Here is a 102,702-nt window from a genome sequence, read left to right as displayed (position 1 = left end):
TGGTCGCACTTGCCAAAAGACTGACGTGTCGGGGTATAAAATGAGGCGGCAAAACCAAAAGTTTTTAATGCGTGAGACCTTGGTTGAGAGAATTGTGAGAGTTTGACGCTGAAGCAGCATTCCAACAATTATAATGTATTTGTTCAATGAGTAAAACATACAGATGCATATAAATGAAATATCCCCCTGAGCTGTAACACAGGAGTAAACATTTACAGCAGAGACAGCAGACAGTGAGCTCTCCAACTACTTCTAGCACATTAGCTACCATTTTACCAAAATACCATCATTCTACACCGAGTAGCCTAATATCAAGTTAGCGGTTTGCATTAATTATAGCAGAGATACCTCTGGAGTATCTCTGGAGTAAAGTTATCTAGTACAATTATAAGAAGCACACAGAACGAGTCTGCGTAGCTCAAAACCGATGTCAACCCACATATTGCCTAGGGATGGGACATATGGCACTGACGCATCGATGCTTGTGTCGCAAAACCAATACGTACAGTTTCGAAAAAGTGGTTTGGAGCTTGTGTCAAATGACAATGCCACGTGATTGATGACGTTCAATGCTTCAGACGTCACGAACTGGTTCAAAGTTGTGGCGCACTTCTAAACCTTAAAAGAGGGAAAGAAACCAGTGCTTGTCGTCTTAATAGGAGGCGAACACTACATTGGCAGAAGCGCAAACAGTCATTAGTAGAGTACATAGTTATTATTAGAAGACGATTAGAGAATTATCATTAGCAGATGAGAAGTAGGTTACATTAGCAGAATAGTATAGTTCATCAGCAGAAGAGAAGTAGGTTATATTAGCAGAAGAGCAGAAAGTAGAAGACGATATGGATGCTACCGGAGGAAGAAAGCGATCAAGAGTATGGGAACATTTTGATATGTTATCCCCCAATAAGGTAAATAGGCTGTGACTGCATATACCAATCATAACGAATCAATATAATGTCATGCTTTAACAACTCTCATTATTTTAAGGTTCGGTGTTTGCTGTGCCCTCAAGAGTTGGCATACAGCAATAACACCTCTTCCATGTTGAGGCACTTTCGAGCCAAACATGAGAATGTAGCTACACCGCTGACCAATCCAGGCTGCACTGGAGTTCCTTCCAACGGTAATTAGACTATTATTAAATCAGTATTGTAATTGTATAATTAATGTAATCTAATTATTATCTGTCCATTCTATTGATAAACATGAAAATGATCTTTGTTACAGTGTCCAGAAAACTAATGCTGGATGATGCATTGGTCCACATGATCGTAAAGGATGCCCAGCCTTTTACACTGGTAGAGGACGACGGGTTCAAGGCCTTTGTCCACCTTTTGGACCCCACCTACAACATCCCTGGGAGAAAGGCCTTAAAGAAAATGTTGGAGGCCAACTACAAGGCCACTAAAGATGAGGCCATGGCTGAGGTGAGGAAGGCCTCTGCCGTTAGCCTGACGGCTGACATGTGGACCTCCATGAACATGGACGCTTACCTGGCTGTGACATGTCACTATATAACAGACCAGGCAAAGCTGTCCACAGTTCTTTTAGGGGTAGGAAAGTTTCCCCAAAGCCACACAGCAGCTCACCTTGCTGAGGTAAAACACACCCTGATGGTGGAGTGGGGAATCAGAGGAAAGGTGAGAAGCCTGGTCACAGATTGTGCAGCCAACATGGTTGCCTGTGCAAACCTGCTCAGTGTGCGGCATGTGACTTGTTTTCCCCATGTCCTAAATCTTGTGGTGAAAAAATCCCTTTCTCAAACCCCAGAACTGGAAGAGATCCGCACTCGGGCACGCCGAATTGTGGGTCATTTTAAATCCAGCACCAAAGCCAAGGAGAAGCTGTCGGAAATGCAGGTCAATATGGGAAGAAAAGAACTGAAAATGATCCAGGAGGTGGACACCAGGTGGAACAGTGTTTTTGCCATGCTGGACAGACTCTACAATATCAGAGAACCACTTGGTGCAGCTCTCACCACTTTGAGCACAGACTTGAGTCCCATCACTGCTGAGGACTATGAGACAATCCGACAGTGCCTTGCCGTTTTAAAACCATTCCATCAAGCCACTGTGGAGTTGTCAGAAGAGAGAAGGGTGTCTGGATCCAAAGTGATCCCACTAATCAAAATGCTGAAGCACACTGTAGTGGGACAGTGTGCCCAGATAAGGCACAACGTTGGTGCCAAACTTGCTACGAATTTGAAAAACAATTTGCTGGACAAGTTCGCTCTCCTGGAGAAGATATCGACACTGTCTGTGGCAACACTACTGGATCCCAAATTCAAAGCAGCGGGGTTCTGCAGTGCCACTTGTGCACAGGGTGCCACTGTGAGGCTGACCAGGGAATGTGCCCACTTCTTTGAGGCCGATGTCTCAGAAGGTTCTGCTCCACAGGAGTCAGCAGTGACACCGGGTACCTCGGCTCAAGAAGCTGAGGACAACCTTTGGGCCCTGCTGGACTGCGAAGTAGGATCACAGCAGGTGACCAACCCAACTGCCAGTGCCACTGTGGAGGTTCAAGGGTATAGTATTTCCCATTTTATTGTTTGCTGCTGAATTACAATTGGTTGAATTAAATGACAATGCTTTTTCTCTGTAGAATTAATACAAGTACATTTCTTTCTATACAGTTATTTGAAACAACCAAATGTGGCCAGGACGGAGGACCCTCTGGACTACTGGGTCACATGCAAGGCCCTTTACCCTCAGTTATTTAACCCTCGTGCTGCCTTCGGGTCACATGACCCAAAGGTTCATAACGAACCATCGTTGTGTTTACCCAATTTTACCCAATACAAAAACAAATAAAAATAATTTTCTTTTAACCATTCCAATGTGGGGGGTCTGAGACAGCCTGACAGTTAAAAGAAAATGCTTCACTTTGTTTTTGTATGAGGTAAATTTGTCGCAATACGACGGTGGGTCACAATGACTTATGGGTCAGAATAACCCGAAGATAACACAAGGGTTAAAGTGGCCATGCAGTTTCTGTGCACACCAGCATCCTCAGTGCCTTGTGAGAGGATCTTCTCCAAGGCTGGAGAAATTGTGAGCCAGAGGAGAAGCCGCCTGAAACCCAGTACAGTCGAACAAATCCTGTTCCTGAATAAGAACTATAAATGTTCTCAAATCAGACTGTTGCACAAACACATTCCCCCGAACCCCGTTATGGTACACTGCCTTTTCATATTGCACAAGCACATCCCCACTGTCCCCACAAGTATTCCCCTGATTCACAATACATATCACAAATGTAAGGAAAGAGACAGCTATATAAGCAGAGTGGTCGTGTAGGCTACTACTCTGTATCAGCGGTCATTTAATACTTCCATACACTTAAGCATTCTACCGCCCTTATACTGTTTGCTGAACATTACAAAGTGTGGTGTAGACTAGTTGAACATCACAGTAAAACATATTTATTGTATGAAAATTACACAGTTCTCAAATACACATGTATGGTTTTAATGAATGAACACGAATATTAGACCACCACGTAGCCTTACAAAAATGAAGACATTGAATAATTAACAGGCGAAGTACCGTCAGAAACTACTGGTACATCTCATTCAGTTGAGATGGCTGCTATGATTTTAGCTGACCACTAGATGTCACTGTGCTCTCCAATTTCAATGCGACAATAGTTCGGCTCTTTGGTTCGGCACAATCCGGAAGAAACCACCAAAGCTTCACAAGGCATCGTTTTCCCATCCCTAATATTGCCCCTGTTTGTCCCCTTTTGTACTCACCAGGCGCGAGGTAGATGAGGAACAGGTGTGCCTCGTTGAGGCTTTGCTCCTGTAACGAGGCCAACGGGCTGCCAGGCCCATGGCTGACAAGGCCCCCTTGTCACATACCCCCCCCCCCTAGGAGCAAAGCCGGGCCCAGCAGGAGAGAGGAACGAGGCCCAGAGAGAGTGGAGGCGGGAGACGCCATCGGCATTGCCGTGTTCGGCCCCGGACCGGTGACGGACATTGTACGAGAAGTCCTGGAGGGAGAGAAACCACCTGGTGATGCGAGCGTTGGTGTCTTTGGCCCTTGCCATCCACTGCAATGGGGCATGATCCGTGATCAAAGTGAAGTGGCGACCCAGTAGATAGTAACAGAGTTCCTGGACCGCCCACTTGATGGCAAGGGCCTCTTGTTCTACCACTGCGTACTTCCTCTCTGCAGGAGTCAGCTTTTTACTGATGAACAGAACAGGGTGTTCCTCTCCCTCAAACTCCTGTGACAAGACCGCACCAAGGCCAGTATCCGATGCGTCGGTCTGGACAACGAAAGGCTTCGAGAAGTCCGGGTTACGCAGTACTGGTTCAGTCGTCAAGGCCCTCTTTAACCTTTGGAACGCTTGCTCTGTGTCCGTCGTCCACTCGACCTGCTCTGGCATGGTCTTCTTGGTAGGGTCAGAGAGAGGGGCGGCTTCTGCGGAGAACCCGGGTACGAATCGACGATAGTACCCGGGTAAGCCCAGGAATGCTCGCACCTGGGTCTTGGTTTTGGGCCTCGGCCACTCTAGGATGGCCTGTACCTTCTTCGTCTGGGGCTTAAGAAGACCCCGTCCAATGGTGAAGCCCAGGTAGCGCCCCTCCGTCAGGCCCAAGCAGCACTTCTTAGGGTTGGCCGTCAGCTCCGCCTGTCGTAGGGCCCCTAAGACCTTCCGGAGGTGGACCAGGTGATCCTCCCATGATACGGAGACAACTACATCATCCAGATAGGCTGCAGCATAGCCCCCATGGGGTCGCAGGACTTCATCCATGAGTCGTTGGAACGTGGCTGGTGCCCCATGGAGGCCGAAAGGCAGGACCCTGTACTGCCAGTGGCCGCTTTGGGTACTGAATGCCGTCTTCTCTCTGGCCTCCGGGGCCAGGGGAACCTGCCAGTAGCCCTTTGTGAGATCCAGGGTACTGAGGAAACGGGCTGAGCCCAGCCTGTCTATCAGTTCATCAACCCGGGGCATGGGGTAGTGGTCAAAGGCGGAAACCTCATTTAGCCTGCGGTAGTCGTTGCAGAACCGCCAGGATCCATCCGGCTTGGGCACCATTACAACTGGGCTGGACCAAGGGCTGCGGGACTCCTCAATGATGCCCAGGTTTCTCATACGGACCACCTCTTCTTCAACTGCTTTCCGCCGGGCCTCTGGTACGCGATACGGCCGTAGCTGAACGGTTACCCCGGGGGTCGTGTTGATGTGGTGTTGGATGAGTGTGGTGTGGCCCGGACTTTCCGAGAACACGTCGTGGTGTTGGCTGATTAGCTCTCGAAGGTCTTGGTGCTGGCTTGGGGACAAGTCGTCACCGAGAGGCACAAGGAGCTGTGGGGAAGTGACGGCAGCAGACAGGACGGGGTCTCCCTTGCCTTCCCATTCCTTCAGCAGATTGACGTAGACCTGGTTTTCCCGTCGTCTTCCCTCTTGTCTCACCCGGTAGTTCACAGAGCTAAGCCTCTTGGCGATGAGGTATGGGCCCCTCCAGGCGGCCAAGAACTTGCTCCGGGCGTCTGGAACCATCACCATCACCTTATCCCCTGGAGCAAAGACGCGTAGGCGGGCCTGTCTGTTGTACGCTCTCCTCTGGGCCATCTGGGCCTGCTCCACAAGAGGGAGCACTCTCTGCACCCGGTCTTCCATGGCTCTCACATGGTCAATGGTGGTGAGAAAGGGGGAAGGCTGTTGTTCCAAGGTCTCCCTCCCCAAGTCCAGGAGGCCACGTGGTCGTCGGCCGTACACTAGTTCGAACGGGGAGAACCCAGTGGAAGCCTAGGGAACCTCCCGGACGGCAAAGAGGACGTAGGGGAGCATGAGATCCCAGTCCCTCCCATCTTCGTCCACCACTCGTCGGAGCAGTCGTTTCAAGGTTTGGTTGAACCTCTCCACAAGGCGGTCGGTCTGGGGGTGGAAACAGAGGTTCGGAGATGTTGGACCCTCAGCATCCCACACAGGTCCTTCATCAGTCGGGAGACAAAAGGGGAGCCCTGGTCTGTCAGGATCTCCTTGGGAACACCCACCCGACTGGTGAGGAGAAAGATTTCTTTTGCGATGGCCTGGGATGTGGCCTTCCGTAGCGGGATGGCTTCTGGCCACCGGGTGGCGTAGTCGACCATGACTAGGACGTATTCGTGGCCCCGGGATGACGGAGGGAGGGGCCCCACGATATCCAACCCGATCTGCTGAAACGGAACGTCTATGATAGGGAGCGGTACCAATGGTGCTGGAGGCGGTCGCCGAGGTGCAGTGCGCTGACAAACTGGGCATCGTCTACAGTGCCTTTCCACATCCCCTCTCATGCCGGGCCAAACGAAGCGGTCACGGATTTTCTCCAGGGTGTTAGCCCCTCCCAGGTGTCCACCCAGAGGGTGGCCATGAGCCATCCTGAGGACTGCCGGAACTTTGGTCCTGGGTAAGACCAGCAGATCCACTGGCTCACCTCTGCGTATCGTGTTCTGGTAAAGGAGGCCATTCCGTACCAGGAAGTAGGTATCTGGTAGCCTGCCACCTCCCTGTCGGTCCCCCTCGACCACCTGGACCTGTCCACAACAGTGTTTCAGGTTCTGGTCTTCCCGCTGTTCCCTCATCAGGGAGCCCCCACCGCCTGGAAGCGAGAACACAGACAAGGGGTGAGAGACGTCTGGAGGCTCACCTTCTGCGTCGGCTCCGGTCTCCTCTTGACCCAAGCAGGCAGGAAGAGGAGGGCTCGTTAACACTCTCTGGTAGGGTTGGTGAGGCGGCGCCCTCTTCTTCCTCCGGGGCCTCACTTTGGCGGGTGACAGGGTCCCCAGGTCTGGCCAGTCGCGCCCCAGGAGGAGGGGAACTGGAAGGCCTGGGACGACGCCTACTGTTAGGTCTCGGACCTGTGTCCTAGTCCCCTGGATCTTCAGCGTTGTGGCAGGGACGTGATGGATGTCTCCATGTACACACGCGACGGGAAGAGTGCCTTCAGTGTGGTATTGCGGGTTCAGCACAGAGGGGTGCACCAGGGATATAGAGCTCCCTGTATCCAGCAGGGCCTCTACGGTCCTTCCTCCCACCTTTACGGGCCGGGTTGGTGCTTTAAATCCATCACTGACCCTCTACTGGACCCCCTGCAGTTTGCCTACAGAGCCAACAGGTCTGTGGACGATGCAGTTAACATGGCCCTCCACTTCACCCTACAGCACCTGGACTCCCCAGCATCCTATGCCAGGATCCTGTTTGTGAACTTCAGCTCTGCCTTCAATACCATCATCCCCACCCTGCTTCAGGACAAGCTCTCCCAGCTGAACGTGCCTGATTCCACCTGCAGGTGGATCATAGACTTCCTGTCTGACAGGAAGCAGTGCGTTAAGCTGGGAACACAAGTCTCTGACTCCCGGTCCATCAGCACCGGATCACCTCAGGCTGCGTCCTTTCTCCTCTGCTCTTCTCCCTGTACACCAACAGTTGCACCTCCAGTCATCCGTCCGTCAAACTCCTGAAGTTTCTGAAGGACGACACCACCCTTATTGGGCTCATCTCTGGTGGAGACGAGTCTGATTATAGGTGGGAAGCGGCCAACCTGGTGACCTGGTGCAGCCAGAACAACTTAGAGCTCAATGCTCTTAAGACAGTGGAGATGGTTGTGGACTTCAGGAGGAACACAGCCCCACTCACCCCCATCACCCTGTGTGACTCCCCAGTCAACACTGTGGAGTCCTTCCGCTTCCTGGGCACTATCCTCTCCCAGGACCTCAAGTGGGAACTGAACATCAGCTCCCTCATCAAGAAAGCACAACAGAGGATGTACTTCCTTCGGCAGATGAAGAAGTTCAACCTGCCAAAGACAATGATGGTGCACTTCTACTCAGCCATCATTGAGTCCATCCTCACCTCCTCCATCACCGTCTGGTACGCTGCTGCCACTGCCAAGGACAAGAGCAGACTGCAGCGTATCATCCGCACTGCTGAGAAGGTGATTGGCTGCAATCTGCCTACCCTCGAGGACCTGCACACCTCGAGGACCCTGAGGCGAGCGAGGAAGATTGTGGCCGACTCCTCCCACCCTGGACACTCCCTGTTTCAGTCACTCCCCTCCGGCAGAAGGCTGCGGTCCATCAGGACCAATACCTCACGCCACAAAAATAGTTTCTTCCCTTCCGCTGTTGGCCTCTTCAACAAGGCCAAGGGACCACACTGACTCTAATGACTTCTTGCTTAAAACACACTGCTTTTTGCACTGCATTACAATAATGGTATCTTGTACATTTGTATTTTTTGTAATATTTGTATTTTTATTTGTAATTTACGGCAACTTATATTTTATTTTATTGTATATTTAATTCTATTCTAATCTCACTTAGTACTGCTAGTTTATGTACCCTTAGTATAGATAGTCCACATATTTAAATTTTAGGTATATGTTTATTGTATGCACCTTCCTGCCAAAGCAAATTCATGTCTGTGCAAACTTTCATGGCGAATAAATCCCATTCTGATTCTGATTCTGATTGGGCCCTGCCGAGCCGTGTACTCCACACCCAACCTGCCATGGTTTTTCCCTGGATCGGTTGGTGTTCAAGCCCGGGTCTGTAGGCATAGACTCGTCCCGGGTAGTGGGTGCCCGGGAGGTTGGGGCCGGCCCTGGACGGGGCCAATCTCCTCTCTGATTGACCGGAGGGGGCCCCTTGAGGTTGGGGAGGAAAGGCACAGTTTCCCAGTCCCTTTTCCGGGCGCCTGGAATGGTCCGGAAAACCTCCGCCTTTTCAACAGCCACCGCCAGCTAGATTGGATGGGGTGTGTATGCTGGCCATGCGGCGTTCGTCGGGCCCCAAGGTCCTCAGAAAACGCTCTACGGTGACCCGTTCTGTGATTTCGCCGGGGTTGAGGTGATCGGGCTGCAGCCAACGTTGTGTGATCCTGTGGAGGTCATCGATTCGCTGTCGGACAGGGAGGCCGGGGGTCTGACTCCAGGCATGGTACTGCTGCGCTGCCATCAATGGGGAAAGGCCCAGACGGTTCAGGATTTCTGCCTTCAGCCGCGGGTACCGGAGGGCGTCCTCTGGGGATAACGCCTGGTAGGTCCGTTGAGCCTCCCCCGTGACGAAGGGCGCTAGGATGCCACCCCACTCGTCCGGGTCCCAGCCTTCACGCCGGGCAATCACCTCAAAGGTGTGGAGATAGGCTTCAGGATCATCGGTTGGAGTCATCTTTGTCAGATGCCGTGATGCAGCCTGTCGGACCACGCCCTCCGCGACACGCATGTGGATCAGCTCCTCTGTTATCTGGCCAAGCCTGGCCGTCAGGTGGGTTGTGGCACGCTGCTGCTCTACAGTCACCTGTAGCAGGTGAGTGAGGACCGCTGTTGCGTTGTTGGGGTCTGGAATAGACCCGTCCCTTCCGGAACCTTCTTCGAGGGAGGTCTGGTGTGCTTCATTGGGGCTCGTTCCTGCCCGCATTCTCCACCACTTTGTGAAGTACGGAGACAGACTCCCAGAGAGAAGGTACGCCAAAGGGTTTTAATAGCACCTTTTGGTACAAAACCAAAAAACATTAACAAAACTGAGTTACGTCGGCGTGTTTCTTGTTCTGCAGGGTCTCTTCCTTTAGCCCTCCTGGCTCATGTGGTTGGTCTCGTTTCTCCTACGGCGAGTCTGCGTAGCACAAAACCCATGTCAACCCACATATTGCCCCTGTTTGTCCCCTTTTGTACTCACCAGGCGTGAGGTAGATGAGGAACAGGTGTGCCTCGTTGAGGCTTTGCTCCTGTAACGAGGCCAACGGGCTGCCAGGCCCATGGCTGACAAGGCCCCCTTGTCACAACACGTATATAATGTACTTACAAGCAAAACATGGAATTTACTTTACAGGATCTATAAGAATCAGAGACATGATGCAAACTTTACCGAAATGTATGCTGTCACTATAGTATTCCTTTCACTTGTTTTTTAGAAATAGGCTATAGGGCTAAATATAGGGCTATTCTAGATGGAACTCATCACATATGTTGTTTTTTTTCTTCGTGATTTGAGTATGATTTCCAACGCATTGTATCGGATTAAATAAACTGTTAACATGAACACTTAGCTCCGTCGTTGTTCTCGCCAGGCAAAGACAGCTTAATAGTTATTTTTGTAACAGAAATCTTCCATAATGCAGACTTACCATAGCTTACTGTCAACTTTATATTCAAACGAAATGCCACGAAAATCACACTGCCTTCAATTTAACCCTTGTGCTGCCTTCGGGTCACATGACCCAAAGGTTCATAACGAACTATCGTTGTGTTTACCCAATTTTACCCAATACAAAAACAAATAAAAATAATTTTCTTTTAACCTTTGCAATGTGGGGGGTCTGAGACAGCCCAACAGTTAAAAGAAAATTCTTCACTTTGTTTTTGTATGAGGTAAATTTGTCGCAATACGACGGTGGGTCACAATGACTGATGGGTCGGAATGACCCGAAGATAACACAAGGGTTAACATAAGTGTAGAAATGTGGCCTGTGTTTTATATGTTTAACCTACAAAAACAATTGGTTTTGTAGGGTTAACCCTAACCCAAACGCCTATTAATGGATATAACGTGATCTAACAAGACTTGGTAATAATGTAATAAATTGAGAAGTGTGTCTAAAATATAATCTACTTTATTGAAAGTGCCTTTGAAAGGGGCATATTAACAGAACTATATACAAGACGTTTCCATCAGATGTAAGTGGGGGTGAAACATAGTCACTGAGGACCTTCATTGTCCCACAAAAGCAGTCTGGCTTTGACACGATCAAAAAAAGAATAACGAGTGTGTTTAACAAAAGCTTCTGAAGGCAAGACTAATATTATTTAAATATATATATCATTTCCTTTTGTGGTTATCAGTTAAAGTACTATTAATCTTCGTCTTTGCTCCAGATAGACATGTCAACAATCTATGCTCACGCTTAACATAACATAATATTTGCCATCATGTCATGAACGTTTTTACGAAAAATCTAATCTATTTTAAAATAACGGGAATAAACTATATTAACAACATTTCATGTATGTGTGACAACCATTTGCTAAACTTGCTACAACAGGGCAGGCAACTCAAGCCATTTCTTTCAGCTCGAGGTAAATCGGCTATCGGCCAATGTGAACTTTTGTGCTCGTGCCCTGTTAGTATCCGCGAGCACATTTGCAGGCAACAAGGGGGAGTCAGGTGGCTGAGCGGTGAGGGAAGCCGACTAGTAATCTGAAGGTTGTCAGTTCGATTCCCGGACATGTCAAATGACGTTGTGTCCTTGGGCAAGGCACTTCACCCTACTTGCCTCGGGGGAATGTCCCTGTACTTACTGTAAGTCGCTCTGGATAAAAGCGTCTGCTAAATGACTAAATGTAAATGTAACTTTTATTGACGTAAGCAAATAAATGGGGTGCTAGTTTACCCATTTCGGATTGGTTTCAAACTTAGCAAAAATCAGGAAAAATTAGTAGTAGTAGTATGAGCCAGGTTTGAGAATCGAACAAAAATTATTGGGGGAGATAGTTTTGTGAATGTTGACTGGAGTTAATAGAATAAAAACGACCGGAAGAGTCGTAAGTCAAACACGAAATGCAATACCACCTACATCCACCGGGGCCGTTGCTTCAAGCCGAGGGGCGAGGGGTGGGGGCTTGGTTCGTCCTGTTTATCACGGCAACCCCGCCCCCGCCCCTGACGCAAGCGGTTCTTAATACTGACCAATCACAGCCAAGGGGGTCTCCGTAGCTCTTCGTAGCTCTCCAAAATTACGACAGATAGTTAGAAAATTCAGGAGGTGCATGTCTATGGAGGACCAAACCTGCCATATTTACAAATGAATGAATGAATAAATAAATGTCCACATCATGCATTTAGACAGAAATAAACGAATATATGTATTAATTAATGCACAATTGTCAATCAATAGTTACATATATTTTACATTTATGTATGTATTTATTTTTGTATTCATTTATTGATTGATTTATTGATTGATTTATTCATTCATTTATATATTCATTCATTCATTCATTCATTTATTTATTCATTGTTCCCAATATGATAATGAGAGGAGGCCAGTAGGCGTGGAAACTGACCTTCAGACATTGCAATCAATCCAGAGCCATAGATTTCAATCTAGCTAACGCCTGGGACACACTGGCTGTGAAGCGCCCTGAAGCGCCACAATCTGCTACGAATGGCGCGGTGCTGTTCACACTAGACGCGCATTTCTCCACGCCGGTCACCAAGCCTTTCACCTTCTCTGAGCTGACATGGTACATAAACATGGCATAGGCTACAGGCTAATTAGGCTGTTGCTCAGGGCCGGATTACCAATTTTCTGTGCCCTGGGCAACAAGGTTTAAGGCCCCCCCCCCCCTGTGTTTGATGTGATGCTAGTTACGGATGTCCAAAATAATGCTTTTTTTGGGCCTTTATTTGAGCGCAAAATTGTTTTTTGAGCTTTATGTAAAATAAACATTTTACAAGCCGTTTTTCAATTGGTCTTGGCAGACAGTAGGTAAGAAAGTAACAGCTAGCTGGCGCAGTTACTTGTAAAATGCATAGATAATGTTTAACAGTAAAATCTCAATCTAGCTTGCACCTAACTAAATTAACATATTTGAGTGTGCTAACATTAGCAATAACGTCAGCAAGTTTGAGGTGTATGCATAGGCTAACCATTAAATTAGTAGCACATTTCCCGTATTTAACAATGATTAAACATGGACTTACCTGAAAGTGATGCACGGGCACCATCTCGTAGTCTCTTTCTTTCTTTTTTCCTTCTCCTGACTCCTGTTATCGTTTTAAGCCCATCTTAGAAAAGTTGACCTAGCCTACTGTCAAAGTTCGTCAGCCCACTGAGGGAAGGGCACCCACAGCGAGCTTGGGAAATTGAGTGTGTAGCCTATTTGTTTTGTTTTGGGGGGGGGGGGGATGGGCACCATCGTAACTTTTTCTGAGCATTTAAATAGGCTACATCTCTTGTTCTGCCTGTTTTGTAATATACGTGTCTAATATTTCTATACTAAAATAATATCGGTATTATAACTATGATGATTTTTCAGTTGGCTATTTTGTGGTGCCCCTTCAGGAGTTGGTGCCCTACGCACAGCGCGTAGTGAGAGTTATGGGAGCGGCGGCACTGGCTACTACTAGACTACACAAACACTGTTTTTGACCTGATTTTAACATAACATTTTGATCGAACGAGTTGTAATAAAGTACTCACATTAAGGAAAGTTAGGACTGCGTTCATAACGTGATGTAACATTTTAGTTGACATTGTCCAGGGCCCCTTAGATGTCATGTGCCCCTGGGCAAGTGCCCAGTTGCCCTAATGGTTAATCCGGCCCTGCTGTTGCTCCAACAACCGTCGCAACAGCATCACATTCCCAACATAACGTGGCAACGTTTGGCTTTGTTGCCGTAGTTTTCGTAAAATACGTGCTGTGGGGCATACAACGTGTATCGGATATCGTTTTTATGGACAACATAGCCTACATGGCCAGGCTGGTCGACCTCGTTGAAAACAAAGATTTAATTCACCATATGATATTTGGATAAACAAACATGTTACAAAGATTGGACTACGTTAGTTGTGGGATATCACTTAACACCCAACTTCACTACGCTGACCGGCCAACCATGTGTTTACCCCGCTAAAAACGATATCCGATCAATTCTCAAAATGTAAACATTTAAAAATAAAAACTCCTGATTGTTGATTGTCAAAACAACATGTTTGTCCTGTGTGTAAGAGCGAGATAGACGATCTGTCATAGCCCCCAATCAAGCAGAAGAGAAATTTGTGAAGATTGACGACACAAAGTTAATAATCGAAGATGAAATGTAGCTTAGTCCTACATAGTTGTATGCCCCACAGCACGTATTTTACAAAGACTACGGCAACAAAAGCCAAACGTTGCCACGTTATGTTGGGAATGGGATGCCGTTGCAACGGTTGTTGGAGCAACAAGTTGCCTAATTAGCCTGTAGCCTATGCCATGTTTATGTACCATGTCAGCTTTACATGTATAAAAGTAAAGCTCAGAGAAGGTGAAAGGCTTGGTGACCGGCGTGGAGAAATGCTTGTCTAGTGTGAACAGCATCGCGCCATTCGTAGCAGATTGTGCAGATTTGTACCCACACTGGCGCTTCAGGGCGCTTCGCAGCCAGTGTGTCCCAGGCGTTAGCTAGATTGAAATCTATGGCTCTGGATTGATTGCAATGTCTGAACGTCAGTTTCCACGCCACCCGGCCTCCTCTCGTTATCATATTGGGAACAATGAATGAATGAATGAATAAATGAATATATAAATGAATGAATAAATCAATCAATAAATGAATGCCCAATGTTCCCGTATAAAGTGCGGCATATATTCCAGTGCGGTTTACCCAGATTTACAAAGACAAAGCTCCCATTCTGGTGGGGTGCGGTTTATAGAAAATGCGGCATATTTTCAGAAAAATACGGTACTTCTTCTTGCCTCTATGTATTAAAGCTCATGGGTAGCCTAAATGGGTTCCATTCAGACCGTAACATTACGTTTTTTACTGTTAAATGTCAACAAGATTCAACAAGACATTTTCACCTGGCTAATACATTTTTTGTTTGTCTTGATGTAAGTAATCAACTCAGTAGCCTAATTTTCATGGTGATATCTAAAGGTAACATTTTTTATCCTGTTCATGAATCAAATCAAATAACGAATAGGCATATGAATAGGCTATATTTGAAACTTTCCATAATGGGATTCTTAGGGGCTTTTTTCCCCTTACTAGCCAGTTGGGGTAGCTGAAGGTCAGTTGAATAGACCTGTGGCTACCCAACCAGACCCAGACGGCACCCACTGGACGTGACGTGTCGGGCTGGTAAATAAAAAAATATATATATTCTTGGTTTGGTACTGTCGACTGGGTTAGCCTACTTGGCAGGTGTTCAACTTCTTCTCCATAGGAGTTTCAAACCTTAAGAACCAGACTGAGGGTCAAGAACCCCAATATAACCAACAGTGCTGTCTGTGTCTGAGGACAAGTCAGCTAAACTCATGTCTCATGTTGAGTTTTAAAGAATCAACAGCCATGTGAGCCTGAACAGAGTGAAATATAATTTTCCCTTACCAAATGTCTTCTAAAGAGTTTAGTCATACATGAACACAGATGGGTCTTGATTTAAATCCTTTACAGACATCAGACACAGAAGCCTACATGGAAGCTGTAATAGTGCCCTCTTCTGTCAACCACTGCCTCATCTCTGAATTTCAAGTCCACAAAGAATATTTTCAAGTCTATCTTTATTCATAATTTATGCAGACTGTTTCAATGATTTTTCTTCTCAGTAGAAGTTCTCGGTTTCATGAATAAGAAAAAACAAACTATAACTAAAGGGATCCTGTATTCATCAGACACCATTTGACTTCCGAGTTGGAATGTCTGCTCTATGATTTGCCATAGAAAGTTCCATGTAACAGCTTAGGGGTCACACACAACACCATGGCACCATCTGAGACAGGTGATAACATCACATCACAATACGGTCACCTATCAAATTGTTAGTTACAAATAAAAAAAGATATATTATACAGACTTATAAAAGCTTGAAAAGATTCCAGATTTTAACAGGGTTTGGCCTACAAAATATTTGACTTTGACACATTATTGTCATACAGCCAATTAAACATTTTTCGATTTTGTAAGTTTCGTAGATTGGTATTTGGTAAGAACAGAAATGGAACGCATATAGCAAACATGAAAAGTAGAACCACCGTGTAGCATCTGAGATATAGTATGACAAGATAAACAGACAGAACAGTTACAGAAATGTTCCAGTTCAGGCACAATCCTACATGATTTAAGGCATCTACACAACGTAGGAAATTTGAAATGCCGGGCTTGCTATATGTGTATGTGTGTATGTATAGTGTGTAGAATAAGAGTAATGTATGTATGTGTGTGAAGATATATGTGTATGGTGTATGTGAGGCACTTGGAGGGGAGTTTTGAAAGTAGAAGGTGACAGGGGTGTGTTAGAGGGGGTTCAGGAGGTGGTGTGAGGAGTGCTAGCATGGTTCTATGTGTGTTTAAAAGGCACGGGCTAATGGTGCTAACATTGTGCTAGCATTGTGGAAGCAACACTGTCAGTGAAGAAGAGGCACTTGGGTGTTAGCATGACAGGGCTAGATCAGCAAAAAGGCTGGGATCTAATGGATCTAACCAGCAATGTTACCAATGCTAAGAAGGGACCATGGCAAACCAGTAATGAGAGCAGTGATCAGGAAAGTTGGCAGATAATCACAAATGCTAGCAGGTAGCCAGGAATGTTAACACATAGCCAGTATTTCTAGACATTAAACCATTATGGCTAACTAGATATAATTAAGAGTGTCAACCGTTAGCTTGTTGAACAGTGTCAACCTTTGGTCGCAGTAACTGGATTATCGCAAATTACAAATGTAGAGTTTTTCACTGGCTTGTGCCTCTAAAAACATTTTGCTAGAAGTTTTGGCAAAGGGTTAAGAAGTTAGGTGTGACAAGGACAGTAAACAGTCTAATACAGTCCTTCAGATCTCAGATATCTTCTATGAATCTACACCGAACAAGCTGTAATCTGGTAATTAGCAAAGTTAGCACAATTGTCAACGAGGATAGCTAGCTCAGGTGGGTTAGCCAAGTTAGCTAGGCAGGCCAAGTTAGCCAAGTTTCCTTGGCTAGCTAGTTTAGCGGTTGCTCTTCATGGCCTCCTTTGCTGCCAGGATGAGAGGGGTGAGGCTTGATAAAGGCTTGGCCAGCTTCAGGAACGGGTGCTGCAGAAACAAACAACACCATGTTAATTTGCTAAACTTCATACAACATCCACCGATGTGATCACAAAGTGTGTATGGGGTGTACGAGCCACCAGCCACTGCAGAGGAGTACGTGATGCTACGTGTGTGTCTATAGTACCTGCAGCAGCTCTCGACCACCCCCACGTTTCTCCACGTCCATCTCCAGACAGCGGGACAGGAAAGATCTGAAGACAGGAGACAGCTTCTCTGGACTCTGCAGCTCAGGGGTGCCATTGGTGGCGATCAGATACAAAGCCTAAGAAGGGACACAGAGATATTCTACTGTTCACCTGTCTTGTCAGTCCAGAAACAGTACCCCACAAAATAAAATTGAAAAATCACAACGGCCAAGACTGGATTGTATATCAATAGTCACTTTACCACAACCACACACGTTCACAAACACACATATGAACATCTTATACACCCATATTTCTGTAAAGACCAACTTTTCTTGACTAGCTCCATGTGGTAGATTGTTGTGTCCCAGGAACAATCAACTACCCCCCACACACTCACCCTGAGGGGGTTCTCGTTGAGGTATGGAGGTTCTCCCTCCACCATTTCTATGGCCATGATGCCCAAGGACCAAATGTCCACCTTGGGCCCGTAAGCCTTGCGGGTCACCACCTCTGGGGCCATCCAGTAGGGCGTGCCCACCATGGTGCTACGCTTACTCTGCTCTGGAGTGATCTGGGCGCAGAAGCCAAAATCAGCTGGAGGACAGAGAAGCAGGGGTCAGTTTATGAACACTATAAACCTTTTAATGTACTTTAAAGAATGTCGTCGTGATGGTGGGTCACAGATTTGTAAATGTTACTGTAATGTGTGTGCTTGTGTATTACAATATTGTGACTACTGTGTGTGTGTTTGTGACTTATTTATCTTGCATTTGTCTTTTTGTGCAAGCGTGCGCGTGCACGGGTGTGTGTTCTCACTGAGTTTGACGGATCCGTCCATGCCCAGCAACACGTTGTCACTCTTGATGTCCCTGTGAATCACCTGGTTTGCGTGGAGGAACTCCAGAGCCTGCAGACACTAGGGAGGAAGGGAGAGGAGTGTCACACACACACCATCTTCTCCCCCCCCCCCCCCCCCCCCCTCATAATCTGTGCATACCTCTCTGCAGACAGCGGCGATCTGGGCCTCGTCCATGCATGTCTCAGTCACCACATCAGTCAGGGAGCCTCCTGCCAGATACTCCATCACCACAAACAGCTCATCTCCCACCAGGAAACTACACACACACAAACACTGTAAATGACTACTCTTCACGGACCAAATAAACGGCACATGGGATTTTGGCTGTCTTTCGTTGGTCCAAGGAGTGCTGCCGTACCTGTCAACAAAGTTGACAATGTTGGGGTTCTTCATCTCCTTCATGACCAGGATCTCATTGATGATCAGCTCCTTCTTGGGTTGCTTCTGTAGGTTGATCTGCTTGATAGCCACCTGACACAAGCAAACACATGGTTTGTTTATCCAGGCTCAGTTCAGTCAGTCGCACGAGCGAGAAATACAATAAGATACTTTACCTCCTGACCAGTGGCAACATCGATGGCTGTGTACACCGTACCAGACGCCCTGTAAGAGACGGAGAGAAGTAAAAGGAAGTAAAACGTCACGGTGGACACATCTTCCATGTTGCCCAGTGTGCACCAGTTTACCCCTGGCCGATCTTCTCATAGCGTGTGTACTTCTTCTTGGGGTCTCCAATACTGACAATCGTTCCTGGGACACAGCAAACAGGAGTTAGGTTAGTCAAGCTGGTCCTAGCAGGAATATGGGTGTTTAAATGGAAACATATGCATGCTGGTGATCGTGTACATTTTTGTGTCTGTGTGGAAATGAACGTGCTGGTTTTTAAGTACAGAAAACAAACATGTGACATGATATTTAGCATGTGAGTGTGTGTATGTGCTACTCACTGAGTTTATCCATGATCTCTTCATCGGTCATCTTGCCCTTTCTCCTCTGTCTGTCTGCTGCCTTGGCAGCTGCGTCGCCCTCTACCGGCGGGAGGGGTTCAATCACAGACTTGGTGTACACCTGACGCACAACATGAAGTGACATCAGCACAGGGACACACACCTTCCCCTGTCGCACGTCACGGGCTTGTGTGTTTTGTTCTTGTTTGACATGAAGCAACATGGAAGGGGTTCTCCCCGGGACTCACCGATTTCGTGTGTTCCGGCCTCGGAGCCACGATGGGAGGCGGAGCTTCGTCATCATCCTCATCATCGTCCGCACCCTTTCCTCCTGATGGCGACTGCTCCGAACCCTGCTTCCCTGGCTAAACACACACACACACACATAACCTCAATACACACACTTCATCTATACTGTTCTAGAATTCAAGACGTTTCATTAGTAGTGGTATAGAATCAAGTAAACCAGTACTTACCGATTGTGCATCTTTGTCTGAAAAAGAGAGGTGACAAATGTGTCTGAGTAATGTCATTTATAATCCATGTTTAGTGTATACAAAGCAAGAGAGGGAGAGGAAGCGAATGAGAGAGAGACAGAGAGAGAGCTCAGGGTTTCCCGCAGCTCTTTTCAGTTAAGGCGGCCGCCTAAGCAACACACGCCTGCCGCCTTAACTACGTTGTCAATTTTCTTTTATAGCAATATCTGCCGTGTTCTGTTTTCTCCCTTCCATTTGAAAAACACCAGGCTCCCTTCTCTGCAGAACGCATTAGTCTATCGCACAAACTATCCCCACCCCGCATTAGTCTATCGCACAACCCCCCGCCCTGGTCTGACGGCAAACCCCACCCTACCACCTTAACTAAAACATTTTCTGCGGGAAACCCTGGAGATAGAAAGAGAGAGTGACAAGAGCGGGACGGAGGAGTCAAGAGACCGACCTGAAGAGGAGAAGCTGAGGTATTTCTGTTTGCCGCTGGTTGAATCATAGAACTTGAGAATGTCTAGGACAGCCTGAGGATTCTGCTTCTGCTCCGATTTACTGATGTTTGATGTCTGGAGGAGACGGGCCCACTGTTCTGGCATGCCCTGGACACACACACACACACAGGGATCAATACACACACATAGATCAACACATACACACATACACTAACACACACTTACAGTGAACTCTCCTGTGACGGCATCAAAGCCCACATGAATGGTGTGTTCAAAGTCTGAGGGGGAGGAGATCTCAGGTCTTTCCTTGTCACGCTCCTTCTTTCTGCCTCCTGGAGATAGAGAGAGACCATGTTACAGGTCATCTATGCCACGTGTGTGTGTCTGCCCCCGTGTGTGTGTGTGCCCACAAGTGTGTCTTACCCTTCTCTGAGGCAAACATGGAGATGATTTTGTTCCGGGACTTTCTCTCTTCCGGAACTGAGGGCAGAGGCCGAGTGTGATTGGCTGACAGTGGGTCTTTGGCTCCTCCTTGGCTGCTCATCCTGACAGGGGGGGCGGGGGGCTTGTCTTCACACACTCCGCTGTCACACATCTACACACAGGTCCACCTGCGCAAAGGGAGAAACAATCACTATCAGACATCAATACTGAAGCACCTAGGAGGTGCAATCTTCTGTTTGTCACCACCCAAACAGACAAATGAGCATTAAGACACACAAACTCCCACACATGAACACCAAAACACACACACACGCCAGTGTGACCAGTTCCAGTCTAATGATGTCCAGTGGATGGTTCTGGGTAATGAAAACAGTTTGAGGGAACAGAAATGCAAGTGCATGTGAAGGAAAGGAAGTCAAGTTGTGTGCTCCACGTGTTATGCCGCACATCCAGCGTGTGTGTGTGTGACATAAAGAGTGAGAAGGGTGCGTGTCCACGTGTATGGGTTTACTGGCCATATATATCAAAGTTTCCCGCAGCACTTTTCAGTTAAGTTTTTTTAAGTTTGCGATATCGTCCGTTGTCCTGTTCTCCCTTCCATTCCAAACCGTGACCAACGCCAGTCTCCCTTCTCTGTAGGACGCACTAGTCTGTCGCACAAACTACACCCCCCCTGGTCTGATAGCAAACCCTACAACCTTAACTAACACAGCAGGAAACCCTGTATATATTATATATATATATAATGATACAGTAGAACCTTTTAACCCTTGTGTTATCTTCGGGTCATTCTGACCCATCAGTCATTGTGACCCACCGTTGTATTGCGACAACTTAACCGCATACAAAAACAAAGTGAAGCATTTTCTTTTAACCGGTGGGCTGTCTCAGACCCCCCACATTGCGAAGGTTAAAATAAAATTAATTTTATTTGTTTTTGTATTGGGTAAACTTGGTTAAACACAACAATGGTTCGTTATGAACCTTTGGGTCATGTGACCCGAAGGCAGCACAAGGGTTAATGAATTAATATTGAGAGTGTTAAGGTAGATCTTTTGGATTCAGGTGGCTGAGCGGTTAGGGAATCGGGCTAGTAATCTGAAGGTTGCCAGTTCGATTCTCGGCCGTGTCAAATGACGTTGTGTCCTTGGGCAAGACACTTCACCCTACTTGCCTCAGGGGAATGTCGCTGTACTTACTGTAAGTCGCTCTGGATAAGAGCGTCTGCTAAATGACTAAATGTAAATGTTAACAGTTTGTCCTAATAAGGTGAATTATCCGTCTGGCACCTTTTCATCTCTTCCTCATGTACGCATGCACGCACACTGTGCAACATAAAAGCTGAGAAGCTCATAAAGACAAAGCTATTGAGCTACTATGGAGATGCACCTCAGATGACATCATCAACATGAAACAGGAAATGCATAGAGTTCACCGAGCTTTCCTCACTTCCTGTGTCTGGCCCTGCAGTTTTCATAGCCCCAAGACTGAACAAGAGATGCAACACAGTGGTATTCTCATTCCTTTCCCTGTTCAACCACATGGGCTAGGCTAATCTTTAGTTTGGATGTTTGAAAATGAGGAGACAATAAGCAGCACTCAAAGCTGAACAAGAAGTTACAATTACAGCAACATTTTGTGTAGCAACTTTAAGTTGACCTCAATAACTTTTGAGGAACATTACTAACTGTTGAGCTCTGCTCAAGTTACAGCACAAATGTATTCAGGTGAAAACAGAAACAACATGACTGATGAACAAGCTATGGAAGTTAGGATCTTCCTTAAAGTTGCCTTGTCATGTACAGTCTTAGACCAGGGGAGTTGTAACTGTAGCCAGTGTAAATATGAGTTAATCACGGTTGCCGCTATCCATTTATGCGAGTTCAACCTTCTGCCTGACATGCAGTCATTCCTCCGCCTGGTGTGGGACCAGAGAAAAGCCTCCTGTGCCTTGTTTGCCGTGCAGGTAGGCTTTTCATTCAGGCTTGTGGCTGTTGACGCTTAAAAACAAGGTTATTTATATTATGCATACAGACAGGAGTCTTACCCTTTCACTGTCTACAAATTGCCATTAGAGAGCACACAGCATCAACAGCTAAGACTATTGAATCTTCTGGACTCTTCTGCTTGCCTTGTTTTTTAACTCCTCTTTCTTGTTCTTCACGATGCCAATCCCCTGACAGTCAGACCCTTACTCACCCCTCTGTACTCTCCTCTGTACCTTTCAGAAGAGCAGGTCAATCCGAATGTCACTTTAGCTGTATTCCCAGTCTCTGTCGTGTGTGTGTGTGTCTGTCTTAGAAATATAATTTAAGTGTCTGTCTTTCTCCCTTCCTTCTCTCTCAGGACAGGTTTTTGCAGGCAGGCTCATTCCTCAGAAGGACACAAGTGCAACAAGTACAGACGTGTGTTTAGAGGCTAAGGGAGGGTGCGTGTGTGTGCGTGTGTGTCTGTGTGTGTCCGTGCGTGTGTCGGTACAGGCTGTTTGTCCAGGCTGGGGCTTGTCTCCAGGAATTCCACGACTCCAGGGCTAGAGTTGGGCATGGTCTGTCCTCCAGACAATCCCCCTGGATCCTCCCTCTCTCTAGGCTTGGCTGGCAGATTTTTTTTCCCCTCGGGGGGCAAGGTGGAGCTGTGCCTTGCACTGCCGTCTCACACCAACAAGCTCCTTGGTTGGATTCCCGCATGGGGCACTGTTCGGTGATAAGATTGGCTCAGATCTCTGTGTGGAATTGCTATGTTCTCCCCATACTCATATGGGTTTCCTCCCCAAATAACCTCAATATAAAACATGCAAACAAAACGCTCTCCTGCCTGTGTGTGAGCACTTGGTGTGGATGCCCACTGCTCCTGGCTTCCCTGGGAGGAAGAACAGCATGATGGGTAAAGTGGTAAATTTCTCCAGTGGATGCTCCAGTATGCATGTGTGCTCCACTGTTCACACAATTGGTGTGATCAATAAAAGTTTCTTTCTCTAAGAAGCACAGGTTACAATCTAAGGCTCCACCCTTCTTCCTGCCCTGACCATCTATTTGCTCCTCCCACAGCAGTCCAGCACAGCCACAACCTTCGCATCTGTTTGGTAGCCTCTGCAGCTTCTCATATAACAGAGAGAGGTGCATCCACACACTGTAGACCCAACCTACATAGAAATAAAAGGACTTGACTGTACGTGTTTTATTTCTGTAGATTAGTGGTGCGTCTTAATACACATACACTCCCATACCATATAGTATGCATGTGCCCGTGTACACCTTAAATCTATTTGACATCCATAAATGCTTTCTGTGAAGCTATTACACGGACCCTGTGTCTATACAACTAATGAGCTACATTCTGCTTTTTCTGTTTCTATTCTCTTTTACTGCACTTTCTATTCCTTCTATCTCTATGGGAAGCACACTTCCTCATCCTCTGGAACTCCCAGAGTCCCCAATCGTCACACGGCATTTCTGACCAACCAGACGAAAGCAAACAGAAGCGAGGAGCTGTTTACAGGAAGTGAGCGGCCTTTTGTACTCAGCTTCTATAAAAGGAAATACTGCTTTGGACTTCCTGGAAAGAGGACCCCCCCTACTCCTCCTCCTCCTCCAACATCTTCCATTAAACCGCGCGCGCACACACACACACACACACAACTCTCTTCTCCTCTTTCACTCATTATGAGATTTTACAATGAGACACACATACCTTCTGACAATGTCTCAGTGCATGTACCATTTAATTTCACCTCAAGAAACTGCAACTGCCTATGACAGAATCTAAAGATGTATGTAATGACAAGTGAAAGACCAAAGGTTCTTTAAGCATCCCAGAAGTATAAACAGTTATGTGACCAGACCGCCAACTTTACTGTGTACTCAAATGTACTGTGTTTGGCTGAGATAGGCCCTCATGGTCACATTCACTGAACCAGGGAGACAGGCAGCCACTACACCAAAATCTGTACTGTAACACCGACAACTTCCTAAATGGACAAACATGTGACAACACATAACTGAAATGTGACAAAAAGTTAAACAACCTATCTGTAACTGTCAAACTATGTCGGCATATTGCTGTAATGAAATATGTAACCTAATGTTATTCATGTGAAAATGTAAATACGCTGACTAACGTTGGTTCATTTGAGTTTGAAGCTGACCACCACCACATCCCCCTACTTGAACTCGCAGAATGTTAGCAACCCCACTGAGGAAGAAAGCTAGCGTTAGCATAGCCTCGGGGCTTAGATAGCAAGCCTAGCCACAATAGGAGACGCATTTAAGATGGAGCTAAGAAAAGGCACGTTAGCAATAAGGAACGAACGTTAGCTAGAAGGAACTACTGTGGATAAATCGGCAACTGTGATGGCGCGATCAGTACAGATATCGGTATAGGTAGGCTAGGTATCTAGAAGCTAGGCTTACTATATGTATTGCTGTAACGTTATCTTAACGTTACAGCAATCTCCCCATATAATAACCCGATTCGTTAGTTAAGTCTGTAAAGTTATAGCTGGTTAAACAATGTAACTAGTGCTAACTAGTATGGTCTCTAACTGTATCGATGGCTAAAGTTGGCTATGTCACTAGCTAGCTAGCTTAGCTGCCTTCGTTAGTTTGATTTTGTTCACTCACCAACTGAAGTCAGCCGTAAACTCCTGCAAAACTCCTGGAAACTGGGCACCAACTCGTTTATCCTCACGCCCCTCCAAGCAGTGATTATCGCCGTGATTTAAGATCTGTTCACGATTTGGTTCTAGAAAAGCATCAGTGTGATATTTTTAATCCAGAGAACTTTTGCTAAAATTTCGGCTAAATCAGAGAACAGCCAGAGCGGAAACGGAACCGTCGACCCAGCCCAGATCGGAATCGGAACCTCACGATTTCTCTAATCTTGTTTTTATATATATCTTTATTCATGCAAACTTTTCACATGGAAGTGTGACAAGTACATCAAAACAAATGCAATTCAAAATGAGTAAACATATTACACAATACATTTGAATAAAAGCCAGAGAGGAAACGACCAATGACCTAATCGCTCATTGGTTAGCGAATACCTTGTAGATGAAGGAACGGCGCCCAGCATTACCAACGTGCATTGTCCAGAGTACTGTGTAGCAGAACATTCAAAGCAAATCTTTTGTCGCCAAAGGTAATGCTCATAGAAGGTTGGACAGATAGTAAATTAACTTTGATTAAAGTTTGATTTCTATCCGTTGCCGGATTGTAGTTACTCAAACTCTTAGAGCTAACTGTTTTCTCATGAAACACTCATTTGTGCCTATTTTTTGTGTACTTTTCTCCACTTTGTATGGCTTTATGGTATTTATAGGTAAAGTACGTTTACTTACAGCCCTGGGGAGTGACTAAACACTGTTAAATGACAATCTGACCAAATGCATTTAGTAACACTGAAGTATGACTAGAATGCTCACTAGGTAGATACAGTCTTGATAAGATACAGGGATTGATTTTGACGTATTGACACTGGATGTTGCTTTTGTTTAGAAACATGTTGGTGTCCTGATGCAATAATGTGTGAATAATGTGTCTGCCCTTTATCAGACTGAGAAAAGCGGACGGTAGACATATCAACGGGAAAACTAGTTAACTCTCCTGTTGGAGGCTGACTATTGCAGTTGAATCAGTCATTTTTACAGGAGCAGATCTGACATGTATGAAGGGCTGGTATCTGACATGTTTGTGTGGACGGTGCGTGTCTTGCACTACCCTGGCAGTCAAAAGAAACCATGCAGTTTGTTGGGCGGAGGTTTGGTTGGACTGATCAGAGCTCCGTGGACCTGTTCGGGGACCGCTCAGAGACAGAGACCTTGTCCCAGGCACTCAGCACGGCGGCGGCAGACGAGGCAGATGCCGATGGCAGTGTGCTGTTTGGGACCCTACGGGGCAATGTGGTGGGGCTGAAGTACTACACTGGCGTGGTATGTATCTATGAATTTACTATGCACACCCCTTATAATACATTTATAGTCTGGATGTATAGTACACTGGCTTAGTATATTTAGTATGGTGTCATAAGGATGTGTATAACACATGTATAGGATGGTATGTTAACTAAACGGGCATAGAACACAGAGTGTAGTGTGTATTCCTACCATTATTGGAATTAAAATATGGATATACTCTACACTGATGTGGTCTGTTTAGTTTGGTTATATTCTACACTGGCATGACATTTCTAGCATGCCAGTGTACTGTATACCTGTGAAGATTTGTGCAGGATGTGTCTTGTGCTCACCCTCTTAGGTGAACGCAGGGGAGATGGTGTCCCTGGTGCGCCAGCCTCAGAATCAGTACGACCGCAACGCTGTGATGGTGGTCAATGTGTACGGCAGCCAGGTGGGCCACATCAAGAGAGAGCTGGCCGCAGCCATGGCCACCATCATGGACAACAACTTGGCCAAAGTAGAAGGGTGAGTGGAGATCTGTGCGAGGAGATCCAAGATTGATGGCTGTCATGCACTTGTGAAGGGGTCTAGGGATCCAGCTGTGAAGCCGTGCTGTGTGTGTGTGCCAGTCTGTCTGAGGGCTTCACGTGCTTGTGTGCTCTGACAGGATGGTGCCGTCAGGGATGAATAATGCGTTCACCATGCCAGTGCTGCTGTCCTTCTGGGGAAAGGAAGAGAGTAAAGACCAAGTTGTAGGACAGCTGGGACGACATAGATACAAACTGGGGCTCCCAGGTACCCGCACAAAGGACACCTTCTCACATACATACAAACCATCTTACTATGCAGCCCCCCACAAGGGACACAGAAATCACACCTTCCAGTGTTTGTGTATATATGTGTGTGTGTGTGTGTGCCATGTGCGTGTCTAAGACTCCAAAAGAATCATGGTACCAGGCAATAGCAGTCAGGGTGTCTATGCTCCAGCCAGGAAGTCCACAGCTATCCCTCTGACTGCTAAAGAGGTAACACACTAACATACAGTATACGAAACTGTATCCTCGTACATACGCACTGACCTATATCATCATCATACACAGTGTTTCCCCAAGTTTTACAGCTTTGAGGGGCGGGGGGGCAGGGGGCGGCGACCATGTAGGCCCGACCATGTAGAGACAGAAATGGGAGTCAGGTGGCTGAGCGGTTAGGGAATCGGGCTAGTAGTTGCCAGTTCGATTCCCGGCCGTGCCAAATGACATTGTGTCCTTGGGCAAGGCACTTCACTATACCATCGTAAATACTCACATACAGTATATAAAACAACCATTGTACATATACACTGACATACTGTAGGATCATACATGTACCCCAACGTTAATGTGACGGATATGACCTCTGCTAACGATACTTCTCCACCTCCAGCTGAAGAACGCATTTGACAGTCTCTTTGAGGACCTGATGGAGGTCAAGAATGGAGAGATAGAAGCTGCAGATGTAAGTGTGTGTAATCGTGTATGCGTTTTAGTTGCTTCCACGTTAGCATTAAAAATAAAGCAGTGAGACTGCCCTCATACCTATGCCCGTGCACAAGCGTGTGAGAAGGGGGCTGAGCGTGTGGTTTGGCATGCGCGCACGGTTACACGGTTACTCCCTGCGCTCCCTCTCTCCGTAGGCCGTGTGCACTCCTCTACTGCCCCACCAGAAGCAAGCTCTAGCCTGGATGTGTGCGTGTGAGAACAACTCCGCCTTGCCCCCCTTCTGGGAGGAGAGGGGAGGCCTTTTCTTCAACACCCTCACCTGCTTCTCCGTCAGAGAGAGACCCCAGAGGACCAGGGGAGGCATCCTGGCAGATGACATGGGGCTGGTGAGATGCACACACATAAACAACAACTGTCAACAGTGTCTTTCAAACACAACATCCTCCTCCTCCCCAAACATGTGTCTGCATGAACACACACACACACCAGACTTTGTATCCAGTATTTCTTTCTCACACACGGTAGACATATTACTCAAAATCTCAATAATGCTGCTTGTAAAACCCTGGCTAACCCTAGACACACAAACAAAGCTGCATCTTTTGCTCCAAACCTATTCCCTCTGAGGTCAGGCATGCTGAAACTGAAAAGAGTATTTTTTTTTTGTTCTCTGAAAATTAACTTTTTTTGTATTGCTTTTCTGTGATTATCATATGATTTGATTGTATTATTGTTAATGCATGTTTTGCATCCTTTATATTTATTCATATTTTAATTTATTTTATAAAGCTATTTGAGATGGAACTTGCAACTTGAGATGAAAAGGCACTATAGAAAAGAAAGTTGGATTATTATTATTACATCCTCACTGACATTTTTGACGGCTCTGTGGGATTGGCCTTCAGGGAAAGACTCTGACCACCATTGCTCTGATCCTCTCCAACTTTCACCATGGGAAACCTCTGCCCCTGGGCAGATGTGTAAGTATACTGATCGTCTTTGGTTTCATCTTTCCGTCTGAATGTTCTGGAATATTCTCTAAGGTGTGTGAACGTGTGTGTTTCTCTGTAGCGGAAGTACTCCAGTGACTCCAAACCTGGCATCACAGAGAAGAGCCCCAAACCAGAAAGTAATCTTCTTAAGGCCCTTGCACACTGAGTCCGAAAATGCGTGTCCATAATGTTCACACGTAAAAAAAAAATACGACCTCACGTTATGTCAATCGCGCTTACACACTGCCTCCAAAACTTTCGTCCGTCAAAAAAAAGTTAGGATCGGGTTAGATTTCCTGCGTTTTTTTCATCAATAGCCAGCATTTTTATAGTTTTTTGGGCAATTCAGAGCCACCAAACTTTTAGGCTGACGATTGCGAAGAAACGCATATGAACATTTCGCACTCAGTGTGCAAGGGCCTTTAGTGTGTGTATTTGTGTACTTGTAATGGATGTGTAGGTGTTTTGTGTGAGTGTGTCTGTGTACACGCTTCTGCGTGTGAGACAATGTGTGTGTGTCTGTGTGTTCCAGAGTGTGCTCCAAAGAGTGGAGAAGGGGCTCACAAAGAAGGGTCTGGTTCATCAGTGAACCCTCGCTCTGACAGGTAACAGTGGTATTGATTGGTTTTGATTTTTGTATCACTTTAAAGGCAGATACAAATACTTTGTCTTTTTGTTCCAGTCAACAGAAGACGGTGTGTTGGGAATCAATTGATTTTATGAAGGAGTTGGAGGCGCCCCCACTGCAAAAGAAAGGTAGTCTGTCACTGCTGTGTGTGTGTACAATGTCTGTGACATTCTACATTAATGCTGTACCTTTCCTCATCTAGCCAAATCAAAAGGACGGGGCACAGCCTCGCAGTCGAAGAAAGGTAATACAACTGTGTGTGTTTTATAGAAACTGCTAATTCCAACACTTGACTGTGCTCTGTGATATATCCCATGCAACTCTGTGTGTGTGTGTGTGTGTGCGCGCGTGTGTGTGTGTGTGTGTGTGTGTGTGTGTGTGTGTGTGTAGGGGTATCCAGTGTCCATCTGCCTGTGATGGATGGTACTGAGAACTCGGGAGCCAGAGCCACTCTTATCATCTGCCCGCTGTCTGTTCTTAGTAACTGGCTGGTCAGGACACACACACACTCACTCTGCTACATTTATAAACACACACACGCTGCTTATGTACTGTATCTACACACACACTGCACATGTATACATACATACAAACACACACACACACACTGCAAATGTATTATAAATACACATGCGCTGCATCTGTATACACACACAAACGCACACTGTGCTAACACGTACAGATACAAACAACTCATGGCTTATTGTATGCATGCATAGTAACATACACACTCTAATGCATGCACAGTAACGTACACACACTAATGCATGCACAGTAACTCACACACGCTCTAATGCAGGCATAGTAATGTACACACACTATAATGCGTGCATATCGATAGAATGATGTCAGTCGGTGGCCGGAAAGATGCACAACAATTAAAAAGGGTTGACTTTGTTTATTAGAATGACGCCAAATCATGTAACCATTTAAAGCAGAGTGGTCAGATGAATGCAGGTCATGGGTTACAAACGGCCTTATATACAATAGATAAATAAGTACAAATATAGTTTCCACAGAGCATTTCCTTAGAGGACACAACAGCAAGTTTGTCCTTAAAAGGGTATAACTGTCACTATTGTAACTTAGTGAAGCCTGTTCCTCTTACCCTTGGGACCTTTGTCTAAATGCATACAGGGTTGATTACGCAGCTTGACGTCTTGACCTCGGAAGGAGAGAAGCCTCTCCTACAAAAATTGCGTATCACATAGTAATGTGATGGTTCAACCCAATGTGTTCAGGACCAGTTTGAGCAACATGTGCGTGGGGACGTGGAGCCGCGCGTGTATCTGTACTATGGCTCAGAGCGCAACAGGGACACAAACTTCCTGTCTGCACAGGATGTGGTGCTGACCACCTACAACGTGCTGTCAGCTGACCATGGGGTGAGTGGACAGTGGATAGGACGAGTCGGATCAACACGTTACTGGTTGCACACGGTTATTATAATTACACACATTATTATTCCTGTGCTTGATCTATATCTGTATGTCTGTCTATCCGTCTATCTCTCTTTCTCTTTCCCCTCCTCTCTCTTCTCCCTATCTCTCTATCTCCTGTTCTATATCTTCTTTCTATATATCTGCTCCCTTTCTATCTCGGTCCATTGCTCTCTCCCTCTCCTCCACCCTCTCCCAGGGTACCAGTCCCCTCCATGTAGTCAATTGGCTCAGGGTGGTCCTAGATGAGGGCCATGTCATAAGGAACCCCAATGCCCAGCAGAGCAAGGCTGTCCTGGCCTTGAACGCTCACCGACGCTGGATACTCTCAGGTATACTCTAGCTCAGGACACATTTCTCAAACACATGAACAAACACACAGACACAGTGGATAGCCCATAACATTTGTGTGTGTGTCCAGGCACCCCTATTCAGAACAGTGTGAAGGACCTGTGGATGCTGCTGGCGTTCTTGCGTCTGAAGCCGTTTGATGTGAAGGAGTGGTGGACCAGAGTGATCCAGAGACCTGTCACCCAGGGAGACCAGGAGGGCCTGGTGTGAGTCTGCACCACCTTATACTTCCTCACTATACTGGACTATACTCTCTTGGACTCTACTTTACTGGACTATACTCTACTGGACTATACTATACTGGACTATACAATACTGGACTCTACTCTACTGGACTATTGTACTCTATTGGACTATACTATAGTGGACAATACTATACTACACTGGACTATACTCTACTCTACTGGACTATACTATAGTGGACAATACTCTACTCTACTGGACTATACTGGATTATACTATAGTGGACAATAGTCTATTCTACTGGGCCATACCATAGTGGACAATACTCTTCTCTACTGGACTATCCTATACTGGACTATACAATACTGGACTCTACTCTACTGGACTATTGTACTCTATTGGACTATACTATAGTGGACAATACTATACTACACTGGACTATACTCTACTCTACTGGACTATACTATAGTGGACAATACTCTACTCTACTGGACTATACTGGATTATACTATAGTGGACAATAGTCTATTCTACTGGGCCATACCATAGTGGACAATACTCTTCTCTACTGGACTATCCTATACTGGACTATACTATAATGGACTTTTCACCATACTGTGAACTGGTCTGTATATGCAGGAACCTGCAGACCCTGGTGAAGTGCATAACTCTGCGTCGCACCAAGAACAGTGAGGTGGCAGGGCGCCCCCTGGTGGTCCTGCCCCAGAAGAAGGTGTGTGTGGAGTACGTCACACTCTCCCAGAGAGAGAGGGAGGAGTACGAGCTGGCTCGGACGCAGGGAAGGACTACCATCAGCAGGTACAGCTGTGTGCTAAAAGGTTCCTTACATTTTCTGAGTGGGATTTGTTTGAGTGTGTTTTTGTGTTGTTTGTGTTTCAATGCTTATCGTATGTGTGTGTGTAGGTATGTAGCAGACGGGACAGTTTTGAAGAACTATGCTGATGTGCTGGCCATTCTGGTTAGACTTCGCCAACACTGCTGTCACTGTGATCTACTGCCCAAGACCTCCTCAGACAATGGTAGCACACACACACACTCAGTTTTCACCGTTGTGACGCTTTCTCTCATAATTTCACTCTCCCTCTACTCTTATTTGTCTCTCACCCTTCATCCCTCCCCTCACCATCTTTCTTTTCCTCACTCCCTCCCACTCTCCATTCCTCCCTCTATCCGTCTCTTTTTCTATCCCTCCATCAAATGTTTACCTATTACATATCTTTGCTTGCCATGGCTTGAGAATGTAATTGTTCGGAATGACCTTGTGTTGTACTGTGCGTCAGATAAACAAAGCACTTCAATCAGTCCTTCTTCAGTTCACGCCCTCTCCTCCTCCTCTTCTTCTCCTCTTCTTCTCCTCTCCTCCTCCTCTTCTTCTCCTCTCTCTTCTCATCTTCTCCTCCTTTCCTCTCTCTTCTCCCCCTCTCCTCTCTTCTCCTCTTCTTTCTCTTCTCCTCCTCCTCTTTTTCTCCTCTTCTTCTCTTCTCCTCTCTCTCTTCTCCTCTTCTCCCCCTCTCCTCTCCTGCTCCTCTCCCCCTCTCCTCTCCTGCTCCTCTCCCCCTCTCCCCCTCTCCTGTCCCCAGGCCTGGCTGCGACCCCTGCAGAGCTGAGAGAGCGTCTGGTCCAGAGGCTGCGGCTGGTTCTGGCCAGCGGCTCTGACGAGGAGTGTCCCGTGTGTCTGGACTCGGTGCGTCTGCCCGTCATCACGCACTGCGCCCACGTGTACTGTAGAGCCTGCATTGCCCAGGTCATCTCCAGCGAGCAGGTATGCTACGCACACACACGTTCGTACACACGTTGACACACACATACTCACGAGCACACGCTAACACCCAAACACATTCATACATGCACATTCACATACTCAAGAACACACACTAACACACACACAAACTCACACAAAGTAATGTCTGCGGAGTAGTTTCAGCATCATCATTTCCTCAGAATCTGAACCTGTTCTGGATATATCAGGATGGGCCTTTTACGTCTCTTTCTGTGTCTTTCTTCCTGTGTGTGTGTGTGTGTGTGTAGGAACAGGCTTGTTGTCCTCTATGTCGAGGTCAGATTAGGAGCAGTGAGCTGGTGGAGTTTGTCCCTGAGGAGCTAGAGGAGGATAACTCGCCCGACCAGCCCCCCAGTTCACACGCTTCCTCAACCTGCTGGAGGTCCCACTTAGGTGACACATTACACACTATCTCACTGTCTCTGTGTATCTGTCTATTACTCTCTCCCTGTCTCTCTATCTCCACTCCTCTCGTCATCTCTCTGGTTCTCCTTCTCTCTCTCAAAGTATATATCTCTATTTCTCTCTTCCTGTTTCTTTCTCTCTTTTCTCTTTGTCTTTCTGGTTCTCCATTTTCTCTCTCTCTCTCCTGGCAGTCCATCCGTCTGTCTCACACAGTTGTCTGTGTTCTGTCATGTAATTGCATTGATTAACCTTTTTTTGTGTAAGGCCAGAAAAGATGGACGCCTTCTCTCACGGTCTCAGTATCCCTCTCTTCCTCTGTCCAGGGAGCATGGCTTCAGCTACGTACGTCTGGACGGCTCCCTGAGCCAGAAGAGGAGGGCCCAGGTCATCCAGGAGTTCCAGAGCTCCGCCCCTGACAGTCCATTGGTCATGCTTCTGTCACTCAAAGCCGGTGGGGTGGGACTTAACCTGACCGCCGCCTCCCAGGTCTTCATGATGGACCCAGTGAGTCGTTGTGTGACCACTCACACACACACAAGCAAGCATACACACACAAACATGGAGACAAGAAAAATATACACATACGCGCACAAACAAAAAGAGTGTGTTTGTGTGTATGTTAGGCGTGGAACCCTGCAGCCGAGGATCAGTGCGTGGACCGCTGTTACCGTCTAGGTCAGAAGAGAGACGTGACCGTCACTAAGGTAGGAGCACTGACGAATGGATGTTGATGGTACAGTAACTATGGGATACAGCAATCCTCAGATTACACTGGATCATTCTCCTTAGTGTTACCTTGAAAGAAAGAAATACAGACTTCACCAAAATGACATTCATGATGAAATAAATATGAAATCAATATTGTTGAGTTGCGATTATGAATCTCTGTATGTGAACTGAAGGTACGTTTTCTCGCATTTGACCGTGGTTTTCTTTTTGTGTGATCAGTTCATAGTAAGGAACTCTGTGGAGGAGAACATGGTGGAAATCCAGAGGCGGAAGAAGGATCTGGTGGAGAAGACCTTTGGCTCCGAGAAGCCAGCCGACAGCAAGACGTCTCGCATCGACCACATCAGAGCCCTGATGGAACTGTAGCCACGCCGCTTTCCACCAATCAGCTCCCTCGGATCTGAGTGGACGCTGGTTAGAACCAATGGTTGGACAGGCAAGTCTGCAGGCCCGTCGTTTTCTGAGAGCCCAGACTCGTTTTCTGTGAAGCACCCAGTTTGTCAACATTTCGACAAGTTTCAAAGGAGTTCTCTGCTGTGATAGGAATCTGGGGGTCATCCTGTTCAGCCCCTGGTTTGCACAATGTGCTCATGCTAGCGGTGTCACTCCAGATCACAGTGAAGGCCGGGAAGCTATCATTCCCTTGAAGAATGTTGATTTGCGCATTGTTTAATTGGGTCTTTTGTTCTGAATTTGAGTTTGCTGTTAAAGTATTTCCTGTTTCTGTTTTGGAAGTGTCTGGTCAAATGCACAAATGTGTAATCTGCTGTGTGTTAAGCATGTTGTGAACACAGCTCCCTGACATGTCTACATGTGGGCCTGGTGGTCACTCTTGGTCCGCTATTTCAGTGGAAATAAAACTTGTTACAAACCAGTGTCTGAATTCTTGACGCAGGGAAAAACATGCCATTCCATCTGGATTGAAAAGATTATCCCGTGTGTGTGTCCATCCAGTTGGGTGGCCATATTAAGGTTTTCCAAAAAGATGCCTATTGTCTGTAATACTTAATCAGTATTAGACCAGATGCATTTCATGCAACTAAAGCCAAAAACCAGACTTTAAAAATCCTGGCCAGATGCTTTTTTTTTTTAAAGGTATTGAGAAAGCACATATGGTCACCCCCTAATCTACAGGAGTTTTACAGAGCTGAACAACTATATGTACCGTGAGTTTACAGGTGAATCTGAACATATACACAGGAGTATCTGACCACGTGACCATACAGGATATGACAGGTATGGTTCTTTAGACAGGAGATTGGCAAATCTACACATGTACCTGTGTTTCACACATCTCATCTATTACAAGAGGACAAAGAACGTCAGAAATAACAGGACAGCTGGTATCTCTTTAGTATTTTATTAGTTTTTACAGAAGACCTGCTGGGAAGTCACATCTTCAGAGGTGTGAGGCACCCTATGTTCTGAGAGACTAAAGGTCTCCAACAACTCTGCCGCTCCCCGTTACCTTTGTCTGATGGCTTTTGACAGTAGTTGCTTTTAACCCTTCAGTCAACACTTCAACCCTCAGAGGGAAACCAACCTCAGAGTCGTGGCACTGGGACAGGCTGAGTGGAGCACAGGGGCAGGGTTCGACAGCTAAGGGTAAGGTGAGCTTCAGAAGAGATTGGCATTTATTGTTGGAGGCGAGGGAGGTTCTGTAAACAATGAAGGTAAGGCAACTGATCTCTAAAAAAGAGCTTGTCACAGCAAGTGGGGGAAAAAGTCAGGACAGTTAATGGGCTTTCAGTGCACACAAATTTACATGCTGGAACACAATTACAAACAAATTTTAACAGTACAATTTGCTAGGAAATTAATCACAAACATACATATTAAATTAGCTCATACCAGCAGAACAATTCATCCAAGCTTGGACTGAAACTCGCTGACCCACGCAGGTGCTTTCCTTAATATTAGAACATGGATACATTGTCTGCCACGGTATCTGGGTCACAAAGGTGATGAGACAGGTGAACACGAGTAACAGTGGTGGTGAGACAGGTGAACACTGGAGTAACAGTGGTGGTGAGACAGGTGAACACTGGAGTAACAGTGGTGGTGAGACAGGTGACAGGTCAATGAGCAGCATAATCACAGTGGCTGGACCTGTGAGCACGTCGAATACTTTTAGGGTTATTGGGGGGTGGTAAATGTGGAAGTTGAGGTTATTCACAGGAAGACTCGCTAAAAGCCAGCTAGACTGCTTCAGTCAGACCTGCAGATGCTGTAGGGCTTAAGACGGAGGTTTGGACCAGTGACATTCTCGGCCACACATGCATACACACATACAAGAAACAGCGTTAAGGTCCAGGATGCACTGCGGCAATTTAATACACAACCCATTTCTGTTCCCTCTTCTGATTGGGTCGACAGACTGTAGATCCCACCCCTCGTTAAGCTGTCTCTGGCCTTGGATTGGTGCTCTCTCCATCTGTTGCCCCGCCCCTGACTTCTTCTACTTGAGGAAGGAGTCCAGTTTGCGCTCAATGTTGTCAAATGAGTCTGCGCCCATGTAGTCAGCCTGGCCTGCCTCCCATCTCTGCTTCCTCTCCTCAGATGAGACTTGGGGGGGATGAGGGGGAGCAGGAGCTGAAAGCTCCCCCGCTGCCACTGACACCTCCTCCTGAAGGATGGTTGGGGGGAGAGGGCACAAGAGAGGGAAGAAGTGGGAGAGGACCAGTATTAATGGGTTGTCCCTTGGGTGGATGAAAGTCATTTCCAAAACCTTGATTATCCCTCCCTCCAGAAAGTAAGGTATACCAAACGAGCCCTCAGGTAGTTGGCCAACCACGGATAGTTTCACAACCCTGCTGCTTAGCAACCTCATGTTCTGCAGACAAGTGAGCAATTTCGGAAGTTACACAGACTAAAACTTCCGTGTTACGCTATATGGCGTTATCTGTACACACACGCCTACCTCAACGCAGCCGGTATTGAAGGCAGTTTGGCCATAGGCCTGTCGTAGCGCAGGCAGCACATAGTTGGTATAAAGTTCCCACCACAAGGTCAGGTAATCAGGGTGCACCTGGCGGAGGTCAGAGGGCAGAGAATGACCTTTGACCTGGCCACTCTGGGGGTTGTATGAGTAGTTCCACGGCTTCATTTTCCCCAGGAAGTGGACCACCTTGGCGTCACGCCCGTACCTGTACACACATGGTTGACAATCAGCGTTTCAGCATATGGTTACCTGTGTGCATAGCACTGGGCTAGTATTGGCAAGAGTAAATAAGGCTCAGCGTAGCTGCTCTATTTTGGGGTTGACAGTCTGTTCTCCGGTAGCAGGACTTCTGACCCAGCCGCTGCTGCTCTGTAACTCAACACCCCCCCCCCCCCCCCCCCAATTGACCTTGGTTCTTACTTCTCACTGAAAGTATTCAAGTGTGTTCTACACCAATAGTTCTCATCAGAATCTGATTCAGATTTATTCGCCATGTATGTTATACAAACACAGAATTTACTGTGGCAGGGAGGTGCAAAACACTAAACATATACAAATCTTAAATTAAGTAAAAGTTTAAAAGTTTAAATATTTCTAAGAACTAAACAATCTAAGAATACAACTATTTAAATATAAAATATATATAAAAATAACAATAATCGCTGAGAAGCTCAATAGGGCTGTACTCTTGAGCCCTTGTTATGACTGGAAAAGGTGTGTGTGCACTGACTGTTTGAAGGCCGGTAGATAGGAGTAAATGGCGATGCTGCTGAGGTTGTAGATGAACGGAAGGTGTTTGGAGATGTCTGCTGTCGCCCAGGTGTTGAAGTAGCTGTTGAGAACCCCCTGGTCTCCACCTGGACACACAAACAGTCGCAGACCATCTAACAAACGCACAGAAACTTATTGTAGCAGACTTTGCAGGGCAGCTAAATTGTTTAACTAAACAAACTGCCCCCGTTAGTGGGGGGCACTCCATAGCAGCATAGTTCACATCGCATGGCACAAGCACTCAATATATAGGGCACCGTTGCACAAGTACACAAGCCTCTACGCACAACAGCTCAAAGGGCAGGGGTAAGCAGAGAGTTGAGATAAGAACCCCCCCCTAACCTGGCCTTGTATCTCAGGGCAGAAGTGGAGGAGATATCAAGACCTGGACCCTTCCATGACAACATCTCAAGTTCAACCTTATGGGACCAGCTTTAGGGCCCCTGGAGGAGTGAAGGAGAGTAGGATAAAAGGAGGAAGAGGAGAGAACCAGAGAAAAGTATAGGAGGAGTAGGAGGGAAAGAAGAGAAGGAGAGGAGTGGAGGAGTAGACCAGAGAACGAGGTAAGGCATGGTTTTCTGTGAGGAGTTGAGGAGATCGCAGAAGTGAATCAGCAACCCAGGCTTGCCACCAAGCCTGGGTTGGTGGGGGGGGGGGGGGCACAGAATTCCATTTGGGAACCCTTTGCAGACGACCCTACAGCAACAATTAAGTGCCTCTCAAAACATTGCTGTGATACTGGCTGCAGCCAAGGAGAAGGGACGGGAGAGGAGAAGGAGGACAGTGTGACACCACTCACCGTCAAAGCTGCCGGTCTCCGTGCAGAGGGCGAGTAGCTTGTTGTAGGTTTCATTGGACGGTTTAAACACAAATACTCCGGAGTTGAAGCAGTCCGGCCAACCAGGGTCAGGCGCTGCCGACAGTTCCTCCCTATCAAACAGCTCATCAATGTTCGACAACACCTGAGGGCCCAAACAAACCAAACATGCATGAGTGCTCACGTAAGAGACGTGAAACCTAATTTTCCATGTTCCTTTTGGTTATTGTTTTAGTTACAATAATAACACAGACACTTGCTGCAGTGTGTACTCACCATAGTGTCAGCATCCATGAACACACACTTGCTGTAGCGCGTCAGGGTCCAGCAGTGCAGCTTGGTGAAGGTCACACCCAGGTCAGGCCTCTTCATCATGGCCAGGTGAGCGGCATCGCCCGAATCCAGAATGTCCACCACACACACCTCGTCATAGAGCGAACTCAGCACAGTGCTACACACACACACACACACACGCGTTACCTGGACAGTTGGCATAAGTGGGTAGGTTGTGGATTGGATTATGACTAAGGTGTTGGTGTGTTACCGGCAGGGCTCTGCTACTTGTAGTCCTATCAGGGCAACCAGCTTCTTGGTTGTGTTGTGGTTGCGCAGTGACCTGCCAAGAACCATTGCACCTTTGGCATAGTTGTCGTTGGTGGCAAGCGTCACGAATGCCTCGCCTGAATGGAGACAAAAAACAGTCAATGCTAATTGACTTCACATTAACAGCAAATACCCCACCAGCCTATATGCAGATATACAAGCTGGGGGACCCTATAAATCTGCATTAAGCCAACACCTCCCCTATCCTAACACAGTCTGACTTTTAATTAGTTTAGTCATTTTATCAGACGCCCTTATCCAGAGCGACTTACATTACTTTCATGCCTTTACTCCTACCAAACTCATTCAACCCACGACCACAGTTGAGGAAATCACGTCATCCACTGGAACCGCCAATTAACATGCCACGTGAAGAGTTGCATTTTGTTTTGTGTTTTTTCTTTTGGGGGGGAATTAATCAACCTGCCACGGGAATCGTTTGGAGGAAGCTAGTCAGTCTGACACCATCATCATGAGGATTTACGAACTTGAGGTTCAGTAACTGCAATAGGCTAGTCAACATTACCAACATAACATTTTTTTATACAATCCACGGCCGAGTTTACTGCACACACTTGAAACCAACTAGACATTAAACCATTTTATAGCTCACATGCATGCTATAATAACCTCCGAGCCACTAGGCCATCTGACGCACGTAACGCACAGACCTGATGCAGCGACTCCATCAAAAGATAGAACACGACGTTCCTTTCTGCATATTCCCTAAAAGGTGTCTAAACATTTTTTGTCTGTTAACTGTTAAATAATCGGCGCCATAAAAAATCATAATATTGCATTATCCAAGACACGTTTCGCGGAAAGCGTGCGAGGCCAAAAGATTGGAATGATTTTGAAGCGGTGAATAGGGCGTCATAAACTGGCAGTGTGTGTCTGCCTGGCTTACCAGCCATGGTCCGTGTTCGGTCTGTGTTAAGGAGGTTGAAGCAGCAAGTGCAGATGTAGGAGCGTGCTAAACTAGGAGGCAACTAGCAAACAAGAACAGAATGTTGTCCCTGACATATATTCTGGATCATGTGATCGGCGACAGATACACTCCCCCTTTATTCAGCCCTACCGCCCCGCCCCCCTTTTCTTTCTCTCTAATTAAATGTGCACGTGGGGGACCACGGTCACGATACACTAGCGTTACTGTTTTTGACTGCATTTATACAGTGTGGCATTATCATTATATGTAATCCTTTGTCATGTCAAGTTATTTATAGTTTTATCAAAATCTTTGCTTGAAAAGTAAAAAAAACAAAAAAACAACAACAAATGAAATGGATGGGTGTTGAAACACAAATACTTTTTTGTTTTGTTTGTTTGAGTTCCAAATCAGTGCTCCGAGTTTCATCATGTCAGTTTAGGCAGTGGTAGCCTCAGGTCAGGGCTGGGAAGCAAAGGATCAGCACAGCATTACAGACCTCTGTGTTGTAAACCAGCAGAAAATAGTCTTAGGTGGCTCCTTATGGTGATGTGAGTGTAGTGTGCCTTGTGCCTTGCTCAAATCTACCTCAGCCCAAGGACGCAGTGAAGATAATGACCATCGAGGAAATGTCAAGTGAAATTTGTAAAATGTGTGAAATGTGAAAACCACATGACCAATAGTAATAGTGTGACATATTTAGAAACGTTGAAGTTATGCACGCTTCCATGTGTTCCATGCTTCACCTATTTTTCTCTTTTTCTAATTTTCCCTGTGCCTCCCCCTTTTTCCCTTCCCTCCTCCTCTAACCTTGTTTTCAAGGGTCTGCTGAATGCCCCTTATTAAACAGTAGATCATTATGAATGTATTTGTGTGTGTGTGTGTGTGCGTGTGTCTGTGTGTGTGTGTGTGTGCGTGTGTGTGTGTGTGTGTGTGTGTGAATAATGAAGGAGGCTATGAGAACAGTCTCAGGCCAGCATTTGTGGTGACCTCAGCTACTGTTCCAGATTCAGTCTATGCAGCCAAATCCTCCTCTGTCACAGTGTGGCCCGCAGAAAGATCACCGATCCCAGACCTGTAGTTGGGGTCAGAGGGTAACTGGAGAGGCCCAGAGAGCCCTGGGAGTGAAACTAGACTGATCAGGTGTCAAAGAGAGAGAGCTGTGTTGAGGGAAAGATGTAGACCTGAACATACAAATGGACACACTGCAGTGGGGCATAAACAGTGGCTTATAGGAGTCTGTGTGTCATTACAGTTTGTGAAGGCAGCTGAAGAGAGTTTGTGATCCAGTATGTGGGTTTGAGGAGTGTGTGTGAGCTTCAGGAGGAAGAGAGGGAACAGGTGGAAAGAGATCTGTAGGAGATAGAAGGAGGAAAGGGGACAAGGTGACAACACTGGGCCTGATGCCCAAATAACAGGTCTCTTTGCTGGGTCCAGCCCTCCTGCTACCCCCCTGACCAGCCCTGGAGCCGAGGTGTTCTCAGCCAGCCCGTGAGTGACGGTAAGCTACTTACTTCTCCACTCTCTTTCTACATAAATCGAAGCAACTAGTAAAATAATACTTGAATTGAGCAAAAATTAATCTACTGTATAACCTTTTGAGAACACGTTGATCCTTAAAACGAAACTATAGATGACAGGTAAAGACAACTTATGAATTATTTTCTCTAATATCCTAAAGTATGCTTGTTTAAAAGTCACCTTAAAGTCGCTAGATAATTCCACACCACACAGTGCTAGGTAAATCTGCTGGTAGCAGAGAAAGTGGCATACATTTACGAAACCAAAACAGTTTAAGGCTGTGGCTGTAAAAATATGTATTTGCGACAGTAGAGTGGGGCTGTTTCATGTAAGGGTTGTAGCTGGTTCTGCATCAGGTTACAGGTGGCAGGGGTGGGGGTTGGGAGGGCAGGGGGGAGTCAAGTCTCATGTTTTAAACATGTCTAGAAACATAAAACACCTGTGGAGCTGCAGTGTCCATGTCTGTGTGTTTGGCGTGTGTCCGTGTGTGCGTGCATGTGCCTGTGTGCGAACATAATGCCAAAAACAAGATGACACAGCTGTCACAAGTGTTAAATGTTAACTTGTATGCTGAGGAGCCACGCCTGTCCTAGGATTCATCAGGGTCAAGGTCTGTTTGAGAGAGACAGCCAGACCTACAGCCCTTTCGGAGACACCCAGGCAGCCTCAGTCCTGTCTACCCAGAATCTCCCTTAACCGCCCAGCCCAGACCTCCACCTCTCCCCCAGCCCAGCTGAGCTGACTGACCCCCAGCCAGAGCCCCATCGTTGGACACACTCTCAGAATTGAGCAGGACAAGGAAGATTTCCAGTACTGCACAGGATTATATGAAGGTATTGTAATGAGGAAGTGCAAGAGTCAAATAAGCTTGATGCACAGGAATGTGTGTGTTTTTTGAGATGTGTAATTGTTTTAGTCATTTGTCTTCTATTATTTCATCGGACTGAAGGTTTTGTGACAGAACCTTTGGAACAGAAGATATGAGCTGAGGGAATTCCAGAACACAATCTCTTATCTGTCACATACATTTAATATGCCCTCCATTTACTCCACTAGCTTGCTCCTGTTTGTCACAAAAGAACCTGTGTGAATTAATGTCGTCAGAGATTGTGTTCTTGAATGCTCTCAGCCCATATCTTCTGTTACAAAGGTTCTGACACAGTTCTGTCTGTAAAATAATTTTCAATGCATCTTATGCTCTTTGTGTTGTGGTTGTGTTGTCAATGTTGTTCAAAGAATGTATGTACCATTATTTAACAGTGTAAAATGTCTGTTGGTCTATGCATCTGTTTTCAGGAATAGGTAGTGGCCAACATGGACAACAGGATAACTCAGATTTCCCGAGAGGACTTGGAAGATCTTAGAGAAGCTTTCAACAAGATTGGTCAGTGCAACACACACATACACACATGTACTGATGTTGGAACGTTTATGACTAATCACAAAGCCTTCTTCTTAGGCAAAGATGTTTCCTGGTTACCTACAGTGTCAGCGGCTGACACAGCTTGAGCCATGGTTAGGCTTTAGATAACCCTGTTTCTTCTCTCATATTTTCTTCTTCTAATGTAATGTCATGCATTCATTTAGCAGAACATACAATCAAAAAAACATATACAGTATACACACAATTTCATCCCATATGCACACACAATTTCATCCCATCGACCCTTACTTCAAATTGGCTAAATTAATAGATTATTTCACCCTCATTACATTTCTGGGTTTCTATGTACACACGTGCGTGTGTGGTTGTGCACGTGTGTGTTTGCAGACATTGACAACAGTGGACATGTGAGTTACTTTGAGTTGGAGGAGCTGTTTAGAGAAGCCAGCTTCTCTCTGCCTGGATTTAAGATCAGAGAGATAGTAGAGATATTCATCGCTGGAGACACCAACAAAGATGAGAAAATCAGCTTTGAGGAGTTTGTATCGGTAAGAGATACTCACACAAACACACAAACAAATTTTACACCCTTTTGATAGTGATGTCATCATTCTCAGTCAACCTCACAACTGAAACATAAAGAACTTAAAAGATGAAGATGTATTGAAACATTATTTTACATACAGCAGATACTGTAAATGGTTGTTCATGACCTTAGATCATACTGGTTCTGTGGAGGAAAGGGAGATCAGATCACAAGTTTAGTGACAGTTGGGAGAACAGGTGTCTTATGCCCATATCCTTCCAAAACAAGGAAACAAAAACAGTTTAAGGAAGGTGGAAGAATACACATTTTTATATTTCAAACACATACAAACTAAAACACACACACACACACGTACACTCACTATTGTGTGTTAACTGTAGATCTACCAGGAACTAAAGAGTAAACAGTTAAGTGAGACGTTCAGAAAGACCATCACAAGGAGAGATGGCATTTGTTCATTTGGAGGAACGTCCAACATCTCCAGTGAGGGAACCCAGCACTCTTACTCAGGTAATAAGTTCAAGAGGAAGTGAGAGATAAATGATGCGTGCCAGTCTAGCAGACCAGTGAACTCAATACATCAGTATCTTATTCAAATATATATGACAGTGGGATAAAGTGTGTGTGTGTGTATGTTAGATGAGGAGAAGGTGGCGTTTGTTAACTGGATAAACAAGGCTCTGGAGAAGGATGAGGACTGCAAGCATCTGCTCCCCATGAACCCTGACAACGACAGCCTGTTCACCTCCGTCCGCGATGGCATCCTGCTCTGGTAACACACACAGACACACACACACACACATGCACCCCTGTCTGTGCCTCTGTGGGATTATTTGCTGGATAAGAGAGTTTATTGTCTTTTTTCTCCTTCAGTAAGATGGTTAATCTCTCTCAGCCAGACACCATTGACGAAAGAGTCATCAACACCAAGAAGCGGACTACCTTCACCATGACTGTGAGTACATGTTCCTTCACTAGGACTTTGAGTACATACTCACACTTTTTCCTTCGCATTCAAATGTTTTCCTTTCAACCGGCAGGAGAATCTGGTGCTGGCTCTGAACTCAGCATCAGCTATAGGCTGTACTGTTGTGAACATTGATGCTCCTGATCTGATGGCTGGGAAACCTCACTTGGTTCTGGGGCTGCTTTGGCAGATCATCAAGATTGGTTTGTTTGCCGACATTGAAATCAGCAGAAATGAAGGTAAGTGTGCACCTTTAACCTCATATAACCTAGTGTGACCTAGTACAACCTAGTGCAATTTAGTTCAATGTAGTTCAACGTTTCACACAATAAATTATGAGTTATGCAAACCTCATCAATGATCTGGTTTGCATTTCCCAGCTCTGATTGTTCTGCTGGGAGAGGGGGAGGAGATTGACCACCTTCTGTCCATGTCACCTGAGGAGCTACTGCTGCGCTGGGTCAACTATCACCTTGGCAACGCCGGGACTGAGACAATCAAAAACTTCAGTGAGGACATCAAGGTAGGATGCCACACACTCACACATACTACATACATATGCAAACACGTGCCCAAACACACATGCACAAACACACACATTATCACACACAGGTTTAATCACTTGTGTTTCTGTGCTGCAGGATTCCAGGGCCTACTTCCACCTGCTGGATCAGATCTCTCCTAAAGGAGACGGAGATGACGAGATGAAGATTGATATCGACATGACCGGCCTCAATGTGTGTTCATCTCAAATGTTGTGCATGTATCTAAAGAAATGTGTGTGTCTTGGTCAAGACCTGACTGGACTGACCGAGGCTTTCTATGTGGGTGTGTGTGCTTTTGCGTGTGTGTGTGTTTTTGTATTCACAATGTGTGTGTGTGTTTGTCTGCATAGGAGCGAGATTACGAGCACAGGGCTGAGCTGATGTTGCAGCAGGCTGCCAAGTTGGACTGCAGGCAGTTTGTGTCTGCCCAGGATGTTACCGCTGGCAACAGCAAACTCAACATGGCCTTCGTGGCCAACCTGTTCAACATGTACCCTGCCTTGCGAATAACACAGACCAACGGCATTGACACAGCGCTGATAGAGGGTCAGAATCACACACACACACTCACGCAAACAAACAGACAGATAATAGTCACCTCCCACGTTTGCTGCTACACATCCGCTATTGTCACTTTACTTTCCCAGACACTGTGAATGACACATGAATGTGACACTGACATATTCTGACACAATTTTTGTACCTCTTGCACTGTACCAGCTGTTCACACTGTGGCTCTGCTAATTGCATGTTTGCACATTTGTCCGTTAATGTGTTATGTATATATAGACCGGTATGTTAAAAAAGTGTGTTAATTTATGTTAAATCTTGTATTAACTTTTTGTTTTAGTGTTATATGTAGCAGGGAATTTCAAGAGACAATAATTGTAATGCCCAGAGAAACCTTGTGTGATCTGTGCAAAAGGTCAATAAAACACTTTGATTAACTTTGACACAGAATAGATGATTTGCTTTACAAGGTATTCTCATAAATCTATAATTCCTCAAAATGAAGAGTGTCTGGCTGATGGTATGGTGTTCTTATAGGAGAGTCCAGAGAGGAGAGAACATTCCGGAACTGGATGAACTCACTGGGAGTTTCTCCACATGTTAACCACCTTTACTGGTAATCTGTCTGTCTGTCTGTCTGGCTGTTTATCTTGCTGACTGACTATTCCTATGATGCAGGTTATGTTGATGTTAATGCATGTTCACAATTGTATGTGCTTAAATGTGTGTGTTGCAGTGACCTGTGTGATGCACTGGTGATTCTGCAGCTTTATGAGAAAGTGAATGTTCCTGTGGACTGGAAGAAAGTCAACAAACCCCCATACCCTGCCCTTGGAACTAACATGAAGAAGGTAAATACACACACACCCTCACTCATGTACACTCACACATACACACAGACAGTGCTTAATTTGTAAAGTGGGAGGTCCCGGAGCGCAGAGGGGGGGTGGATCCGGCGACTCAAAACGGGGGTTGGAGGTAACGGAACCCCCCCAAAATTGCACTGGCTACGTACAGGCATGCAAACAGGTCAGGGTTAAGGAGAGAACGATGCGGTGAATCCCCGAGGGTCGGGGTCTTGCACTGACCAAGAAAAATTCTAAAATTTTAAAGTTAAACGCATCAATCTAGTGCATTTTGAGAACAAAATTAAGAGGCTAGATCAATGTTTAAAACCTTTCCCCACTCTGCCCCTGATTGGCTGTGAGGTTTAGGCATTAGGAGTGACGATTGGGTCCAGAGCCAGTTGTAAAGTAGTGAAGCACGGGTAAAGTGCTGTGTTGGCCAAGGCCACGACCCCCAATGTTTACAGTAAACAGGGCAATGTTTATTTTAATTTCAGAACATGCACTGCATGGGTGAGAAATGTAAAAAAAAAAATACATTAACATTTAGCAGACGCTCTTATCCAGAGCGACTTACAGTAAGTACAGGGACATTCCCCCGAGGCAAGTAGGGGTCAAGTGCCTTGCCCAAGGACACAACGTCATTTTGCACGGCCGGGAAGCGAACCAACAACCTTCTGATTAGTAGCCCGACTCCCTAACTGCTCAGCCATCTGACACCTTAAAAATACACTGCAACAATCGTTTTTACAAGCAGCAATTATCCAAACGAAACGAGGCTAACAGCTAGCCTACTCAACCAGAACAAGCGCAAGTGTCACTTGAAGTGCCTCCCCTCTGTCTTAAGCTGAAAATTCACCTCAAAACGCATCGAAAATGCAAACACAAGATTTTTGTGGAACTGCAATGGGGAATAAAGACTAACAACATTTACATTTAGTCATTTAGCAGACGCTCTTATCCAGAGCGACTTACAGTAAGTACAGGGACATTCCCCCGAGGCAAGTAGGGTGAAGTGCCTTGCCCAATGACACAACGTCAGTTGCATGACCGGGAATCGAACTGGCAACCTTCGGATTACTAGCCCGACTCCCTCACCGCTCAGCCAACTGACTCCCTAGACAGATAACAACATTGAACACTACACAAACAGTAATTATTATTTTCATTTAGGTGAATAATTGTTCTTAGTGACACAGGAGGTACCGGATCCAATAAAAAAGGTTCCCGATCCAATGTCGGAGGTGCCGGAACATGTTCCGGCGTGTTCCGGCTCAAATTAAGCCCTGCACACAGACACTAAGACTCACACTATGTGCTATTATTCGTGACAATAATGTATGCAGATGCTTTTATCCAAAGCGACATACAGTACAGGGGGGATTTGAACATGTCCAGGTCAAGTGCTCCAATCACTGAGCTATATTCTCCCTATGTTCTAAATTACATTTTTTGGGGTGTTTCGGACCCAGTTGGAGAACTGTAATTATGCTGTGGATCTGGGTCGCGGGAAGGCCCGTTTTTCCCTTGTGGGCATTGGAGGAGAAAATCTAAATGAGGGAAGCCCCATGCACACCCTTGCTCTGGTGTGGCAGCTCATGAGAAGGTATAGCACAAAACACAGATCTCACATTATCTGTTTGTTCCTCTCTATGTACAGTATACACCTAAATGTGTTGCTCTCTCTCTCCTTCTCTCCTCTCTCTCTCTCTCTCTCTCTCTCTCTCTCTCTCTCTCTCTCTCTCTCTCTCTCTCTCTCCACTCTTCCTCTTTCTCTCTCTCTCTCTCTCTCTCTCTGTCTTCCTCTCTGACTCTGTCTCTGTCCGACTCGGACTCACTGTTTCTCTTTCTGTCTCTCTTCTACTCTCCTCTTTTCTCCTCTCCCCTCATCTTCTCCCTCTCCTCTCCTCTATCAGGTACACAGTGCAGGTGTTGTCAGACTTGGGGGATGGAGAAAAGGTTGGAGACCAGGTCATCCTTGGCTGGGTCAACTCCACCCTCACTGAAGGACGCAAGGACACTCAAATTAGCAGCTTTAAGGTGTGGGCATATGTGTCTTGATATACTGTATGCATGTGTATGTACAGAATGTATGTGTGATAATATATATATATGTATGTGCAGTGTGCGTTTGCGTGTGCCTGTTGCGGTAAACCCATTTCCTGTCCCCTGCAGGACAAGAGAATCAGTACCAGTCTGCCAGTGCTGGACCTGATTGACACCATCGCTGCAAACGCCGTCAAGCAGGAGATGGTGAATAGAGGAGAGAATGGAGAGCTGAGCAATGACGATAAACTCAACAATGCCAAGTAAACAAACTTTTACCTTTTAATCTCTGACCCTGAACACTAACTCAGATACAGACCACTTAAACTAGTTAGATTTTGCCGTTAACCTTAAACTTAAACTCCCTTTCCTTTAAACCTTGTTCCCTCTCTCTCTCTCTCTCTCTCTCTCTCTCTCTCTCTCTCTCTCTCTCTCTCTCTCTCTCTGTCTCTCTGTCTCCCTCTCTCTCCCTTCCTCCCACCCCCAGGTATGCAATCTCTGTGGCCCGTAAGATTGGGGCACGTGTTTACGCCCTGCCTGAAGACCTGGTGGAGGTGAAACCTAAGATGGTATTGACGGTGTTTGCCTGCCTCATGGGGCGTGGCCTAAAGAAGGCAGACCGCTAAACCACTTGCACTGACTCACTGGCAGCCCCACCCTAGCCACTCAGGCCTATCTATCTGAAACTTCTCTTTTAGTAATAAAAAACATGTGACTTAAGTCTAAAGGTTGAATTTTTTTAATTTTAAAGGTTAGGTCTACTTTATGACTGAGCACTTTTTCTCTCTCCACCCTCCATCTTTATTGGCTCTCTGTCTTTCTTCATTATCTCTTTCTATCTCTTTCTTTCTGTCTTCTTTTCTCTCTTACTTTGTTTACCTATTAACTATGTATACAGTACATATGTGATTATGTCCATGTATGATCAATAATTAAAAAAGCTGTTAAATGTATAAATATTCCATGCAGAAATGTTGCACCTTCCTCCAAATGTCACCGACAGGCTATTTGCTAAATGTGCGCACACATCTGCTCTAACAGTAACATTCCAGTAACTAGATGTTATGTATCACCTATATTATTAAACTGATTCACCCAAAAAATGAATTTCTGCATTGCCATTATTTCTTGCAGTTGCTCAGTAACAGTGTTAATTGAGAATATACTTTTACATTTACATTACGTTTAGTCATTTAGCAGACGCTCTTATCCAGAGCGACTTACAGTAAATACAGGGACATTCCCCCGAGGCAAGTAGGGTGAAGTGCCTTGCCCAAGGACACAACGTCAGTTGGCATGACCGGGAATCAAACTGGCAACCTTTGGATTACTAGCCCGACTCCCTCACCGCTCAGCCAACTGACTTTTGTCACTAGTGATGTGATAACCTTGTGAGAATGTGGGATCAAATAAGGGACAAATATATTTGATATGAGTGAAAGGGTTTATCATCCATAGAAATATTTTTTGCATCTGTAAAAAAAGTTTGGTATCTATGGAAATATTGTGTGCATGTGTCAAAACGTTTTGCCTATGCAAAATATTTTTGGCCAAAACTTTTTAACAGATGAAAAACTTTTCTATAGATGCAAAATTGTTTCCCACGTGCCTAATATAATTGCCCCTTTTCTGATCCCATATGAGAATAACTATCTTAACATCTTGACCGCTAGAGGACGCCTTTTGTCTTGCGGGTGCGGATGAAGATTGAACCTGGGACTTCACCATACCTAAACAACGTCACTTTGGAGCGAAAGTTTTCGAAAGACAGGAGCTTAACATTTCTCAACACTGTTTGGCAGCACTGATTTATTTGAATAACGTGGTGTTATTGTCCTGCTTTCCTCAACATCCCTGGTGTAATGATGGAGGGTTTGGAAATGTCTGCTATGATACCTGCTCTTCAAGAGCTTGCGAGGTGAGTCTTAAGCCTCGATAGCCCAAAGATAGCTAAGCTAACCGGGTTCGCATCTACAGCACGGTCATAACAATACAATAACAATTTATACAAACTAAATGATCCTCTAGCAAACCAAGCAGTGGGAAATCCTACACGTTGTTGTAAATACAATAAATAGTGTGTGATACTTTGCAGTGCCAACGCAGCGGACTACAATATGGTCGTCCAGAAACCACGGCAAATACTGTGTCAGTTTATAGACAGGATACTGACAGACGTTAACGTCGGTAAGTGAACAGTCACGTTTTATGTCCTGGAAATTGGAACACAGTATTGCATTGTAATTGAGTCGAATTCAAACGGTGTGTGTATTCATTGCAGTGGCCTTGGAGTTAAGTAAGAAGTCCAGCTCGGAGCCGGCGTGTGTAATGCTGCTAGACTTCGTACAGCACATTATAAAGTCTTCTTCCCTGATGTTCGTTAACCCTGCCTGTCATCCTGTTCATTATAAGGACTCTGAGAAGAGCAGTGTCGGTAAAGAACCCGCCTGACAGACATGATAGAAAGAGTTAATGTAGTCATGGATACATAGTCAATTTATATTCTGTATAATGTCCCACCTGTCTGTCTACATCTCCAACAACTCTCCTTTCTCCATTCTGCTCTCTGTCCCACACTTTTGTTGTCCATATCCTCTCCACTTTATATTTTCCCTCCTCGTTCCCCATCCCTCTACTCCTCTCCATTCCTCTCTCCATCTCTTTCTCATCTTCACTCGTCTCTCTCCTTTTCCCCTCTCTCCCTCGCTCCTCTCCATTCTTTTACTCCTCTTCATTCCTTTTTCTCTTTCCTCTTCTCTCCATTTCCTCTGTCCTGTTCTCTCTCCTCTCCATCCTCCTCGTTCTGCTCCCCTTCTCTCTCCATCGTCTATCCCACCCCTCTCCTTTTCTCCCCTCCTCTCCATTTCCCCTCTACTTCTCTCTCCTCTCCATCCTCCTCTTTTTGCTTCTCTCCATCTCTCTCCTCTCTCCATCCTCTATCCCTCTTTCCTCTCCTCTTCACCTCCTCTCCTCTGTTTTCTCTTCTACTCCAGAATTCAGCAGGTGGGTTGTCAGCAGACTCCTGAGAGTGGCGGCAGCCCCAGACTGTAATATCATCCATGGACGCATCACCGCTGTGCTCTGCTCCCTACTGCACACGCTCCGAACCCGAGCCCCAATCACCTTCAGCTCCCTCGCACAGGAGCTGCTGGGATTGGCCCAGGACCTTGGCAACATTCTCACCACACACAGACTCACAGCTGGGAAACACGCACCTCTCTCCGGAACACACACACACACCTTGTGGCCTGCGACGCTACAGCGCTTCTCCGTGTCTCCTCATGACGCCTCTGCCTACCTCACCCCCTCGCCTCTCCTCCTCTCGGGCCCCGCTGCCATGGAGACCCTGGTTGCCGTGACACTAGACGTTCTGACCGACATCCTGAGGGGTGTCACGTCTCATCGTGACGTGGGCGTGGCTTGGGACACCGCTTGCTCTGTCCTGGCCAATGGCACGGTCAGGCTGAGGAGGGTCACCATGGTGATGCTGAGGACTTTGGTGGAGCTTGGGGGATTTCCCAAGAGGCGGGGCCAGGAGTTCTTTACAGCCTTCCTTTATGTGCTGCACACACACTTCCACAAACTCTCACACCCACCAGTAGAACAGCAACCCTATGGTGGAGAACTTTTCAAATTGACAAGCTGCATTTTCAGACCTGTAGAGGGCTTCCACAAACTCGACCCCGCATACACAGTCCCCTGCTTTGAGCGTGCTCACCTGGCTCTACTGTTGGAGCAAGTGTGTGTGTTAGGGGGGAAGAGGGTGGGGCTCGGTGCCGAGATCAGCCAATCGCTGTGTCTGCTCTTCGATTTCCTGCTCTCTGTCGCCCCTGGTTACGAGAGCGCCCCGGCCCTGAGGAGACAGAGGTGTGTGGAAGTCTGCAGATCTCTCACACAAAGTATCGGCACAGAGACACAGGCTGAGGTAAGTACACACACACATACACTTTGTGTCACTCACACACCGCATGTCTAGGCGTTTCACACCCGCTCCTGCGTGTTGCAGTGCGTTGAGGGGTTTCTCCACGCCGCCCTGAAATCCAAGGTTGCCATTGTAACGCCGGAGGGGGAGGAGGGGGAGACCGTTGCCAAGAGACCCAGGATCTCCAAAACCCCCCAGATGTAGGTTACCTGTCTGCACGTTTACCACAGGTCAAAGGTCAGATGATCATGCTAAAAGTTTTCACGGTGTAAACTGTGACTGTAGCATCGTTTCAGGTTCAGCGTCATGTGTCTTCTCACCCCTTCGTTTTATGCAGACCTAATTCAGAGTGTGTGTTTCCAGAGAGGTGGACATGTGTGTGCGGAGCAACGTGTGGGCAGCTGTCAGCAGCAGACTGCAGGAGCTGCTGACCTCTCTGGACCCTGACCTTGATCCTGACATTGACCCTGACCCCCAGACCACCCTCACCACCCTGAAGGGCCTAGGACTCATTCTACACCTTGCAGGCCTCTGCTACTCTCCCACCAGGTCTCTCTCTCTCACACACACACACACACACTCTTTTACAACAGACACACACTATGGTTGGATGATAGGAGCACATTTTCCTATTGACAGCCGTCACTGCTTCAATTGGTGGTAGTGGTATAACTGAGCACAGTTGATCCGTGATGTGTACGGATCCCTGGAAATCCCTAAATCGGATCCCTGGAATTCCCCAAATCTTGTGCGAATTATCTCCGACCACTTACTTACCTAGGACTTAAGTGTGCATGTTATTGTGGATCTGCTGATAGAACAACAAGCAAGTGTTTTGTGTGAAGGAGGCATGTTGAATCCCGACGAATCAATCCAGGATGCTTGCGATAATAATATTTAACCCTTGTGCTGCCTTTGGGTCACATGACCCAAAGCTTCACAACGAACCATCGTTGTGTTTACCCAATTTTACCCAATACAAAAACAAATAAATAGCATTTTCTTTTAACCTTCGCAATGTGGGGGTCTGAGACAGCCCGACGGTTAAAAGAAAATTCCTCACTATGCGGTAAAGTTGTCGCAATACGACGGTGGATCACAATGACTGATGGGTCAGAATGACCCGAAGATAACACAAGGGTTAAGATTATAATATACAGAGGTATTAACGCATTGACAGTGATGGGTAGCGGAGGACTGTAAGAACTTGAAAACCTCCTGCATCATTTAAGTCTCAATAAATGGAAAGCAAAGTCAAATTTGTCTCCTTTTTTGCTGATCCGAAAACTTATCTGATCAGTTACTCAAAACCGTGTTTCGATTTGCAAAAGAACATACGTATACAAAATATCATATATTACCATTTAAATATCCAAAACAAAGGACTTTAAATCTGCAATATACCGGCGAGAAAAATACACCGCAATGGTTTCAGCCAAATTACCAGTGTCCTCGTCAGACTGCCCAACCCTAACACCTACCCACACACACACACATTCTCTCGTGTAATCCCACCCTCCCCCCCACACGCACACTCTTCATAGGATACCAGCAACTTTTCACTTACTGTACCTATTCTCCTCTCCTGCTGTCCTGCTGTGTTCCCCCCCCAGCCCCTCTCCCCTCCTCTGGGTGTCAGCTGACACTCTGGACCAGACCCTGCAGACCTGCCAGTCCATCTTGACAGCCATGAGGACTGGTTCCCCTCACATGCAGCCTGCCTTCCAGCTCATAGTCCGGGTCTTGGATTCCATCCTCTATCTTACCAGTAAGAGGAAAGCACACATACACACATATACATTCACACACACGCGTACATTCGCGCACACTTTATCTCTCTATCCCTCTTCTCTGTTTCTCTCACTATTGCCCTTCTCTCTCTCCCTTCTCTCTCTCCCTTCTCTCTCTCTCTCTCTCTCTCTTTCTCTCTCTCTCTCTCTCTCTCTCTCTCTCTCTCTCTCTCTCTCTCTCTCTTTCCCCCCCCCCCCCCCCAGTGAACACCCCAGAGAAGGAGTGCCTGCAGCAGAGTGTGTGTGCACTGCTGTCCCTCCCCTGGGTGTGGGAGCAAGCGTCTTCCCCGGCCTATCAGAGCGCAGCATTCCCCTCTAGTCTTCCCAGTCTGGCTCAAAACCTGGCCTCCTGCTTTTGTAAGTCCTCATCACAAAGATACCAGCTCTCTTTCTAGAGATACCAGTTTTGTTTATAGAGATAAGATCTGTTTCTAGATATACCAGCTTTGCTGTTAGAGATAACAGCTCTGTTTCTAGATGCTGCTAGAGATACTAGCTGCGCTGCTAGAGATACAAGCGCTGGTTCTAGAGATACAAGCGCTGGTGCTAGAGATACCAGATATGTTGCTAGAGACATCAGCTCTGTTGTTAGATATACCAGCTGTTGCTATAGAAGTGTGTGTGCGTGCAGCCCCACAGGTCCACGCAGAGTGCGTGTTCCTGCTAGCGCTGCTGCGGAGAGGCGTGTGTGAGACGTGGCGCGTGTGTGTGTTCTCGCGGGCGTTGCAGAGTGAACATGAGGGTGTGAGAGCTGGGGCCGCCAGAGCCTTCCCTCTCCTACTGCATCACCTGGAAGCCCGTCACCAACACCTCATACACAGCACCCTGCTGTGAGTGAACACACACACACCTCATACACACCACCCTGCTGTGAGTGGACACACACACACCTCAAATACCCTATCCTGCTGTGAGTGGACACACACCCATGTATACACCCACACATACACACAGTTACTGTATACACACAAACACACTATTTAACAGATACGGTAGTTGTATATAGAGATGTACACTCACACATACACAAATATACATACACGTACAGTACATGCACAGAATACTAAAGGCCGATGAGGATGATTAAATGATGTAAACATTTTGTAAACAAACATGCTTGTTTCTAGGAAGACACTTGACGACAGCTCTAACCTGGTGAAGGCGGAGCTCGCGAGGATAGCCGGTCAACTGACCTGTGTCCAATCAGGGAGTTCCCAGCTCACTGTCATTCACACGGAACTCTTAACACTACCTACAATCCTCTGCTCCGGCCTCAGTTTGTCTACGGAGCATGCTGGGAAAACAGTGACCCTGAAAGCCGATGTCATCAGACCCCTCCTGCCTTTGCTCCACCCTCAGACACACTGCAGCGTCAAACAGGGTGTGTGTGTGTTCCATTTTCCATTTATTCATTTAGCAGATGCTTTTATCCAAAACGACTTCCAAGAGAGAGCTTTACAAAAGTGCATAGGTCAATGATCATAAACAACGAGATAGCCCCAAAAACATTTGGGGCTATCTCGTAGTCCCAAATGGAGCCCCTTCTAAGGAGCGCTTCAACAGAGTGCTCCTAAGAAGCCCTTAGCGCTGGAAACGCGGCCATTGTGGGTAGCCAAAACATGAATCATACATTGCAACAGGCAACAAGTCCCTAAATAAGAGTCATTGTTTTCCTGGAGGAAACTAACATCAGGTCCAGCAAATCATTCCTAAGTACCGTTGTACTCCCGGAACAAGTGCGTCTTGGGCCTTTTTTTGAAGGTGGGGAGACAGTCAGTGTCTCTGATGGAGGTGGGGAGGTGATTCCACCATTGGGGGGCCAGACAGGAGAAGAGCTTGGGTTGGGAGCGGGCGCTCTTGAGAGGTGGGACCACCAGACGGTTGTCTGAAGAAGACCGTAGGTGACGGGTGGGGGTGTAAGGCTGGAGAGAGACTTGATGTAGTCGGGTGCAGTCCCGTTCACCGCTCGGAAGGTCAGTACCATGGTCTTGAATCTGATACGGGCTGTGATGGGAAGCCAGTGGAGGGAGATGAGGAGCGGGGTAACATGGGAGCGTCTGGGTAGATTGAAGACCAGGCGGGCTGGTGAGGGAGAGCTATTCATCCATGGTAACCAGAGGTTCCTGGCAGAGGATGAAGGGGTCACCGTCGCAGATCCCAGGGTGATTGAGAGATCGTGGGAGATGGAGGGTTTGGCTGGGATGATGAGAAGTTCTGTTTTGGCGAGGTTCAGCTGGAGGTGGTGCTTGGTCATCCAGGCGGAGATGGCTGTAAGGCAGGCCTCAAAAAGTCTGCCTTGTTCACAGCAGACTGGCAGTTCCAGAGCCCTATAGAAAGAGAGAGGGCAGGTGGAGGAGATCTGGATAGGTAGTGAAGGTTAGAAGTGGACCGTAAATACTTTGTGACATATCTACGCCTGCAAGTGGTGTAATGAACGGGAATGCTGAAGAAACACATGCTAGCTATGAATATGTTCTAGGTAGAATAGAATACAGATAGGGTGATACTTATCAGAAGAGGTGATCCGGCCTCGTTGGCCATCCTCAGTGGACTCCCGCAGGTAGACTCCCTGTCTTTGTTCGACCGAGTCTTCGTGCGCCGAGGCTGCCACTGCAGTACTAGCTAGCTAAATATTAAATAATAAATGTTCCAGTAGTTTTGTGGAAGTTGTGTGTATGGAAATTTTTTGGTTATTCTCTAGTTATTTTCTGATCACGTACATTCTGCGCCCTTCTTAAATTATGTATTTATATGTCATTCTTTTTCAATCTTTATATACATATGTTTTTTTTTATGTATTATTTCAGTAATGTGCAATACTGGTTTTGTGTGTATGTTGTAACGTGTGTTGGTCTGTGTCCTAGCTTTTGTGGAAGCGCTGCCACACCTCTGTCAGCATGTGAACCTAGGGGGCGGAGACAGCGACTCGCAGGCTGTCCTGTGCGCCCTGATTGGTCTGATGGAGGATCCAGAGCCAAAGATCAGAACACTCTTCAGCCAATCAGTGCGCTTCTTACTGGCCGATGCATCCTCAAATCCTGACCAGGGTCTCCTCAGTGAGGTAAGTTATGTCTGACCGTGAGGACGCCATGACAGTTTTCCAGGACACTTCTGAAAGGTGATCTCTCAGCTGATTGGCTGTGTCTGTGTGGCTGCTTCTCCACTCAGCTCCTGGTGTGTCGCCTAAAGGAGGCGTTCACAAACGCTAAGCTTAACAGAGATGATGAGCTACGCAGCACTCTCATCCTCACCACCGGAGAGATTGGCAGGTAGTATCCACACACGGGCAGAAGTAGGGGACTGTTTTTGATTTGACATGATTTTCACTTTTTTTCTCCCCCCTCCTTCTGTTTTTCCCTTCTCTTCCTCCCCCTCCCCCCCCATTTTCTCTTTCCTACTCTTCCTCCCTATTTCTCCTTTCTTCTCTCCTCCATGCCTTTCCTCCTTCCCTCTTTCACTTTCTCCCCTATTCTCTCTCTCTTTTTCTCTCCCTCCCTCCCTTCCTCACTCTCCCCTCCATTCCCTTTCTCTCACTTTCCTTCCCTACTTCCTGCCTCCCTTTCCCCTCCTCCACTCTCTCCCTCCCCCAGGGCAGCTCAGGGTAGCTTGGTGTCCTTCTCCCTGTTGAGGCTACTCCACTGTCTGCTGTCCAAGTCCTCCCCCGTGTCTGTAGCTGCCTACACCCAGATCCGGGCCCTGGCCACAGCCAAGAGCCTCAAACTGCAGACGCTCTTCAGCCAGTACAAGAACCCTGTCTGCCAGGTCGAAAAAAAAACAGAATCCTCAGAGGACCTTTTCCTCATAGCAAATTAGCAAATGTATAGAAACTAATCCAGAGTCACTACTAGAAGACTCTGCATTTTGCCCAATTCAACCAGTTCAAAGGCTAACTAGTACAGTAACTCCATTCAAACAAAGCCAATCAACCAGTACGTACAAAGCCAGGTTAACCATAGCACGCTAACCCAGTATAACCAGTACAGACTTATCATAGCATGCTAACCAAGTCTAACAAGTGCATACTAGCCAAAGGTTAACAACAACACATGGTCATCTCTGGTCATCATTGAGAATTCATAGAGAGACTTTCTGATGTGGTGCTCCTGCCGCTGTCTGAACGCACAGTGGCAGTCTGAAAGATAACACTGGTTTGTTGTTCTCTCTCACTCTAGTTCCTGGTTGAGTCGCTGCACTCACGTCATGTGACTGCCTTGAGGAACACTCCAGAACAGAGCAGCGAGTCAGCCAATCAGAGAGAGCTAGCTCTGGACATCCTGTCTCAAGTTGCACATGCCTTCGACTTCCCAGACCTGCACCGCTTCCTCACGGTACACACACACACATGCTAAGACACTAACGTACACACACATCCGCTGTAGATTACACACACACTTGTTATCACAAAAACACATTATATTCTTGGGGTAACTTTCACAGGGTTTTTAGGATTCTAGAGAGGTGCAACACATTGGGCTGAAAAACCTTTCTGTAGTTTCTGGGTGTGTACGTATTCACGTACGTGTGTGTGTGTGTGTGTGCGTGCAGCGAACTCTCCAGGTTCTCCTACCATACTTGGCAGCTAAGGCCAGTGCCACTGGCTCTGCCCTCATACGTACACTGGCCAATGAGCTGAAAGCAAACCGCCGAGAGATCCTCATCAACAACTTCAAGTACATCTTCAGCCACCTGGTGTGCTCCTGCACCAAGGAGGAGCTGGAGAGAGCCTTCCACTACCTCCAGGTATCACATACCCTGACCCCTGACTTTCCACTACCCCCCAGGTATCACATACCCTGACCCCTGACCTTCCACTACCCCCAGGTATCACATACCCTGACCCCTGACCTTCCACTACCCCCAGGTATCACATACCCTGACCCCTGACCTTCCACTACCCCCAGGTATCACATACCCTGACCCCTGACCTTCCACTACCTCCAGGCATCACATACCCTGACCCCTGACCTTCCACTACCTCCAGGTATCACATACCCTAACCCCTGACCTTCCACTACCCTCAGGTATCACATACCCTGACCCCTGACCTTCCACTACCTAACTCATTGTAGCCTATGTGATGTTAACGGAAATCAGGCATTTGCTTGTTAACGACAATGATAAGATAAAAATGTGTACTGTGTGTGCTCAGAGCGAGACAGAGATCGAGCTTGGATCTCTACTGAGGCAGGATTTTCAAGGACTCCACAACGAGCTGCTCCTACGCCTTGGAGAGCACTATCAACAGGTCTGAACACACATGAGCATCACGTACCGTTCGCACACAACCTCTCACATGCACACAAACAAACGTTGTCAGGTTGACACTGTTGTTATTCGTTCCTGTGTGTGTAGGTGTTTAACGGGCTGGCCATCCTCGCCTCCTTCGCCTCTAACGACGACCCGTACCAGGGGCCGCGGGACATCACAACCCCCGGGCGAATGGTAATGACGCAATCAGCCCACTCAGGACTTTTCCCACTCAGATCCCCATAGGTAACGCAGGTATATTCCTCCTCACAGGTAGACAGGATACAATCTTATCTTACAGAAGTCTCCCCCCCTCCTTCTCCCCCAGGCTGACTACTTGCAGCCCAAGCTCCTGGGCATCCTGGCATTCTTCAACATGCAGCTGCTCAGCTCCAGCGCTGGGGAGAAGGACCGCAAGAAGATGGTGGGTGGAGTGTGAGGAACGCCTGGAGGAGCCTGCGTTCTTCTGTTCCTCCAAGTGAAGTTGCATCTGTATACGGTGAACAACTCACTGGCGTGGACGTAATCTGTTGAGGTGTGTGTGGGGGGGTGTGTGTGTGTAGGTCCTGACCAGTCTGATGGCTCTGATGCGTCTCATGGGACCCAAACACATCAGCTCAGTGAGGGTGAAGATGATGACAACCCTCCGCACTGGCCTGAGATACCGAGACGACTTCCCTCTGCTCTGCTGCCAGTCAGTACACATGCACACACGCATTCCGGAGGACAGAAGGACGTGACGACAAACGTGTTCCCTCCAGCGCATTCTTGCACTCTCGATATCTTCGCAAACACTTATTTATTTTCCTCTTACCTTGTAAACACACACACCATTTTTCTATCAGTCTTTCTTACTATCTTTTTATATTTACTAACACATCTTGTATTTAATCTTTTTTTTCCGGGTCCACTTCCTGCTCTGTGCGGTCAGGACGTGGGAGTGTTTTGTGAAGAGTGTTGACCCCACCCACTTGGGGCCTCTACTGAGTCATGTGATCGTGGCCCTCCTCCCACTCATCCCCCTCCAGCCCAGAGAGACAGCTGCCATCATTAGCTACTTCATACTGGACAACAGGTACCACACAGATGCACGCGGACGTTCTTATAAACACACACACACACGTTATTATAAACACAAACATGTTCTTATACACACATACACACACTCACATGTTCTTACGAACACACACACATGCTTGCATGCAAACACACATGTTCACGCCCTCGCCCTCTCTCCTGGTGTCGTACAGAGAAGAGGTTCAGGATCATCTGCATGAGATCTATTTCCTGCCGGACCACCCTGAGCTTAAGGACATCCACGCTGTTCTGGACGAGTACAAAAAGGTCTGGCACCCTGATGATGATGGTCTGATGATGATGGTCTGATGATGATGGTCTGATGATGATGGTCTGATGATGATGGTCTGATGATGATGGTCTGATGATGATGATGATGGTCGTCCCTGTAGCTGACGTCTAGGAGCAGTGACCTGGCTGCAGCCCTGCAGCGCTCCATGAAGGCCGTGCAGCACGAGAATGTGGACGTCAGGATCCACGCTCTCACCAGCTTGAGGGACATGATGCACAGTAACCAGGCATGCACACACACACACACACATACACACAAAGTAAACATAAAAACACATACGCACACACTAAGTAAACATAAAAACACATGCACACACACACACACTGATAAGATGTAAATTCTGGAGAAGGCAGGCCGGAAGGAGTCATGACAAAGGAGTTGACTTTGGTTTATTAGTCGAGCGGCCCGGATCAAACAATCAGTTCAAGACGAACTGATGGCATGAGTGAAAACTCTGTCTCTCAATCGTGCTTAAATACATGAGTTGGACAGTACAGATATCGAATGCACAGAATTGCTTCCTTAACGGGTCTTCAGTGGTCAGTGTATTGACACACTAGAACGTTCAGCAGGTGAAGTGGTCGTTAATCACATAAGCCCTATTTGTACATGATTTTCATTACTGTCTCCCCACTGTCTGGCCTGCATGCTATATTCTGCTCAGAGGGGGCCTCGCTGCATGACCTCTTGACCTTACAGAGACACGCTGTACATGTACCCAGAAACTCTGCCTTACAGAGACACAAGTTGTACATGTACCCAGAAACTCTGCCTTACACACACATAAAGTCAACATAAAAACATATGCTCACATTCATGCACACACACACAGTGAGGGGAAAATGATTTGATCCCCTGCTGATTTTGTAAGTTTGCCCACTGACAAAGAAATGATCAGTCTATCATTTTAATGGTAGGTTTATTTGAACAGTGAGAAACAGAATAACAACAACAAAATCGAAAATGTTTTTCAATGATTTGCATTTTAATGAGGGAAATAAGTATTTGACCCCTCTGCAAAACTTGACTAATTCCTGGGTGGCAAAACCCTTTTTGGCAATCATAGAGGTCAGACGTTTCTTGTAGTTGGCCACCAGGTTTGCACACATCTCGGGGGATTTTGTCCCACTCCTCTTTGCAGATCTTCTCCAAGTCATTAAGGTTTCAATGCTGACGTTTGGCAACTCGAACCTTCAGCTCCCTCCATAGATTTTCTATGGGATTAAGGTCTGGAGACTGGCTAGGCCTCTCCAGGACCTTTGACCCTAGTGCTTCTTCTTAAGCCACTCCTTTGTTGTCTTGGCTGTGTGTTTGGGGTCATTGTCTTGCTGGAATACCCATCCACGACCCATTTTCAATGCCCTGGCTGAGGGAAGGAGGTTCTCACCCAAGATTTGACGGTACATGGCCCCGTCCATCATTTTACATTTACATTGTCATTTAACAGACACTCTTATCCAGAGCGACTTACTGTAAGTACAGGGACATTCCCCCCGAGGCAAGTAGGGTGAAATGTCCTGCCCAAGGACACATTTTTCACTGCCAGGAATCGAACCAGAAACCTTCTGATTAATAGCACGATTCCCTAACCACTCAGCCATCTGATCCCTTTGATGCGGTGAAGTTGTCCTGTCCCCTGTGGTGGAAATTCTGACGATACTGTGTACTTTGAATAGTCAAGATGCCGGTTGAATACAATTTATTTATTTTGTATGGTACATTAGCAAACAGAGCACTCTGCGACCAGTCATAACGGAGGACATCTGTAATAGTCCTTCGACAGAGTGTTGCTGAACATCATAAACATACAGCCTTATATAAACTTGTAACATCACAAAACAATCAATCAATAGTCAATAGTCAATCAAAGTAGCTGTCCCATGTCTTCTGTGATTGCCCCCCCTGACTCCCTTAAAGAGTACAATATACTGTTGTGACAGCCAAAACCAGGCCCTAATGTCCAAAGATCCTCTAGGTCAGGGAGTCATAAACCTCAGTTAGTTAACCATTCCCAAAACCATTAACCCTTAAGTCACCCCAGATTTCATGTCTCCAGATATACTCCCCTGGTTGAACTAATCTCCATCGTATAGATAGAAGGCCATTTAAGATGCTTCACCCATCCTCCAAGGGCAACCTATCCCACAGGGCAGTCAGCACCTTAGGTCAACAGATAGAAGGCCACTTAAAGCCTTCTGCTAACAATTTACAACCTCTCAACCTTATCCCCCTTTTGACCCGACTTAAACTATTCTCAGGGCATTAAGTTCATCACACCACAGAAGAATGTGTTGTTAACCAGGGTGCGAATTATACAATGACAATTGGGGGGGGGGGGGGGGGGGGGGGGGGGGCAACTTCTTCTCCACGGTGTAAAGGGAACCCAGTACAGCGCAGGGGCGTGCTTCAGTGAATTGAAGTCTTACAATCCCTACAGGCTCTTGCGTGTTTAACATAATGTATGCAGTCTGAAGATTATATCAGAAATGAGCTATTACACACAATGTATTTTAAGGTTGAGTGTTGCAACTATCTAAAAATTTAACTACACACAATAGTTTTTTTCTGAAATAAAAAGTTGATGTTATATACATATTTGACTGTTCATCACAAAATAAGGTAGTTGGAAATCTCTTTCCAGATTCTGACAAGAAATTAAACAGATAAATGAAGCTATCTTGCTTGATACAGTTCCTAACTAGCTAGCGATAGCGAACTTTTAAGTTGGTGGTTAACCATGTTTTTATCATTAACATTCTTGTGAATATTCTCTAGCTAATTGCCATTACGAATACAATTGTGACAGACATATTATAGATCAAAATTATTAGTAATTTGTTTTGGTATTAGCTAGCTAACTTGCACTTTCTCACGACGCAGGTAGCTAGTAGGCTACACTGAGGTGAATCAGCCACTGGTCTCCTGCACACTGGTCACTCGCGCGCAGTGTTTCTTGAGTTATCGCAAATTTTTACTATGGCAGTGTAATACTGTGGGATATTCCCTGCCATAAAGTCAACATTTCTGTGTATCGCCAACCTGTTATTGAATGAATATGGTAAATATATTGTAATATATACGATTACAGGTAAGAACGATATATAAATATATCGACCCTCCGACCTGTTGTTTTTACCTCTTTTGGGGGGGTCCAAGTCTTAATTGAACCCCCCGTAATTCGGACACTGTTGTTAACTACCCATCCAAATTCGAATGAAAAAGCAGTCTTCTCTACATGGGGGGGGGGGGGGGGGGGGCGTGTCGCCTGAAGGAGCTGAAGCTCCGCCCCCTCGAGTTTATTGAATTTAGCAACAACAGCAACACTAGCTAAATCAATTGCAGATATCAGAACATACCTACCTGCAGTCTCTGAGTGTTTTATGTTAGTTACTTTGTTTTTGCATCGTACCAGCTGAGTAACAGAATGCAACCGTCTGTGATCTGACGTAGATAGGTCGCTGTGATGTAGATCGGTTGGGTTTTTGCCCCGCCTATACAAAACTTGAGCTGAAAACGTGAGAGAAACTGTTCAATGGTCTAACTCCACATTTCAGTGCGACAAAGTTTTCGTGCTTTGCACATGCTTTCAGGAATTCATTTCACATATATAATGTACTGAGAAGCAAATCATGGAATTTGCTTTACAGCATCTTTATGAGCCTATGTCTGAAGACGCAGCGTTTTTTCAAGTTCATTGTCTTTTCGTCATGTTAATAAATTGATCTTTCATTTCTTTTGTTTTTATTTAACCCTTATTTAATATAATATCTTAACAGTCACAATTATTGCCAGAATGTGTGGTGGTTCATGTGTTTACTGTAAGCCTATGCTTTGCGTCATGTCAGGCTAATTACATAACAGAACCGCGTAAAAAAATAAATAAAAATGATTATCCGGATATTCGAAAATCATTTCGGATACTATTCGAATAGTGAAATCCTTTCAAATCCCCATCCCTAATACACATGCAGATATAATGTCATGTGTGTGTATATGTACAGTAATTTACTGTGTGTGTATATGTACAGTATAATGTACTGTGTATGTGTGCTCCAGGAGTGGCTGCTGCAGCAGGTGTGTGCCAGCGAGGCTGTGGAGCCGGTGATCTCGTCCCTGGTGGCGGTACTGTTGCAGGGCTGCCAGGACTCCTCCCCCGATGCCAGGCTGCTCTGCGGGGAGTGTCTGGGGGAGCTGGGCGCCGTTGACCCCGGCCGCCTTGACTTGTCGCACACACACACACACGGCAGCCGCAACACCTTCGTGGTGAGGGTCCCTCTAGCACACACACACACTCCCTTATAGACTGCAAGCAAATTGCTAAATCACTGCCAAGGTTCCCTGAAAATTATTTTGGGATTTAGATTTGTGGGCTTTATTTGTGTGTATAGAGACAGTATGAGATATAATGGCAGTGAGAGAGAGAGGGGAAGACATGCAGGAAATGGCAGAGCCAGAACTGGCCCTGCCCCACCTTAAAAAGGTCATACACACTAATAAGACATTTAAACGCAACCCACTTGCATTACTAGCACATCTCCCAGTGGCGTTGGTGAGAGGGAATGGTCGAGTTTACCATGCATCTGAAGGATTCAGAGTAGGTTAGCCAACCCAGGTACGTGTGTGTATTTCAGAGTGGGGTGGAGGACTCTAACTTTGCGTATGAGCTGCTCACGGAGCTGACCAGAACATTCCTGGCTTACGCTGATGACGTCAGGGCTCAGGACTCTGCTGCTTACGCTATGCAGGTACGCTAGCACACACTAACACCACATGCCGACTGCTGGTCCTTGAATGTGTGTGTATATGTTCATATCTTGTGTGTGTGTGTGTTATAGGAGCTGCTGTCCATATTTGAGTGCCGTGAGGGCCGTAATGACTCCCCGGGCCGACGGCTTTGGAGAAGATTCCCCGAGCAGGTCCAGGAGATCCTGGAGCCCCACCTGAACAGCAGGTATATGTACACACACACACGCCCAGTGACTCACAGTCATATATACACACACACCCAGTGACTCACAGTCATATATACACACACACATACACACACACACACCCAGTGACTCACAGTCATATATACACACACACACATACACACACACCCAGTGACTCACAGTGATATATACTCACACATACACACACACACCAGACAGTGACTCACAGTCATATATATTCACACACATTCACAAACCTATGCTACCCCTCTTCCTGACACGTACAGGTACAAAAGCAGTCAGAAGGTGGTGAACTGGTCCAAGCTGAAGAAGCCCATCTACCTGAGCAGTCGAGGCCGCAAGTTCTCTGACTGGTCTGCTACCTGGGCTGGATACCTCATTAGCAAGGTGAGCGAGCCCGAACGCCCCGAACGTTCCCAACCCTTAACTACGGTGGCCCTGAATTGCAAATCACACCCACTAACATGAGTGCATCCCCCAAATGAAAACACTCCCCCCAAATACGAGTCAACTCCCCCCAAATAGGATGACTTGCTCACCTCCCCCAAAGGACACGCTCCCCCAAATGGGAAACAACATTACATTAACTCAAAACGGAAAGGGTTGGTACTACACTTCGTTGCTGAATGGTTGCAGTAACTAACAAGAAATTGATCGACAGAAGTACAAAATGCAATAGCCTGACAGAGTTACGTGCACCAGGACATTTACGCCACAATGACAGAGTTACGTGGACCAGGATAATTGTTTGGCTATCGATTTTTATGTTTAACACGCAATATATACTTTTGCATAAGTAGCCTACTATTTGCTACATGCTTCGATAGCCAAACAAATGTCCTGGTGCACGTAACTCTAACCCCTAATATTCTAACCCTTAAAGGCAGGGTAGGTAAGTTTTGCGAAACTAGCAATTTTGTCTTGAGTCTGAAAGTGTACAACTGCCCCCCCCCCCTCCCCCCCCTCAAAGCCAGTCCCCCAAAACACATGAACACGCTGCGCTGCCTGACTACTGCCAGGAGGACGACAGGCAAGTAGCCTATCCAATTATTGTATGCGGTCCGAACACAATGATTGGACGTGTTTGTTTCAGTCCACAGAAAAGGTATACATTTGAGTTTAGTTTACTGTAAGAGCATTTTATTTATTGATTGCTGTCAGGATGAGAAGTTTATTTCAGCATATTTATGACAAAAAGTGCTTCTCAAAAACAAGACCTACCCTGCCTTTAAAGCCTAGTGGTTAGTGTTGTGAAGAAGTTCCCCCTGACCTGTGGTGTGTTGAGGTGACCTGACCTGAGGTGTGTTGAAGTGACCTGTGTTGTGTTGAGGTGACCTGTGGTGTGGAATGTTCCAGGTGAGACATGAGCTGGCCAGCAAGGTGTTTTCCTGCTGTAGCTTCATCATCAAGCACGACTACAAGGTGACCATCTACCTGCTGCCCCACATCCTGCTCTACATGCTGCTGGGATGCAGCCCCACGCAGCAGCAGGAGGTAAAGCGCGCACGCAAACACTGTACACATGCGCACGCATGCACACACACTGCACACACACTGCACACATACACGCACCGTATACACACGCATAGGGCACTTGATTGGTTATAGGCACTAGCCACTTAATTATGCAATTATTCCACCCGCATGGTGGAACCGATCTCTCCGACTTCATTGTGTGAGCGAGATACCCAATTATTTACATTTTGGAAGCATTAGACAATAGCATTAGACCATACGCTTGTGCCTTAGCTGGTACCCCAGAGCATTAACTGGTACCATGGAGCCTTTGTGGATCCTTGTTTGCGGCCCCATACTGTACACGAGCGAGTGCTGTACGAGCACACTCTGTACACATGCACTTACACACTACACACACCCTGCGTGAACACACGCTGACATTTTCCTACCTTACGTAAAAACAATTTTACTTCTCTCTCTCTCTCCTTCTTCCCCCCCCACAACCCCACTCCTGTTCTCTTTCCCTCTCTCCCCGGGCTCCCTCTCTCCAGGTAACAGAGGAGATTTTGGCAGTGTTGACGGAGGGCGACACTCGTGGGGGGTTGAACCAGGAAACGGCCTCCAGCCTATCACAGCTCAGCACTCAGACTGTGTTCAGCATGCTGGCTCACCTCACACAGTGGACCAGACACATCCTGTCCTCCAGACACACTGGTGAGACACATACACCCCCTTTCCACCAACCCAAAACTGGTTCTGGTTTTGTTGTTAGCCAGTTCACACTTGGTTCAACTTGCTTACCTTCTAAAAACAGGTTTTCTTTTCCTATGGGCTAGAGAGGCCGGCTGCATACCGGCCCTTAAATTACCTGAGTGAAAAAAGGGGTGTCACACACAACACAACACACACATAAAATATACCTGGCACACTGAAAATCCTCATATTGCTCATTCACACTAGACAGGGCACATTTAACACTCACCCGTGTGTGTATGTCTGTGTGTTTGCGTAGAGAGTGTGGAGTACCAGAGTGTCGTGGCCTTCCTGAAGAGTATCCCCCAGGACATGTTGGCCAAGGCCTCGCTGCGCTCCAAGGCCTACACACGCTCCCTCATGCACTTCGAGGCTCACATCCTGGAGAACAAGGAGAACGTCCAGGATCACCTCACCTTCCTGCAGGTCAGAGGTCACCACACAGTATTGTGTGACACTGATTGACGCTGATTGGTCAAGCTTTACCTAAACGCTCTCTGTGATTGGCTGGTCATAGACACTGTATGCGGCGATGCACGAGCCGGATGGAGTTAGGGGTGTGAATGCCCTGCGAAGGGAGGAGCCTTCGCTACGGGAACAGATCCTGGAGCACGAGAGCATTGGTTTGCTGAGGGACGCAACTGCATGCTACGACCGCGCCATCCAACTGGAGTCTGACCAGGTACACACACAGATATTTTTATATTAGGGCAGTCAAGAAATACTTTTTTATCGACATTAATCGCATGATTGTCCAGAGTTACTAGAAAATAATCACACATACTCTACTTGTACCATTTAACTTACTGTACCTGCGTTAATTTGAGTCAGATGGCTGAGCGGCTAGGGAATCGGTCTATTAATCAGAAGGTTGCTGGGTTGATTCCCGGCCGCACCAAATGATGTTGTCCTTGGGCTAGGCACTTCACCCTTCTTGCCTCGGGGGAATGTCCCTGTACTTACTGCAAGTCGCTCTGGATAAGAGCGTCTGCTAAATGACTAAATGTAAATGTAATTTGTGCTAACCCGTTATTATTGTGTTAACTTTGAGAAACCCTCATTTATACAGTATATGTATATACTGTATATATACACACATTAATGTGCATGGAGCATTCTATCTGTCTCTATCCCTCCTTATCTTTATATATCTCTCTCTCTCCATCTCTCTCTCTCTCTCTCTCTCTCTCTCTCTCTCTCGTTTTTCCTTGTCTTCCCTGAGGGTTTCGGTTGGTTGAGGGACAGTTCTATGGCTGTATGTGAAGCCCTCTGTGACATGCTTGCATGTAAAAAGGGCTATACAAATAAATGTTGATTTGATCTAGATTGGACACTACCATGGGGTGATGAGCTCCATGCTTGGTCTGGGACAGCTGTCCACTGTCATTACCCAGGTCAATGGAGTACTGGCCAACAGGTAACACTCACACACACTTATACAAACAACCTGCTGTTGTGACTTTTGAAATGTGCGTGGTGTCCCAACTCTTTTTTCTTCTCTGTGTGTGTATGTCCGCACAGGCCCAAGTGGAAGTCTGATCTGAACACGTACAGGGTCGAGGCAGCCTGGAAGCTAAGCAAGTGGGACCTACTGGAAGACTACCTGAGCTCAGGTGAACAAGCAGATCCACACACTCAATCATTCCAGAGAATATTGTACAGTGCCCAAAAAAACAAAAAAGCTGTCATGTTGATACATGTATGCCATGTATGTCTGTGTCACCAGACCGTAAGTCCAGTTCGTGGGGGGTGCGTCTGGGCCAGATGCTGCTGTCAGCTAAGAAGCAGGACTCTGAGAGCTTCTACAGCCAGCTGAAGGTGGTGAGGAAGGAGCAGGTGGTGCCTTTGTCGGCCGCCAGCTACGAGTGTGGCACCTATCAGAGAGGCTACGAGTACATCGTCAGGTGTGTGTGTGTGAGCACTTCATAGATGACCTTCTGTTCTATTGTTCCTTGTTCTGAAGGTGGAATGTTTTTGAGACTCTAAGTGATGTGTGTGTGTGTGTGTGTGTGTGTGTGTGTGTGTGTGTGTGTGTAATGCGTATGTTGTCTGTGTGGTAATCATTTATGGTATATTCTGTGGGTGTGTAGGCTGCACATGCTCAGTGAGTTGGAGCACGCATACTCAGACCTACAGAGGCAAAAAGGAAGCTCCGCCTCCAGCCCGCTTCTGCTGCCTCACCATTGGCCAGATCGGCTGGAGATGACCCAGAATTCGTTCAGGGCCAAGGAGCCAATCCTGGCCCTGCGACGTGCCATGCTCAGCCTGAGCTCGAGGTGAGGACAGCCACACACACACACACACACACATTACATTTAGTCATTTAGCAGACGCTCTTATCCAGAGCAATTTACAGTAAGTACAGGCCGGAATCGAACCTGCAACCTTCAGATTACTAGCCCGATTCCCTAACCGCTTAGCCACCTGACTCCCCTCCACACACACATCAAATGTTTTTTTCCGCTTTATAATGGTTTGTTGTTGTTTGTTGTGCCTTTACATAAGTAAATGTGACATGTTTTATGTACCTTTGATTTCAGCACGTATTTTGTTTGTTTTTTTTGCAATGGACAATGGCACCATATACTTAAAATGAATCAGACGTATATTTTCTTGCTTCACGGTGTCCACTGTTGATAGAGAGAGAGAGAGAGAGCTCAAATAAATCTTCAAAAGACGTGTACGATACATGGCCATTACATGGCCATTTAAGAAAAACACAATTGGTCAGAGAAACTATACAAAACTGTAGACCATGAATTTGAAAAACGATGAGCTCTTTAACCATGATACTTAGAAAAGACCTGGTCCCTAAAGTTCCTGTGTGTGCATGTGCCAGGCCCCAGAGTGAGCAGCTAGTGGGGGAGTGTTGGCTGCAGAGCGCTCGTGTGGCCAGGAAGGCAAGACACCATCAGACAGCCTTCAATGCCCTCCTGAACGGAGAGAACACACACCTGGCCGAACTCTTTACTGAGAAGGCCAAGTGGCTCTGGTCCAAGGTAGACACATACACACACACAAACACACTAACCACATCAGATCATGTCTGTTTGATTAATTTTCCCTAGATATGAATGATCCTATTAACATGTGCAGACTATTTCAAACAATCAGACTGAACCCAGAACCTGTTTGTATCCTGGCGTCCTTTCTCTGTCTTTGTGTCCAATGTATGTGCGCGTGTACTAATATTGTGTATGTGTCATGTCTGTATGTCCTGCTTGTGTCCTGTGTGTGCGTGTAGGGGGATGTGCACCAGGCCCTGATAGTGCTCCAGAAGGGCGTGGCTCAGTGTTTCCCAGAGACCCAGGCCCTGACAGACCCTCGCATCCTGCAGACCAAGGGCAAGGCCATGCTGATGGTGGGCCGCTGCATGGAGGAGACAGCCAACTTCGAGTCCAACGCCATCATGAAGGCCTACAAGGTACCTTGTGTCTAACCTACCACCTTCCTACTGTACTCTAGCCTGGTGCTTGAAGCAGATCCATTTTTGGATCAAGGCTCCTCTCTTCTAATGGGTGTATTCATCTTACAAATAAATGTCAAACAGAGACTTCTTCAAAAAATATTTTTTTATGAAAGCGCTTGCAGGCAGCTGCACATTCTAGTGTCTTCGACAGTAAGTAAAAATCACTTGAAATTGCCTTACTTGCTTAACAGTGAGATAGCAAGCCAGCTAGCTAATACAATTTGTTACTTTGACTAATAACTAATTAACAAGAACCAAAGTCGTAAGGTCATGTTTTTTATGAGCATTTACAATCACTTCTCTTAGCAAATTTACACATTTTATTAGCTAGCTGGCTTGCTATCTCACTGTTAAGCAAGTAAGGCAATTTCAAGTGATTTTACTTAATGTCGAAGACGGTAAGTAAAAACACTTACGTGCGTGAATCAAAAAGCTATTTGTGTGTGGATCGCAAAAGAGCGAAAAGAATGTCTCAAAATTATGTTTTTCAAAAGAAGGATTGGATGCATGTATTGGGGCGATCCACAAATTGATTTCGATTTCAATGGTCTCTAAGCGGGCTTTGGTCGGTCGTCTCCCCAACGTGACGTCATGCAATGCATTGTGGGGGAAAGACGAATCATTGCAAAAAGTTGCTACTTTTTTGTATTATATTCCGTTTTGTGACACCCAACAACATCAAATACAATGGATAACAGTTTAAATGTTTATTACCAACATGCAAATAGCGCAAATTCGTTGGAAAAATTAACCTGCCATATGGCCTTTAAAGCTACAGACACAGAAACAGCGCGTCCTGAGGAAAGCTCATTGTGGGACTGCTCATAGTGCCTGTAATTCTGCACCAAGGCTGAATTTCGGGATAGAGACTTCAGATACAGTATTAAAGGGACCACTAAGGCCTATATAAAAGCATCCAAAAACAGCATGTCATGGGATCTTTAAAGTAGGCTACACACAGTCCGCATTCTGACACCTCAGCGTCTGCATAGGTTGTACCAAGTGACGGAGTTCTCCCCTCCCAAATGGAGTTGGTTGGGTCCATAGCCCGTCTTTTCCAAAATGTTTTCTCAGATAGGCTACCGATATCTGTGCCGGGCGGCCCTACCGTAACGATACAAGTCAAGGAGGGTGGATGGGAGCAGGGCCGGAGTGATGGCATCACTAGACAAGGTTTTACCAATTGAAAAACGGCTATGTTTATTTTACTAAATGTTTTGCTCGCGTGCTATGTGGGCTCACATTACATGTGTAAGTCCCTATCTTGCATCACATCAAACCCATACGTCCTAGGTTGGGGCTAAGCCCCGAATGTTTACAACGTCTGGCTCCGTGCCTGATTAACACTCGGATCGTTAAGCAGTCTCAAATGGTATCAATATAAAAAATAATATGATCCCTTTCTGTAATCATGATACCCCCCACAAAAGTTCACTGCACCCCCAGTCAAAGCAGGCTGCATCCGGCCCTGTTTGGTATACAAAAAAAAGTGGTCCGGTCTTGATCCTGAAACTCCCAGGCTGAAAAGTGGCCCCACTCCGGCCCTGGAGAAATGTATCAATGAAACAATGTAAAGTGACTAGTGAGAAATGTATCAATGTCCATTCAGAAGCCTGATGACCCTAGGATAGTAACTATTGTCCAGTCTGCTAGTGCGAGACCGAATGCTACGGTAGCGCCTTCCAGAAGGCAACGGGGTAAAGAGACTGAAGGATGGGTGGTAACAGTCTCTTAGGATCCTGCCAGCTTTCCTGAGGCATCGTGTGTGGTAGGTGTCCTGTAGGGCTGTGAGCTTCCTGCCAATGATTAACTCAGCAGACCGGACCACACTATGTAGGGCCTGTACAGAAGGAAAAACTATTCACAACTGGATGAGGTGAGACGTGCCATCCTTACAGAGCTGCGTGGACCAGGGCAACTATTCGGCTATCGGACTATGTGGCAAGTACTTCAGCAAAAACACAAGCTACGTGTTAAACGACACATAGTGATGAGATTGCTGAAGCAACTCCACAAGGAACGGATGCGAGAACACGCCGGAGGTTTGTGAGGCGTACGTATGTGGATGGATACAATAAGCTTCTCTCAAACGTGACTTCAAAGTGCATATACTCATCCTGATGTTGTGATTGGTTGACAACACATCAACTATCACGTCGTAGGTATACCCTGCATCAAAATAATTCTAGGTATCTTTGGGAGTCATGTTTGCAAAATAGGTGCTTTTCCGTGTTTTTCACCTCTCCTTCCTGTTAAAAGACAGATAGTCCATCTGTCCAATCAGGAGGGTCCGTCCTCTGCTATTTAGGCCCTACCTTTTCCGGTAGAAGTTAATGTCATTGTGTTTTATGATTTGTTGAAGTGTTTTCCTATTTGCCGTTTTGTTTTCCTATTTGCCGTTGTGTTTAATGATTTTTTAAAATGTTTTCCTATTTGCTGTTGTGATTTGCACTTCAGGGCCACCTTAAGATTGTTACTTTAACATTAACACAGAGTACAGGACCATTAACACCAACCCTTAAAGACTAAAGACCCATATACACATGCACAGAACTTTTTTTTCCTTTATATGGTTTTTTATATTGAGTTGATTCTGTGGTTGTTTGTTTAGGTGGTTGTTTTCTATAGCAATTTTTAGTGGTTGTTGTTGTTTACATTGAAGTTTGTCATTTACGTTGTTGTGTGCCAGGATGTGACAAGCCTGCTGCCGGAGTGGGAGGATGGGAACTTCTACCTGGCTAAGTACTATGACAAGGTCATGCCCACAGTGACAGACAAAAAGCTGGAGAAGCAAGGGAACCTCATCCGCTACATTGTTATCTTCTTTGGGAAGTAAGTGGAGATGCATTTAAATGAACCCCATTTCCCAGCTTTGAATGCACATTTCCAGCTTCAGAGAAAAGGGGCCTTAAAATTCACAGTTATTCGCCCGAACGTCGGATTTTGCTGGGGACGGTTTTGATATTCAACACAGCATAGGGAAATCAAAACACAGCAACCATATCATCCAGTAGCGCCAATAAATAACCAAAAACATACAGCTGCAATTAAAAATATTCACAATTTTAAAAGCAATTACCACTAAATAGACCCTCCAATATTATTTGTATTGTTGTAATTGTTTGTGTTGCTGTTTATGTTGTTGTTGTTGTTGGCATTTAAGTTTGTTGTTTAAGTTGTTGTGTGCCAGGATGTGACAAGCCTGCTGCTGAGTTATTTGGTTAGTCAGTTCTTAGGCCTAGTTTCTAAGTCTAGTTCCTAAGCTCATCGTAAGTCTGGCTGCTGTATTCCTCCCTGCTCCCTGCTGTGTGCTGTCCTCTCCAGAGCTCTGCAGTTTGGGAACCAGTACATCTACCAGGCCATGCCCAGGATGCTGTCACTCTGGCTGGACTTCGGGGCCCGGGTGTACGAGCAGGAGAAAGGTGGGTGGCTCCGGCCCCTGGAGGGCTCTGGTTCTGGGACTTTCTGAAGGGAGTTCACCTTGACTGTTAGGGTTTCATTGCATGTCTCATCATGACTCCAGGTCCATGTCTCTTCAAGGTTGTGAGGCAGTCAGTCGGGGCTTCTGGTTTTAACACTGTGTGTGTGCGTGTGTGTGTCAGTGGGGCGTACGGACCGGCAGATGCGCGCAGAGCTGGGGAAGATCAACGCGGTTGTGAGCGAGCACTGCGCCAACCTGGCGCCCTACCAGTTCATCGTGGTGTTCAGCCAGCTCATCTCTCGCGTGTGTCACTCCTGCAACGAGGTGTTCGCTGTGCTCATGGCCATCGTGGCCAAGGTCCTCCTGGCCTACCCCCAGCAGGCCATGTGGCTCATGACTGCTGTGTCTAAGGTCTGGGCTCGAGGAATGTCCCACTCACAAAATCTCGCACACACACACACACACATTCTTTATCTTTAACCAACTCCCTCGTGAAATCACTAACTTTTAAATTCAAATGTTTTGTTCATCACAATCAGTTCTATGTGTTATACATGAACGGTGTTTTTCTCGTTTCAAGTTTATATCAGGTGTGCATTAACAGTCGTCGAATATTAAATGCTTGCTCTCCGTGTGTATGTGTGTGTTGCAGTCGTCTTACCCCACGCGTATGAACCGCTGTAAGGAGATCCTCACCAAGGTGGTCAGTCTGAAGGAGTCTCTACACAAGTTCATAGGAGATACCAACAGGCTGACCGACAAGCTGCTGGAGCTCTGTAACAAGCCGGTACACACACCACGCCAACACACACACACCACGCCAACACACACACACAGATATTACGTAACATACCCACAAACAGGACACCCGCATACAGCTGCACGTAATCACTGTGTCCCATATTCAACGTGTTTGTGTTTTGAATTTACCCTGTGTGCGTGCTCTATTAGGAAAAGCAGTACATTTACACCAAACACCAACTACACTAGTTGGATCTTAACAAATAAGTTGCTACTACAGTGCCCATAAAAAGGACTTCTTCAAGTTGTATTGTTTTACAACAATGAATGTGTGTGCGCTTGCTCGCTCCAGGTGGACTGCAACAACACCACCCTGAGCATGAGTGTCCACTTCAAGCAGCTGAAGCGCCTGGTGGAGGAGCCCTCCTTCAGCGAGGTCCTCATCCCCCTGCAGGCGCTCCTCATCCCCACCCTGCCCTCCACCAGCGGGGCCAGCACCAAGCACGACGCCTTCCCCGGACGCTGGGTCTACCTGGCCGGCTTCGAGGACACGGTCAGTGTCTGATCCCTGTGTCGGTTTTCAACGTCGGTTGCGACCTGGTATGGTGGGAATGTGTGTGGGAGATGGAGGGGATTTTTTTTGTAATAAATGCGTCATTGCGTTTGTCTGTCATAGTCCTTATTACCTAGGTTACCAGGTTCTGTGCTTTAGATGTAGTAGTGTGTGTGTGTGTGTAATGAGCTCGTTTTCATTTTTCTGAACGTGTATGTTTGTGTTGGTTAGCAGTTTCTGTGCTTTCGATAAAGTTGTGTGTGTATGTGTAGGTGGATCAGTGTCCATTTCTTCTGAATGTGTGTGTGTTTCAGGTGGAGATCCTGGCGTCTCTGCAGAAGCCTAAGAAGATCAGTCTGAAGGGTTCAGATGGACAGAGCTACACCATGATGTGCAAACCCAAAGATGACCTGAGGAAGGACTGTAGGCTTATGGAGTTCAACTGTCTCATCAACAAGGTAGGTGTGTGTGTGTGTTCAGACGATAACCAAGGACTGGACTGCTTACTTGCGTGCGTGTGTTTTTTCGAACGATAACCAAGGACTTAACTGCTTGTGTGTGTGTGCGCGCGTGTGCGTCCAGTGCCTCCGTAAAGACGCTGAGTCCAGACGGAGGGAGCTGCACATCCGTACCTACGCTGTCATCCCCCTCAACGAGGAGTGCGGCATCGTGGAATGGGTCAACAACACCGCAGGACTGAGAAATATCCTCCTCAAGCTGTACAAGGAGAGAGGTACACACACCCCCACCAAAGGGCGTAACTATGGTTTAGACATTTGGGGGGTCCAAATGAATACCCTTCCCCATATTTTTTTGTTTGTGTTAAGTGCATTGCCTACAATTCTATATTTATATATGAAAATTCGCACATTTAGAACATAGTTTCGAGGACTACATTGACCATTTGAATTCACATCTAAAGGAATAGTGTAATTTCTCAGAGACAGTGACTGCCCCTCCACTTTGTTTTGAAAAAAAACGCGTATGCTCGGCTGCCGGTCCAGTTTTCTCCGCTTTTTAAGTAACCTTAAAACCTCCATTACCTCCTCTCCACCAAGTTAACTGACGTTACTTTCTAGTGTAGTCTCACATTCAAATTTCTCACCTGATCACCTGCATGTCCAGAGCATGTCCCTGTCTGGCCCCTGCTTTCAGCATGCCTGTCTCTCTCCTTGTCTCTCTGTGCTGCCTGCATTGTCACATTTAGCTCGGTATCAAGTTACTTACTGTCTGAAAAAAAAGCTTTTTAGGTAACCTCCAATCCTCCATTACTCTACCTCCTCTCCAACAAGTTAACTAACGTTACTTTCTTTGCTCTCAACTGACTCACGAAAAGTGTACAATTAGGAGGGGGGGATTCACTCACTTTTCTTAACAAGTGGAAATAAATTGAAAATAAATAAGACATAACAAGAGACCGATCCATTGACAGGGTTCATAAAAGAACATATATTTTACATATTTTATGCTGTATATTGGGGGGGGACAGATAGGTATTTTCTCAATATTGGGGGGGACACGACCTCCCCAAAGAATGTGTGGTTACGCCCTTGCCCCCACCGACAGACACACACACAATTGGACATAACTGCACCAAAAAGAATACGTAATTCTCCTGTCTGTGTGTGTGTGTGCTCGTGGGTGTGTGTGACCCAGGTATCAGCATGTCAGGTAAGGAGTTGAGGAGGATGGTTCTTCATAAGACGGCAGCGTTTGAGGAGAAGCTGAGTGTCCACAAGGAGCTGTGTTCTCGACACCCCCCTGTCTTCTACGAGTGGTTCCTCCGAATCTTCCCCGACCCCACCACGTGGTACGACCCAAACCAGATGAACTAAATCACCACAGCCGTTGACTTTCCTCATAGAGGGTTTATTATAATGTCCAGTATTGTGGAACCCCTATTCTAAATCACATTATTATTATATGTGTGCTCCTCTGTGTGTTTGTGTATGTGCCTTGCATGTGTGTTGTATACGTGTGGTGTGTGTGTGTTTGCATGTATAAATGTGTATGTGTTTGTATATATGAATGTGTGTGTGTGTGTAGGTACAGCAGTCGCTCAGCATACTGTCGCTCCACAGCGGTCATGTCCATGGTGGGCTACATCCTGGGGCTGGGAGACCGCCACGGAGAGAACATCCTGTTCGACTCGCTCACCGGAGAGTGTGTACATGTCGACTTCAACTGTCTCTTCAACAGGGTGTGTGTGTGTTTCATAATTTCCATCTGGCATCACTGTCATGTTGCCCATCGGCTCTATCTTTATCTTTACCCCCTCCTCCTCTCCCCCTTCCTCCCCCACTCCCCCTTGTCTCCCCCTTCCTCCTCTCCTCCTCCAGGGAGAGACGTTTGATGTTCCAGAGGTGGTTCCGTTCCGTCTGACCCAGAACATGGTCCATGCCATGGGTCCCATGGGCACAGAGGGCCTGTTCAGACAGGCGTGCGAGGTCACCCTCCGCCTGATGAGGGACCAGAGGGAACCCCTCATGAGGTGTGTATACACACACACATATACATGGTTCTTAAAAATACACACATGTACACTGCTGGTACAAAGTTTTAGAACCTCAGAATTTTCGCAGTTTTCATTGACATTTAAGCAGCCCCACAAATTACCTGAAATGGTACAAAGGTACACTGTAACTTGCCAAAGGTAAATAGAAAAGAAAATGTTAATATTTATTGTAAAAATAAACTAAAAACTAAAAGGTTTTGTTTTATGAAAACTGAAGAATTACTTGCATTTCAGAGTTATACACAAAGGCCTCTTTCAGGGAACACGTAATGGGTCAACAACCTAAGGCCTGCACAGATCCCAGACCTAAACAGATCCAACAAACCTAAATTGTACTATCCAAAGCCTGCGGTCAAATGCTCTACCATTGAGCCATCTTACATCTTGTTACTCGTGTGGTTAAAACATTCAGTGTGGACATTGTTGATATAAAGGTCACGCATTGCATTCCATCCTCTCTCAAACACTACCACACTAGCAGCAGCAGTACAGAGTTGTGTTGTTGTCTCTGCCAGTGTGCTCAAGACCTTCCTGCACGACCCTCTGGTGGAGTGGAGTAAGTCCTCCAGGGGGCCTGCCACAAAGAACCAGGCCAGCGAGACTGGAGAGATTGTCAACGAGAAGGTACTCGTGCACACACACACTGGACAAAGTTTGTTCAAACTGACGCAAAATGACTTGCAATGAGGATATTGTACTTCTTTCTTACCTCTCTCTCCCTATCTGTCTCTTGTTCTCTATTTTCTGTCTATTTCTCTACCTCTTTCTCTCTACCTCCCGCCTTTCTCTTTACCTCTTTCTTTCTCTCTACCTGCCCCTCTCTCTTTCTACCCCCCCCTACCTGTCTACCTCCCCCTCTCTCTCTACCTCTCTCTACCTGTCTACATCCCTCTCTCTCTTTCTCTCTACCTCCCCCTCTACCTGTCTACCTCCCCCCCTCTCTACCTCTTCCTCCCACCCCCTCCCTTCCCCCCCCTCTCTCTCTGTCTACCTCCCCCTATCTCTCTCTTCCTCCCCCTCTCTCCCACCCTCCCCAGGCTAAGACCCATGTATGTGAGATCGAGCAGCGCCTGCAGGGGGTGATAAAGAGCAGGAACAAGGTCCTGGGCCTGCCTCTGTCCATCGAAGGCCACGCCCACTACCTCATCCAGGAGGCCACCGATAAGAAGCTGCTCTGTCTTATGTACCTGGGCTGGGGGCCCTACTTGTGACGCGCATGCACACACATAAACACATACACTCAGAAACGTAAACACATGCATGAATACATACATGCATGTACATACATGCTTTTTGAGAGGCTGAATTGTTTGTAAACTGTGTTACATTTAGGTTCTGATCTATTCTGTCCTCGGGAACAAGTGTTGTATTGCTTCACATTCTGTAACATATCTATTCTGGAATAGATATGCGTGTTTCCTGCACTCATAAATTATGTGATATTTTTTGCATAATTCCTGTGTTGGCGTTGGTTCTATCCTATCTGATGTCATAGAGGAAGGTGTGTCTGTGTGTGTGTTTTAATCTCTTAACCCTGCTGGTCAGATTACTGTCTGAGTTAGTCTGTCAAATGGCTATTTTAATGCCAACACACACACAACACAGACACAACCATTGGTTATGGCTGCTGGACAGAATTGTCCAATCAGATCACTCCTGTTATCCTCAAATACCAAAATGAACGGGGTTATACCGTCAGGTCATAGCCTAAGAGGATGAACCAGAAGGCTATCTGGCAGAGTAGCGAACGGTGAACAAGACATTAGACTCAAGTGTAGTCAAGAGACTGGATCTGTTGCTCTGCTATGAGTTCCGACACTCAGAGGGTGACCGTCTGCTTTGTCATTGTCCTCCTACTTTTCGTCAACGCTCTGCTGTTGTTCCAGCTTACGTTAAAGTAGGCCTAGCTGATAGAGTGACAGACTAGCCTGTCCAGACGGACTGAAGAGAAGAAGGGTAGGAGTCCCATTGACCAAATGGCATAAATGCAGCCTAAGACATAACACGATTTTTTTTTTTTTAAGTTAGTAGTAATGACGTGCATTAAATTACAAATATGTACAACGCACCAACACAGTCGGGAAATTGAGGACTTCAATGTTTTTAAATGCGGCGGGTTTTAATCTGGGTCACGGCGCTGGAGTTATGCGCGGAGTGCGCGCAAGCCCCTGCCGTCACCAAATCGACGCCCCAAGCCGCGAACAGGAGGATCTGCACAAGTCAACACAAAGCCAGTCGTCATTCAGAGGATGAACCCAGAAAGGTGTGGAGGATGTTTCAAAAGCGGCAATGTCGTGTCACATCATTGGAGTCAGTGGGGCGAAAGATGCCACCGCCGTTGTTGACATGTTTTTGAAGGATGTCACAGACACTGGAGCTTTAATCCCGTGGGTAGTGTGTACGAAGGAACCTATGGTCGTTAATTCCTGTTACCGGTATTCTAAAGGTGTCGTAGGACAGTTTTCAAGAGCAACCACATTAAGAAACAACATCCTTTGCGACAAGCTACCTGGAGAAGATGGATTTCACAAGGTTGGCCGTAGACGCTGGTGCGTTTATTAACCGAGCTGTTCAGGTAAACACACGCTTTCGTCACGTATTGTGCATCAGATACGATCATTTGCAGGTCTGCCTCCAATTTGAAACGTTCTTAACTTCAGTATACGGAGGAGACTCTGGGACAGGCGGAGAAGACAGAGTTGGATGGCAGCTTGGAGGATCTCCTAGCCAAGGCTGACGTCATCAAAACCAGGACGGATCAGATCATCTCACAGACTGAGGTTCTACTTCAACCCAATCCAGGTTAGTCTCTCTCTCCACTGGTCGTAGCCTATTACCAGTGGGATGGAAGATCTTTGTGTCCACCGCAGCTAGCCGTCCCCATCAAACTGGTCTTGATAAAGCAACAATGTCTTCACCTTCTGTGATTTACTTTCTGGTGAGAGACAAGAGGGGCTAAGGGTCGAAGTATAACCTGGTATAAGCATTAGCCCAAGTTATGTCAATGTTATGTAATAAAGGCCTACGTGCATCCTCATGCAGGAATGTGGAGTAGAACCAAAGAGCAAGCTCTAACCCTCACTGATCTTTACTGTTATTTACATTTACATCATAGTTATTGGAGCTGCTGTTGTTACTTACAGTAAGTGGGCTTAGCTACATGCACTTTAGTACGTGGCCAGAGAATGTGTAATATAGGGAGAACTGCCACTCTCGGGAAACGGGTTTTGGGTTTCACACTGCTGGGTGTTAGATGAAAAGCCTTTTAACCCGTTAAGGAGTAGCGTCACAGATAAGTAGCGCCAACCGACTATTTTCCTATAGACAAAAACTATATGACAAACGCTATAGTATGGCTCCGGGAGTACAACGGTACTTAGGAACGGTTCGCTTGACCCGATGTTAGTTTCCTCAAGGATCACAATGACTCTTGCTTAGAGACTTGCTGCTCTTGTGGTTAGTGGTAACTGATTTAAATTTTTGTTCTCGCTGTGATATATTGTTTTATTACTGTTGCTTGCTTTTTTCCACAGGTACACTTGCACTTATAGCTGTTCATGTTGTTTAATTGTAACTTGTTTAACTACATGCTCTTATGGTTCTTCCCTTTGGCACTTACTTTGGTTGTTCACAATGTGTGCTTCATATTTTGGCTACTCGCGATGTTTTTTGGCTATCTTGTTGTTATGATCAGTGACCTATGCACTTTGTAAAGCTCTCTCTTGGAAGTCGCTTTGGATAAAAGCGTCTGCTAAATGAATAAATGTAAATGTGCTTCAAAATTTACAATTAGGAGGCTAACAAGTAACACTAGCAGGTAGTAGCATTGCTACGAGTATTATGCTAGGTTGCTAGGTAACGGAAGCTAACTAAAACTAGCTAGCTTCCGTTTTGGAAAAATAACTCCATAAAATGTCAATGACTTCATACACATCGTACGACCAGAGATACTGCTTTACGGCAAGCTCTGGTCACTTCCTTTTTTCTCTGGAGGCATCGACAACACAGCTGACAGGCAGAGAATGTCTAATGTCTAATATAGAGAGAACTGCGACTCTCGGGAAACTTCCGGGTTCTGGTTGTAGTTCCACTCTAGTTCCATATGAGGGCGCTAACGGTCGAGTGCAGAATGAATGGAAGTCTATGGAGCTATACCCCTCAAAATCCACTTTTCTCAGGATATAATTTTTTGTTTAGTAATTTGAATTTGAAAGGGGAGGCAAAAGAAATACACACCGCTGGGTGATATAATTTTTTTAAGTCGCCTTTCTGTTCTAAAAAGCCTTTTAAAATGTACTTGGCGTCATACACATTGTACGGCCTGAGATACTGCTTGACGGCAAGCTCTGGTTACTTCCACTTTTCTCTCGAGGCATCGACAACACAGCTGACAGGTTAGGCTTTCCCTGTCAATACACATGCTAGAAAGAGTTTTGGCTTGCTAATGTTGTTGCTAATGCTTTGACATTCTGATTCCGCTTTGGATGCCATCAAGCGGGATCTCTGGTCGTAGTCAGTCCTTCAGTAACCAATCAGCATTCATTAGCAGAATGCTAGCGTGTTTACATTTACATTTAGTCATTTAGCAGACGCTCTTATCCAGAGCGACTTACAGTAAGTACAGGGACATGTAGGCAAGTAGGGTGAAGTGCCTTGCCCAAGGACGACTCATGCACCCTGTAAGAAATCGAAAGGACATAAGTACTCTTTCATTCAACTTTCGACCTATAATCCATGTTGAACATACAAAAACTACAATCAAATCTGAGATTTCTCCACGACAATCAGGCGAAAGAGACTAATTTAGCCGTTTAGCTCCATAGACTCCCATTCATTTTGCACTCGCTCGCGATCACCCCCAGTGGAACTCTGGTGGAACTGCAACCACATTTGGTACAATGGGGCTTAATAGGGAGTGGACAGGCTCTCATTAAACAGGCTCTGATGTGGCTCTGCGCTCTGGTTTGACCCCTGACCTGCAGGAGCACGTATGGAGAACCTGCTGTATGAACATCTGGACTGGAGCGCCCCTCCAAGGCCATGCCCCCACGAGGTGCTGGGAGAAACCATGAGCCAGGCAGGGCTAGAACTCGGATCTAATGCACCCTATGGTATTGCTCTCACGTGCACTTTAGCCTGGGCCTAGAAACCAACACACCATACGGAACTACTACTGAACTGGGACTTGATCTATACCCTATCTATAGGAACCAGCCATGGATCACTCCAACGGGAACTGCTATAGTACATAAACATTTCTAACTGGGGCTGAACACACCTACTGATAGTACCTTAACAAGATCTATACCTTTACATACCTTACTGGGATATTGTACAACTTCCCTACTCAGGACCCAACTCAGCAACTGTGATGCCACCCATTTCTTACCTGTTAACCTGTCCCTATTGTGTGTGTGTGCGTGACGCGTGTATGCATGCAGGGACTGCTCTGCTGAAGTGTGGGGAGGCTCAGAGGCAGTTCGGGAGTGCAGAGAGGAAGTTCATCCAGAGCACGGCCATACACTTCCTGTCTCCTCTACGTAGCTACACTGAAGGGGAATACAGAGACATACAGGTAACACTCTCACACACACACACACTCTCTCTCTCTCTCTCTCTCTCTCTCTCTCTCTCTCTCTCTCTCTCTCTCTCTCTCTCTCACACACTCACACACATACGCGCCCCACACACTGTGCATACATTACATACATTCTTGATAAAAACAACAGCAGTTCAGTAACTTTGTGTGTGTGTACAGAATGAGCGCAAGCTGTTGGTGAACAAGCGTCTGGATCTGGACATAGCCAAGACGAGGCTGAGGAAAGCTCATGAGGCCGATAGAGAGGCCAGAGTGAGTATCAACAAAATACCGTGATGGGTATGGAGTCAAGCACAACTGTCCATTTTATAATCCTCTCTGCCCCTCTCTCGCTCTCTCTCTGCCCCTCTCTCAACCCTCTGACCCTCTCAACTTCTCTCTGCCCCTCTCTCACTCTCACTCTGCCCCTCTCTCTCAACTCTCTGCCCCTCTCTCACCCTCTCTCACTCTCACTCTGCCCCTCTCTCTCAACTCTCTGCCCCTCTCAACTTTATCTCTTTGCCCCTCTCTCGCTCTTGCTCTCACTCACTCTCACTCTGCCCCTGTCTCTCAACTCGTTCTGCCCCTGTCAACTCTCTCTGCCCCCTGTCTGTCTCTCTGTCAGAATCTGAATGCTAACCCTTTGGGAGATGACTACGTGGTCTATGCCTCCTACATGTTCAGCTTCCTACGAGTCAAATGGCTGAAGGTGTGTTCTATCACAAATAATGTAACAAAATTACCCAAATGGTTTTGTGTCTCCGTTTTCTCAGTGGCTGATCTCTGTCATTCTATTGGCTGATCTCTTTGTTATCCTATTGTATTGGCTGATCACCCTGCTGGCAGATGTGGGCTCAGGAGATCTCCCAGGTAAGTCACAGAACACGTTCTCCTGGGTTATTGGTGCATGTTTTAAGTCTGCATATTTCAAGTGTGTCTACAGAGTAAGTTAGTAGTATCATTGTTTGTGTGTGTGTGTGTGTGTGTTTGTGTGTGTCTACAGGCAGAGATGGAGCTGAGGATCTGTCAGAGCCTGTTCGACCGACAAGCTGAGGTCACCAAACGCCTACTGGAGGGGATTAGCAACACTCACGTAAGTACACACACACACACACACACACACACGTATGTACAGTTCAAACACACACATCCTATACAGTATGAACATGCTCAGATTTGTTGATACCCCTTCAGAAAAAACGAACAATGACAAATTTCCTCCGAAATAACTTGAAACTGACTAAAGTAATTGGCATCCACCATTGTTTATAATAGAAATCTGATTTTGTTTTCCAACATAATATTGTAAATAATAAAACAAATGAAAATGACCTGAACAAAAAAGATGGGACCCTCAACCTAATATTGTTGCACAACCTTTAGAGGCAACCCCTGAAATCAAACGTTTTCTGTAGCTCTGAAGCCGACTCTTCCCAAGCAAAACTGCTCCAGCTGTCTCAGGTTTGATGGGATGCATTTTGGGTCACTATCCTGTTTGAAGACCCATGACCTGCGGCTCAGACAGAGCTTTCTGACAATAGGCAGAACGTCTTCCTCCAAAATGCCTTGACGGTCTTGAGATTTAATTGTGTCCTGCACAGCAAAGCAGCCCCAAAACATGACAGAGCCTCCTCCATGTTTCACTGTAGCTATGGTGTTCTTTGAATACTTCATTATTCCGCTGCGAACATAGAGCGGATGTGACTTGCCAAAAAGCTCCAATTTGGACTTATCTGTCAAAAAGACATTCTTCAAGAAGGATTGTGGCTTGATACGAGTTTGAACAAATTCCAGTCTGGCTTTTTTATGTTTTTAAGTGGAGTCCTCCTAGGTTTTCTTCCATGGAGGCCACTTTCTCTCAGAAAGCAACGGATGGTGCGATCAGAAACTGACGTACCTTGTGGTGTACCAGTGTGGTGCACACAATGACTACTTTCCTCCATTTAAAAAGACTGAATGACATGCAAGTATACATGATGCAATAGCTTTTAATGTTATCACTTCAGGAGGAATAAAGCATTATTTCAATGAGCTGTAAGGTTAGCAACAAATTTGAGCAAGTCTGTGAATAGATATATATATATATATACACACACACATATGGGTCCACACACACTCCTGAATGCAAGCACACACTTATATGTACAGTACACACACAGCCCTACCCTGATGGTAACATTGGCTCTGTGTGTGTGTCAGGCCAACCACAATCGTAGTTTGTGTGACTTTGTGGAGGCCCAGGCCTCGTGCTACGCCCAATGTGACCAACACGCCCAAGAGCTCCAGAGGCAGATGTCCAGGTCTGGTAAACACTGTGTGTGTGTGCATGTGTATTTGATGTATGTGGATGTGGGTTTGTGAATGTTTGTTTTTGTGTGTGTGTGTGTGTGTGTGTATTTACACATGTTTATGTTTGTATGTGTGTGTATTTGCATTAACATCTGTGTCGACTCCTTGCAGCATCCCAGCTGTGTTCTGTTCCAACAACTGGCAGTCGGCACCCAATCAGAGCCTGGCAATCAACCATGGAAACGGTCAGCCAATAGCAGCCAACCAGACAGCCAACCTCACAGCCATCGAGGTGACCAGCCTGCTGTTAGACATGAACCAGGCTGCCAGCCAAACCCCAAACAATCCCCCTGCCTCCATACCAGCACAATGGGCAACAGCAACAACCAACCAGGTGACCAGCCAGCTCTTGTCAACCAACCAGCCATTAGCAACGAAACCTGAGACTAATCAAACGTCCAATGAGCCCTTGACAACCGACCAGGCGTCCAATCAGTCCCCATTAGTTAATGGAGAGGTGAACCAATCAGGGGTTGAGTAGTGTGTGTATCCAAGGTGTGGTACCAGGTGAGTTGAGGACTCACCAACCCTGGTTTGCCAAAACATGTACAAGATGTATGATCTCAATGGTTATTATGCAACGATTTATGTGACTGTATGTCAGTCGTCTGTAAATAACAGATGCATTGTGGGAGGATAATATTAGTACAGCCGACTGTTGTTATGTGATCTATAGACTGTTAGCAAAATCACTTATAGTCATGGTGGGTGCACACTGCTACACTCTAATGAATCATTTGATGAACGATGTTTGTGTTATTGTTCATTAGTAGATCGTGTTTCTTTTTAAACAGGTGTATTATATGAAACATGCTGTGTCATCTGAGTAGAATCTGTTGTCCGAGATCATGGACCTCTGTGTAAACAAACAAGTGAAAAAGAATACTAGTTATTATATATTGTTATTATCATTATTATAACTAGTGCAGTACCTGTTCTCGCGAGATCCACGGCTCCATCGCGTAGTACAGCTCAACATGCAGTGGACGCCATATTTATTTATTGCAAACCGCTCATCAAAACAATGTTACACGCACATTTTTACTTCGTACAGTGCCCGGTTTGCAAGATAATCAAGACACAGGCATTCTTGCCTTTATATTTGGATTAACATTCACCACAACTGGTTAAGCTTCTCTGCTCATCAATTTGATCAGTTCCTCAGTCCTATAGACAGGGCCCGTCCTCGGCATAGGCGACATAGGCAGCTGCCTAGGGCGGCATGAAGAGGGGGGCATCCATTAATTAACCCTCCTGCACCACCAGCAGAGGGCGCCAAGTCATATATCCGTGCTGCGGTTGGGGGCCGGCACTCCGATTGGTGTGTTGGAACAGGGAAACATCTAGAACACACAGGACGGCTGGCCCTAAGGACCAGGCCAGTCCTTCTGCTGATAGGGAACAGCACCCTCGCTCTTATGTCTGTGTGTGTGGAATCTGATGGTGTCTGAGAGTTAATTAACTCTGTTTGTGACAAGCTGTCTGTCAGTCTATCAATCTGAGTCTATCTAAACCAGTCAACTTCAACGTTTGACTAGAAATCCTTATTAATGGTGTAGCAACTGATGATAAACATATTATAAGTTGTTAAATGATAAATTAACTGTGCCAATATGTGGGTTTGTGTGTGTGTTAAGTTGTTAAATGATAAATTAACTGTGCCAATATGTGGGTTTGTGTGTGTGTGTGTGTGTTCATAGAACCATTCAAACATCAAGGTAAATACACTGATGTAGTCTTAAGTTTGTGTGTTTGTAAATGTATGTTGATAAAGCAATTAAAATCTTAGAAGAAACACTAATGGGTGAGATGTGTGTTTGTACATCCTGTCTGTGTAAGGTTGTATGTTTTCTTAAGTGTGTGTTTGTGAGCCCCTGCACCCCAATTTTTTCCCTGCAGTCTGAGGTCATTTTCCATGCGGTAACCTGTTGCCATGGGAACAGGGGACTGGGAGGCAGTCAACAGGCTTGACAGGGTCTCTTGCATGTTCCATGTTCTCAAACATAATCTTTGTCACACACACACAATCTCTCACTCTACCCCCAACCCCCCCCCCCCCACACACACACACACACACACGTTCCCCCAAGCTTCCCAGTGTGAAGCTGGCTGAAGGTCTTTGTGTCCAGATGTTGATATATTTCTCTGCTGTGTGTCTACCAATGATGCCCTGCATGGAAAGACACAAAGCTTTCTTTTTACATCCGTTGAGGTCAGATTGTGCAACAACAAACACACACACACAGTCTACAGGGATGTAAAAGTCCCACTGTAAAAGTCTCTAATGTGTTCTTTCTCCAGTAACAGTTAATTATAGAATGTGTTTCAGGTCCACTACTCTGGGCCAAGCATAACAATGGGTTATCTCTCCATACACACACATTCACACATGCGCATACAGTATCCCCCGGTTCTGCTGTGACAGAGTCAGATTCAGAGTTGGCAGCCGTGGGAGAAATTGAAGGATTTACAATTTGTATTCATCACAATCAGTAGGACAAGTCGTACTTGTACTAGTCCTACAAGTTGTACTGTGTGTGTGTTGGTGTCACCAACACACTGTATGTGTATGTGTTCACCTCGCATGACTACGTAATAGTCAGGTAGCTGAGCGGTTAGGGAATCTGAAGGTTGCCAGTTCGATTCCTGGCTGTGTCAAATTACGTTGTGTCCTTGGGCAAGGCACTTCACCCTACTTGCCTCGGGGGGAATGTCCCTGTACTTACTGTAAGTCGCTCTGGATAAGAGCGTCTGCTAAATGTAAATGTAATAAAATCGTCTTCTTTTTCTACTTTATTAGAATCCTATGTCATATCATTTGTTGTCTGACAACTTCCTAGTATTATGCTCTGTCTTTTTCTGTAATGCCTGGTAGCTGGATCATTCTGTCCTCCAGACAGCCTCGGCATGTGATATCCTCAGCCCCTGGCAGTCAGACAGGAAGTGAGAAGCTTCTGGATCAGTCATCGCAGATACAGATAGGTTTATGGACGTCTGTCATGTTGATGTGTCCTGTCTGAGGATTACGGTGCCTGTCTGTCACCACGGGGTCAGAGGTCAAAGACAGGGATACCGGGACACCTGGAACAAGGAGCAGCTTTAGGGTGGGACGAGGGTCCAGGGAAGCAGTTGGGGAGTCCTGGGGGGTGTTCCATCAACGTCGCTAACGCAAGTCGCGCTAACACGAATAAGTCTCACTTGAGTAAACATCAACTTAAACTTAAGCCTCAAGCCGTTCCACTAACGTTCCGTTCCACTAACAGGCAACGCTAATTCAAGCTAGACCTCCATAAGCTTAGACTGTGCAGCCCAGATCAGGCGATCATCGAAAAGAGTAGTTATGTCACAAAAAGCAAAGCGTAAACCAGCAGAGTGGTGTTTTCATTTTCAGCAGCGTAAACTGTTTTTTTAGTTTTTTGGGAGTTGTCCCCGAAAATGTTGCCGCAACACGGCAAGGGAGACAACTTGTCAAACCATTACGACCGTTAAAATACGTAAATTGTAGGCCTACCAAATCTACTTAACATGACTATATGCAGTTAGGCCTACTGATAATTAGCGTAATTTGATGAGTTGTCTGAAACCGTTCTGACAGTAGCCTATGGCCAATATTTTCAACAGGAGATTGAGAATAATAGCCCAAAAAAGAACGTGGCAGCAAACGGAAATTGTAAGATAAAATTCAAAACACTGAAGAAGGCCATGGTTAATTGCACTTAATGTGGGCTAATAATGTTTTTTTCTTCTTTTTATCTTCAACTAAATTAATAAATTACTTCAAAATAACTTTTGTAACACATTTATAAACTGATAGGCTAAATGCTGAGCTTTAATATAAAAGGGAAAGATAACCACGACTAAAATGGGGATTCACTGAAATAAGTGTTATTGCACAGAGATGCAGACAGACTGAACAGTGTTCAAGGCTTGGCTACACTCACTGTAGCTCTTTGTATAATATGAGCACCTTCATCCACAGGGTTAGGGTTAAAAGAACGGATACGCCATCATTGATTGTAATTGTCTAGACGCTCTGCTTAGTTTCTAAGGCCTTATTTAATGTCAATTAACCAATGGCTTTTGAAAACATTTCACGTGACATTATTTCTTAACTTGTTTATTTCAATTAATACATTCTTTGGAGGTAAAGTAAACAAGTAAATTCATTCATGTCTGCACTTCAAAAAGTCTGCACTTATGTTTCCGAATGCTTCGCGCGCAGGAATTTACTCCACGGAACTGTCTTTTGACATTCTGTTTCTGCCTGTTTGACATTATTTGCAACACATTTTAGTTTAGCTCGACTTTTAGCCTGACCAAAGAGTATATAAGTCAATATGGAACGGAACTCTCGCTGAAGTAAGCGAGACTTGGCAAAATAAGTCTTGTTTTTCCTTAATCGACGTTGATGGAACACCCCTCTGGTGTGTGTGTGACGGGAAGGGCATCCGTCTGAATAACCCTGTACAGAAATAATAATGACATCTCTGATATTTGTCTATTTAACATCCTCCTCCTGTAATAATGGTTCAGGGGCCTATCCCTTGACGGGACATTACTTTAATGTGTCTCGCTGTGCTTTAGTGTTCATGTATACACAGTATGTTATAGCAATTTTATAATACTGTCCAGTACAGCATGGCCACAGAGGAGTGAACACCCCACAAAACAACACTGGCTCATTAACTGACCAGCAACTGGGCTGAGCTTAGTACAATTAGTCTGTGGTTTATTCACCAAGTTAAGTTGTGTTGTGTTGAATTCATGTGTTATTTCTATATTTAGCTCTGTGTCTGTGTCGTCACTGCCCTTTTTTTAAAATTATTTCTTAATTTTCTCCCTCCCTCCCACTCTCTCTTTCTATCTCCCCCTGCCCCTATCCATTATATACCTTTCTCCCTCCTTCTCTCTCTTTCCATATCTCCCTCCCTGTTTCTGGGTGGGATCAGTGCTGAGAGACAGAAGTGTGTCTGGCCCAGACATGGGTGTGGTCTGCAGGTGGGGGTGTTAAAGAGCGTCTGGTGTCTGGTGATAAATATGCTTTCTCCTGTGTGTGTGTGTTTGTCTGTGTGTGTGCGCGTACATGTGTGCCTGTGCCTATCCCTGTGTGTGTGTGTGTGTGTGTGTGTTTCTGCTTGTCCCTGCCATGATCAGTGTGACCCAAAGGCACATCAACGGGAAGCTATCAGGGGAGACAGATGAAGAGAGGAAGAGTTGATGTGGAAAACATGCGACGTGCACACATACAGTGCTGACAGATCTGTTGAATTACTTAGTGACGACAAACTGACTGCCCATCCCCCATTTCTTGTTCCCTGCGCAGTTGGTGCCGCATCCTGCACTAAACCTGCCACCGGCAGACCCAGGGGTGGGGGCCTCCTCTGGCCCTGACCCCAACCAGCTCTGTTGTCTGACCCTCCAGCACACTTCCACATAGAGGCCTGACATCAGGTATCTGTACCCAAGACTGAGTAACAGACACAACAGAGACAGAGGGGCCCTTCACCTAAGCATACCTGAGTACCAGATACACAAGAACATGTGTGTGTGTCTGTGTGTGTCTGTCTGTGTGTGTGTCTTGTGCACTGTTCTTTATTTCCAGGGCTTGTAGCTGTCATGTCCTTTCCTCTCCTGCTCCTTCCCCTTTCCCCCTCTCTCTCCCCCTCTCCTTCCCACCTTCCAACTCTGCGCCCTCCTCCCCCTGTCCCTCCCCCTCGTCCTCCAGGAGGTTGGGTTTGACATGCTGCCTCTATTGAAGCTCTACTCCCCCTCCCTCCCCATCCTTCCCTGGTGGCAGGGCTATAACAGTACGCATAGCTGCTATGGGTTCAGTCTGGTTAACTTCACAGACCAGGAGGGAGAACAGAGAGAAAGAGAGAGAAGGGAGAGTAGAAAGAGACAGGAAGAAAGTGAGAAAAAGAGAAGATATAGTGCTTGTGCGACACAATATTTAGGACCAAAGAAAAATTCAGGAACAAAGAGAAACTTTCCCTTTTTTGTTTTTTTTTGTTCAGTTCCATGCACACACACACACTCTGGAGCATCAGTATGTGTGTGTGCTGGGTCTGCCGTCTGGTGTGTGTGCTCTGCTGGATGTGTGTGTCGCTGTGTGTGACCAGGGAAGAGTACGAGGTAAACTACACCGATCACTACGACAACGAGATCACACAGGAGCAACAGAGAGGTCAGTTTCTCCCGCTTTTGGTTAATTCGTTTTCCCTCTCTATTCTTCTCGTTAACCTCATTCTTTGTCTTCCAACCTCCTCATCTCTTTCACTTGTTATTGAGTGTCCTGTCTTTGACTTGAATCTATAATTAATTAACTAATTCCCTTCTGTCTTCCCCTTGAATCTAGAATTAATGAACAAATTCACGCATAAAATGAACCGCAACTTCATTTCCAGATCTCCTAACCTGTCAACAGAGAACACACTGTCATGGCTGTCTGGATTCATGTTCTCTAGTGTTGTTGGTGTTCGCTATATGTTGATGAGGCAGCCGGTTCTTGGTTTGTTCCGGAACTCATTATCTGGTTTTGTGGTTTTCTGCCTGTTTTGTTCTTCTGTAAGATACAGAAGAACAAAACAGGCAGATAGAGCCTGAACACCAGAACAAGTTCTGGTGTTCTCTATCTGTTCTGTTCCTCTGTGCGTGGTTCTGTGGTCATCTGTTTTTATCTTTAGTCTTTGGTTCTCTGTCTGTTCCAGTCCTGAGTGACTGGTTCCCTGGTTCTTTGTCCCTCCAGAGGAGTCAACAGAAACACCATGCCAGGCTGCAGAGTTAACCCGCTGGGATAAGCTGTTCATTGCCCTGGAGGACTCCCACATGAGGCAGAACATGTTGCTGGAAGCCCTGGACGACTGCTGCGGAGGGATGGCTTCCCTCACAGCCAAGGTGGACCGGCTGACGACAGGGACCTGCCAGCAGTGTGTTCCCACCCTGGAGTCAGTGTGCCGGGGTGAGGCGGAGCAGGTGAGGCTGAGGCTGCAGCAAGGCCTAGTGGAGCTCAGTGCCGAGGGAGAGCAGAGGGAGAGGAGGATCAATGCAACACTGCAGCAACTCCTGCAGAGCAGCCAGGAGCAGAACGCCCTGCTTGGCAGGCTGGAGGCCGAGAAGCAGAGAGGTGAAGAGACAGGGGGGCAATGGCCAATGGGGCCTGGGAATGGTGGGATGGTTCCTGGTTTGGGGGAGGGGCTTAAGGGAACAGGACAACTAGCAATGAAGCCCGGAGGTTTGGGGGCGGGATTAGCAGGGAAGCCTGTCCCATCAAGCCTGAAGGAACAGGATGTGACATCTTCAACCGACGTGATGATGCTAGAGAGGGCCCTGGTTACCATCGCAAAGGAGCTTCAGAAGGTGCAGGTACAACTGAGTTTGCTTACGGAAGAAGAGATGGAGGGAGGAGGGAACAGGAAAAAGAGAGGATCATGAGAAAGAGGAGAAGAGGAGAAGAGATGGGCTGGTGATGAAAGGATTTCAACCTGTTCTGGGATCTGTATTTGGGCCTACCCCAGGTACCACTTGCACATATCATACCATCTTTTATACATTGGCAGAAACATCTGGAAACTGTAGGAGTATATTATAGAAAATACTGTTTATATTGTTCTGGAAGTTTGTATTATTTCTGTGAGTTTGAGGACTGCAGCTATATGTTTTTATGTGGATATAATGAATAAAGACTCTTCAAAACATGTTAATTAGTCTCTGGAAAAAGTCCCTCCCTCTTCCCTCCCTTCGGCATGTGTGTGTGTGCATGTGTGTGAGGGAGTCAGGTGGCAGAGCGGTTAGGGAATCGGGCTAGTAATCCGAAGGTTGCCAGTTCGATTCCCGGTCATGCCAACTGACGTTGTGTCCTTGGGCAAGGCACTTCACCCTACTTGCCTCGGGGGAATGTCCCTGTACTTACTGTAAGTCGCTCTGGATAAGAGCGTCTGCTAAATGACTAAATGTAAATGTGTGCGTGTGCATGTGGCTGTGTGTGTGTGTGTGTGTTAATCAGGGCTATACTGACATCACTCACACATGTTCACTAATGAAAGGTTTATGATCATGGCAATGTGTGTGTGTGTGTGTGTATGTGTTTGTGCCTTTATTTTTCCACATAAATTAGCAGCTGGGTGGTGCACTGCACACCAGATCTCAGACATGTTTGAAAGAAAAACTTTACCTTGACCAGTTTTTTTTAATGTCACCAGGTTCATGATAAACATGGACAGAAATGGAGAAAGGATGTGACAGGAGTAAAGAGTGGAGAGGAGCAAAGAGGAGAGGCTGCCAATTTTTTGGTGTGTGATAGGCAGTTATTAGTCTTAATCACAGCTTCCTCTGCCATTAGAGCTTCTATCAGGCTGCTGGCCAAACACACTCCCCTTCCTCCTCTCTCTCTCTTCTCTCTCTCTCTCTCTCTCTCTCTCTCTCTCTCTCTCTCTCTCTCTCTCTCTCACTCCCCTTCCCTCTCTCTATCTCTTCTTCCTCTCCATCTGTCTCATCATCCTTGTCTCTCTCCCACACTTATCCGCCCACCCACACAGGATCATTTGTTCTCCCCTCTCCCTTCCTCTCTCCCTCTTTCTCCCCCCTCTCCCTCTCCCCCCACCCCCCAAGCTAATTCTCTCTCCCCCTTTTCCTTCTCTCTCTTTGTCTATCTCCCCCCACCCTCTCCATGCTAACAGCCAGATACTGTAAATGCCATTGATTGGTCTGGCCAACCCTCAACAGGCTCAGAAGGACACTTCATCCTGTGATACACAGCCAACATCCCCCCACACACACACACATAAATACACAAGCCACGCGAAGTCTGAAATATCTGGCACTTGAGTGTGTCGTTAAGACGGCGTGGGAGTGAAAGTGGCAGCAGAAAGAGAGAGGGAGTGAGAGAGTGAAAGAGAGTTAGAGAGAGAGGGCAGCGGGGCACACCATTAAGACTTTAATGTCACTTCACATCACTACTGTAACACACAGGACAAGAAGATTGGCACTTTTCCAACAGCAACAACAACAATACAAAATAAATACATCTGTCATTGATATTTTCCAATCCATCACAATATATACACACTGCTCTCTCAGACTCCACACCTAACCCAGCATTAAATAGCGTCTCTTAGGACACAGAGGGAGAGAGAATGAGAGAGATAGAGAAAGAGGGAGAAGAGGAGGGGATTGAGAGGGTGTGGGTGTGACAGAGGGAGAGACAGAGCATCAGAGAGAGAGAGCGAGAGAGAGAGAAAGAGAGAGAAAGAGAGAGAAAGAGGGAGAAAGAGAGAGAAAGAGAGAGAAAGAGAGAGAAAAACAAGTGTGGTTTATTTGATGGGTGAGTCCAGAATTTCCTCGTACTCCTCCCTCTGTCTCCTCCCAGTGGTGCGAGAGGGGAGGAGCTTCATTGCCACCAGCCAACCCACGCTCGCCGTCACTACCACGCCCCCTATTATCTCACAGACGGTTGGCTCCCACAGCAGCACAGCAAACTGTAGCACCATCGCCACAGGGATCTCGATGCTCTGAGAGGCGGACACCAGGGCAGGGTGTATCCGGGAGAGGGCGTGGGTGACCCCCAGGAACCCCCCCACGGCACAGACACACAGCCCCAGGAGAAGGCACCACGCCAGGGCCCCCGAGTGCCAGACCATCCCCTCCTGGAGCAGGACCATGGAGCCCCCCGCCGACACACAGCTGGTCCAGCTGATGGCGAACAGGGCTGTGCTGACACTGACCCGCTCTTTGAGCGAGCGGTACCCGACTAGTGCCAGGGCCATCCACAACCCTGCCATTGCTGACAGCGACCAGCCAAACGCACTCCTCCAAAACATGACAGGCACCTCGCTGGATCCCAATCGCTCCGGCGCCCCCAACCCGGTCTCGCCCGCGTCTGGGACCAGCGCCAGCCCCAGCCCACACACCCCCGCCGCCACCGCCGCCCCATCGGCCAATCCCAGCCTCTCCTCCAGGAGCAGGAAGGCCAGCGTCGCTGATAGGGCAGTGGTTGCCAGGCGCCAGAATACTGTGGCATCGTCGGGGGAGATGAAGGACAAGGAGGAGTAGGTACAGCAAAGGGAGAGGGAGTAGGCAAAGCCAAACAGGGCCACGCGGAGACGGAAGCCCTCAGGGCCCAGGGGATGCTCCCCCTGCTGTAGTGGTACGGCCAGGGAGAGCAGCTGGAGCACGGACCGTACCAAGAGGAGAAACAGGGGGCCCAGGCCGAAGCGTTCTGCCGCCAGGCGGGTCAGAACCATCACGCAGCCGTTAGCCGCCGCCGCTGCCAGCACACCCACCCATGTCAGCCGCGACGCTGACACGGACGCTTGGCCAAAGCTCGCCAGCTGCTCTCCCACCCCCCTCCCGGTGCCCTTCACCCCCCCATCTCCCCCCTCCATCCCCACCACCGTGGGCTTGTGGGACGCGTCTTTGCTTTTGTCCTTGCCCCCAAACAGAGTCCGACAAGGCCACTTCCTGCCCTCGGTCAGCTTCTTCCTGTCCGAGCTTTCCTCCAGGAAGGAGCCGAAGTCTTCAAAGGAGGGTGCGTCATCGTAGCCCTCGTCCCCAGGCTGGGGGAAGTGTGTGTGGACGCCGGGCTTGGGGGAGAAGGGCGCCTGTGTGGCGTACTTGGCAGTGACAGTGTGAGGGTGAATCTTCACTCGCTTCTTAGAACTTCCCAGGAGGTGGGTGGACTCCATGGTTACACCTCAGAACAGACACACACACACACCTGTGGGGGCGAGAGAAGAGAGAGAGAGAGAGAGAGAGAGAGAGAGAGAGAGAGAGAGAGAGAGAGAGAGAGAGAGAGGAGTCACACACACACACGGTGTGGTTTATACAACCATCCATCCAGCCTCTAACTCTGCAACCTCTGTTTCTACTGTATCTCTAAAGCTTGATATTTACACCAGCGATTCTGATTCTCAGGTGTCTCTATTAAGTTGTCTTCTTGCGTCTAAAAAGTACTGACATTGTTGTAATGAGTGCTTTGAATGGAACATAGGCTGGCATTGTCAGTTCACTACATGGCCACTACTTGTGTTGGCAGGAAGTAATTGGTCTGGCTGCATCCTAGCAATGTTCTGTAAAGATGTCTGTTTTAAGAAATGGCACAATACAGTATACCTCCTTCAAGTCAAGCTACCTCAGGTGGGTTCGAAAGTGACCCATGACTTGACCCTATGACCCTATGAGCTTTAACCCTACCCTCCCAACCCCTCCCTCTGTTTCCATCCCTCACGGTTATCCCTCCATCCTTTCTCACCTCCCCATTCCACCTTTTTTCTCCCTCGCTCGTGCTAGTTTTCTCCTCCCATCCCTCTCATTACTTCCATCCCTCTCTCTCCCCTCCCCATTAGGGCAGCTGCTCTGACAGAGCCCTGGTATTTATATAGTAAATCAAACTCATTCTGGTTCGACCGCAGCTGCAAGTAGGTCTGGCTGTATATCTGTCAGCCTGGCTATCTGTCTGCATCGACCTGTCTTTCTCCGACCTGCCTCGTCTGCCTGTCTGCTGTTCTGCCTGTCTATCTGTTTATTTGTATACAATGTATACTTGTATACATGTAAATTGTATGTCTCCTATCTTGGAAAGCTCACCAGGATAGTTGCTGGAACAAAAACTCTCCAACAGTTATATTTATATAATATAAGTCTTATAGTTACTGTCTCATAGACAAACAGTGCATGTCCAGACATTAGCAGTGTTGATGAAATCCTAAGAAGGTATTTCTCTTTTTCTCTCTCTCTCCTCTTCCCTCCTCCTATCTCTCTCTGGGGGGAGCTAGATGGAGTCAGGTGAGACCTGCTGTGGGGGGAGTGTGGGCTGGAGATTGGATGATCTTCACTCTTGTCTGGTTGTAATTCACCCCACTGCTTCAGACTGGTTGCTGCAATGCTGCTGTCACCAAGAGACCAGCCACACACCTCTACACAACCCTACAGCCTGCCTCTACAGCCTACCTGAACCCTACAGCCTGCCTCAACCCTGCAGCCACCAGCCAGCCTCTGACACATCTTAACACAACCCTACAGTCTGCCTCAACCCTATGCCTCCAGCCAGCCTGACACATCTTTACACAACCCAACTGGCTGCCTCACCCCAGCCTGCCTCTGACACGCTGAGAAACACTCCTGGTTCAGAAAGGCTCACAGCATTATAAATGTATCCCATGTAGACCACTGTATACCCATGCTGTCGTGTCGCTTTAGAACAGAATCCCGCTACTGTCTCCCGCTAATGTTCTGATCCTCAGCCACTGAACCTATTGTTTAAAAACGGGATGGAGCGGCGCCAACGTTAACGGCCACGTTCCTCTCATCTCATTCTGAGGTGTCAGACCATTTCGGACAAGACGGTAAACAGACGCTGTGGGACGCTGCACTCGCGTCATCCTGTTACTAACCGCGTGTGTGTAATGTCAAGGTTATATCGGTCTCTTTCGGTGACGCCAGCTGATGAACACACGCGCACATAGGGCCTACACACATCAACCAACTGCAGGCGAAGAGTAAATATAGATCGACTGTAACCGGCAGTCTAACCTCCTTGTAGAAAACATAGCCCGCCTGTGCTTAATTTATGAATGGTACGGAGAGGCGCGTACCCGCCACGCAGGCAAGAACCTCATGCGACCGCAGTTGTTCTGGCTCAGATCAAATGAACAGTGACAAATCAAAGGTCACACACACAAGTGGGCCAAATAGCCTACAGCACATATCTAGTGAGTTTAGTGTTACCTATAATCACAAGCTATTGTTTTACCCAGAAAATTAGCTCATGTTTTACCCTGACAAGTTCGACACCTGCAATGATAACGGACCAACTACCGTCATACCCTGCCGGCACCGAGTACGCTTCTCACCTGCTCTTTCGCAAGAAGAAAACCCCCACCGGAATAAGACTCTCTCAGCGCAAACTCCAATCGTTTGCCGAGCACATTAATCTGCCGTCGGTCGATTAGAAATTAGCCATCATTTCTTCATGCCTGTCTGTCTGCGACAGTCCACTTCTCCTCGGGGACCACGCGCCCTGGCTCAAGTCTTCTCCCCTGTGGCGCTCGTTCACTTGTCCTCGCTTCAGTGTCCAGCTTGTCGGTGCCAGAAACCGTCTTTAACCAGTCCAGACCAGAACCTCTCATTCACACATCACTGGTGCGACGCTCCTTGTCAGCCTTGCGGAGGGCGGAAGAGGGAATGAGGGAGGGTTGAAGGGAGGGAGAGAAGGAGAGGAGGGGAGAGACTTACTCATTGTGTCTGAGCATGCGTACGAAGAAAAACACCGTGCACCATCAGCACCAATGATCATTGGCCAGTAACTGTCACAGTGTGTGTATGTGTGTGTGTATGAGAAAGAGAAAGAGAGTGTCCCACATGTACATTTGATGTCTCCTATCTTGGGAATACCTGCCTTTCCTCTCTGTCTCCATAGTTGCATTTGCTGGTGTAAATGATTGTTATGCTACATTCTGTGTATTGTTTTGTTTGAGCAGCGTTTAACCTTCCCGAGCAGCCAGTTGTTGAGTCACAATGAGGGGCTGTTGTCCCTTGGACTGGCCAAGTCTTTGATCAGTGGAGCCCAAGGGAGGGGAAATGAGAGAAGGAGGGAATAGAGACGGAGAGAGAGAAGGGGGGGGGGGTATAGAGAGAAATTGCAAGACAGTAAGAGAGAGTAAGATGTCATTAGTTTAACCCCATTTGAAAGTAATGTAACAGAGCTTCGCAGAGCAAGACATGGAATGGGAGAGGGACAGAGTTTGTAGATGAGAGAGAAAGGAAGATGGAGACAGTGATGGAGAGACCTTAGTTGTATCCAAATGTTGCAGACTTGTCTCGAGGTGCTGTCTCTCTTCTATCAATGAGCCTATGGGAGGTAGACCTCCTTTCCTGTCCTCTATCTCCCATCATTTCATCCATTCATTCTTCGTTCTTCTACCGCTCGTCCCGCGTCTCCCTGCACCTCCTCCGTACATCCGTTTTTCCTCCTTTCTCTTACTTCTCATCCCTCCATCTGGACATCCTCCTTTCTCCTACTCCCTACTGTATCCCTCCATTTTTAAATACTCCTTCTTTGTCCAGTGAACTGAAATTACCTCTGGATCTCTGCTTCTGTGGCACCTTTACTATGTTTCGCTGTGGATTCAAGTCATTAGTCATTTGTGTGTGTGTGTGTGTTCCCAAGAGTGAAAATTGTTCACGGTTTCCATGGTAACAACCGAGAGGACTTTTTTTGGACTGAGCTATTTGGGGCAGTGTTGAAACTATGTGCCAGATTTAGCGGTATGAGTTTAAGAGACAAACGGACGAGTTTGTCCGGAATTAGCAGGAACGAGACTGTAGGAGACGGGAGAGCCAGCGGAGGGTGGAGAGTGAGAAGGAGAGAGTAGGGGAACAGACAGGAGAGGCGAATGAGAGAAGAGGACCATTTTGGGCGAGAAAGAGAAATGTTTGCTGGAGCTGGCGCATGTGTGAGAAAGAGCAGACGTGTGTGGAGGGGGGATGGGTAGGGTGGGCAGGGAGGTACTTTCTCATCTCTCTCCCTGCTGACAAATGAATTATAGGCAAGAAGCAGAACATGTAAGAGCTTCCAGGGAAACAGAGCCTGACAATCATTTTTCTAAAGCCGTTTCCTGTGCTGAGGAAACTTAATCTACACACACAATCACACACAGGTCCGATGTAAGAGTCCTACTAGAGGATAGAGAACATGGGGTTAAATCAGTACTCATGCTAGCAGAGCTATGGCCTCTGTAGAAAACAGAATAATCTCCAAGGATATCTCTACAATCTCTTTATTTTCCAATCTCTCTCATTCTTAGTTCTCAATGTTCACACACACATGCTGTCACGAGAGGTGGTGTGGGGAGGATCCAGGTGCAAAGGAGATGAGGAGGCAGAATCGCTGAACACAAAACTTTACTGTACAAAACAGGACCAGGACCACGGCGGGGACACTCACAAACAGATCTTTAACGATACAACAACTGACAAAGTCTGGACCAAAACAGGAACTTAAATACAAAACCAAACAAGACACAGGTGGAAGCAATAACATGGATGAGAACGGAAAAACACTCAAAGAGACACAAGTGATGACAGTTGACAGAACAGGGGAACACTAAGGCAGGGAGAACCAAGGACTACACTGAGCATGAAATGGGCACGACCGTGACAGTGACATGCACACACACACACACATTCATATTGTGCTGTGGGAGTCTGTGTGTGCATGTGAGCTCTGAAGGTGGTAACTAAGTCAGTCAGCAAGGCTCATTTTTATCCAAACTGATAATAACAACATGACAGATCAACAGGCCCTGTCATAAATACATATTGTACAGGGTTGCTACCATCCATAAATCTCCCTCTCTCACACGCACACACACACACACGCGCACACACGCACACACACGCACACACACACACTCTCTCTTATGCTTAAATCTCCCTCTCTCTATCTCTCTCACACACATACTTTCATTCTCTCTGTCTCTTTCCAGCACTCTTTCTCCCGTACCAGGGTGATGTGGGGTGTGCCACAGAGGCGAGTGTTTATGACCTATAAGCGCTGAATAATTATTCATAGACTGTCTCTCTGCCGTGTGAATACAGATTCCCTCATTCCAGCAGGGAGGGAAGGAGAGCAGGAACACAGCCTCAGCAGGTCTCCTCAGAAAGCTTTGGAAGCTCTCTGGCCTCACAGACAGCCAGGAACCCTCCACTGCCACCCATGACGAGACCACTCGGCAGAACAGCTCAGTGGCAGCATTGAGACAAGTTTCACACACACACATAAACACACATATATAAGGCACACACACACTTGCAGCCCTAATCTATTCTGTGCCGTATGCCCAAGGCGGAGTGGGGGCGGAGGGATGGATGATGGACTATATCTGCCCTGCTCCAGTGAAAAGGTGGTGATTTCACCATAATGTTCTCTGCCCACAAATAGAGCACTCTGCCTCTCATACATTTTACATTACCCTGTCGGAGGAGAGTGAACAGAAAGAGGCTGAGATAGAGAGAGTGAGAGAAAGAAAGATATAGAGAGGGAGAGAGAGGGGGGGGTGAGATCAAATGAGAAGGAAGTGAACAGACAGATGTAAACACTGCGAGCAAGGTCAAAGGGAATAAAACATTGAAAAAGCAGACCCTCATGGACATGCGTGCACACGAAC

At 46.6% G+C, this 102,702-nt stretch overlaps 8 protein-coding genes across 11 annotated transcripts; 5 read left to right on the top strand and 3 right to left on the bottom strand.

Annotated features, from left to right (window-relative positions):
• Nucleotides 1-15,239: 15,239 nt before the first annotated feature.
• On the bottom strand, nt 15,240-24,922 carry LOC136948925 (serine/threonine-protein kinase PAK 2-like). 3 transcript variants are annotated; one of them, XM_067243076.1, is made up of 15 exons: nt 24,718-24,922; nt 20,078-20,265; nt 19,880-19,986; nt 19,654-19,801; nt 19,191-19,207; nt 18,963-19,079; nt 18,715-18,835; nt 18,454-18,517; nt 18,322-18,370; nt 18,126-18,238; nt 17,906-18,023; nt 17,725-17,824; nt 17,306-17,502; nt 16,905-17,042; nt 15,240-16,765 (listed from the first exon to the last, which is right to left on the bottom strand). In XM_067243076.1, exons 2-15 carry the CDS (start codon nt 20,247-20,249, stop codon nt 16,679-16,681), a joined length of 1,548 nt encoding a protein of 515 aa, XP_067099177.1. In that variant the 5' UTR covers nt 20,250-20,265; nt 24,718-24,922; the 3' UTR covers nt 15,240-16,678. The 3 variants fall into 3 exon arrangements, with proteins under 3 accessions (XP_067099177.1, XP_067099178.1, XP_067099179.1); XM_067243077.1 differs by lacking the exon at nt 24,718-24,922 and adding an exon at nt 22,298-22,357; XM_067243078.1 differs by lacking the exon at nt 24,718-24,922 and adding an exon at nt 22,320-22,345.
• Nucleotides 24,923-25,160: 238 nt separating this feature from the next.
• Nucleotides 25,161-34,859, top strand: hltf (helicase-like transcription factor). Its single transcript, XM_067242853.1, is given in 24 exon segments — nt 25,161-25,237; nt 25,824-26,027; nt 26,353-26,519; nt 26,662-26,789; nt 26,928-27,019; nt 27,417-27,488; nt 27,667-27,858; nt 28,378-28,452; nt 28,544-28,601; nt 28,997-29,069; nt 29,147-29,220; nt 29,295-29,336; nt 29,483-29,583; nt 30,334-30,477; nt 30,731-30,863; nt 30,953-31,088; nt 31,705-31,884; nt 31,990-32,105; nt 32,667-32,848; nt 33,115-33,211; nt 33,214-33,259; nt 33,595-33,775; nt 33,895-33,975; nt 34,220-34,859. Coding segments are annotated over 23 exon segments (2,709 nt in total). The 5' UTR covers nt 25,161-25,237; nt 25,824-25,835; the 3' UTR covers nt 34,367-34,859.
• Nucleotides 34,860-35,344: 485 nt separating this feature from the next.
• On the bottom strand, nt 35,345-40,171 carry LOC136948746 (glycogenin-1-like). Its single transcript, XM_067242749.1, has 7 exons — nt 40,040-40,171; nt 39,074-39,209; nt 38,806-38,980; nt 38,512-38,674; nt 37,672-37,798; nt 36,921-37,146; nt 35,345-36,626 (listed from the first exon to the last, which is right to left on the bottom strand). Exons 1-7 carry the CDS (start codon nt 40,044-40,046, stop codon nt 36,459-36,461), a joined length of 1,002 nt encoding a protein of 333 aa, XP_067098850.1. The 5' UTR covers nt 40,047-40,171; the 3' UTR covers nt 35,345-36,458.
• Nucleotides 40,172-41,266: 1,095 nt separating this feature from the next.
• Nucleotides 41,267-49,532, top strand: LOC136948745 (plastin-1-like). Its single transcript, XM_067242748.1, has 17 exons — nt 41,267-41,561; nt 42,175-42,414; nt 42,878-42,965; nt 43,353-43,513; nt 43,893-44,022; nt 44,152-44,284; nt 44,386-44,467; nt 44,553-44,718; nt 44,860-45,002; nt 45,121-45,216; nt 45,375-45,570; nt 46,072-46,150; nt 46,271-46,385; nt 47,852-47,985; nt 48,296-48,419; nt 48,555-48,688; nt 48,913-49,532. The coding sequence occupies exons 3-17, from the start codon at nt 42,896-42,898 to the stop codon at nt 49,049-49,051; spliced, it is 1,902 nt and encodes a 633-aa protein (XP_067098849.1). The 5' UTR covers nt 41,267-41,561; nt 42,175-42,414; nt 42,878-42,895; the 3' UTR covers nt 49,052-49,532.
• Nucleotides 49,533-50,264: 732 nt separating this feature from the next.
• atr (ATR serine/threonine kinase) lies at nt 50,265-80,069 on the top strand. Its single transcript, XM_067242710.1, has 48 exons — nt 50,265-50,343; nt 50,521-50,612; nt 50,707-50,859; nt 51,419-52,350; nt 52,432-52,547; nt 52,711-52,896; nt 53,961-54,115; nt 54,342-54,494; nt 54,769-54,967; nt 55,265-55,518; nt 57,002-57,198; nt 57,306-57,406; nt 57,728-57,899; nt 58,310-58,465; nt 58,683-58,877; nt 59,287-59,382; nt 59,490-59,579; nt 59,713-59,808; nt 59,948-60,078; nt 60,316-60,459; nt 60,635-60,728; nt 60,854-60,979; nt 64,810-65,016; nt 65,385-65,498; nt 65,589-65,704; nt 65,972-66,092; nt 67,062-67,199; nt 67,715-67,877; nt 68,176-68,342; nt 68,434-68,598; nt 69,242-69,333; nt 69,438-69,529; nt 69,643-69,820; nt 70,007-70,192; nt 70,756-70,915; nt 71,161-71,340; nt 74,075-74,217; nt 74,710-74,807; nt 74,988-75,217; nt 75,459-75,593; nt 75,900-76,100; nt 76,415-76,558; nt 76,683-76,833; nt 77,757-77,910; nt 78,147-78,300; nt 78,440-78,591; nt 79,131-79,239; nt 79,653-80,069. Exons 1-48 carry the CDS (start codon nt 50,288-50,290, stop codon nt 79,824-79,826), a joined length of 7,818 nt encoding a protein of 2,605 aa, XP_067098811.1. The 5' UTR covers nt 50,265-50,287; the 3' UTR covers nt 79,827-80,069.
• Nucleotides 80,070-80,864: 795 nt separating this feature from the next.
• Nucleotides 80,865-87,287, top strand: LOC136948724 (endophilin-B1-like). Of its 2 annotated transcripts, XM_067242711.1 has the most exons (10): nt 80,865-81,190; nt 81,276-81,417; nt 83,598-83,726; nt 84,057-84,190; nt 84,374-84,466; nt 84,819-84,902; nt 85,040-85,063; nt 85,197-85,286; nt 86,393-86,493; nt 86,654-87,287. In XM_067242711.1, the coding sequence occupies exons 1-10, from the start codon at nt 81,134-81,136 to the stop codon at nt 87,021-87,023; spliced, it is 1,224 nt and encodes a 407-aa protein (XP_067098812.1). In that variant the 5' UTR covers nt 80,865-81,133; the 3' UTR covers nt 87,024-87,287. The 2 variants fall into 2 exon arrangements, with proteins under 2 accessions (XP_067098812.1, XP_067098813.1); XM_067242712.1 differs by lacking the exon at nt 86,393-86,493.
• A 5,102-nt stretch (nt 87,288-92,389) lies between these two features.
• Nucleotides 92,390-94,242, top strand: LOC136949457 (pentraxin-related protein PTX3-like). The gene is made up of 2 exons (XM_067243750.1): nt 92,390-92,726; nt 93,288-94,242. The coding sequence occupies exons 1-2, from the start codon at nt 92,561-92,563 to the stop codon at nt 93,971-93,973; spliced, it is 852 nt and encodes a 283-aa protein (XP_067099851.1). The 5' UTR covers nt 92,390-92,560; the 3' UTR covers nt 93,974-94,242.
• A 929-nt stretch (nt 94,243-95,171) lies between these two features.
• Nucleotides 95,172-99,714, bottom strand: slc35g2a (solute carrier family 35 member G2a). The gene is made up of 2 exons (XM_067243552.1): nt 99,388-99,714; nt 95,172-97,253 (listed from the first exon to the last, which is right to left on the bottom strand). The coding sequence occupies exon 2, from the start codon at nt 97,219-97,221 to the stop codon at nt 95,851-95,853; it is 1,371 nt and encodes a 456-aa protein (XP_067099653.1). The 5' UTR covers nt 97,222-97,253; nt 99,388-99,714; the 3' UTR covers nt 95,172-95,850.
• Between the last annotated feature and the right edge of the window lie 2,988 nt (nt 99,715-102,702).

The sequence above is a fragment of the Osmerus mordax genome, chromosome 9 (genome assembly GCF_038355195.1).
Source record: "Osmerus mordax isolate fOsmMor3 chromosome 9, fOsmMor3.pri, whole genome shotgun sequence".
Lineage (NCBI taxonomy): Eukaryota > Metazoa > Chordata > Actinopteri > Osmeriformes > Osmeridae > Osmerus > Osmerus mordax.
The sequence above is the reverse complement of the archived record's forward strand: the minus strand, read 5'-3'. Positions and strand labels throughout refer to the sequence as shown.

Excerpts from the sequence above, each read along its gene's own strand:
- LOC136948925 (XM_067243076.1), bottom strand. The coding sequence starts at position 20,249 with ATGTGTGACAGCGGAGTGTGTGAAGACAAGCCCCCCGCCCCCCCTGTC. Across the intron at positions 17,043-17,305 it reads TCAACGAGAACCCCCTCAGG|GCTTTGTATCTGATCGCCAC; the intron begins GTGAGTGTGTGG and ends GTCCCTTCTTAG. Across the intron at positions 16,766-16,904 it reads GTGGTCGAGAGCTGCTGCAG|CACCCGTTCCTGAAGCTGGC; the intron begins GTACTATAGACA and ends TTGTTTCTGCAG.
- LOC136948746 (XM_067242749.1), bottom strand. Across the intron at positions 38,675-38,805 it reads TCATGGATGCTGACACTATG|GTGTTGTCGAACATTGATGA; the intron begins GTGAGTACACAC and ends TTGGGCCCTCAG. Across the intron at positions 36,627-36,920 it reads TCAATACCGGCTGCGTTGAG|GAGGAGGTGTCAGTGGCAGC; the intron begins GTAGGCGTGTGT and ends ACCATCCTTCAG.
- LOC136948745 (XM_067242748.1), top strand. The coding sequence starts at position 42,896 with ATGGACAACAGGATAACTCAGATTTCCCGAGAGGACTTGGAAGATCTT. Across the intron at positions 44,285-44,385 it reads CGCGATGGCATCCTGCTCTG|TAAGATGGTTAATCTCTCTC; the intron begins GTAACACACACA and ends TTTCTCCTTCAG. Across the intron at positions 45,003-45,120 it reads ACTTCAGTGAGGACATCAAG|GATTCCAGGGCCTACTTCCA; the intron begins GTAGGATGCCAC and ends TCTGTGCTGCAG.
- atr (XM_067242710.1), top strand. The coding sequence starts at position 50,288 with ATGATGGAGGGTTTGGAAATGTCTGCTATGATACCTGCTCTTCAAGAG. Across the intron at positions 60,729-60,853 it reads TTCTGGACGAGTACAAAAAG|CTGACGTCTAGGAGCAGTGA; the intron begins GTCTGGCACCCT and ends TCGTCCCTGTAG. Across the intron at positions 60,980-64,809 it reads ACATGATGCACAGTAACCAG|GAGTGGCTGCTGCAGCAGGT; the intron begins GCATGCACACAC and ends TGTGTGCTCCAG.
- LOC136948724 (XM_067242711.1), top strand. The coding sequence starts at position 81,134 with ATGGATTTCACAAGGTTGGCCGTAGACGCTGGTGCGTTTATTAACCGA. Across the intron at positions 81,418-83,597 it reads TCTACTTCAACCCAATCCAG|GAGCACGTATGGAGAACCTG; the intron begins GTTAGTCTCTCT and ends CCTGACCTGCAG. Across the intron at positions 86,494-86,653 it reads CTCCAGAGGCAGATGTCCAG|CATCCCAGCTGTGTTCTGTT; the intron begins GTCTGGTAAACA and ends GACTCCTTGCAG.
- LOC136949457 (XM_067243750.1), top strand. The coding sequence starts at position 92,561 with ATGCACACACACACACTCTGGAGCATCAGTATGTGTGTGTGCTGGGTC. Across the intron at positions 92,727-93,287 it reads CACACAGGAGCAACAGAGAG|AGGAGTCAACAGAAACACCA; the intron begins GTCAGTTTCTCC and ends TTGTCCCTCCAG.
- slc35g2a (XM_067243552.1), bottom strand. The coding sequence starts at position 97,221 with ATGGAGTCCACCCACCTCCTGGGAAGTTCTAAGAAGCGAGTGAAGATT.